At 36.2% G+C, this 144179-nt stretch overlaps 7 protein-coding genes and 5 pseudogenes across 7 annotated transcripts; 11 read left to right on the top strand and 1 right to left on the bottom strand.

The window, feature by feature from the left end:
• Positions 1-10491: 10491 nt before the first annotated feature.
• LOC140689250 (olfactory receptor 2W3) lies at positions 10492-11442 on the top strand. The gene has a single exon (XM_072949543.1). The coding sequence runs from the start codon at positions 10492-10494 to the stop codon at positions 11440-11442; it is 951 nt and encodes a 316-aa protein (XP_072805644.1).
• A 5590-nt stretch (positions 11443-17032) lies between these two features.
• Positions 17033-18162, top strand: LOC140689249 (olfactory receptor 2AK2-like). The gene has a single exon (XM_072949528.1). It carries the CDS (start codon positions 17127-17129, stop codon positions 18054-18056), a length of 930 nt encoding a protein of 309 aa, XP_072805629.1. The 5' UTR covers positions 17033-17126; the 3' UTR covers positions 18057-18162.
• Positions 18163-18950: 788 nt separating this feature from the next.
• LOC102533910 (galectin-1 pseudogene) lies at positions 18951-19744 on the top strand (annotated as a pseudogene).
• A 7207-nt stretch (positions 19745-26951) lies between these two features.
• LOC140690306 (olfactory receptor 2AK2-like) lies at positions 26952-27896 on the top strand. The gene has a single exon (XM_072952007.1). The coding sequence runs from the start codon at positions 26952-26954 to the stop codon at positions 27894-27896; it is 945 nt and encodes a 314-aa protein (XP_072808108.1).
• Positions 27897-33481: 5585 nt separating this feature from the next.
• LOC140690299 (ATM interactor pseudogene) lies at positions 33482-35756 on the top strand (annotated as a pseudogene).
• Positions 35757-40393: 4637 nt separating this feature from the next.
• LOC107032894 (olfactory receptor 2L5-like) lies at positions 40394-58585 on the top strand (annotated as a pseudogene).
• Positions 58586-69579: 10994 nt separating this feature from the next.
• LOC102527998 (olfactory receptor 2T8-like) lies at positions 69580-70518 on the top strand. Its single transcript, XM_072949510.1, has one exon. It carries the CDS (start codon positions 69580-69582, stop codon positions 70516-70518), a length of 939 nt encoding a protein of 312 aa, XP_072805611.1.
• An 8701-nt stretch (positions 70519-79219) lies between these two features.
• LOC102527734 (olfactory receptor 2AJ1-like) lies at positions 79220-80164 on the top strand (annotated as a pseudogene).
• Positions 80165-93670: 13506 nt separating this feature from the next.
• LOC140689240 (olfactory receptor 2L3-like) lies at positions 93671-94609 on the top strand. Its single transcript, XM_072949493.1, has one exon. It carries the CDS (start codon positions 93671-93673, stop codon positions 94607-94609), a length of 939 nt encoding a protein of 312 aa, XP_072805594.1.
• Positions 94610-112467: 17858 nt separating this feature from the next.
• On the top strand, positions 112468-113406 carry LOC140689239 (olfactory receptor 2L3-like). The gene has a single exon (XM_072949492.1). It carries the CDS (start codon positions 112468-112470, stop codon positions 113404-113406), a length of 939 nt encoding a protein of 312 aa, XP_072805593.1.
• A 6372-nt stretch (positions 113407-119778) lies between these two features.
• LOC140690291 (olfactory receptor 2L5-like) lies at positions 119779-131732 on the top strand (annotated as a pseudogene).
• A 7799-nt stretch (positions 131733-139531) lies between these two features.
• On the bottom strand, positions 139532-140470 carry LOC140689238 (olfactory receptor 2L13-like). The gene has a single exon (XM_072949487.1). The coding sequence runs from the start codon at positions 140468-140470 to the stop codon at positions 139532-139534; it is 939 nt and encodes a 312-aa protein (XP_072805588.1).
• Positions 140471-144179: the final 3709 nt, after the last annotated feature.

Below are 144179 nucleotides of genomic sequence, written 5' to 3'. Positions count from 1 at the left end.
CTCGGAGGGTGAGAAGGCAGTCCCGTGAATGCCCCCTCCCTACTGAGAAAGCCAACATCTTAGTCTCCACTTCCCTTTAACCCTGTTACCTCATTGTGATAAGAATCATGACTTATGTTAGTTACCAAACCAACTTAAATCTTGCTTCAGCCCTTGCATTCCAAACTTCACAAAGCTTTGTGCATTTCTGTTAAGACCCCTTCCCAATTCCTAAAAGGGTTTCCACTGTTCTTTTTGAAATTCTGGTTCATTAACAGCAAAATTCTTCAAATGCATATCTATTCCTTTGCTTTCCCTTTACCTTCTTCTCCATCCTTTCTACACACACACGTGCAGACACACACAATCACACAGTACACAGAGGCTTCTCCAGTGGATGGTAACTCTTGTTTTTTTTTTTTTAATTATTCAGGCCAAAAATCTGGTTAACTCTTTTCTTGACTTCACTTTCCCATATCTAGTCCATCAGTAAACCTTGTTGGCTCTACCTTCAGACTCTATCTAGAATTCAATCAGCTCTGACCGGTCTGCTGCGATAACCCTGGTCTGAACATCCATTCTCTCCCTGTGGGCTATAACATTAGTTTCCTAGCAGTAATCCTCACCGTACCTCAGCCCCTCCCACATCCCTTCTTAATGCAGCAGCTGGGCTGATCCTTTTAGTACCTGAGAGATGGTAGTATGATTGTAACGACTTCCCATTCAACCTAGCGTTAAAGCCAAGACCCTTACAAGAAGCCCCCAGACCCTGGAAGATCTGAGCATCAATTCCTCCTCTGATTCTGACTCCCTTCCTTTAATTACCTTTTGATTCTTCCTCCCATCTACTCCAGACCAGGCACTTCCCACCATCAGCCCTTTCTCGACCTGCAACTCCCTTTTCCAAGATGTCTCTTTAATTCATTCCCTTCCTTCCTTTAAGCCTGCTCAAATCCAGCTTCTCGGTGAGAACCATACCACCTGATCCACCCCAGAGCCCACCCAGGCTCACCACCCAACCTCTTCACTGGGCCCAACAGAGGAGCTGTTCTTTATAGAACTTGTCACCATCTAATGTATTATTGTTATACTATTTATTACGTTTGTTTGTTTATTTATTTATTTATTTATTTATTTATTTATTTATTTATTTATTTATTTATTTAGCTTTTGCCTTTTCTGGATGGAGTGTAAGCACCCTGAGTGGAGGGATCTTTGTCTGTTGATAATGATACATGCCTGACATATCTCAAACAGCTCGAATACTGGTTTGCATGTGGTTATCACTCAGTGCACATTTGCCGAATAAATAAAGGATTGACTTTTTGTAGGGGGCACAAGTAAGGGATGATCTGAAAATGTTTTGTGAAATGTAATACATGCCAGTGGCATTATCATTATAATTACTAATATATAACTAGGCAACCAGTGACCAATAAAGTTCAATGTCAAGTGCTAAACGAGTGAAATCAATATTTTAAGTAGACAGAAAATTTGAATGGAAGGCTGAAGCAGCAGAGGCCATGATTCTAGGGGAGCGATGACTCACTCTGCCCAGGCATGGTCCCACTGAGCCTCCTGTAGCTTTGACTCCCTGTGACAATACGATGACACCGTTGACTCATACGCTGCTATGTGTGTACTCCATCTGCCAGTTCTCATACTCTCTAGGAATATGGGGAACATTATATAAAATGATCTGGGCTAAAACTTTTTGTGAAAATTGACTCTTTCATGCTTTTTGAGCCCCTCTTCATCTTAACTGCACAGTAGAGTCATTTCCTCTCCCTACAGGATGTCTTGGGTTTGTTCTCCCAAGAGGGACAGTGTGTCCCACGAGAGACCCATCACTTCCCTGCTACCACGCACCCCTCTGTGATTATCTGTTGGAATTTTTTCTAGCCCCAATTCTTATAGAGAATGAATAAAATAATAAAAGAATGATTAAAAAGTCAACTTCAAACATTAGACTGTAGTTTTTCTGACCTTTAACTTTCTGGAGCTATGTTTACAGTTTATCAGAAGGCTGGATGATTTATTCAGATAATTCATTTGGTCTTGTTCCCTACCACCCAATCATGTGACTGATTTGGCAAGTGAATGAACTAGTTAAGCTAATAATTCTAGCATGTTGAGAAGGCCCCAAATGAAGGCAGCTAGGAAGAGGGGGCATCTGTGGGGCTGGTTGAGAATGGGAAGTAAACTTAGCTTCATCCACAGGCAGAAGGGGTGATTTTGACGCATCTTGTCCCAAAGGGCAGCGAAATTGAGGACACTGGGATTTATTAAATCCGTTTGCTCACCAAGAACCAATCACTCCCCGTGTGTTTTCTGTGTACTTCTGGGGCCCTCTGTGGATTTACTCTTCCATCATAAGATGGAAGGATGGAGGTGGTCTGCATCTGTATAAAATACATATTCTACAAATCTGCAAGTTCTATACCTTCACCTGTATGGAATATTCTCTTTATTCCCTGATCTGTAACTTTGTCTACTCAAAAGCACCTGAATAATTATTTTGATTAACTCTCTAGCCAGTTCACTCAAGCTGCACTGTTTTTCTCTGACATTGCATGGCTGATTGCAGGCATTCAACTTCTTTTCATTTATTTACTTTATTATTATTACTATTATTCTTTTAATTTCAGCCTTGGGATGTCATATTTGCCTCTACAAAGGCATTAAAAACACAATCATAACATATATACACAACCTAATAAATCAGGGGCTCATGATACTTGCTCATTTACCCCTCCTAGTTCGTGAAACTAAAGTATAAATTGATATATACTGACATATTCCTTTCAAATCCTAAATAAATTAATAAATCAAAATTGTCCCCCTATCAGTTCCTTTAATTAATAATAAACTTTCTATTAACTGGTGTACCTATAAAAATTTTCAACGATCTAAGATAATGGGTTCTATCTTTTTCATACATAAAATTCTTAGTAAAAAAATATGTCAAAATACTTTTGCCTATTTTTGGTACATCTAAGGTAAAAAAAAAAGATTCTTTCCAGGCAAGATGGGACTGATTATACCTCAATTGTTTTTTAGATACATAATAATTCTTAGGAAGAGAGGAAGGAAGCAAATAATCCATCAGTATTTATGTTTATAGAACAAAAATGAATTGAGTCCCCAGTTTTATTTACAAGAAGAAATATATCCTTTTCCTATCAAGGGACAAATTCTCATGGTCCTCATTTCCTGTCTGGACCTTATGGGAGACTATAGAGTTGAATGTGATGCTTACCTACATCACAGCTCAGTGTATGTGCTAACGGCCCCTGTGGGTTCAGAAGTTTCCCCAGAGCTTGGGCCTGTTGAGTCTTCCCTCAGGAGAATTGTGTCTTATCGTCATTGTCATAATCTCCTCTGCACACATATCCTGGTCCATCTCATTTACAGAGGAATGGACCAAGCCCAGGAGAAGCGCCTTCATTTCCTCCTGCATCTGGAATTGCCCATGGTTGGAGGGTCTGTATGCATCCAGGATGGGAGGAGACATTGCACAATCTCATGAAGATCCTTCCATTAGATCTGCACCTTCTGACTTCTGATTTTTTTTTTTATTTGGACCCACTTTATTATTTTTATTTTTGAAGTTTGACTTTCTCACTCTGTGTGTCTGTGAGTTTTAAGCCTGTGATGTGTTGAAGCCCAGGACACAGCACAAGTTAGTCTGTTCCTTGTTGCTTTCTGCCTAAAGCTAATCTTATTTATCTTTTCTTTTGGCCGGAGATCACCTATTACTTAATTCCTTGGTCCCCTCAATTAGAGTTTATCTTTTGGGCAGACAGGATTCAGTGCTTTAGTATCTTTCCCAGTCCTATGTATTTGATGAGTTCTCCATAAATACTTGTGGATATGACAGCCGAGGGAAGAGAGGCAGGCCTCACAGTGTGGTGTGGTGGGTAAGAACAGGCCTGGTGAGTTACACTGCCTGGAAGAAGCCCACTTGATAGTCAGCTGTTGCCTGGGACTGCAGGCACCCACCTTACTTTCTTTTTCTGAAATTCAGTTGCTTTCATTTGTAAATGAAGATAATAACAGCTCCAAGGCCTAGCCTAGTGCCTGGCACATAGTATGGACACAATAGATATTTGTGGAAATAATACCTATCTGATTGGGTTATTGTGAGGATTAAAGGAGACAATGAATGTCACATATTTCTCACAGAACCTAGCATATAGTTAGTAGTTACTTAATGAAAGTAGCTACTCTGCACTATTTGATCATTAATATTTAGAACACATGTATATAGAATGCTTAATGGGGCAAGAATTAAAAAAAAAAAACTGAATTCAAATCCCCATTCTATCATTTCCAGTAGGATAAGCTACTGGATTTAGGATCAGGAGATTCAGGTGTGACAGCTGACTCTACCATGGACTAGCTATGTAACCTTGGTTAAGTAACTCTTTGGGGTGGGGGAGTAATAGCTCAGTGGCAGAGTGCATGCCTTACGTGCATGAGGTTCTGGGTTGAATCCCCAGTACCTCCAATTAAAATCGTTAAAAAACCCCCACCTGATTAGCTCCTCCCCAAACAAATAAAAACAATAAGTAAGTAACTTCTCTGAACTTCAGTCTCCTGAAAAGCAAGGGGATTGAGTAATCATTAAGATTCCTTTTTCCAGCTCTAACAGCCTCAGTCTAAGATGTAGTCTCATGCCGGCCTCTTACCTTCTCTGGCCCCAGTTTGCCCATCTGTAAAACGGCACATGAATGTTCAGGAGCCCCTCTCTGGGGCATTGCACTGGTATGCAGATCACAGTGCCCTTCCAATCTCCATACAGGGCCTGGTGATACTTGTTCAGCTTGGACTGAGTGCTAGGTGGCATGAACTAGTTACTTGTCCATACAGAGCCCTGGTTCCCTCATAAAGTTGTACGAGATCACCTCTCCCCTCCGCCTCCAATTATAGGAATATACAAAAGAATGACCAACAGTGACCATTGTGTCCTGTCTTAAAAAGTTCAGAGAGGGTCTAATGTGAATCCTCTTCAGGAAATACTTATCAATAAATAAAAAACAGTGCATTCTAGTTGCAGTGCACAATAATTTGCCTTTGATTAAGGTTACACATAATTATGAAGAATCCTGCTTAAATTCATTGAGATCCATTTAATCATTTAATCATTACTTCCCTTGGTACCTCTTTTGAAGCCTCAGTCTCTAATTTACACAGCACTTTGACTCACATATCACTTGACTCCTCACAAGAGCTGAGAAGGTAGGAGCAAGTCAAGCATAATTTATCCCATTTTTCAACTAGGAAAGGGGGCCCAGGCGAAGTGCTGAGAGCTGGCCAGGGTGTGGAGGCCACATTACAAATTATGGAAGGGTTGGGACTAGACATCAGATTGCCTGGCTGTTGCCACCAGCACCTCTCTTCAGTAGTCCTGGTTACAACAACCCTGCAACTGGCCTTTTCCCTTGGGGCAGTTCCAAGAGGCTTTTCAATCAGCCTTCTCCTCTGTCCAGTTGGTTATGTGCCAGAGGCCAGGACTTTGCCAAGTGAAGTGTGGGGCCACAAGCACCCAAAGGGTCTTGTTAGACATGCAGATTTCTGGATCCAGTCCAAGACATGCCTGATTCCAAATGCGTCAGAATGTGCATTCAGGGTTTCCCCTCATCGTACAAACTAAAATAGCGGATCTAGTGTAACCTATTACTGTAGTAATTATTGTCTTCAGATACAAAACGAGCACTTGCTTATCAGTTAATTTGCTTTTTTCTCCACCTTAGAATGTAAATTCCATGAGGACAGGGACCTTGTTAGCCTGGTTTTATTTCCAAACCCTGCTTCCTAGAATCCGCATAGTACGAGGTCGGTAAATATTTAATTGCACTAAAATTTGAAACCGCTGCCGTATACCACTTACACATTTTACAGTCGGGAAACTGAGGCCCAACTGCTGCAGAGTTGGTAAGGGGCAGGGTCCGGATAAAATCTCAGATCTCCAGAGTGCCAATCAGGCTTGGTTTATCTACCCTCCCCCACCCCCGCCGCAAGCAATCTTTATAAAAAATGAAATCCACTTGACAAAAAAGACATTTCCTGTCCATAAATTCTCGGTGTCGGGGCTTGGCCGGGTTGGGGTCTGCTAGTAATTCCTTGGTCATTTCCTAGGTGCCCGATGGCCCCAAGGGTTAAAGGCCTGCCTTCCGGGCCGGGCGTCAACTCCAACTCGGGACACTGTCCCGGCCGGGCGGGCTGGGAGGAGCCGAGCACAGTCCGCGGAGGTGAGGGCGGCTCGCCCAAGGTCACCCAGGCGGGGCCTGGAGGGGCCAGGCCCACGGGGCACCCGACAGCCGGCAGCACCCCTCTCCACCATCCTGTAAATCGAGGGTGACATTAATGGCTCCTTCCCAGCGTAATCTGGCACACCCAAACTAAAGAGCGCGAGCAGGCCCGGCCGGCTGCGTGGCCCGTTCCCATGTGCTCCACCTGCGTCGGCTTTCACGCGCTGGCCCTTTAAGGCACTTCCCCCTCTTTACCACCCTACCTCTCCGGCCCCGCTCACCGCCCCCCCTCCCGAATTGCATCAGGCACGTGCTCACCCCCGTCGGGTCTGAGTACCCCTCCCCCCCAGGCTCCGAGGTGCGTCGGGGAATCGGCGGCGAGGGGCGGGCTGACTTCTGATTTTTAATGATACCTGGTACCATACAAGTAAAAATGGTAAGCAGATTTCTGGATTTCAGAACTATGACATTATGATCCATAAGACATATATGTTTGGTCACCCAGATGACCAAAATGTATTTCTCACATATGTTGGTCTTTGTCCACAGTTCCTGACTCACAACTCCCCAGACCTTTGGAATTTCCTAAGTGTTGAGAATGACAAAGGTGTCTTTTGTTATATTAATGAGGTGACTTTGGAAAGCACCTGAGGATGGGGACTGTTGCCAGTGGACAACCATGTGATTCAAGGGTTGGTACTTTTCAGTCCCACCCTCTGATCTCTTGGGAAGAGAGAGAGGCTAGAGGTTGAATCAACTGCTAATGACTGATTATTTAATCAATCACACCTATGAATGGGGCATAAAAATCCAAAAGGATGGGGCTGGGAGAGCCTTGAGGTTGGTGAACACATGGCGATACGGGGAGAATGCATCACTTTGAGAGAGTGTGGTGCCTCCATGCCCTTCCAGCTTTGCCCTATGCATCTTTTCATCTAGATGTTCCTTTTATAATATACTGGTCGCCTAGTAAGTAAAATGTTCCTCGGAGTTCTGTGAGCTGCTCTAAAAAATTAATCTAGCCTGAGGAGAGGGGTCATGAGAATATCTGATTTGCAGCCAATTGGCCAGAAGCACAGGTAACAACTTGGGCTTTTTTGCAGCTGACTTCTAAATTGGTTAGGGTTTGGGGAAGTCTTGTAGGACTGAGCGCTGACCTTGTGGAATCTCTGGGTAGAGAGGGTCAGAATTGAGCTGAGTTCTTGGATACCCTGCTGATGTCCAAGAATTCTTTGCTGGTGGTGGGACTCCCCAACTCTGTTGGAAATTGTGCTAGCAGCAGGAATTGGGGATGCTCAGTCTCAGATCCAGTTTTGTTACAAGAGGAGGAAAGGAGCAGCATCTTGATTAAAGCTAGCAAGATGTGAGGTATTAGCGAGAACATTCTCTTTCAATCGTCCTGACCCTTCTTGTGAAGAGGCCGTTCTTACCTGCACATCAAAGTTGTAAAAAGAATTCAGGAGATTGGAACTCAAGCTCTCTTGAAAACCAAATTCACATCCCTCCCTGCGTGAGACCCATGTTTCAGTCCTCAATCTCAATTTTCTCTTATGTCACAGGATTTACAATTTTAAGACTACGAGATCATACAGCAGTTTGTTTTAAAACACAGGCATTAATCTGGAGATTGAAAGTTTCATCTTTTTTCTTTCCTAACTTCCTGTCTTTCTACTTTTTTTCCTTTTTCAGTTTGCCAATTACAAGAACAACAAAGAAAGATTTAGTAAAGGGGATGGGACAATTATTTCTTTAAAGAAGAAATAGCAGGGGGGAGGGTATAACTCAGTAGTAGAGTGCATACTTAACATACACGAGGTCCTGGGTTCAATCCCCAGCACCTCCATTTAAAAAGTAAACAAATGAGATAAATAAACCTAATTACTTCCCCTCTTAAAAGAAGGAAAAACAAAGTTAAAAGGATGGATTAACAGACTTTAAAAGAAGAAAATCATTCATAGAGACGTTTCCTAAATATTATACTACCTGCAGGTGTATATGTGTCAATTTTCAGTTTCATAATAAGTCATAATCACTGATTACTGCTTTATAAATAAAAGACATGTAAACATTAAAATCTCCTTTAAACGCCATCTCTTGCTCTACAAGTGAATCTTTTTGACAGTTCACTGTATATCTTGAGATATCGTTTCTATTTTAATCGAAATATGCGTATATTTTGTGACCAAAAGCATGGGGTCACACTACATAAACTCTCACTATGGGTTATCATCTGCTTTCCTCTTGTTTGAAACTAATAAGATTAAAAAGAAAATTCCAAGTGAAGCCACATACAAAATCTATTTTCATTTAGTAGTTATTTTTTTTTCAGCTGATAGTTGCTATTTATCAAACCATTTCAATAACTTTAAAACATACATTGTTTCTGAGTATTACCCTTTTCAATCAATACAGAAAATTATTGAGGGTTTATATTACATGCTGTGGGTTAATAAATGTAGGACGTATTCCAACATGCAGAATTGACGTGTCAAAAAATAGAATTTAAAATTTTATGGAAGATGGATGTTTCTTTTATTAAAATAACAAGTTGGTCTTTCAATTTTCATGTTGAATTTCTCTAGTATTGTCATTATTCTTTAAACTATGTTAGTAGTTTTTTGTGGTATTTTTTAAAAATACGGACTCAAATTTATTCATATTTTGCATCATAGCTTTCAAAAATTGCAATTTGCCTAGTGGGATCTTCCTAAAACCAAGATGATCAGGAAAGAGAGAGGTTGAAGAGTGACCATTCTTTTTTATACTGGTTGTATTTTTTAATGTTTTTAAATATTTGATTTGTAATTCGTTTTGGTGCAAGGAGTAATTTAAGGATTCCCTACTCCCCAACCCCAAGTGTCTTATCAATAATTATGTTTTAATTATTATACTTTAAAAGTATGTTTGGATATATGTTAAGGATAGTTTCTCCTCATTAGAATTTTTTTGTTTTCTTTTGAATTTCCCTGCCGAGTCCCATGGACTTATTTTCCAATTCTGTTTGTATGCCATGTGTTTTATATGTAAGTCATATGTTTACAGTTATACAATAAATATAAATACTTACCAACTTTCTTTCATATTAATACAAATATAAGAACATATCTGGAAGTAAATAAGGTAGTTTGATTATTACCATTTTAGATGAGAAAACTATGTGAAGGTAAATGAGCCTTCTAAGATCTCATAATTCTATCTTGTTGGCTGAGGGACTGTAACCAGGGAGATTGGGAGAGCAGTTCAAGATGCTTTCAATTCATTCCTCTGTATTTGTCTGTAAGACTTATGGTCTGTGTCCTCAAATGTACTTTGTTTTGCATGTGATGGGTTCTTGGAATTGCAATTTGATGGGCGTTTCTGCACGTATATGTGAATCATTGCATTAAAGTTATATTACCCAGTGGTAGAGTGCATGCCTAGCATACACAAGGTCCTGGGTTCAATCCCCAGTGCCTCCTCTAAAAATAAATAAGTACACTTAATTACCTCCCCCACCCCACAAAAAAAGAAAGTAAGTTGTATTATCCATTACAAAATTTCATGATTTTTTTTTACTCAAGCAGTATATAGTATTTTGGAAGGAAAAAAAATTTCTTCCATACCAGACCTATTTGAGAGAGAGAGAGAGAGAGAGAGATGAAGGGCTGGGGACGGGGGGGGGGGGGGGAGGGAGATTAATTTTATGTGCATACTGCTTTAGTAATAATTTCTTGTCTCATACGTTATTTATCTACTCTGGTATTTAAATTAGCTCAAGAATCATGATCAAATGAATAAAGTGTGTCTTTGGGATAAAGAGTAGATGGGTATTTTGCATATAATTGATACATCCTAAATACTATTAAATGGCTCTTCATGGACTTCATTTGAGGCCTTTGAGATTTTTGCAGGCACTTAGGAACTTGTGTCTCAAGAAGAATCAATAGTTGGGCCAGGGCAGGATGTATCTTTGTTGTCACTGGAATTAAAGGCAGTACCAACAGTGAAGGGTAAAGACTCCAAGCCCCATTTCCTGGGTTCAGAATCAGCTCTGCCTCTTTCTAGAATATGGTAAGTTACCTAGCACACATCTGCCTCAATTTCCTTTTCTCTGTAAGTCAGGGATAATAGGAGCGCCAACTTGGTATCATTCTTGTTGGGGTTAATGGAGTAAGTAAATGTAAAAAGCGTGGAAGAAGGCTTGGCTCATAGTTAAGTGCTCCCTTGTATCGGCTGTAACCTTTATTCATATCAAAATTCCTTCTCAGGTATAGTACAGATGGATGGAACCAACGAGAGCACCCAGGGAAATTTCATCCTTTTGGGGTTTTCCAATCACCCCCACCTGGAGAGAATCCTCTTTGTGGTTATCTTGATTGCGTATCTCCTGACCCTCATGGGCAACACCACCATCATCCTGGTGTCTCGGCTGGACCCCCACCTCCATACCCCCATGTACTTCTTCGTCGCCCACCTCTCCTTCCTGGACCTTAGTTTCACCACAAGCTCCATCCCCCAGCTGCTCTATAACCTGAGTGGATGCGACAAGACCATCAGCTACACAGGCTGTGCCATCCAGCTCTTCCTGTTCCTGGGTCTGGGCGGTGTGGAATGCCTACTCCTGGCAGTCATGGCTTACGACCGTTTTGTTGCCATCTGCAAGCCCCTGCACTACATGGTGGTTATGAATCCACGGCTTTGCCTGGGCTTGGTGTTGGTGGCCTGGGGCTGTGGCGTGGCCAACTCGTTGGTCATGTCCCCAGTCACCCTGCGCTTACCCCGCTGTGGGCACCTCAGCGTGGACCACTTCCTGTGTGAGATGCCCACCCTCATCCGCATGGCCTGTGTGAACACAGCTGCCATAGAGGGCACCGTCTTTGTCCTGGCGGTGGGCATCGTGCTGTCACCCCTTGTGTGTATCCTGGTCTCCTATGGCTGCATCGTGAGGGCTGTGTTACAGATTCAGTCAGCATCAGGGCGGCACAAGGCCTTCAACACCTGTGGCTCCCATCTCACAGTGGTCTCGCTTTTCTATGGAAACATCATTTACATGTACATGCAACCCAGAAACAGCTCTTCCCAGGACCAAGGGAAGTTCCTCACCCTCTTCTACAACATTGTCACCCCGCTTCTGAACCCCCTGATCTACACCCTTAGAAACAAAGAGGTGAAGGGGGCCCTGAGGAGGCTGCTGCTGCATGACAGAGAGGGAGGCAAGGAGCAAAAGTGAACGGGCGGGTGATACAGGCGTCCCTAGCCTGGTCACGAACTCCACCAGGGGCCACGGATGGCGCTGGGGATCGTTGGCTCAGATCTGTGCTTCTTAACTTACATGCTTTTTTCCCCTGGACTTCTGTGTGACTGTTTTAATTCCAACATTATATATTTTCATAAGTGCACTGCAAAAAAAAAAAAAAAAAACCATCCCAAACCTCTCTGGATGATCTTATAAAGCTGGTCTGAAGAACACAGTGAGGTAAATAGTTATAAAGATGAGTTTCTGCAACTTATGCCAGAGTGCCAAGTAGGAAATTACTTTTCTTAAAGAGAATTTTGCTTTTGTTGTTTTTTTGTTTGTGATGCATTAATAAAATTATGGCTATTTTAGAATAATCACAAATTGGTTACTTCTCTTATTTAACAGCCATCAAACATAGGACATTGGGTGTTTTTATTCCCCCAATTCCCATACAGATCCTTTTATCATATCATATGGTTTTGTCTATTCTTTGTCCCCAGACTTTGCTTTGTCCCCAGACTTTGGCATTTTCCCCAAAGCCTGGTGTACGATTCTGGATAAACCAAGAAGTTAGCCTGTAACAATGATATATGAGTCATTTAAATCTTAAAGCATCATTATTTCTCAGGTATGTTTCTATTTTGTTAGTGAAAAGGACCTGATGCTTATTAATTCCCTAATGAGTCAGGCGCTCTGAATTCATTTAATCTTCCCTGCATCTGTGGAGGTCACATGATTTTTATTACCCATATTTTATGCATGTGACATTCGAGGCTTTGAAGTTAAATCATTTGCCCAAGAAGAACTGAGCCAAACATTTACTGCAAGTTCTAACTCTATTCCTGCTGTCTCTGTTGCTACATGAATTTGTAAAGAGCAAAAATCCATAAGCATTTAATGAGTACTGTCGAAAAGCATGATTTGTTTCCCTTCCTTCCATAATACAGTCTGGGATGGAGGGGAGGAAAAAAGTTTTGCTAGACCCTTGTTGGGTCCTTGGCTGGGTCTGAAAATTAAACTGACTTGGATAATTTAATGGAATAAAAGTATACAAATGTACTTAATATAAATTTTACACTACACAGGACCCTTTGTGAGGAAATGAAGACCCTCCAAAAATTGTTTTTATGCTGGATTTGATGAAGAGTGGATGGTGGTGAAGGAATTTGATAGGCAAAGTGGGTATAATTTATTGGTAATAAACCGAGGGAAACTTAGCAAAGCCTGTGTGTTCAGATTCATCTCAATGTCCTCCTTCAAAATAAGGATGTTTCTTTTCTCCAGGAAAAGGGAATAGAAAGGGTTCCCTTCTATGAGGGGCTTATGACCTGCTTCAGAGGAAGGTCAGAAAGTCCGTCTTGCACCTGCCTTTTCACAAATTTCTTCAGCTCAGAATATACAATATGCCAAAATGTGAAATTTGAAGTAATATATCCTGCGCATCATTAAAGCTTTCTTCCACTTAATGTGCAATGAATTACTCCTCGAAGGAGGGCCGCGAGGGTCTGGACTCCTGCAGATCTCACAAGGCTTGCCCTCGCTCGCTGGCTGCAGGCCCTCAGACCACACTTGAAGGGCAGAGGAAATGAATTACCCACCGCCCTCTTTGCAGGCATTTGCAGGGCAGACACATTCTGGGGGGAAAAAATGTTGAGACAGAATTCCTAGACCAAGGGGAAATAAAATGAGGAGGGGATAAAGAGAAGAGGCTGGATGAAGGATGCCAGCACATTTATCCTCAGGCCCCTCAGCGTCGCAGCCTCTCCTCCTCCACAAAAAGCCTGTGTTCTCACCCTCTCTTTCTACCCTCCCCACTCTCTCACCTCAAAGGGCACCAGCCTCCGTGGGGTCACTTAAGCACAGACAAACCAGGGGCCACTGGAAGGGAGATTCTTGTGCTTTAAGAGGACCCTGGTGTGACTATTCCAAACTGCTTTTTAAAAGAAAAGCAGAATGGGGAGAGGTTATAGCTCAAGTGATAGAGTGCGTGCTTAGCATGCATGAGGTCCTGGGTTCAAGTCCCAGGACTTTCCTCAAAGAATAAATAAATAAACCTAACCACCTCCCCCCACCAAAAAAAAATAAATAAAAATAAAAATAAAATAAATAAAGGAAATCGTGATACGAATGGGCTGATGGTGAATAAGAGAATAGCTACCCGTGAGGCAGTAAGAGTTTCTCCCCAGAGTTATAAAACTCCACGATGCTGCCTTGGGACACAGCTGACTAAGGTGAGAAGTTTAATCGATAACCAGGACTATGTTCAGGGCTTCTCCAAACGTATTCTCTTCTTGGAAAGAACTTGCTGGACATCCTGAGTGGACTTGAGAAGCAGTCTCTTGGGAAAAATAAACTTGAGGAACAGCAACTGGACAGTGGCCAGTGTTTCTTCCTCTGGGAAAAAAAAATGCCCCAAAGATAACAAAGAGTGTCTGCGTAACTCTAAGGAACGAGAATTGCCCTTGTGTACTGTGGTGAGTGATTCTGACTGTGCTTCCTCAGTGAAGGAACAGAATTCAACTGAGTAGATTTTAAAGGTCTCACTGGCTTTCTTCGGTGATTCATAAGTTGAGCCGCATGCCTCTGCAGGAAAGAAAGTAACTAAAGAGCTGTAGAAAATGAAACACTTGTATAGACAGAAGGGAGAGGACACAGGAAAGTCATGCTAGGCAAAAACAGATTTGTTTTTGCAAGGTTACTTTCCTCGTAGGGGACTTCTAAGGCAGGTTACCTAAATAAAGCTGATCTGACAATCCTAACGGGCTGGCTTAAGGTTCCATCCCCGGGAGAGCTGCAACTGTAATGAGGTCTAAGTTTGAGGATGTAGGGCTTACAATGAGCAAGTCCATCTGGACCTGTGGTCTTTAACACCTCCGATTACCTTATGACATGGGGTTAGTAATAACGATTGTTGCTGTGGAATTGTGTCAAGATGCTCAACTCACCGGGTCTAAGCCAGAGGAAAGCTGATTTTACCTGCACCCTGTGCTTCCAGAAAACAGCTACTGGTAAGAAACCCCACTACCCTATTTTTTTTTTTTTTGTCCCAGTAAAGGACTAACTGTGAAGAATGACTCATTCTCGCATGATTCAGATGAACCCCCCTCCCTTCTTCCTAAGGCTCATGACTGCTTTGTTTAGCTACTAAGTAAATCTCCCCTTTCTCTGCAGGGAGATGTTCCCCATGTTAAAATAAATGTCTAGGCTCAAAGTGGAGTTGCTTCTTCCCAGGGCATCACATCAGCAAACTGAACTTTTGTGTTCTGTAAATGTTCTGCTTGACCAGAAATGCAATATCTCCCATCAGCCAATCCGCAAACACCAAGGTAACTCTGGGCTCTGTACTTAATTTCTTGTTCCTTGATCTTTCTAAATAAGGTCAGATATGTGTTAAAAAAAAAAAAAAAAAGAAATGGCAGGCCCAAAATGCAGTCACTTGTGCTAAGCCTCTGATCGGCAAAGCAAGACTTAATGCTAAAGCTAATTGCAGTCACACTGTTCTCCAGGGATGTAGTTTTAATCAATCAGTCTGGAATATTCTGATCAGCACCAGGAAGTAATCTGCCATGTGACCTCTTCCATCCCCCACGGGTTGTTTACCGAAGCCTGGAATCATCTACTTGTTTCCTCCTGCCTATATAAGCCTTCCATTTTGCACAGCATCTCATAGCTCTTCTCTGCTTGCTAGATGAGGTGCTGCCTGACTCATGAATTATTTTATAAAGCCGATTATATCTTTAACATTTATTTGCTGAATTTTTGTTATTTAACATGGGCAGCCTCAAACGATCACGCACTGTTTCGACACTGCCACTTTTAATGTTCTGTAAAACTCACTCGTGCCTAAACAACCGCCGGACAGATGCTCCACTGCTTGGGAGACCCTGTGCCCTTCCAACCCATTGAATTGTCTTCCCTGGAATAGAAGACATCACACTCATTACTAATCTGTTTTACTGATGTCATTTGATGCTCATTAAGGGATATTCTCTCTATTGTAATAGACTGGAAAAAAATCTGTTTCTTAATTGTCCAGTGTATTTTATTTCAGAGTCATTCTTTCTAAACCAGACTGAAATATTAATATTAATATTGTGTCAAAATGTGAAGAGGGACAGAATAGGATAGGACTGTCTTCTACTTTGTGTAAATGATTTTCTGTTCCAACCATCGCTTGTTGACTAATACTCTTTTTCTTTTTAAATTTTTTTTAATTGAGTCATACTCAGTTTACAATGTTGTGTCAATTTCTGGTGTGCAGCATAATATTTCAGTCATACATGTACATACGTATATTCCTTTTCATATTCTTTTTCATTATAGGTACTTTAAATTTAATCTTTAATCTTTTTCTTTTCCTTTTTTAAATCTCTATTATGACTCCTGTCTAATCAGCTTTTTTTTTTACATTTTTTATTGATTCATAATCATTTTACAGTGTTGTGTCAAATTCCAGTGTTCAGCACAATTTTTCAGTCATTCATGGACATATACACACTCATTGTCACATTTTTTTTCTCTGTGATTTATCATAACATTTTGTGTATATTTCCCTGTGCTATACAGTGTAATCTTGTTTATCTATTCTACAATTTTGAAATCCCAGTCTATCCCTTCCCACCCTCTACCCCCCCCCCCGGTAACCAGAAGTCTGTATTCTCTCTCCATGAGTCTATTTCTGTCCTGTATTTATGCTTTGTTTTTGTTTTTTAGATTCCACATATGAGCGATCTCATATGGTATTTTTCTTTCTCTTTCTGGCTTACTTCACTTAGAATGACATTCTCTAGGATCATCCATGTTGCTGCAAATGGCATTATGTTGTCGGTTTTTATGGCTGAGTAGTATTCCATTGTATAAATATACCACATCTTCTTTATCCAGTCACCTGTTGATGGACATTTAGGTTGTTTCCATGTTTTGGCAGGAGTGTCTAGTTAGACATTATTTGCTCTGGAAATAAACAAGCGACAGGTTTGTGTCAGAAACTAAAAGGAGAAAAATTAAATTTGCTTCGATTCAACCATTTTTAAATGCTACCTGAGTCAATGTTAAATTAGTAAGTTTTAAGTTTATATTTTATTAATTCATACTCAAGATTTTCCTCATGTCTGTTGTATTTCTTCCCTTAATTGATTAAATCTCTTGTATATTCACAGGAAGAAATAAATGCTAATTAATTAATTAAGGCTAAATGTGTTATTATACTTTATACAAATTATTAACCAATATAAAGTCAAAATGGAGAAATGCAGTAAATACTTAAAAATTATATATGACAGTCTGTCACAACAATTTCATTACTTATATGATTGAATTCAGTAGAAGACTATGCTCACAGCTAGAGAATACAGCTCAGTCTATCACCCTGAAGATATTTACAAAGGCAGAAAAATAATTTATGTGAGCAAGTAGCTCAATGTGCATCTTACTTTAATTTTCAAAATATAATTAATTATACATTCAGTAATTTTTTACTTTAGAATTTGTTAAATGGCTATTGTTTAATAGACAAAGATTTCAAGTGTATTCAGTAGAGGAAGATATATTCACCTACGTGATTCAAGAAAACTTTCTTACATTTAATAAACTTCATTTTTTTTCTCTTAAAGGGAAGTCAGTATTGCTACATGGAATTCTTAAATATTGTCAGCTTTGGTAGTTTTATTTAAGACATGAAAACAGGAAATCAAACGGTTGAAACAGATTTTACACTTCTCGCTCTTTTCCAATATGGTCCAATGGACTCTTTCCTCTTCATTGCCATCGCCATCCTGTTTTCAGTGGCTCTGATGGGGAACATCACACTGATTCTTCTCATTCGAATGGACCCCAGACTCCACACTCCAATGTACTTTCTCCTCAGTCAGCTCTCTTTCATCGACATGATGTACATCTCCACCACTGTGCCCAAGATGGCAGTTAACTTTCTGTCCAATAGTAAGACCATCACTTTTCTAGGCTGTGAGATTCAGACATTTGTGTTCACAGTCCTTGGCGGAACTGAAGCCCTTCTTCTTGGGTTCATGTCTTATGATCGCTACGTGGCCATCTGTCATCCTTTACGTTACCCTGTGCTCATGAGCAAGAGGATCTGTTGGTTCACGGTCATGTGTGTGTGGGCCAGTTGTTCTGTCAACTCTTTAATACATACAGTGTATGTATTTCAACTTCCCTTCTGTCCATCTCGACTCATCAACCACTTCTTCTGTGAAGTCCCATCCCTGTTGCCATTGGTGTGTCAGCACACTTCTCAGTATGAACATACGATCCTCCTGAGCAGCCTTATTATTCTGTTGTTACCATTCACGGCCATTGTGGCTTCCTATGCCTGTGTGCTCTCTGTGGTTTTCCAGATGAGTTCAGGAAAAGGACAGACAAAAGCGATCTCCACTTGTTCCTCTCACCTGCTTGTGGCAAGTCTGTTCTACATGACCACTCTCTCCACCTATACCAGGCCTCACTCCCTGCATTCACCTGAAGAGGATAAGACAGTAGCTGTGTTTTATACCATGATCACACCTCTTCTGAACCCATTTATCTACAGCCTGAGGAATAAAGAAGTTATGGGGGCCTTGAGGAGACTATTTGTACAGAAAATGTGACTCTAGGAACTACTTACTGACTGAGACTGAACAACATAACGTGTTGTGCCTACAATACAGTTTGGGAATATGTAAACTATAAAAAAAAATGGTAGAAAGACATGAATTTTAACAAATGTTTATGAAATAAATAAAGTGGTAAAAGTCTTAATTACTCCTGATTTGGGATTACCTCAAGCACTGTTATTGGAACTAGATCAATTTTCAATATAGAAGCTAGATAAACAGTTCTTTATCCAATTTATTTAACTTTTAATGAAATAGAATTCAACCCTGTTAACCTAGTGTTTCCATATTATAAATATTTTAAATTGGACATTTAGCACCTGAGGCGCAATGCATAGGAAATATGATTTATCCTAACACACACCATTAAGAGAATCTCTAAGTGACTAAACTTTAATAGAGAGCAACGTACATAATCCACTCATTCAGCATATGTTTAATACTTTAACAGTATGTGTGGAACTGGTGATAATGAAGTAATTAAAGATGAAAAAGTGACAGATATTTCTGATATCATAAAGCTCAAATTTCAGCATGGGTAGACATTCAATAAATAAAGTTTTATGCTATATCAAAAAGGAATTACCTGTCATAACAATTAAGTAGGACATTTTGATATAGAACTCGCAGTCTTGCATAAAACTGTCTGGAAAATGGAAACTAAGAAGGTGGTATTTGGTCAGACTGAAAAGAGATGAGAAAGTGAGTTAAATGGATATTTGGGAATGTGTTTTCTAAATAGGGGAAGAAGCAAATGAGAGTGTCCTGAGTAGAGAAGATGGTTGGCGAAAGTCAAAGAAGATCAAGATGTAAAGTACTGGGCAGTAGGAAATGAGTAGATCTAATGGAGCCAGAATTTGTAATGTAAGGTAGAGCAGGATAACATTTTGGCATTTAATCTAAGAAAATGAGACATGATTATTGGGTCTTGCAGAGAAGACTGAAATGGGCTCTTCAGCCATTGCAGTAGCCTCATTGTGATAAAATAATATCTTGGACCCAAGTGATCATCTTGGAGGAGCAAGAAATAACCAGACTCCACAGTTGAATTTCAGGCAGACGTTTGAAGTTTGAGGCGTCTCAGACGTGAGACGTGAGGAAATTCAAAGAGCTCGCGATTAGGCTAAGATGGTGGACTGCACAGCTGGAAGAAATGGAATTAGCAAAACACAGCTGGAGGAAACCACAGCAAGAACATTCCCAGATCTCTCCGGAGGTGTCTTCCGACAGCTGCTGCCACAGTCCCGGGAACGTCCCCTTCTCCTCAGTCATGGCTTGTGGTCTGGTCGCCAGCACCCTGAATCTCAAACCTGGGGAGTGCCCCACGGTGTGGGGCGAGGTGGCCCCAGATGCCAAGAGCTTCGTGCTGAACGTGGGCAAAGACGGCAGCAAGCTGTGCCTGCCCTTCAACCCACGCTTCCACACACATGGGGACACCCAAGCCATCGTGTGTAACAGCAAGGCCAGTGGGGCCTGGGGGGGCCGAGCAGCGGGGAGTCTGTTTTCTCCTTCCAGCCTGCAAGTGTCGTGGAGTGTGCATCTCCTTCCACCAGGCAGATCTAACCATCAAGCTGCCCGATGGGTACGAATTAGAGTTCCCCAATGGCCAGAGGCCACCAACTGCCTGGCTGCCGATGGCAACTTCAAGATCAAGTGCCTGGCCTTTGAGTGAAGCCAGCAGGTCCATGGCCCCCAAGAAAGGCAGCTGCCTCTGCTCTCCCTGAAAACAAACAAAATAAAACAAACAAAAATTTCCATCATTGGATTCCCTATTCTCCTCTGGTGTTACCTTCTTTGTCCCAGCAATGGTAATCTTTTTTTTTTTTTTTTGACTTCCCCCTTTTTGAGTGAAATTTTATTAACTGAATCAAAGAGTAACTTCTCTTTTGTGTGTCTGGCTGCATTTGCTCAACAACTTTATAAGATCCAAACATACTTTCTATGCCTCAAAAATGTAACTGTTTTATAGCTGAGTAGCATCCCCACTGTGTGATTATATCATGGTTGTTTTATCTGATGTTAGATGTTTGCTATTATGAATAAAACCGCCAAAAAACTTTCTGTACAAGTCACTTAATTGTGTGTACAATTACCACCACATCATTAGCACCTTCATAACACCTCCATCATGTCACATAGTTATTTTGTTTTTGAGGTGAGAAAATTTAAGATCTACTCTCTTAGCAACTTTCCATTACATAATACAGTATTATTAACTATAATCAACATTATGCACGTTAGATCCCAGAACTTCATCTTCTAACTGGAGGTTTGTGCTCTCTGAACAGTATCTCCCCAGTTCACCCAGCCTCCAATCCATGAAACCCACCATCCTAACCTCTGTTTCTACAGTTACGGCTTTTTCACATAAGTAATGTCAAAAACAGTATTTGTCTTTCCCTGTCTGGCTTTTCTCACTTTGCAAAATGCCCTCAAGTTCCATCCATATGGTCCTAACTGGCAGGATTTCCTTTTTATTCATGGCTGAAAATATTTCATTGCTTTCATATTTGCCACAAATTCCTTGTCCATTCAGCCATCGACCAACACATAGATTATTTCCACATCTTAGCTGTTGTGAATAATGATGCAGTAAGCACTGACGTACAGATATCTCTTCAGTAGCCTTTTTGTTTTTCATTTCTTTTGGATTATTCCAAGAAGTGAGATTGTCACATCATATATGAATTCTATTTTTAATTTTTTGAAAAACTTCTATGCTTTTTTTTGTAGTACTTTACCAATTTATAGTCCCAATGACAATGCACAATGGTTCCTTTTCATCCACATCCTCAACACTTGTTGTATCTTGTCTTCTTGATAATTGCCATTCTAACAGGAATAAGATGCTGTGGCATTTTGGTTTTGATTTATATTACCCTGATAATGAGTGATGCTGAGCATCTTGGTATGAATTTGTTGGTTTTTCACATTTATTCTCTGGATAAATTATTTTCCAGTCTTTTGACGGAATTTAATTGAAGTTTTTTGTTTCCTTTTAAAATTAGATTGCATATGTTCTTCATATATTGTAACTCCTTATCAGATACATGGTTTGCACACATTTTTTCCCCACTCTGTAGATTCTCTTTCACTTTGTTGTTCCTTTACTCTGCTGTGCACAAGCTTTTCAGTTTGAGCATTTTTTGCAAAGCAACTCTAGTGATTATGAACTAATTCTAGTAGCTTTTCTTACCCTGGGAAAGCTTTTATTTTTCCTTTATGTCTGAAAGTTAATTTTGTCGGACTAAGTATTCTTGGCTAGAAGTTTTAATCATTCAACACCTTGTCCATGAAAGGGCAAATATGAGAGTAATATTTGGTCAAAGACTGAAATAAGACCAGTAAATAAATGGAGTTCTGGTGAAGAATATTCTGGGCACAGAAAGAAGCAAGTGAAAATGCCCTGAGGAGGGAACATGTGTGGCAGGTCAAAGAAAATCAAGAGTTAAACTGGTGGATAGAGGAAATGGAGCCAGAATTTGATATATGAAGTTGACCATTGTGAGAGTTCAGGCTTTTAATACAGTAATTGGCAAACATTGCTGTGTTTGCAGAGAGAATTGAAATGGGAAAATTAGGAAGCCACTGCATTAGTACATTGTGATAAGATACTTAGATAAAATTTTAATGATTACAATATTTTTATTGGACCTGTGGAAAGGATTCAGATTATTGGACGCATAGAAGTGCGTCTCACATTACCATGACTATGGCAATCTTCTCAAGATATTTTAGGTAGAAAATTTATTGTAATTTTTAACATAGAACATCCCGTGAGTCATGTAATTCCTTGAAGTATTATACTGTTTTGTTCAAAATATATCAAATTATATATCACTTGGTTATAATTATATAGATTCTAATGTCTGTATGTATATAGTGAAATAGAGTTAAGTAATACATTTTAAAACCTAACAGTTAAAAATTTTTGTATGGTTGTTTTCATTTGAAAAAAAATCAATTTTTTATATTCACACTTAAATTTTTTTGAGTGCAGGAAGTAGCTCTAATAAAGCATCATTTCAATGTAGCCAATGTGTTTAATTGAGGATTGGAGACTGAGTTTTCCCTAAAGGTCTTTTGCAAACAAGACGTAAGATTCTATCATGATTAGGCAGTGAGCCCATTTAATTTGACGCCTTTAAAGTCTTGCATAAGGTTGAAAAAAATGACCATTTTGTTTAAATTCTATTCTCCGTGAGTTTTTCATTGTAAATGATTGAAGTTTAATGGTCTGAGGCAAAACTAACAAAAATCTTGCAAATTTATTGTGTGCTTCATAGTTATTACTAAAATGTGTTTGAAATTATAGATTTTGAAATATCTATTTTATGCCTCTTTGCAGCAGTGCCACGGATAAATTAGATTAATTATTAAGACTATATGTGATCTTTCTGTGATCCTCAAGCAATACAATTGTATTTAAAAAGATTAGCAGAAAATTAATTGCTGTGACTCTCTAATTACTACCTCTAAGTGAGGTAGGAGGGAGTCAATTTTTATATCTAATTTTGCACCTCCATCTCTCATTCCTCTGTTAATATTTTATTTCAAGTAAAGTATCTTAGAAGAACGAGCTTTATCTCAGTACAAGACGCAATGTACTTCAGTGGATAGGAGCTTTCCCTTTTAATTTAAATGTGTTATCAGATGAAAGATGACTGATATATCTGTTTATCTAGTGGATAATCTATGTTTTCAAGGTGAGCATCATGGGCATGAATTGATGAAGGTGAAGAAATCTCATTCACGGTAAAATCGCTCAGTATCAAGACTGTTCAGACTGCTGATTCCTGTAAAGTGAGCCAGAAGAAACTGTAATTCTTTGTTGAGTTGACCACAACCCATGTTTAAAAGAAAAACGTGTCTACTCTCAGACATATTTAAAATGTTGTATTTTACTTCGATGTTTATGTATAGTTAAATTTTATTGTTTTTCTTACATGCACTTTTTTTGGGCTATTTCTAAGCTGGCTAGGTTATACAGATATTATGTGATTTCTGCAAAAATAATATAAAGATGTTATTGAGATTTATCTGGTCCTATATTGAATTTGAATCAACTCAAGGTTACGCGGGCAAAGGGGTTGAGGAGTACCTTGGTGCAGTGAGCTAGGGCCGGGTTTCAATAGTCTTGCATATCCTGTACCTGAGAGAGTATGACCTTTGAGCATCCTTGTATTCCTGATTGGAATGGAGAATACATCTTTTTCTTCCTTATTTTATCTTCAAGTTTTCGTGTTAAATTTAGGGCATAATGCTATGCAACAATACTTGGGGAATGATGAAATATATAAAATAGGTAAACTATTTAAAAAATACAAATGCATGGTGAGAATGGCAGTTCTAGTAAATAAAACGTTTCATAAGTTGCATGGCTCCATAGCAATTTGGCTGTTACTAACACTTCTGTTTGTTGAGACGTTATTTTATTGCTGCCTGTGAATACTGAGAATGTAACATATTTTCTATATCCATGGCTTTCAGTTCTGCACTTGTCCCTTGTTCTACCTCCTGGAGTCAGCTATTGATACCTTTAAATCAACTTTACAATAAAGATTTTTAATAAGAACAGGAGTTAAAACTCAAGGGTAAGTTGGAGGGCGACAATTCAAAAATATACGTGGGGGAAGCTAAGAATTTGAAGAGCTTGTGTAATGCAGAAATAAGTGAAAAATTTAATTGCTTCTTTCATAAACTTGTTTAGGTGGAAATTTGTGATTTTCTGTTTATGTAGCTAATAATAGGAAATTAGTTCTCAAATCCACCATAGTGAATAGAAAGGTTAACATTTCTTCCTCTCTCCCTAACAAAGGTTCTGATTTTGTTTTAAAACCATATTTTAACTGGATTTACATATTGTCTTTGGCATCTGAGGTGAGTGAAACCTGGTTGGTAACTTTCTACATGCTTAGCAAAAGGTCTAAGAATTCTGTCCTTCTTGGAAAGCAATTAAGAGAATAAAAAATACATGTTTTAAACAGGACAGAAATTTAGAGTATATTCAATATGAATGAAATCATGGGGAATCAAGTGTGATTAGGATGTCAGTTACTCAAAAACAAGTCAGAGCTGAAGGGAGGTAGCCTGGTAATGACACTTTCTAAAAGTTGTCTTAGCTCACAGAGAAAAAAAATGGGACAATGAATATATGTATGTTCATGTATAACTGAAAAATTGTGCTCTACACTGGAATTTGACACAACATTGTAAAATGATTATAAATTAATAAAAAATGTTTAAAATATTAAAAAAAAAGTTGTCTAATGTGTAAAGGTTCTGATTAAGCCCTGAACATCTGTAACCTACTCTTTGAAGTAGTAATACACCTGTATCAGGCCCAATTTTCCACAATTTTAATAATCTATCTCCTTGAAAATTTCATCTTAGGGTAGATTTCCATGAATTGGTTTACTAAGAAATGTTATTCGATAATATGTATTTTATTCCTTAAATCAAAAGCAACATTTACTATTGTCTCTATTAAAAAAGAGTCAGTTTTATTATAAACATTTGCATTATTATATTTAATTCTCATTATTTGTTATTAGTAATCTGAAAATATTTTAGACTACTAGGAAGAGAATGATAGTATACAGGAATATTACGAGTTTTAGTAATTTTCACAAAACAAATATTAGCTTTGTCTTTCTCTGGGATTACCATTTTGTTTCATCTTATTTCCTGGCCTAGGATATTAAAAGCGATATTATATTGATGATATAATGCTCCCTTGATTTTTTTTTCTGAATTAAACAAGTAATCATCTTTACTTTGCATCACTGTGTTTACTGTTTCAGATACAAATGCTGTTCTTTATCATTATATATAATGATAAGCCTGTTTAATTTATTAAGAGTTGGTTTGAATTAGATCAAATTATTTTGGAGTACATTAAAGCGTGTAATATCTTATTTAACATATTGTTGTGCAATTTTCAGTAGGGCTTGTCTTTGTTTTATATCAACCTGGATGATTTTATATATGTAACTTTATGCTAGATCACGGAGCTCTGCTTGGCATAATTGTATTTGGATGTGCGTATTCAGCAGTAATTTCAACAGTTCTTGCCTTTGTCATATTTTGGTATCAATGTTGGTTAGTGTTGTTGAAAATATTTTGAATTTTTTCTCTTTGTTTGGCAATAGTTTTATAAGGAGGCTTATTTAACCCTCTCAAATTTGAACTAACCTCTCAGTAATTTTCTCATTCCCTGTCTTGATTGAGAACTAAGTGGTAACCTTTTACTAAGTATCGTTTCCTTCACGCATAGCTCAACTTAAAATTCTTCAATCAATATTAAACAACACAGCTAGGTTCAAACCAGAAGAGTTTGGATTCTGAAGGAGAGAGAGAGAAGGCTATAAAGCAGTGACTGTGATCCAGTAATTTTTAGGCTCTCTGACATTTCTGGCTTAGGAGGTCTCCCATGGGAATTTTCTGTCCTTCTGCCCCATTTACCACCTTCAGTGTGTGCTCTCAAATTTACAAGGTGGGTAAAGGTACCTCCTTAACATACACTTCCGTCTTCTTATACATTTTGCAATTGCCCATGGGAGGTATTTTATTTTATGCGTAAATGCAGTTTTATATAGGCAGCTAATTTTAGATAAATCTGAATTCTCCTTTTAGGTTAATATCATCCTTATATATGAGTTTCTTTTTCTGATCTGGCATATTTCATGATAATTTAAGAAACTGGAAAGAAGTTGTACATGAGTTCTTGTATTCATGATGACATATTTTTAAGACCTTCCAAGCTTTTCTCAAACTGTCCTATGGTTTCTCACTTTACTCACCGTTATTAAAACCTTTTTGTCCAAAGATCACTATTACCCTTATTATTTCTCACCATAACAGCCTGATACTGACACATCTGTCTGTGTTAGTCGGCTTGCTCACTTTGCCTCATCCCTCCCATTTCCTTATGTAGACAGCCTGGCAGTCATCCGTGGTCATGATTGAGAATAGCTGTAAATTTTTGATGGAGAAAGTCAGTTTGGTTCATATTGAGAGTTTCAGAAACTCTGAGTGTGTTGTGCCCATAATACGGATACACAATAAATGCTAAGAACATTTAATATTTTTGTGTAATTTTATTGAATTTTTTAAATCAAGGGGCTTCTAGTTAGTTAAGACATTATTTTTTTTTTTCTGGAAATACACAAAGGCCAGGTTGTGTCAGAAAAGAAAAGGTGAAAAAAAATTAAATTTGTTAGCTTTGAATCAATCATTCAATAATTTTTACTGTGCTACTTGAGGCAAAGTTAAATTAGTAAGTTTTAAGTTTATATTTTATTAAATCATTCTCAGGTTTTTCCTAATGTCTGGCATATTTTTTTCCTCAATGGATTAAATGTCTTCTACATTCACAGGGAGAAATAAATACTAATTAACTTATTACACTCTTTATTCCAATTCATAGCCAATATAAATTCAAAATGGAGAAATACAATAAATATTAAAAAATTATAATATATTTGACCAAATCTGTCATGAGAATTTTATTATTTTTATAGGTGAACTAAGTAGAAGAGTATGTTCATAACAAGATAACACAGTTCCAGTGTATGACCTTGAAGATATTTACAAAGGAGGAAAATCATTTATGTTGACAAATCATCTCAATGCTTATCTTACTTTTGTTTTCAATATGTTTAGTTTTACTTTCAGTAAATGTCTTTTCTTTTTATTTCATAATTTGTTAAGTGGCTATTATTTAATAAATACAGATTTGGTGTATTGAATAGAGGGTGATCTATTCACCTAAGGTGATTCGAGAAAGTTCTCTTGTAAGTGATCATCGTCACCTTTCTCTCTTTAAGAGAAGTCAGTATTGTTACATGGAGTTTTTAAATATCTGCTTTTATAGTTTTTATTTAAGACATGAAAACAGGAAATCAAACGGTTGAAACAGATTTTACACTTCTCGGTCTTTTCCAATATGGTCCAACGGACTCTTTCCTCTTCGTTGCCATCGCCATCCTGTTTTCAGTGGCTCTGATGGGGAACATCACACTGATTCTTCTCATTCAACTGGACCCCAGACTCCACACTCCAATGTACTTTCTCCTCAGTCAGGTCTCTTTCATCGACATGATGTACATCTCCACCACTGTGCCCAAGATGGCAGTTAACTTTCTGTCCAATAGTAAGACCATCACTTTTCTAGGCTGTGGGATTCAGACATTTGTGTTCTTGGTCCTTGGTGGAACTGAAGCCCTTCTTCTTGGGTTCATGTCTTATGATCACTACGTGGCCATCTGTCGTCCTTTATGTTACCCTGTGCTCATGAGCAAGAGGATCTGTTGGTTCACGGTCATGTGTGTGTGGGCCAGTTGTTCTGTCAACTCTTTAATACATACAGTGTATGTATTTCAACTTCCCTTCTGTCCATCTCGACTCATCAACCACTTCTTCTGTGAAGTCCCATCCCTGTTGCCATTGGTGTGTCAGCACACTTCTCAGTATGAACATACGATCCTCCTGAGCAGCCTTATTATTCTGTTGTTACCATTCACGGCCATTGTGGCTTCCTATGCCTGTGTGCTCTCTGTGGTTTTCCAGATGAGTTCAGGAAAAGGACAGACAAAAGCGATCTCCACTTGTTCCTCTCACCTGCTTGTGGCAAGTCTGTTCTACATGACCACTCTCTCCACCTATACCAGGCCTCACTCCCTGCATTCACCTGAAGAGGATAAGACAGTAGCTGTGTTTTATACCATGATCACACCTCTTCTGAACCCATTTATCTACAGCCTGAGGAATAAAGAAGTTATGGGGGCCTTGAGGAGACTGATAGGACTATGTATATTCGTACAGAAAATTTGACTGCAGGAACTCCTTACTGATTGAGATCAAACAACTTAAAAAGCTGTGCTTGTAATACTGTTTGGGAATATATCAACTCTAAAAATACTGTGTACGTGTATATTCCAAGAAGTGTTTATGAAATAAATGGAGTAATAATGGTCTTTTTGTTTTGGTTCTAATATTTTGATTAGGATACAATTGGTGCATAACGTTGTACAAGTTTGATGTGTAAATGTATTAAATGTATCAATTTAATACATTTAAATATTATAATTACCACCATAGCATTAGCTAATACTTCCATCACATCATATAATTATCATTTTATTTTATGGTGGAAAAACTTCAGATATTTTCCCTTAGGTATTTATAGTATATATCACAATGATGTGCATCAGAGCTCCAGAACTTATTCATCTTCTTGTTGCAAAAGTGTACCCTTTGACCAACAGTTCTCCAATGTCCCTAACTGCCCCACAGGCTCCTTATAACCACTGCTCTATTGTTTCTGTCAGTTCAGCTCTTTTAGATTTCACATATAAGTAATATTCTACAGCATTTTTCTTTCTTTCTCTGGCTTATCTTAGCATAAGGACCTCAAGGTCCATTGATGTTATTGCAAATGGCGGGACTTCCCTTTTTTTCTTATGACTGAATAATATTCCATTATATATATATATACACTTTCTCATTCATCCATTAACAAATTAACAGACACTTAGGCTAGTTCCATACCTCATTTGTAATTTGTAGACTTGTAGATGATAGCCATTCTGAGAAGTGTTAAGTGATATCTCACTGTTGTTTTGATCTGCATTGCTCTAATATTTAGTCATGTTGAACATGTTTTTCATGTACCCACTAGCCATCTGAATGTCTCTTGGGAAAAAATGTCTATTCATGTCTTCTACCCACTTTTTTTTGATATAGAGTTATATAAGCTTTTTATATATTTTGGATATTTACCACTTATCATTCATAGTACTTGCAAATATTTCTCCCATTTTGTATATTTTATTTTCATTTTGTCAATAAACTTACCATATGATTCAGCAATCCCACTCCTGGGTATATATCCAGAGGGAGCTGTAATTTGAAAAGACACAGGCACCTCAGTGTTCATAGCAACACTACTTACAATAGTGGAAACAAACTAAATGTCCATCAAAAGATGAAGATGACTGGATAAAGAAGTTGTGGTATATTTATACAATGGAATACTACTCAGCCATAAACAAGAATAAAATAATGCAATTTATAGCAACATGGATGGACCTAGAGATCATCATTCTAAGTGAAGTAAGCCAGAAATAGAAAGAAAAATACCATAAGATATCACTCAAATGCGGAATCTAAAAAAAAAAAAAAAAGGAAAATAAACACTATGAACGCCTCTACAAAACAGAAACAGACTCCCAGACATAGCAATCTTATGTTATCAGGGAAAGGGGGTGGTAAGGGACAAATTTGGGAATTTGAGTTTTGCAAATGTTAACCACTACATATAAAAATAGATTTAAAAAAATTTATTCTGTATAACACAGGGAACTATATTCAATATCTTGTAAAAGCCTTTAATGAAGAAGACTATGAAGATGAATATATGTATGTATATGCATGACATGGACATTGTGTTGCACATCAGATATTGGCACATTGTAACTGACTGTGCTTCAATTTTTAAAAAGTTAGTAGAAGAAAATAAACCATAAAGATCAGAGCAGAAATAAATGAAATAGAGATTAAAAAAATAGAAAAGATCAATGAAACTAAAAGCTGGTTCTCCGAAAAGATAAACAAAATTGATAAAGCTTTAGTCAGACTCATCAGGAAAAAAAGGGAGAGGGCCCAATTTAATAAAATCAGAAATGAAAAAGGAAACGACACAACTGACACCACAGAAATACAAGGGATCACAACTAGACGCCAACAAAAAGGAAATCCTAGAAGAAATGGCCAATTTCTTAGAAAGTACACTTTGCCAAGACTAAGTCAGGAAGAAACAGAAAATATTAGTAGACCAATCACCAGCACTGAAATTGAATCAGTAATTTAAAAACTCCCCATAAACAGAAATCCAGGACCAGGTGGTTTCACAGGTGAATTGTACCAAACATTAAGAGAAGAATTAGTACCTATCCTTCTCAAACTATTCCAAAAAATTTGCAGAGAAAGGAACACTTCCAAGCTCATTCTATGTGGCCACCATTATGCTGATAACAAAACCAGACAAATATATCACAAAAAAGAAAATTATAGGCCAATATCACCTATGACTATAGGTGCAAAAATCGTCAACAAAATACTAGCAAATTAAGTGCAACAATACATTAAAAGGATCATATACCATGATCAAGTGGGATTTATCCCATGGATGCAAGAATTTTTCAATATCTTCAAATTAATCAGTATGATACACCACATTAACAAACTGAAGAATAAGAACCATATGATCATCTCAATAGCCGCAGAAAAAGCTTTTGATAGAACTCAGCATCTATTTATGAAAAAATTATCTAAAAAGTGACATAGACCGAACATACCTCAATATAATAAGGACCATATATGACAAACCCACAATTCACTTTATACTTAATGGTGAAAAGCTGAAAGCATTTCCTCTATGATCAGGTACAAGACAAGGATGACCACTCTTGCCACTCTTATTCAATATACTTTTGGAAGTCCTAGCCTTAGCAATCAGAGAAGAAAAAGATATAAAGGGAATCCAAATCAGAAAACAAGAAGTAAAACTGTCACTTTTCACAGATGATATGATATTATACATAGAAAACCTTAAAGAAGTGACCAGAAATCTGCTAGAGCTCATCAATGAATCTGGTAAAGTTGCAGGAATCACAGTTAATACACAGAAATCAGTTGCATTTCTATACTCTAACATCAAAGTAGCAGAAAAAGAAATTAAGGAAATGATTCCATTTACCATCACACAAAAAAGAATAAAACACTTAGGAATAAACATACTCAAGGAGGCAAAGGATCTGTACTCCAAAAACTATAAGACACTGATGAAAGAAATTGAAGATGACATAAACAGATGGAAAGATATATGTGTTCTTGGATTGGAAGAATCAATATTGTTAAAATGGTCATACTGTCTAAGGCAATATACAGATTCAATGCAATCTCTATCAAATTACCAATGACATTTTTCACAGAGCTGGAAAAAAATGTTCAAATTTGTCTGGAAACACAAAAGACCCCAAATAGCTAAGTCAGTCTTGAAAAAGGAGAATAGAACTGATAAAATTATGCTCCCTGACTTCAGACTATACTACAAAGCTACAGTAATCAAAACAATATGGTACTGGCACAAAAATAGAAATGAAAATCAGCGGAACAGGAAAATCCAGAAATAAGCCCACATATTTATGGTCAATTAATCTACAACAAGGTGGACAAGAATATACAATGGAGAAAAGGCAGTCTCCTCAAGTGGTGCTGGGCAAACCAGACAGCTACCTGTAACAGACTGGAATTAGAACGTTCTCTACCACCACATGCAAAAATACACTCAACATGGAATAAAGACCTAAATGTAAGACCAATACTGTACAACTCCCAGAGGAAAACATAGGCTGAACATTATTTGACACAAATCACAGAAACACATTTTTAACCAGTTCCTAGATTAATGGAAATAAAAGCAAAAATAAACAAATGGAATCTAATTAAACTTAAAAGCTTTTACACAGCGAAGGATACCATCAACAAAACAAAAAGGCAACCTACAGAATGGGAAAAAATATTTGCAAATGATGTGACCAATGAAGGACTAATATCAAAAGTATACAAACTACTCATACACCTTAATATCAAAAACAAGCAACTCAATTGAAAAATTGGCAGAAGATCTAAAGAGACATCTCTCCAAAGAAGACATCCAGATGACCAACAGCCACATGAAAAGATGCTCAACATCACTCATTATTCGAGAAATGCAAATCAAAACCACAGTGAGATCTATATGAAACCTAAAAGACACAGGATTGCGAAAGCAATACTGGAGAGAAAAAAATGAAGCTGGAGGAATAAACTTTCTAGACTTCAGACAATACTACAGAGCTACAATAAACAAAACTACTTGGTATTGGTACAAAACAGACATATGGATCAATGGAACAGAATAGAGAGCTCAGAAATAAACCCACAGGCTTTTGGTCAATTATTCTTTGACAAAGGAGGCAAGAATATACAATGGAGTAAACACAGTTTCTTCAGCAAATAGTGTTGGGAAAATTGGACAGTTGCGTGTAAATCAATGACATTAGAATACCCCCACACACCATACATGAAAATAAACTCAGTACGGCTTAAAGACTTAAACATGACAAGGTACTATAAACCTCCTAGAAGAAAACATAGGCAAAACATTCTCTGACATAAATCTTGGCAATGTTCTCCTAGGGCAGGCTACCCAGGAAGTAGAATTAAAAGGAAGAATAAACAAATAGGACCTAATTAAAATTTATAAGCTTTTGCACAGAAAACAAAACTATGAGCAAAACAAAACAACAGTCTATGGAATGAGAGAAAATATTTGCAAAAGAAGAGATTGACAAGGTCTTCATTTTCAGAATATATAAACAGCTCACACAGCTTAAGAAAAAAGCAAATAACCTAATTCAAAAATGGGCAGAAGACCTAAACAAGCAATTCTCCAATGAAAACATACAAATGGTCAATAGGCACATGAAAAAATGTTCAATGGCAGTAATTCAGAGAAATACAAATCAAAACTACAGTGAGGTATCCCCTCACACCAGTCGGGATGGCCATCATTCAAAAGCCCACAATACCCACCTCTTTTTGGTGCACTTTTTCAGCTTATAGGGGCATTTCAGAATCAAATTTTCATCTGCATTTGCTGGCGTTTGGTGGTCTATGAGGGACTTGCTCAGTGCTTCTTTGACTGAATACGGGGCTGTCTTGACCTGTTCACACATGGTATGGTGTCAGTAAGATGGTGGAATAGAAGATTCCAGCCTGAATCCCTTCAAAGAAACATGAATATAAATAATCATTCATTCAAAAACACGCTTTTACAAAGGAGAGTTTATAGACTCAAGTGGAGCACCGAAATTGGAAAATTTGCATTGAAGAAGGTAGGAAGAGCTTTATACTCTACCTGAGTCACTCTTTACCTAGTACCATGACTCACGGGACAGGTTTTTCCTCTTCTTCTTCTTCTTTTTTTTTTTTTTTTAACTTATTATATTTTTTGTTGGGAGGGTAAGTTGATTGATTGATTGACTTTAGAGGCGATACTTGAGATTGAACTCAGGACCTCATGCATGCTAAATATGCACTCTACCACTTGAGGTGTATCCATCCCCCATTTCCTCTTCTTCTGAGCTCTCCCCTGGAGAAAAGAAAGTCAAGTGAGCATACAATTTTAATGTAGACCCAAACATCAAACCCACATACCCGCAGACCCTGTGAGCAAGCCTGCCCACGCTGCTGCCTGCCCCAGCCCCGAATCCCTGCTGGACTTAAACGGTGAAAGGACTTCTCTGTTTGGGACACTGAGGTCCCCGGTAGAGCTACTTATGTGCCCCCAGTTCTGATATTGTTAAAATGCAATGCTGGTTACCCATGGAAAAACAGTCCCTCTTGAGACCCGAGGCCCAGCGAGGCATCCAAATTGTAGTAACCAAGTTATTAAAATACGGGCTCTTCTGACCTCGGCCGACTGCCGTGCGGGAGCCTTGGCGGCCTCCGAGGCGGCGGCGGCGGCGGTGCCCGCGGCTCTGGCCTCGGGCCCCCCGGCCGTCTCGGCGGCCGCCGGGGGAGCCGCCGCCGCCTCGGGCCCGCGCGGGTCCCCTGGGCGGTTGAGGGGCTGCCGGCCGCGACTCGCAGCTGCGAGGCAGCAGCCGGCGGGTCCGGCGCCGCCGGCCCGGGAGCTCCTCCAGCCGTCGGTGAGCGAGCGGCCCCGGGCGGTGCGAACCAACACCCTGTGCACGGTGCGCGGCTGCGGCAAGATCCTGCCCACCAGCCCCGCGCTCAACATGCACCTGGTCAAGAGCCACCGCCTGCAGGATGGCAGAGTGAATCCAACAATAAGAAGAGATTTGAAAACTGTACCGAAATGCTACTGTTGTCCAATTGAAGGATGCCCTCGAGGCCCTGACAGACCATTTTCTCAATTTTCTCTCGTAAAACAGCACTTTATGAAAATGCATGCTGAAAAGAAACATACATGCAGCAAGTGCAGCAACTCCGACGGCACTGAATGGGACTTAACGAAGACATGCGGAAGACTGTGGCAAGACCTTCCAGGGTACGTGCGGCTGTCCCTATGCCAGCAGAACTGCACTGCAGTCCCACGTCTACCGAACTGGCCATGAGATCCCTGCAGAATACAGGGATCCACCTAGTAAGAAAAGGAAAATGGAAAACTGCCTGCACAACCAGAAGTTGTCCAGTAAGACCGTCGAATCACTGAGCAGCCAACAAACCCCAAGACCAGATACTCAAGAACTGGAAACTTCAGAAATAAAGCTGGTGGCTTCTTTTGAAGACTCTTGCAACTCTACTGCCAGAAAGCAGACTCTGACAACACCTCCAAGTTCTAAGGTAACCTCATCTATTGCTGCTCAGACTGATGCGTTTATAGATGCCTGTTTCCAGTCAGGTGGGATCTCTAGAGAAACTCAAACCAGTGGGATGCAAAGTCCAACAGATGATCGAGTTCAGATGGACCAAGCTGTAATGTGTGGAGATATTTTTGAGAGTGTCCATTCATCATACGGCGTTTCTGCAGACAGTATTATAAGCAGCAGCTTGGTAACAGAGACCGTGACTCATGGTTTGTTACCTCAGAACCACCCTAAGACTTTACATCAAGATATTGAGAAATCCGCACCAGTTAGAAACTTCAGTGCACACAATAGTCTGCTTCCTTCACAGAACATGACAGATAATCAGACCCAAACCATAGATTTATTAAGTGATCTAGAAAATATCTTGTCGAGTAATCTGCCTGGTCAGACACTGGACAATCGTAGTCTTTTGTCTGACACAAATTCTGGACCTGACAGCCAGCTCCCATCTGGCCCAACCCAGAATCCCGCAATTGATTTTTATATTGAAGAGTTCTTTTCAGCCTCAAATATCCAGACTCAAACTGAAGAGAGTGAGCTTAGCACCATGACCACTGAGCCAGTCCTGGAATCACTGGACATAGAGACCCAAACTGACTTCTTACTTGCAGACACCTCTGCCCAGTCCTATGGTTATAGGGGAAATTCTAACTTCTTAGGCCTTGAAATGTTTGACACACAGACACAGATGGACTTAAACTTCTTTCTAGACAGTAGCCCTCATCTGCCTCTGGGAAGTATTCTGAAACACTCCAGCTTTTCCATGAGTACTGATTCCTCTGACACAGAGACCCAAACCAAAGGAATCTCCACTGCTAAAAACATACCTGCTTTAGAAAGCAAAGTTCAGTTGAACAGCACAGAAACACAGACCATGAATTCTGGCTTTGAAACTTTGGGGAGCTTGTTCTTCACCAGCAATGAAACTCAAACAGCAATGGACGACTTTCTTCTAGCTGACTTGGCCTGGAACACAATGGAATCTCAGTTCAGCTCTGTTGAAACCCAGACGTGTGCAGAACTACACACAGTGTCCAACTTCTAAAAGTGGAGTCCACATTGTGGGGTGGCATTTACAGTTCCCTTCTGGATTTAGAAAGTGGAGAGTGGGGACAACAGTATTAACTCTATTGAATGTAGTTGATGATACAGTTACTTCGATTCTTTGAGGTTCTTTGCCTTTTGTACTTGTAAACATGAAATTTGTGTAAAAATTTGTGAGTGTATCATAAAGTGTAAGATGTTGATCTAAAAATGATTGTTTTTGTGTTGCCTACATTTGCCCTTTCAGTGTAGTCTTCCCTTCTTTAAAAAAAATGTATTTCACACCTTTAAAACCCATCTAGCCATTTAGCTGAAGCCAAGCTCATCAGGACTAGGGTACAAACTTTTCAAATCTTCAAAACATTTTAGTCAAAGTATGACTTAAATTGCACCTAAAATATTTTTGACAGTGCTTGTTAGAAATTCCTGTTTCCTGATAATATCTAAAGAGATCTGATACTGCGCCATCAGATTGAAACACCAACGCTTCGATGGTTTGACTCATGTTGCCTGCAGCTTCATCTGCTTTGTCATCTTATTCTTCCCTGATTTGAAGACACAAAGGAACACTACAGTTGTCTTTAGCTTTTGAGACAGTTTTCATATAGTCAATGCCATCCTTTCTGTACATGAACTATTATTGATACCAACGTAACTGCAGTACTTCCTCACAAGCCATGTTGCTGTAAAATTATTGCTTCAAGAAGTAGCGGCCAGCACTTAGTGTAAATAGTGATCCTTCTCGTCTAAATGACAGTAAGTCCCCCCAGCTATGGAAATGCTGGGCTGTGGAATCACTCCTGTTGGCTCACACTGGAGTGTGTCCTACGAGCATCCCGCCGCCTCCTCCCTACAGTCAGGGTGGTGCTCCAGAGCCTCTCCCCAGAGTACGCCCACTAGCTGAATTTTGTCACTCTAAGTGTTAAATAAGTGAGTAAATAAATAACATTAAGGGAAAAGGACATCCCTTCCTAAACATCAAGACTTTGCATAAGCTGAATAGGGCAAGAGTGCAATCAACAGTTATCTTAAAAGTGAATCTTCTTTTCATCCACCTCTCATTTTTCCCTTAAATGAGGAAACACATTGGCCTAGCAAGGATCGTATTTGTGCCTTGAGGATAGCAGTGATAGAATAGATCCATCTAAGATACGGTATTCTGCATTTTGTTGCTTTATTTATTTTTTTAGAGCGGGTAATACCAGTCTTCAAAGAAAATGAGGTGAAGACGATTGCTTCAGTAATAACATCTATGTTTTGAGATGGGTGTGTGGTCAAGTGTGCTTTTAGGGTTTTCTGTATTTAGGAGATCCAGAATTCTTGATTTTTGGCCAACTTTCAGGCAAGTAAAAATCTGGGAAGCCTGTAAATTTTTCTAAGTTTACCCAAAAAAATGCTCTGTTCCTTCTTTGGCACATGCTTATGCTGCTGGAGGCTAAATCCTCAAAATAAAACCTAAGGAGGAGACTAATAATTCATTAAAATAAATCAGTGGTGTTGCTACTAATTCTGATCCTGTAGAAGAAGAATTGTTGATATGGAGAAATAGCATACCCTGGGCAGATGAACTCAACCTGAGATTAAAGTATGCTTTGGTCACAGTTGCCTACGAATATGGGTTTCAAAGCAAACATAAAGCCTTAACTTAGAATTTCATTATGTTTTAGAATCATCACTGCCTTAATGTTCAAACATTTAATTTAAGTTCTCCTAGCAAAGGAGAAATGCATGTTTGTTTATGGCTTTTTGTAAATATATATGCAGTGATCTATGGCTTTACAAATTGTGTGTGTGTGTGTGTGGTGTGTGTTTCTGTGACGTTTGTTAACCCAGCCAGTAGAGCTATTTACAGAAAAATGGAGCATGTAATAGTTCTTCATGTGTAAGTAAGAACTGTTTCCCCTCAAAACCTGAGTTACCTGAATTGTTCTATTATTTGTAAAAGCTTAAACTCAGTGATTAAAGAGAAGTGAGAATTCTAAAAAAAAACCAAAAAAAAAACCAAAACAAACAAACAAACAAACAAAAAAATATGGGCTGTTCTGACCCTGCAAAACTCCATATATTATCCCCATTCTGCCATAAAAAAAAAAAAAAGGAAAAGTCAGTTCTTTGTCCAAGACCTGAAGGCAGTTAATGAGGCAGTGGTCCCAGTTTACCTAATTCTCCCGGGTCCATACCCTATATTGACCCAAATCCCAGAGAACGCAAACTAGTTCACAGTGCTTGACCTAAAGGATGCTTTCTTTTGAATTTGCCTGCAACCAGACTCCCAGTATCTCTTCGCCTTGGAGTGGACAGGCCCAGAGACTCGTAACACCACAAGTGCCTCCACTCTGTGTACCTAGGATGAAATTCAAGTCAAAAGTGTCTACGGGGTAGGAATAAGATTGACTAAAACACGGGCTGAAAATCATCAGGCTGCTGTTAGAAATGGGGTCACATGAGGCTGTAAGCAAGAACTTCAGATCAAAGGCTAAACTGAGGGCCATAATTAGAGATTCTCTGAAACTCAGGGGGGATTGTCACAAGTATGTGTAAATAGATTACCAAAACGGGAGGCCACGGGTCTGCCTAAACTGACTGTAGCTGGTATTGGGTCTGATAGAAGTTTTGAGAGGAGGCCCCCCTCTGCTAAGTTAAATGAGAGAAAATAAAACATTCAAATATACATGACTGTGTGTGTCAGTCCTTTGATATCATTGAGGTGGTCACTCAGTTGTTTGAGGAAAAACAACTATCCTTGTTTTACAAATCTAGTCTTTGCAGTGCCAGAGGTGTGAGTCCAGAAATTATCCGAAGCCCATCAATCTTTTTACCATCCCGAGAACCTTCCCTACTTAGCTTAGACGCTTGTGAGCATTTTGGATTTTTTTTCCTGGCCTTCAGGGAACAACGTCATCCTAGAAGGAATGTGCCTTTCTCCTCCTATACCTTTGAGATGCAAATGTTCTACGTGGTTTTCTCCTGGAACCCTTATTTCTCCCATCTTTTTAAAATAAAAATTTCACCAAAGAGGGTAGGGAATTTGGAATTTGACTTGTCAAGGACCAATAGAAATCTTAAGTGTCTTCTCCACAAATGTTAGTGAAAAGTCTAGACAGGTGACCTTTATTTGTTCAATCTGTCAGAATCCAATTTGAATCCAACCTCTCTTGTTAACTGATTCATTTTACATTGTTATACCTGGTTCGTGGCTGAAATTTTGGAATGGGATCCATGAAGTCTCTGTTTCTTTGTGTTAGTGTATATCTGTATGTGTGTTGTAAATATATGGCATTGCCAAAATTAATTTGAAAAAAAAGCTTAATTTAATTGGCTTAAAGGAAATTAAGTACTTTTATAAATACTCAGAAATCTAAAAGAAACTGGCCAGAATAAATTTTAGGTTTATGTGATCTGGGAACTATTCAGTACTGAACAGATATCTGATGTTGAAGCTAACTTAAGCTTTTTGATTTGATTAATATAGACATGACTTTGGAGTCCTCAATCTTAAGATTTAGGTCAACTCACACTATACATTTTATTTGTGATTAAAATTTGGAGGCAGAAAAAGACAGTTGCTTCTTGGAACAAATGACTTATCGGTCATTAAATGTTTACTGAGTACTTAACTACTTTGCAGAGGAAACCAATGCGTATGTGTCATACACTGGGACCAATGAGACCTCTGAGCTTAATCTCAACTCTTTTCTCATTTCCACAAAGCCAAACTATCATGAAATCATTTTAATTGCATCTCTTAAATATCATTTTTTCTCATTAATTCCTGTAGTTAGTGTCCTAACTTTCCATCGCTTTCTAGCTAATTTTTGTTATTTAAAAAAAAAAAAAGATAAAAGGCCCAAAATGGAGTTACTTGTGGTAAACCCATGTCATCAAACTAAGACTTAATACCTAACCTAATTACAGTTTCAGCCTCTCAAAGAAATGTAATCTTAATGAATCAGTCTGGAATTACCTGGCAGCACTAATGCGAGAATCTGCCTGGTAGATCTGCACCTTCTTCCAAAGGGTAACTTTGCCTGAAACAATGCACTCTTTGCTGGGATAACATTTTTACCCTTTCTATGCCTACAAAAGTGTGCCACTTTGTACAACGTCTCAGACTCCCTTCTAATTGTTAGATAGGATGTTGCCAGATTCATGAAACATTGAATAAAGCCAATTAGAATTTCAAATATCCTCAGTAGAGTTTTGTGTATTAACTGACTTGGTGGCGGTGATGTGATCTGAAGGACAGTGGTGATGGCCTCAGGACCAATGAGACGCACAGGTGTGGTGCCCACAAACCCTTTTGAGCTTTCTGTCTTTCTCACTGTTTCCCTGGGAGACAGCTAAGTTACCCTTGGTTCTGAGCTCCACTTTGTTTTTTTTTTTTTTTTTTTTGCATTGAGCTTCCAATCTAATTGGATTTCTAGTCAGTTCCATAATTAGAAACAATTGATAGTTTAGTCTGCAATTCCTCATTTTATTGGAAACTCCATTTCTTGCCCCTATATTCCATGTTGGGGATTGCTGGCAGCAGTTATAGTCCAGCTTTTGTTCAGAATCCATCTGCAGTCAGCTTTATTTGGAGTCTGCTGATTTTATCCTTTCCCTAATCCTCAGTTCCATGGAAACTGCTTGCGTGCCCACAAGGCCTTCTCTTCACCAGTCTGCAGAAACCTCTCTTTGGTTACTAATGGTATGTTAAGGCGTACTTGAGGTGAAGGCTACTGCTAATGGGAATACGAGAAGCCAAAAGGCACAAAAATTGATGCACATGAATTAAGCACTTAAAACATGTTAGTTTAACCACTTACTAAGTTTAAGATTCCCGTGTTAGAATAAATTGGTCACAGAATGGGTTATAGACACAGAAGAGACACTAGGTTATCAACGAACAGGCCAGGCCTCTGGATGCCAACCTGTGAATGCAGATGTGGGCCTGGGATCTGGGCTTACACTGTGGCTCATGGCGGATCCAGGTGCGTGACTGCACGTGCACTACAATGGGTCCTAGAAGCTGGTGTCAGCAGATCTGCATGGGTGGCTGTGTGGGCACAGAACCTGAGAAACAATGAGGCGGGTTGCTGACATCCCCACGGCTGAGACAAGGACAAGGGCAGAAACATCAGATTGTACCATGTAAGCCTGCCAGACAAGTGACATGTGACACTGCAGAAGATGCTCTCTGGTGGACGTCTGCAGAGGAATACTAAGTGGATCCTTTTCCCGTAGAAGTGCTCCATTCCTGCCCCCCAATTACTGTAGCCCAGAAACAGGTCTGGAAGCCTTTATGCCAACAACAGAGGGGCAGACCTGGGCCTTGTGAGGGCTGTAACACCCACAGAGCAAAGAGGAGGTTCCACTGAACATCCAGGGCAGACTCTGGTCACACAACCCCAACCACACACCCAATCAAGAGATAACAGCCAGCACACATGGAGGAAAGATGTGGCAAACATCCATACTAAATCAGCACTTGCAACAAAAAGTATTAGACATGCAGAGTCTACACAGGGATGCTCCTATATTAAAACAAACAAACAAATAAAACAAAACAAAACAAAACTCTAATATAAACCTCCTAGAAGAAAACAATGGCAAAACATTTTCTGACATACATCTTAGCAATGATCTCCTAGGGCAGTCTAACCAGGCAATCGAAATAAAAGCAAAAATAAACAAATGGAACCTAATTAAACTTACTAGCTTTTGCACAGCAAAGGAAACCATAAGCAAAACAAAAAGCCAACCTTTGACACAGGAGAGAATATTTACAAATGATGCTACTGACAAGAGCTTAATTTCCAGAATATAAAAACAGCTCATACAACTCAACAGGAAATAAACAAAAAACCCAATCAAAAATAGGCAGAAGACTTAAAAAAAAGTTTCTCCAATGAAGACATTCAAATGGCCAACAGGTACGTGAAAGAATGTTCAATATTACTAATTATCAGGGAAATACAAATAAAAAACAATGAGGTATTATCTCACACCAGTCAGAATGGTCATTAAAAAATACATACATGATAAATGCTGCAGAGGGTGTGCAGAAAAGGGAACACTCCTACACTGTTGGTGGGAATGTAGTTTGGTGTAGCTGTTATGGAGAACAATATGGACATTCCCTAAAAAATGAAAAATAAACTTACCATATGATCCAGCAATCCCACTCTTGGGAATATACCTGGAGGGAACTCTAATTTGAAAAGATATATGCACCCCAATGCACAATTTACAATAGCCAAAACAAGAAAATAATCTAGCCGTCCATTGACAGATGACTGAATAAAGAAGCTGTGGTATACATATACAATGGAATACTACTCAGCCATAAAAAAGAATAAAATAATGCCATTTGCAGCAACATGGATGCACCTGGAGATTGTCATTCTAAATGAAGTAACCCAGAAAAAGAAAGAAAAATGCCATGATGTCACTTATATGTGGACCCCCCCCAAAAAAAAGACACAAATGAACTTATTTATAAACCAGAAACAGACTCATAGACATAGAAAACAAATTTAGGGTTACCCGGTGGTGGAGGGGGGTGGGAAGGGATAAATTAGGAGTTCAAGATTTGCAGATACTATTATATATTATATAGATAAAAACAAGTTTATACTGTACTCATAGGGAACTATATTCCCTTGGTTCAACCCCTCACTGGGGACTGCAAAGCCTTTTTTACAAGATAAGTAAAATGGTTGGGGGATAAAAGAAAGAAAAGCTTTTAAAATTCTTTGTAAGACCAAGACTTGTTGGTTGGGTCTTAATGGAAACTAAGTTCAAATATATTAAAGTTGAGAGAACTGGTATACGAGCTTATAAAAATTGGTACATTTAAATGGACTTATATAAATGTTTACATCTCTTTCCTAAATTATATTGTGAGATAGACATGTTTCACAGGGAAATGCTCCCCCTGTTCGGTATTAGACGACAGGGCATATGACTCTATCTTTCAGGAAAATGCTAATTAAACATATCAAAGGAAACTAACAGGGTTACCTGAGCCCATACAATTGGAAAAAAAACTTGGAACCAATATTCAGGGGCTGATAAAAATAATAGTAAACATTTTGCTCTGGGTTCAACTTGATTATTTGGTCTTTTTTCCCAAGTAATTGTTGCTTAGGTGGCTCATTGTGATTTTTTTCCAACCCTTATATACATATATATATACATATACATATATGTGTGTGTGTATATATATATATACACCTCATAGTGTTTTCCAAATAACTGTGCCCACTTATGTTCCTTTAATAGTGGGAGAAACTTGAAGGGTGATATATATTCAGATATTTTTATATGCATAACAATTAAGCCTTTAGTGTTTACTAGATTGCCAATTGATTAAAAGCTTGTCTTATAGAATGACAGTTGGTTATAACTTACTTCTCTCCAAACTGAAATTGAGTGAAATATTTTCATTACAAGTAACCAATAACAATGTCATAATAATGTGGAAAAATGTAAGAACTGCTTGCTGTTGAAGATTGACCTCATCTCACATAACTACATTACTCTCAAATTTGGAGACTTCTGAACAATATTATTGACAACAAAAATATTAGAAGGATGAAAAAGACAATTGCTGCTTCAAACCAATGACCAAATGTTTACTAAGTACTTTATACTTTGGAGGGGGACACAAAGACACATTTCACACAAAATGGAGAGTGAATATGACAACTTCAAATTAACATAAAACTTTTGTTCTTTTATTGCAATAAACAAATCAATCACAAAATCAAAAAAAAATTTTTCAAAGTTTTTCTTTGAATTCTTTTAATATTGCTCTTCCTCAATCCATGTAATCACCGCCTCACTCCAGGTTTTCACCCTCTTTACTAGAGTAATTTTTAGCAAAATTTTCCAATTAAATCAAAATGAGACTTTAAATCTAATACAATCAGTAGACCTTTTATCTAAAAAAAGAGAAAAAAAATCAGTCCAATTAAAAATGACAATATAAGACTAAAAATGATTGAAAGATGTGTAAAATCTCCTGAAAAAGAAATGAATTGTGTCTGAAGGCTGCAGTCATGAGAAATGTCCAATATAAGCTTGAGAATGAGTCTTGTGAAGATACCACACTTGCCCCTTCCGGGTGACATTTGTAGACTCAGAGCCATATTAGGGGCTCCTTCAGAAATGCCATGAATTTATTTATGTTGTATCTGTGTTTCCTTAGAGGTTGTATACTTACCCCAGTTCTCTGAGGGACCCATTCCCAAGTTCAAGACTGCAAAAAACAGATTTTAATGCATAATATACACACGTATCTCGGCCATAGCTGTAAGTCAGGCTGTAAGTCAGAAATGAACAATTGCGTTTTATCACACACACTGAAATGGTTGATCTCCAAGACACGGCAAAAGAGAGTTCAGTTAAACAAATAATGATAAATGTGCTCTAGACTTTCTGCTTAACCAGGTGTTCTGTGTCCCCTCATTTATCTGTATACATGGACCATTACAGGTGAGATATAGGGATATGTGAAAAGATTGTTTTAGGTACAGTGTTTGAGGACATAGCCATGAGAGGTAGAAAAAGTAGAAATGATTTGGTCTTTCTGTCTTGATTAGTTCACGAAGACTTTCTCTAATCCTATTTTGAAAAACACAGTGAAAGGAAGTAGATAGATAGATAGATAGATAGATAGATAGATAGATAGATAGATAGATATTTAGAAAGAAAGGAAAAGAGAGAGAGAGAGCCTGTCACAAAGTTAATGAAATTAGTGGATATGCATTATGTCTCCAGGGCCTAGGCATCTAATGTGACCCAGAGCTGTGTAGAAAGTAATGTACATACTCTGGTGGCAAAAATACAGGAAAATATTTCACTCTCTTTGACATCTCAAAAGTCCTGCTGTTGCAGAAAAGTGTATTACAGCTCAGCGTTACAACTCAATGTTACAGCTCGGTGTTACAGCTCAGTTGTGACAGCAACCTGGATCTGGGCAAGAGACCAAGCAGCACTCGGAGGATTGGAGAACTCAGGTTTATTATGCCAGCGGGCCCAGAGGAGTTAACACTTCAAGCTCTGGACCCTGTCTGTAGGTTTACATGGCCTTTCATAGGCTACCAGTCTAGACTTTGCAACATTTTGCAACATCATATGTAAATAAGGTATAACAATGGTGACTAATTAGGAACAAGCTTTGTAAAAATGGACCAATCAGGAGTGAGCTCCATGCAAATGAAGCACTACAAATGGACCAATCAAAAGTTAGCTCAGGGAACCAATATAATTTTAGGGGTAAGTTCCTCTTTCATAGAAGTAAGCCATTTCAGAGTTTAAAAAGTTAAATAATGCCACAGGGCCAGGGAAACCAATGGTGCTGGCAGGAGAGTAGTGACCCTGCCTGGGGGTTCTGCCGTCTTTTTCATGGGGCTTCCCACCTCACTGCATCATTCAAAGTTTCTAAATAGTGGGGTTTTTGGAGGAAGATCTCAACTGTAATTCCCATTTATTCTCACAATCTAGGAAAATCTGGAGATGACTGTGTTACTATGACTATCGTCTCCCCAAACAAGCCTCTGTTTCTCTTGTCTATTTCTTTAAATCTAGACTAGCTTGGAATTACCTAACTAAAATACACATTGATGGTGTTACTTTCATTAACATGGCATATAGTCATCTTTTAGCTGCTGCATGCCTATGCCTGCAAGATTATACAACAAACTTCCTACCTAAAACTTTATGTTCTCATCATGCTGAGTTGAAGGCAGCTGTCTAAACAAATTGTGGTAATTCACAGTTGTGTCAGGTATACAGTTTCCTGTTTCTTCAATATATGACCCACTATCCTCACAAAAGTTTCTTAGATGGGTTAATTCACATTTCTCCCTGTTCTCAAGTCCGAATCAGGTGTCTTTAACATAAAGAAACTATATTCTTCCTCTCTGTTGCCATACATACCAATATTTCTACTAATAAAACATGACTATATTGTAGAAACCTTTATTACTATCACTCCACAAATCATTAACATTTTTTCCCTAGAAAATTATTGAAATATGATATAGCAACATGATAGATTCTTACAAATTGAAATGATTGCAACTGACAGTTTAATTGTGGAGTGGGTATGATGAATAATACTTTCAAGTCACAACTGTCATTCTCTAAAACCCCTTTCATTCTCTATAACCTTGAAAGTAGTCTGTTTTACGACTTCTGATAGCACAGATTTGTTTGGTCTTTTAGGTTTTTTTACATATAGATCATGTGAATTTTTGTGTCTGGCTTCTTTTCCTTCACATTCTGTCTGTTAATATTTATTTGTGCATTTGTAGATTAGTAATTTACATTGCTACTGAATACTCCGCTTGGTAGTTACCCGCAACATACTTATTTTTGTTAATGGGCTCATGTGAATATCGTAGGGTTTAACTATTACAAATGGTGTTGCTACAAATGTTTTTAAACATGTTTTTGGAGACTATCTGGAAGAATTTCTGATGGAAGTGGCACAGAAGCAAATATTCTAAATTGTTAAACATGCTTATGTAAGTCTCTTCCCTCCAGCTTTATTGAGGTATATTTGACAAATAAAATGTGTATATATTTAATAGCTACACCATGATAATTTGATATACATATAGACCATTAACTATTTTCCATCAGGGGCTTCTTCATTATATGGCCAGATATTCTTTATTTAGTATTTGTGCCACCTTCAAAATATTTACATCTCAAAGAGTGTCTTGGTTATTATTTGACTATATTGCATTTCCACTTAAATATTAAAATTCGCTTGCAAAGTTTCCCACCAAAAATGTGAGATTTTGAGTGGGACTACATATAGTTTAGATAATAATTCGTGGAGGAAGACAATATTTTTCATGTTGATTTTGATTTATTAACAAAACATATCTCACCACATCCATATCAATTTATAAAGGCTAGAAACACATCCATCATTTATTAACTTAGTATGGGAATGTTTTCTTTTATGATTTCATGGATATTTCCCAAAAAATTTTAAGAAAATATTTATTACCTATATTTTGCATTTTTTGCATGCTGAATGGGGCTTTTTTTTCAAAATAAATAAATGCAATTCTTAATAAGAGCTACATGATTTTATGAATAATTCAACTAGTTGAACACATAAATTTAAAAAATTTTAAAAATAACAAACAGTTCAGGATACTCACCCTTCTTTTCTTAGGCAAGCCTGATGAGGAAAAATGATGAATTTTTCTATGGCCGAACAATCAAACTAAGACAGAAAGAAAAAATAATAATAATGTGCCCCCTTTTGTAGTAAGCATTTCCCAAAAAGCAATGTGCAGGCATCTGCAGCTTACATTAACCAGACCGCCCCAAAGCAGGAGGATATAATCAACCTTTGAGAAAAATGGTGCTTTTCTTTGGATACCAGGCTTATAATGTTAGGATTAATATTTATTTTTTATTCCATACACAGGATCGCATTGACAAAAGATTCACTCTGTACAAGCATAACTGACCAACGTCTGATAAAATTTATGTACAGTACTAACTTGTCAATATGATACCTAATTTTTTTGTCTCAAAACATTTTTAACTTTTGATCAGAGCTTCTAAGTATCTGTTTCAGGTTATAATCCTCAATTTGGCTTGAATAAAATGCTCTTTTCTTTCTCCTTACCTTGACTATTATTTTGAGTTTCCCTCAACATTTTCTTAGTGAAGTCAGCAATGCATCAGAGACACCCACCAGAAGATACATCGAATGAGTGCATGGAATCAGCATGGACCCTTTGAGCTCCACTGGCTTCTCTGTTCTCCTCAGGTGCTTTAGCAAGTTCTCCTGAATATCTGGACATCATTACTTTAAATGATGTCTTTAATTTTATTCCAGCTGTTTTTGTTTAGGACTCAGAGTCTTGAGGGGCACTGGTGCATTTTCTTATGCGGAGACCTAGAGGGATCTAGCCAGGAATCCTAGGGAAACACAGGTGGCTAATGGCTGATAAATTTTGCTCAAATTGAAAAACAAGTTGATATATGGTCTGAGCAAACTACTTCTTAATTAAATGAGATACTGATATTGCTCAGCTCTGAAGAAAGAGGACTTCTGCTCCTTCCAGCCACAAGGAGTTCCCAGGTGACTGTGAACCTAGCAAAGTGTCTGAGGATCAAGTCTCATGATGTGCGGGGATTCCACAGAGGGTCCCACCACAACCATTAAGTAATAGCTGCTCACTTTACAATAAAGCTGATCCCCTAATGACCTGAGCACTCAAAGGCAGTTTTAGACTGTTAAAGGGAGAAACTGAGACACATAAGAGAGTTGAACTGACCTACGGGTAACTTCTTGGGGAGCTGACTCAGAGGCAGCACACACCCAGTCCATCACATTGTCTTTAGAAAGTTGTTCAGATCTTATCTGAATTAAGCTACCAAATTAATAAAGGGAAACGATGCCTCAAAGGACAAAGAGACAGCCACCTGTGAGAACACCAGCTGGGTTTATGTATAACACGTACAGACAAACACTTGCAAGTATTTAAGTAAATGGGAAAAACTGACCAAAGATAATTTACCCCCAAGATGCTCAAAATGGGAGACTTTTGACTTACTTAAATTGATCTATTTGTGCACCCCATTAGAAAAAGTCAGCTATAAAATCGAACAACCAGCATGGGAAGGCATATTTTAATTGATACCCAAAAGGTTCAAAACAGGATGATAATAAAATGGCTTCATTACACGAAACAAACTGAAAATTATTGGAAATGCTAACTAAATTAGGAAACCTTCAGAAGCCATTTTTTTCTCTTTCCCCGCTCTTCCTCCTTCACCTCTTTTTCTGGCTGCTTTATATCCTCTCCTTTCTGAGCCTGCCCTGACCTTTCTACTTCCCCTGCACCGATACCAGGGGGGAAAAACTATCAAGTCCAAGGTAGAATATAAAAACAACTCCAAGTTAAGAGCAGCCCCGGGAACCCATTCTTACCTACACCCCTGGTACGAGGACAAAACTTAGAAATGTAACTAAGGATTTTACAAATCCCTTACAAGTTCCTATGAGTTTTACTTAAGAATTTGATCTTACAGTAAGAACTTAAAAGCCTGGGTATTCAGACTTATACCACACCATACATTTAATAGTCTCTGAAATCAAGCAAAAGAACGCCTCCAAGAGATACATTGGAAGACACCTACAGAGGATTTTTATAAACATGAGGCTACAGATTGCCAGAAATGTAGAGAAGTTGCCCACAACTTAATTAGTCTATTCCAAAAATCTTCCCACAAAAGAAGATTGGGCCATCAATGCAAACAGAGGCTAGGAGAGAATATTTTCTATTATTTTGAAAGATTTGAAAAGACATTCAAACAACACTCTGGCAGGGATCTAGAGAGTTTTTTGAACCACCAGAAAGATCCAGTATAAGTTCCTTTTTTTTTCCAAAAAGGATTAGACGAAGAATTGGCATGGCTATTTGAAAGACATGAACTTGACTGGGCTACTATGCATACTAATGCCCTTGTCACTGTTGCTGACAAACTTCCTAAAACTTTACAGAAATGAGAGAAAGAAAGAATCACCAAGCTAATGCATGCGCAGCAGTTTAGCGACCCTTCAAAACTAACCTGCTCGAATTCCAGTTAGACTTAAAATGACTGCGCCGGATTTTATTGCAAGGGATCCGGACATTTTAAAAGAGATTGTCACAAATTCAAGCAAGATTTAAAACCAGGCAAAATTCAAAAGGAATAGGGCTGTCCTGAGGACTAGGAGGGTATTTCCCCTCCTCTCACAAATACCTTAAGGGAAATTGAAAGAACAATTGGAGGAGAAACTTCTCAAGCCCTTGTAGACGAGGCATTTCAAATCTGATTCAACAGAACCCGAAGGAGATTAACTGTCCGAGGCTGCACTGCCACAAACTCCCTTAAGCCATGCCCCTGCCCAACTTCCAGAATGTCCTCAGTTCAAACATACCTCTGACAAAGCTGTTATGAAATTTCTTTTGCAGGCTCAAGAACTGGCTTCAAAAAATAAAAAAGCAAGCCTGCAGGAAAAAAGCGGGATTTTTAAAATCCTATGCCACAAGACAGTTCAGACCTATAGTAAGAGGCCTATAGTAATTGTACATGCCCACTTACCTTTATTCCATCGTGTACATTCCCTGACCCATTGGACACCTGAAAAGATGACATTATAGGGGAAACAGTGTATGTGGAAACCTCCCATATAGCTCACAGGGTTTATGACCAATGTTCTACATGCCCTAAATGTAATTCCCATTCATGGCTCTTAAATTAAAGATAACTCCCATATGTGTGATATTTTAAGAATTTCTCTTTATATGTCTTTATTAAATTAAGCACATCCCATTTGATTTGTTTAATTTTTGGCCAATATAATCAAAACTGGATAATAAATTAATAAGTGCAGACATATCATTACTTTGCACTTACTGAGCAACAATATCTGAAATACATGATTTAAAAAGTTTAGGGACATAATAATATTGAAGAATCTGAGTATGTAATTTGTTTCTTTCCCCCACTAAATTGACCCTTAACATACCTGTGAAAAAGTCTCTAGATGTTATCACAGCTCCTTCCCCAAACTTGGCTGATAGCCATTCTTGACCTATGTTGTCCAAGTCTCAGAGGACATTCTTAAGTGAATGAAAATACTTTAAAAAATGGAATCTTCATGTAACAAAGGCCGAGAATCAAACCACTGTTGGATTCTGCATTTTCAAGAATGTGTTTAGCAGGTTGACTGTAGAGATAAAGGATTAATGTGTATATTTGTGTAGAAGTTTTTCAAAGAAGTTTATTCAGAAAAAACTCTGTTTATGCAGTGAAGGTTGGATTGCTGTCAGTGAGTTTGTGAAAGTACGGATATAATACAAGGTACTAATCCTAATGGTATTTTTATTTTTATTTATCACAGAAGAGTAGAAACTTCAGCAACTGCTTAAAAGACCTTAATTCAGAATTAAGTACTTCAGTTCATAATAAGCAAGGAATATAGCCAGACAACTCATTACCCAGGAAACTCCAAAAAGAAATTATTTGATTGAAATTGGTTTAACCAGATATATTAATAATTTATATTAAAATACATAGCCTTAAAAATAAAAAGTAGAGGGGCTAATCAAACATTAATGTATTTTTTTGACAGAAAACTCTCTTTAAACTTAAAACTTGTCATTTTACAATTCTGACGATTGAACTGATGGTGAATGACTGTGAAATAATAATACAATATCGTAAAACTAATAAAGGCATCTGCTGATATTGTCTGTGAACTGCTGTTCTGGATTTATGGGGAATAGTTCACGGGCCTATATGCTGAAATATAATTCAAAATAATTGTGATATTCTATGACAAATCATAGAATAAACATTTCTGTGTTTTCTATGAGCTCAAATTGTACTTCAAATATGAGAATAATTTATTTGGCCATAATTGAAACAAGATATGTATTTAGAAAAAGAAAGAAATTGAAAGGGAAACAATATTCATTAAATAAAGGAGGATTCATTGTATCCACATGTGTATTTTATATATAGAGAGCTCAACTATATGTGTGTGTGTGTATATATATATATACACATATATATATATAAAACTATATATATATATAGTCTGAAGGATAATTTTTAGAAGTATTCCAAGAAACTAACCAACCATGCATTTTGTTATAGTGATCCATTTTTTTTTTGCTGTTAAGCACGAACTATGTCATATTGAAAGATCTCATGCCTTTAACTTTTCATTTTATTTATTTCCTTTTTACTTCTTATACACATCAATAAATCTCCAGTGAAAGAATAAAAATATTTCAATAAACAACCTTGCAGAAGTTTTCTGAGAATTAAATGGGTGTAACAAACAGGAGCAGTTGAAAACTATGTAATCATGCTATTGCAGCTGATGACGAATGAGGTGAATTGATGGTTATGACAATGATATTGATAAAGATGCTAAACTTTGCAGCTACTCCTCAAGGATATTTTACACCCAGGCTTTGTACTGCTTTTACGTTTTATCTTGCAGATTGCTTGTAATAGCCCATGTTTATTTGTACGTGTTCTGCATAACAAACACAGGTTCAGATAGTTGCCTTCATTAGTCTAAGCTTACATTTCTTGTAAGTAGTTAAGGTAGAATCGTATCTAGTTTTAAACCTAAAATCTCTCTAGTGTAATTGTGAAATGAAGCAGAATAAACACAATGCCATCACAAAACAAAATTTCAAGGACATACTCTTATAACCACTTCCTGTCTTGGGAAATATGTCTAGCTATTTATACCTGTTCACTTAATAATGCTGATACACCACTGTAGAACTTTACTGAATAATATGAATTAGAAAGAAACAAACATACACACAGATGAATATCCTCTGTGTATTGTAGAACTTTTATACTGTTCAAAGTATAAAAAGTGTAAAAAAGTATAAAAGAATGATTGTTCTCAGACTATATATCTTCAAAACTTGAAAATACACATTACTTGAGTAATAAATACTATTATTCAAATTCTTAAGTCAGTAAAATAAAATAAGCCATTATGTATCCTTTGTCTCTTCTTGAGTAGAAACTAACGTGGAAAAACGTGAAGGGTTGTAGAATTTCATGTAGGTTTCCTTGTAAGGGTACCGTGGAGAACCACGGCTGTCTAGACGTCAGAGGACACTTTTCTGGCTATTTGATTCTGATTCTATGAAAGCCATTTTACCATGCTTTAAGTTCTGGATACTTGATGGCAATGGAATATAAATCTTATTATAAACATTTAGATTGATGTCAATTTTTTAAAACTACAATTAACTTCTTGTAGCTAATTCATTCAAAAACCTCTTGGTAAAATTGACCTGATAACCTGGTTTACTGGTTTCCCAGTGCTACGTGTGATGAGTAAGGAAAGTCAATTTGGGGAAGGTCCAGCATTTTAGTTTACTTCAGAAATCTTGAGAAGAGAGGAAGAGATCCAAATTTCTGTGAAACTTAGTAGAGCGTGTCTTTGTGTTTTAGAGGCTTTTAAAAGTCTAATCTGAGATTTCTTTTTTTTTTAATTTTTAAAATTTATTTTATTTTTTTATTGAGGTATAGTCAGTTTACAATGTCATGTCAATTTCTGGTGTACAGCACAATGTCATACATGGATATATATATATATGTATATATATATTCATTTTCATATTCTTTTTCACTGTAAGCAACTACAGGATATTGAATATATTTCCCTGTGCTATTAATCTGAAATTTCTTATAACACATCCAGCAAATCTAATTTATGAAGGCTTGTTCGATAAATTCACACTAAACACACCTGCCTTATTCTGTAATCAACATTTGTTTTACAGAATCTGACTACTATATATAAAATAGCTAAACAACAAGTTTCTTCTGTACAGCATGGGGAACTAAATTCAGTATCTTGTAGTAACCTATAATGAAAAAGAATATGAAAACAAATATTTGTATGTGTATGTATGACTTAAATATTATGCTGTATACCAGAAACTGACACATTCTCAACATCATAAACTGACTATACTTCAATAAAAAATAAATTAAATTTAAAAAGAACATTTCTTTGAGAATAGTTTGATCAAAACTAAGGAGAGTTTAGGATATAAAAATGTGCACTTCAGTGGAAAATTCTGTATTGTCTAGTTTCTAAAGGACATTCTTCCATGTTTTCCAGCTAGGTCACTATGAAGACTTGAATAAGTCATTCATATATTTGTGGTATAGCTTTTTAAAAAATATTTTTCATAATAAAGCTATAGTTTTAAAAACTGTGTTTTATGAAACATGAATCACTAAAATAAGGTTTGTTTTTTTTTAATTTCAAGTCTAAATATGAGCATAAGAAAAAAAGGTCTTCGATGAAATTGATTCATACTGACTTTAAAAGATGGTCATATGCAATTCATTTTGAAACCCGGGCAGCAGTTGGATGATTTTACTGGTACAGAATATGTCTATCATCTGAATTACAGAGCAGATAATTGTCCCTTTGCAAATGACATCTAAGTAGAGAGAATTTGGTATTGGGAGCAATACATGAATTGGATTTCATTTAGAAGCTTTGAGAGACCAGTTTTAAAGATAATGTGTGTGTGGCTCTTGTGGGATCAAGTGAAAATTCCATAAAGCTAATATATCTGAGAAAATAGAAGAATATGTCAAAATGTGTAAATTATAAACAGTGAAGTAACTTTTGTGTTTTAAGATACTTTTCATGTACATTCTTGACCTTCTACTACTGGCATAGAATTTCAGTTTTAATGACTTCAATTTCTTTCTTCCTTTCTTTCTTTTCAGTGTTTTGTTATATTGTTCAATAAAAAGTGACTCACCCTTGGTTCAGATTTATTACATCAAAGTATTTACTATTTGAGGGATAAGATAGGGCCAACAGGGAATGCATTTAGATAGTCAGATAGACAGATAGGAAGGTAGCTGAGTCTGGGAATCCAACTCGAAAAAAATATATCTTAAGGTAAATTCACTTCAAATCTCTGAATCTCATTTTTGTAATCTATAAAATGTCAGTGGTGGTATCAATGTTAAGAGGTAGTGGTCAGAATTATATACAATTTCATTTTGGAATAGATCCTGACATGTGCTATGTGGCAATCTGTAAAGAAGGTCAATAAAAGTTGAAATCTTTATCTTCTCTTCCTAGTAGGACATAGCCCAGATCCAAGGTCTGATTTTCCTCCTTATGGCATAACCGTCATCAGATTTTTTTTTTTCCCAGCTAGGTCTTTCCTTCTCTGCATAATGTCTTTAATGTTGATGCCTATATTGCAATTTTTTTAAGGGAAATTTTGAAAATCAAAGAGATTGAAAAACAAAAGAAAACAAAAGTCTGGCTATGTTTTGTAAAGAGAGACAGGTTATTTATTGTTCTTCCATTGGATTAAAACAAAATGGAGATACTTGTCAAAAATCATTTGACCATAAAGGTGAAGGTTTTGTTTTTTTCTGGTATCACTACTTAGTTTTGTTCCTGTATGTTTGTCTTCATGCCAATGCTACACAGTTTTTGGTACTGTAGCTTTGTAGTGAGCCTTGAATCAGGAAGAGGAAGTTTTCCTTTTACAAGACTGTTTGGGCAGCTATTCTGTGTATCTTAAGATCTCATATGAATTTTAGGATGTACTGTTCTGTGTTTTCAATGTCCTCTTGGGATTATGATAGTCATTTGATTGTATGTGTGATTTGTTTATGGTAGTATTGATGTCTTAACAATATTCAGTTTTCCAACCCACGAACAGAGACTGCTTTTCCATGCACGCCTCTCCTTCAATTCCTTTCAGTGATGTTTTGTGATTTTCAATGCACAAATTTTGTTCCTTTTTGGTTAAATGTATTCCTAGGGATTTTATTCTTTTCCATGATATTGTAAATGTAATTGTTTTCTTAAATTCTGCTTGAGTTCTATACATTATTAGTGTATAAAAATACAGCTGATTTTGCATCCCACAACATTGCTGAATTTATTTTAGTCCTAACAGGTTTTTGCAGTCTAGATATAAAATAATGTCACTTCTGAAAGAAGGTAATTTTACTACAATCTTTACAGTTTGGATGTCTTTAATTTGATTTACTGCCTAGTTGCTCTTTTTAGTACTTTCAGTATTATGTTAATTAGAGGTGACAAAAGTGGACATTCTTGCCTTGTTCTTGATCTTAACGGAAACCCTTTCAGTCTTTCACCATTGAATAAAATGTTAGTTGTGAGTTAAATTTTTAACTGTGACATCAGTTTTACATCACTTTCATATGTTATCCAAGTAAAGCAAGAACATGATCTCAACAATCCATAAGAAAAAATAATTATTTTATAACCCACACTTCCTGATACCCATGGCAAATATTTTATATTATTTTAACCCATTTCCTTCTATGTACCAATATATTTTTCACCAATATGCTAATAAATAACAAATACCATCTGTTGACTGTTTACTCTGGCCACTGTGGATGAAGAACTTCCATTATTATCACCACCACCTCCAACTCTTTTTCTCTTTTCTCCATCCTTTCAACATAGGTACATAGCTCTTTGTGTCCAAGGTGGCTATGTCGACAGCATTTTTCCATTTTCTAGCATATATTGCTGAAATAATAAAATACACATTATTATAAAAACATGGTGATATTTTAGTTCGTATTTTGATATAAACAATTCTTCCCAGTATTGGTATTTTACCATATAAGTCACATTGAGAAACATACATTTATGGGCAACACTAATAATTTTCAGAAAATATTGTCAAAAAGACATCTAGAATTTTCAAGAAAATGTCTTTCAATAATATGTTTTTCAGTTATTTGCCTGTGTTCTGTTCATTTCATTTGAATATGGTGGTTAATTTATATAAATTCTGAAAAATGTGTTTCTTTGATATTATTAAATCCATTGTTGTTTTACTGTATGGATTTCTAGGAGTGACAACAAGTATGTATTTGTTCCTTTATATTAATTCTCTAATTCTGATACCCTTTTTAAATGGCCAATTTTCTGTCATGTTTTTGTTGTTGTTTTTCTAAATTCTGGTAGATTTTTTTCATTTTGTCTTCAAAAGTTTCACTTATAGTTTTTATTGTTTTTTTAATTTGCAAGAGACTGTTACCTGACATGTTCTTTTTTATATCTAAGGATATAGAGGAGATTTTATATATATATTTATATATATATGTATATGAATGATAATGTCTCATACTTTATGAAGATATAAATCCTATCTTTTAAAAACACAATTTTCTCACTTTTCCAGTCATTTTACATCACTATATACTTTCTTGTGAGTGTGTTTGTATGTATTTATATTTGTATCTTGTATCTCTGTATACACTATGTACATGTATCCAATTCCTCTTTCATGTCGCAGACTTTCTTAAATTTCTAACAATATTGTCTCTGGAATAGTTATTACCACTAAAATACCATTTGGTATTTTACTTAGTGTAGCTTGTTTACTTAGAATGTCTCTGAAGAATTCCTTCTTCCACCATGAAGAAGAATGCTCCTCCTCCAGGAAGACTCCTAGGTTGTCATCATCTCTTGTCCATTTAAGTGACTGACTATTTCTATTTACAAATTCCTTCTTTTAAAGTATCCTAAACTATTCCGTCTCGTATTATGTCTTATGCTCAACCACTTTCTTTTAATTTATAACACATATATATATATAATCATCATGACAGTTGGGTTTTAATAGATAGAGTCTATAAATACAAGTCCTTAAGCTTTCTTGTCTAGATTTGGAAATGGCTTTAAATTAAAATAAGATATAAAAGTTAAAAATAAAAGAGTAGGACCAAGTGCCATAAAGCAATGTTTATCATGTAAGTGTTACAGAAGCAGAGAAACATAAAACGTATGCTTATATGTGAGTGCTTGCACAGATTCATCAAAGCTCCAAGGAGCCTGGCATATAAATATTCAGGCAAAGGCTTTACTTAAACTACAAATTTTAGAATCCCACTAAAGAGTCAAAAGAAAATAACTTGGTATAAATGGTACTTAACAATATGGATTCGTTTTGATTTCACAACAGATGAGCTAAATAATGTTGCTTGATCTTGATTTGACATTTGTGTGCAAAGAAGACTCAAGAGGAGTCATTTCTCAACATGAGCTGATAGGATGCTGCAGGTTTAGAGGTAAGCCTTAGGGCTTGAAGATGAAAAAAGAAATCATTCCTTAATGTTAATAAACTCTTATTCATAATAGAATCCTATAATGTATGCATTTACATTGGTTTCCTATGAATATATTTTGAATATGGTATCTGATTTTGATGTTACTTGAGTTTGTGTAAGGTAATAAAACATACTTAACCTAATGATATAAATTTTTTTTTATAACTTTAAAGGTTTTCTAGAAAACTCTTTGGCCAAAAGTGTTTACTGTTCTAAATATTAATCTCTGGATCAAAAGATAAGTTTTCTTTTTCCAAAATTAATAAATGTAGTTCTTCATTTTAGAGCTATAAAATTTTAAGTGACACACAGTCTGACTAAAATAATAGCTTAAACACAGTTAATTGTTTTAAACATGACTTCCTTACTCTTGTGTCTGCTTTAGGAAAAATCATGTGAATGACACAGGGAAAATTATAATCAGACATCAACTGATTTCATCTTAATGGGATTGTTCCCCACTTCAAGAATTGGCCTGTTTCTTTTTATCCTCATTGTTCTCATTTTCCTAGTGGCTCTGTTTGGCAACCTCACCATGATCCTTCTCATCTGTCTGGACACCCATCTCCACACACCCATGTATTTCCTACTTAGTCAGCTCTCCCTCATGGACCTGACCTACATCTCCACCATTGTCCCCAGAATGGCCTCCAACTTCCTGTTTGGAAACAAGTCTATCTCCTTCATTGGGTGTGGGATTCGAGCTTCTTCTTCTTGACTTTAGCGGGTGCAGAAGGATTGCTCTTGGTCTCTATGGCTTATGATCATTATGTGGCCATTTGCTTCCCTCTGCGCTATCCCATCAGGATCAGCAGAAGAGTGTGTGTGTTGATGATGACAGGATCTTGGATAATGGGCTCTATCAACTCCTGTGCCCACACCACGTATGCCCTCCACATCCCTTACTGCAGGTCCAGGGCCATCAATCACTTCTTCTGTGATGTCCCAGCCATGCTGACTCTGGCCTGCATGGACACGTGGGTCTATGAGTACACCGTGTTTGTGAGCACCAGCCTCTTTCTTTTGCTGCCTTTCACTGGGATTGCATGTTCCTACGGCTGCGTTCTCCTTGCTGTCTACTGCATGCGCTCAGCAGAAGGGAGGAAGAAGGCCTATTCAACCTGCAGCGCCCACCTCACTGTGGTGACTCTCTACTCTGCACCTTTTGCTTATACTTATCTGCGTCCAAAATTTCTGCATACTCCAACAGAGGACAAGGCTCTGGCTGTCTTCTACACTATCCTGACCCCAATGCTCAATCCTCTTATCTATAGCCTGAGAAACAAGGAGGTGATGGGGGCCTTGAGAAGAGTAATTCAGAGAATCTGCTCTGTGAAAATGTAAACAAAGTTTTTAATGGGTACCAGGAGATGGATATAAATCCATTAATCAACAGACAATGATTAAAATGTTATTTTATTATTAAATGCAAGGACTAAGAGTAATTCAAGGGAGAAGACAATCACTCATGTCTGGACAAAATTATCTTGCAAATATATGTATATATTCTACCCTCATTCTGTTTTCTTCATGGTATTTTTTCCTTATTAATTTTACTAACTTGTAATATTTGCTGATATGTGTTCAATGAAAATTGTTCTTTGTCATGTAATGAAAAGTGGACACTCTCTAACTGAAGTTGTCTTTCAGCATCACTGTTCTACAATTTTCCATTTATTTTGCAATATGTCTAAATTTTCTGAATGTCTAGATCAAATTAAATGTCAGAAGACTTCTTTTTCTTCTCATAGTAGCCCTAAACACCCAAAACAGTTATCCTTTCCTTCAATGTAGGGAGACTACATTTAAGAGATTTAGCGAAGACTTCATCAGGGTTTCTGAAGTCCTGACACCATGCTGAATGGAAATAACAAGTTTATGTTCCCTTTAGAGTGGTGCATCCCAGGGAAGGGATTTAATAGCAGGAATACCTGGGGATCAGCAGTAAGGACCTAGAGAGACCAACAGAGATGAAAGAAATTCTAAAGTTAATTATATCCCGAGTGGGTCAAAGTTTCGTCTAATTACTAGTTGTTGGAAATATCAAGGACTTTCTTGCAACCATTCCCCACACCCCACACGTACTTAGTTTACATTCAAAGTAGTCACTGCAATTCTTGCATTGGATTGTATTCGATAACATCTCTCAGATGAGATTTTAATTCTCCACTCACTATGTCCCGTAATTCTACTGAAACAGATTGGAGGCAGTTAACATTCATGAACCAGTTTTAGACATTCATTTTATGGCTTAGTTACTTTCCTTAGCAGATCCCAACACTGTATCCAATAAAAATCTATTAGCTCAAGTGAACTTCCTGGTTGAAATATTATCACTGTCCATCAGTGATTAGCGCAGAAATGTTTTTTCCCTCTTAGGTATGGCAGGGAATGCAAGGGTCATATCCTAAATAATTTGTAGGGCACAGCACAAAATAAAAATATGGGATCTCTTGTTAGAAAGCAGTACAGGGTGCCATTATTGGTACTCAAATATAGTTTTTTTCCCCAAAATTAATTCATTAGTTATGAAATGCTATACAAACAACTAATAATATTTTGTATCAGAATTTTATCTGTAATATAAAGTAATACTTTATAATGTGATGTCTTTATTTGCTGTAATATTTTGAGGGCTTACTTTTCTCCAAATTTATTTTCATCTGAATTTGTTGCCTTAGAAACTTTGCTGACTATAAATGTAACTGAATGTGTTTTCAGTCACTGGTGATAAATGCTAGGTTGCAGTTAACTTTTGATGTCTGTTAATTTTGAAAAGAATCTTTCTGCTTATGTTACTGGAACTATTATGAATCTTTATAGATTGTGAATACAATGTTGGGCTCAATTTCTAATAAATCATATCAAAATATGAATTTTAGTAAACATAGAACTTGTGATTCTCAAGGAGTTTTTTAAATGATTTATCTTTTAAACAATTTGAACCCATTGATTCGTTCAACTCTATTTCATGTAAATCTGAATTTAAATTTAAAAATAAATTTAATGAATGTCATTTTAATGATTTCTCTCTCTCTCTTTTTTTTAAACTTTGTATAAGAAACTGGAAATGGCTTTGTTGTCAAATTCAGGTTTGTATGCCCTACACACAGTGAGGCCAAACAAACCAAACCTCAGAGTTTGGAGCAGAGAAAGGTTTATCGAAGGGTCAAGCAGGGAGAACTGGTGGTTTGTGCTCAAAACCCGCAAAGTTCCCAGGGAGAAGTTTTCATAGGCAATATTTGGGGTCAGAGGTGCAGGGTGTGTGCCTTTCCTCTGATTGGTTGGTGTTGAGGTAACAGGGAAGTGTTTCAAGAATCTTATGCTCAGCCTGAAGTTACCATCATCCATCCGCCTGGCCGGGAGCCTTGGTTCCTGCAGAGGAACCCAAAGATATTGTTACTTATATTCCTTCAGGAGGAGCTGAGACCTTTCCCCACCCTGCACTATCATTTCTTGATCACTCCTCTTTTGTTTCCCCATTCCCTTACATCCCTGATTAGCAAGTTTGCATCTGCCCTTGAATATTCAGGGAAGTCCAGGAAGTTGATTTTTTTTTCCTGCAAATAAGAAACTGGGACACAGAAAGGCTTTTGTGCCCAGGAGGGCCCCCACAGGGTCCTGCAAGTTTTGAGTTTTATGATGCAAATGCCTCTTTATTTATTTTATCACTGTGTCTTCAGTTACAAGGTAAGTTGATGTTAAAATTAGTTAATACTTGTTTTCTGAAATTTTACATGAAAAGAGTATTTACATGAAAAGATATTTGCTTTATAATGTTGTAACATTTTTTTTTAAAGGCTATATGCATACCAAAACTGTGTGCTAAAAACGAACACTCCATGGTAAGGATGCTACCCAGCAGGACTTCTCTGCTCACATGCACTGTCATGTTGCTGAGTCCAAACTTGTTCTGCTCGCCACACGACAGGCCAGTAAATCGGTAGACGAGGTGCTGGGGCAAGGAATAGCGGCTTTATTTGGAAAGCCGGCAGAGCAAGAGGATGGTAGACTCATGTCTCGGACAGCCATCCTGCTCTAGTCAGAATACAGGTTCCTTTTATAAAAAAAAAAAAACAAGGCGTGGGGTGTGTGGTTGATTGTTGCAAACTTCTTGCCGCAGGCATTCTGTGTCCTTGCAGCCGTCCACGTGGGCCAGCTCATGGTGTCCCTGTAAACCTCCAACAAAACAAAGATTATTAAAAAGTAGAATGAGTGAGTAGAAAGAGAATAGCCTCATATAAATCTGGAAAACAATGGTAATATAGGCTGTTTTTTGAAATAATCTTTGGAATGTAGAATTAAACAGGGGTTAGCAGATAGAGACCCCGAAATTAGGAGGCCAAACAAAGGGTAGGTCCTGGCTGCCGGCTGTGAAAGAATTCACAGCAGAGGCAGAGAGGCAAAGTGAACGCCTGCTTTATTGCTCAGAAGAGGAAAAGGGAGGAACGAAAGGCACTCAAGTCGGGGAGCTATCAGCCAAGTTGACTCACTGAGGCAGCTCCAGGTTTGCGTGCCCTCCACACAGTAAGGACAGCTTGGACTCTGTGGACTTTCAAGGGAGGCTTCTGCCATTATGACTTCCTTCTGGGTGTGATGAAGCCAATTGCTTTGACTTCGGCCCTTGCACGGGCTTCTCCAGCTGTTGTCATGGCAACCGCCAACTGTCTTGGTGCTGGCGGGGTCGTCATTAACATGCTAATGTGAAGGAAAAGCCGGGCTGGGCTAACAAGCTAACTCACAAATCTAAGTGAAACAAGTGTCGGATAACTGATCTGAGCTCTGCTGGGCTAACTCGTAAATCTAAGTTAATTAGTATCGGTTTGCTGATTCCCTGTCCATGTTTTTTTTTTTTTTTTTTTTTGCTAGCCAGCTGGATTTTCAAAGAGACATATCTGGCCTTGGAATGTCGGTTTGCTGCCTCCCTGCCTCTACTTTTGTGACAATGATGCTGCTAAAGCTGTTCCATGCCTATTGACCGAATACCCCAAGCTTGTAATTAACCCTATAAAACCTCATGCACACGTCTTGGAGGGGCTCAGAGCCTCGGAGCAGAAACCCCTCTGAGCCCGCCAGCATAATAAATCTGAGTACTCCAACCCTCCGAGTGGTGCTTCTTCCTTGGCTGGCCTGTCATTTCCATAACACTAATACATTACAATGAGCATATAATGAGGGTCAAGGTCCACTGGGAGTCTAATTCTTTGCAATCATGGGCTGAGTTCATTCTAACCAGTTCTAGTTTCTTCTCTTTGCAGCTGCCGCCTGAGACTTAGAAAAAAAAAATTGGTTTCTATTTGAGGGAGGGGCAGGGGTATGATGCTGGGGGCAAGAGCCTTAGTAACAAAAAAGAAAATTGCTTTTAATCAGAATGCCAGCAACCAAATCCAGTGTCTTCCCCTCCACCAAAAATAATCTCTGAAGATTCTGTGCCGTCATGAACAAGAGACAGAGATTGGGGAGAGCCTTATTTCCGGCAGAACTGAAAGATATTGTTGTGTATATTCTTTGAGAAGGCATCAGGACCTTGCCTCAGGGCTGCTCTATTGTTTCTTGATTATTCCTCCCTTGTTTCTGCATTCCTTCCATTCCCAGATTAGCAAATGTTTGAATCTGCCCTGTGGAACTCAGGGAACGTCTCGGAGGTTGAATGAAGCCTTTTTCCTACCAAGAAGAAATGAGGGACACAGAAAGATTCACACCATAATTGTTGAACCTGACACTCCATGGCTTAGGGGAACCACACCGTATCTCTGGACTTGGTTTGTTGAAAAGCAAGATGGAAACATTGTACCCGAAATTACAGGAAAATATTGTAGGAAAGAAACAAAACATTGTTTTCTCTGCCCGTCTAGGTAATATTTTGGTTGAGATGCCCCGTGAATAAAATTCAGATTAATAGAGAAAAAAAGAAACACATTTATTAACGTATATAGCTCCTGTATACATGGGGGAGACCCAGGAAAAGTCAGTCCTTCCTAAAATGGCCCAGGACATCCCCTTAAAGCTAAAGAAGACAAAAAAAAAAAAAGTGGTGAAAGGTAAAAGCCAGCTATGGGAGGTATCAACTGAAATAAAATACATGCCTTAAAGCTGAGAATTACATTTTATTCACTCGACACTTCTGAGGACTCTGTCTAGGATGACAGCCTCTCAGATCGCTCTGAGGGACCTGCCCCAAATAGATGGTGGAAGAGCCGGGATACACAGGGCTTTTAAACAAAGACCAAGTAGTGGAATATTAAAAGACTACCGCTAATTAAAGAAAGTCAGACATCTGCAAGAATTTAGCATTTTTCTATGTTATGATAAGGAGCAAATGTCTGGGCTCATTGAAATTGCTCCCTAGACAAGCACCTAGCCATCTAGGGCCAGTGCCCTGCCCTTTCTTATTCTGAGTCCCCTCAGGGTGCACCACTGTGAGTGGCTGCAGGGGCCGGGCTGCAGGCCTGTCCTCACTGTGGGGTGGCGGCAGCTGCTGATGACTTGATGGTTTCAGCACTCTTTGTTTACACATGATATGGTTTGTAGTATTTTTTGTTCACACACCATTGAGTATGATGTGAGCTCTAGGTTTGCCGTAAGCAGTTTTTATGATGTTCAGATATGTTCCCTCTATAAAACTTTGAGAGAGTGTTTTTATCATGAAAGAATGTTGAAAATTTTAACTGCTTTGTCTGCTTCTATTTGATGATGTAATTTTTATCCTCCCCCTTTTTAATGTGGTGTGTCACGTTGATTTTCAAATATTGAACTATCCTTGCATCTTTGGAGTACACCATATTTCATCATGGTGTATGATCCTTTTTTTAAAAAAAAAAAATATTATTGTATTTGGTTTGCTAATATTTTTGAGGACTTCTGCACCTATATTCATCAAAGATATTGGCCTGTAATATTTTTATAGTATCTTTGTCTGGTCTCGGTGTTAGGAAAATGGTGGCTTTGGAGAATAAATTTGGGAGTGTTCCATCCTCCGTCCTCTACAATTTTTTTTTTTTTTTGGGTGGGGAATACTGTGAGAAGGATAGATATTACTTCTTCTTTATATGTTTGATGGGATTCCTCTGTGAGCTGTCCAGTTTGGGGCCACTGTATATTTGATTTTTTAAAAATTTTGCTACTAGTCATTCTTCTGTTCAAATTGTATGTTTCCTCTTGACTCATCTTAGCAAGTTGTAAGTTCTAGGCGTTTGTCCATTTCTTCTACGTTGTCAAGCTTGTTGACATATTTATAGTATTCTCTGGTAAGTTTTTGTATCTGTGATATTGCTATTTTTCCTCTTCCATTTCTTAACTTTGTTTATTGTTGTGTTTACCTGGGTTCTCTCTCTTTGTTTCTTGATGAGCCTTGCTAGAGTTTTATCAGTTTTGTATTTCCTTCCAAAAAATCAGCTCTTGGTTTCGCTAATATTCTCACTGCTTTTGTTTGTCTCTCTATTTCATTTACTCCTTTCTCATCTTTATTATTGCCACACTTCTGCTGACTTTGATCTTTGTTCTTTTCCTAATTTCTTTAAGCAGTAGGTTAAATGGTTTGATATTTTCCTTTTTTCTGGAGGGAGGCCTATATCATTATCGATTTGCCTGTTAGAACTACTTTTGCTGCATCCCATAGATATTGGAGAGCTGTGTTTTCATTTTCACTGGTCTTGAGGTATTTTCTGACTTTCTCTTTGATTTCTTCATTGACCCTTTGGTTTTTCATAACATGTTGTTTAGTCTCCATGTGTTTTTTACTGGAAGAGGCAAATTTTAAATCAAATGGTATCTATTTGGATGCTTCTATAATGCACACTGTGTGCTTTTAGATTTTTCGTATAGATGCAATTAACAAAGTTTGATTTATGGAAAGGGGAAAGAGTATGTCTCCCTCTCTTCCTATTTTGATGAATGAGTAGTGTCTTCATACAACAAAGTGTAGGTCAATTATGTGAAAAAAAAATTGTCTTCTTATTGCAAGATTTAGTTAACCTCTGCTACACATTTTACTCACTTTTAAAATAGGGAGGAGAAAAAAAGTTGCTTCTTGGAAAAAATGACTCTCAGTCATTAAATACTTTTGGATTATTTATTATATATGATTATATATTATTTGTTATACATTATAAGGAGCAAACACATACGTGTCATATAAATTAGAGCCAATGAGATATTTGGGCCCCAACCTGACCTCTTGTCTCATTTCCATAGATAAGTAATCACAAAATCATCATAATTTTACCTCCTAAATATTTCTAAATATCCTTTTTACTTTTCAGTTCCTGTAATTAGTGTCCTAAATTTCCATAATTTCATAGTTAAGTCTTGTTAAAAAAGGAGCAAAGAAGAAAAAGAAGAAAAAAAAGACAAGAGACAAAAAAAAATTGGGGTATTTGTGCTAAACACATGTCACCAAACTGAGACTTAGTATCTAACCTAATTGCAATTTCAGCCTGTCCAAGAAATATAATCTTAACCAGTCAGTCTGAAATTACCTGGTCAGCACTAATGAGAATATCTGAGTAACAGGCATGTACTTCCTTCCAGCATTTCCCATCAACTATTCCATGAGAGAGAGATATTGAAAAAAATTTTTATAGTTATGTTATATGATGCTTATAGTTACTCTTAGAAAAGACAAGGTCACAAGAGTGGTAAAAATGGAGCCAAGAACCACGCTTTCCCTGGGAACTGAAAATATTAAGTTATATAATAATAAAATCATAAAACTTAGACCAGATAGAATCAAACTGCATGACTCTTGGCATCAAAGATGCAATCTGCTGTAACTGTCTTTGCAATTATCAAGCATTTTATTACTCAGACACAAATAAACATGTAAAATATAAAATTATGTTACAAAGAAACAAATTAATAGAAACATAACTCATAGCAATTGTATCAAACAAAATTCAAAAATAAAAAATTGATAAATCCTACCATAGGCGTTATTAATTTAATTAGTACTTTTGACCAAAGGTTGTCTCTCAGTGACACACTCATTAATCTTCCCTGTGTATCAAAGTTTTAACAAGTATTGGCAGAAACAGATTAATCCACTGCTTAATGTATTTTTAAATCATCATCCTTTTCCAAAGACATCTACTTACATTTCACATTTTCTTATAAGTGTTTTTTTTTCTTATTTTTAATGAATTATAACCTTCTAAATGTATATAGGGAAAGTATATTGAAGTTCTGGAAATCTATAAAATCCTTGAAAATTAAGTATCTTTGGTATCCAAAGAGTCATGGTTTTGCAGCTCTGACATAGTAATAAGACAGTAATTTTAACATAAGATGGGAATAGGCCCCACCCCTTAATAGGTGACTCCCAACACTAATATGAGCAGGTTTGAAGCTGCAAGATTAAAAGAAGCTTTCTCCACTCCAAGAGGGACATTAGGAGGATGCTGCTCAGAGGGGATGCAGACCCAGGCTATTGGAGTTCATTATTTTTATCTTATGTGAGTATGTCATTAAAAAATATTAGTTTTGTTTATGAAATTTGAACTCCAGAAAAATCCAGTTTTACCACCTTCTCTGTATAGTCTTACAAATAAAATCCATTCTATTATCAATCTTACAAGCTGCAGAACTAAAACGAATGTTAGCTGACACACACATCAGGTCAAAACACTTGTAAGACTCTGTCAATTCTGTCACATAAATGATTTGACTGCTACTATTTTATTCTTTAAAGAATAGTTTGAGTAATCATCCAAGTATCCTGGGGAGAAATGATAGTTTTAATGTTAAGTGAGGGCAACAAGGATCAGAAAAATATAGAAAGAAAAATTATAGGCAGTTTTCTTAATAGTCTATGGTTACTCCATGGAAAAATAAACAGAAAGGATATTTTGTGCCTATGGTAGCATTGCAAAAGAGATGAGTTTATAATTTAAAGATATAACAATTTTAGCACCATTCTAAGAAGAAAAGACAAAAAATGTCTAGTGTTCTGAAGCCATGATCAAGAAAAAGAAGGAAATATTTATCTTTACAGTCTTAAATATTCCTATTCCTGTAGTAAGAGGTGAGCTTTTATGATTCCACTTAGTGTCATTGTAAATATTTTATTTGCAAGAAGACTTAATTCCTCATTTAGAATTTTTACCACATTTTGTATCCGTAGTCAATTTTGTTAGAAATTATTCCTTAGAATCCACTTTGCATAGGTTTACAAACATTCTAATTAGTAGCAGCTAGTCTCACTTGCGTAATATGAAAAGGTAGATAAGAATTTTAATTAAACAATCGATCAAACACTGTCACATCTTAGGAAAGCATAATTATGTACCACTTATTGACACATTTAGTTGACCTTTCCATTAAATAATCTAAACACTATTAGTATGCTGACTAGTCAGTTACATTTGTGCTGACTGATTATTTTATACATTTATTTCACCGGAAAAGAAAATGTGTAGATATATTACTCATGTCTGCTGAAAAGTTGACCTAATTATTTCATATTTGATAAAATATTAAACACAAGTAGAAACTTCATTAGAAAATGTATTTTCTGTTTATGGCTGAAAAATTGTGCTCTACACTGGAAATTGACACAACATTGTAAACTGACTTTAACTCAATAAAATTTAAAAAAAAAGTAAATGCGTTTTCTAAATTGAAAATTCACATAAGTTGTAATTATTACCTAAAATATCTGAAATTCTCTTGCATGACATAAGCAGAAAGTTATCTCAGATTGCTGTACTTTTAGGCTATATACGTTTACCATATCAAAATGAAAAATAATGAATATATGTTATCAAATATCCCACTAAATGAATGTTAAATATGAAACCAGATTGGAAGCAACACATGTATCCATAGATGGAAGGAATTAATAAGTGAAATACAGTATATGCATGCAAAGGAATATTACTCAGCCTTAAAATGAAAGAGATTCTGATTCATGTTACAGCATGGATGAATGTTGAGGACATAATGACAAGTGAAAAAAAAAACAATCATAAAACAAAAGCAAAAGCAAATACTGTATGATTTCACTTATCTGATGTTCCTAGAATAGTCACATTTATAGAGACAGAAAGTGGGACAGTGGTTGCCATGGCCTGGGGAGAAGGGAATGGAGAGTTCTTGTTCAGTGGATTTCAGTCTGAGTAGATGAAAAAAGTCCTGAGCATTCATATTGGTGATGGGTTCACAAATATATGAAAATATTTAATGCCACAGTATTGATAATAAACTTAAAAATGGGTAAGATGGCATCAAAAAATTAATTTAACACACTTGCCCAACACCCTCCAGTTATACTTAGTTACCTGTTAATTTTTAAATAGATTTAAAATTCTGTCAATCTTCAACAATAAAAAGAGATGGAAATAATGGAATATAAGGTCTTGCGTCAAAAAAAAAAGGTAGAAGGGTTTGAAGTCCTTCAGAAGAGCAATACCGATATCTATAATTAAGAATTGCATATAGTTACTAGTGGTTCAAACTGCATGTTAGATATATGAGATTGTGCAGATTACAAAATTTTGGCAAATGTGAAATACATTTGACAAGGAAGAAGTGTATTTCCATGACATCTAACTTTAAAACAATCAACTAAAACCCTCAGGTAGAATGCTGTCAGTACAGAGGTGGTGTTGACGCAATGGAGTTCGGGACTGAGTGACCCTTTTTGCACTTCCTTTCTCCATCGTGATTGGCAGTCAAGTATGGGATGAATGTAAAAAGTGGGGGTAAAGGGAGGTGGAAGAGATGGACTCCCTCTGCCCTGTAACATCGCTGAATCACACCGTATCTTTGATACTGAATTAGCATCCTCCTCATCTCTGCAGGTATGATTGTATTTATTCAACAAGCTAGGGCAGTTTCAGCTCCAGGAGATCAGAGACAAAAATACCTTTAAGGACTTAGGTCCTCTTAGAACTGAAGAAGAACCACTTATTTCTGTGGTTGGGTGAAGAAGTAAGGAGTTTTATTTTCTCTTCTTCACCCAGTAAAGATTATGTTTCTATGACTTTGACCAGGACAGATCTCGTTACACAAAACGTCATTTTACAGTTACAGTTTCCCTTCAGTATTAGAGGGTTATATTGGGAGAACATATTCTAAGAAGATCATTACTGTTTTCAATGCACAGCTTGGCAAAGTTAAACTAAATGAACTAACAATTCTAAATAAACTTATGTTTCTACCTGCAGCCTCGATACTCACAGTTCCTAGGACTAAGGATGTAAGTTTTCTTGTTTGCAAAGTGAAAATGCCTCCCTAGACGAATGGATGTCAACAAGAATTAACTGATTTTAATAGAGTTAAATTTTTTTTGCTATGTTATATGTACATGTAACCTCATCTATTTCTCCATCTTGCTGGAAATCATGGGAAACTGGAATACGACGTCAGAGTTCATTCTCCTAGGTCTCTTTAACCACACAGGAGCCCATTTATTTCTCTTTGTGATGGTTCTGATGATGGCCTTCACCTCCCTCGTGGGCAACGCCCTCATGCTTCTCCTGATTCTCCTGGACCCCTGGCTCCACAGGCCCATGTACTTCCTCCTGAGCCAACTCTCCCTCATGGACCTGATGCTGGTGTGCACCATCGTGCCCAAAATGGCTGCTGACTACCTGACTGACAGGAAGCCCATCTCCCCAGCTGGCTGTGGGCTGCAGATCTTTTTCTTCCTCACTCTGGGAGGGGGTGAGTGCTTCCTCTTAGCAGCCATGTCCTACGACCGCTACGTTGCTGTTTGCCACCCACTGAGATACTCAGTCCTTATGAGTAGGCAGTCATGCCTGAGGATGATTTTGGGGTCTTGGTTCCTGGGGGCAGCTGATGGGCTCATGCAGGCTGCTGCCGTCCTGAGCTTCCCATTTTGCAGTGTTTGTGAGATCGACCATTTCTTCTGCGAGGCCCCCATGCTGGTGCGTTTGGCTTGTGCTGACACGTCTGTCTTCGAGGACGTCATGTACATGTGCTGTGTGCTGATGCTCCTGGTCCCCCTTTCCCTCATCCTGACTTCCTATGGCCTCATCCTCACTGCCGTTCTCCTGATGCGTTCTAACGAAGCCCACAAGAAGGCTTGTGTCACCTGCTCCTCACATCTGTCCGTTGTGGGACCCTTTTTTGGAGCTGCCATTTTTACCTACATGAGACCCAAATCCTACAGGTCAGCAAACCACGATAAGGTGGTGTCAGTTTACTATACGGTCTTCACCCCTGTGCTGAACCCCCTCATCTACAGTTTGAGGAATAGCGAGGTCAAGGGAGCCCTGAGCAAGTGTATGGATCAGTGTGCTGCCTTAAGTCATGATTAAGATGACACTGATTTGCCCCAAAGTTCGAAGTTGTAAGAAGTGAATGTAGCGGATTTTCCTGACTGAGGTTATATATACATCATTTCTCTGCCTGTTATTTCTGCTTTGCTTCAAGATGCAGGTGGACCTTCCGCTTTGGGATGATTTACTCTTCCATCATCAACAAATCAAACTGTGGATTGTTAAAAATCTGCTCATTGCAAATCACTATTAAAATATGTCTACACCACACCTCAGCATAAATATCTGTTCAAAGAATAAATAGAGTGGTCAAACGATGTTAAAGTTTGTTGAGTTTTAAAATTGAGGTATAATTTACAGACGCCAGAACACTCACATCTGAAGGGTGCATTTCAATCAGTTTCAACTGTCCATGCTCTTGTAACTAATCCCTTTGCAAACCACACCCAAATGCCCTTTTCCGGTAAAACCCCTCAACCGAGAGGCAAACGTTGATGCCATTTGTATCTCTCCATTGGCTTAACCTCTCCTAGAATTTCCTATCAGTGAAAACATACAGTAGGCATTTTTCTTGTATCTTGTGCCTTTCTCTCAGCTTAATATGTTTTTGAAGATTTCTCCACAGTTTTACTTCTACCAGCAGTTTGCTTTTGTTTATTTAATTGTTGAATCACGCTTCTTTGTTGGCAAGTGTCCCCGTTGCTTTAGGCGCTGTTTGGTTGATAGACATCTGGGCTCTTTTCCATCTGGAACAGTTATGACTAAAACTGCTATTAACCATTTTTTGGTGTGTGTGGGAACCTATGTGTTTACTTTTTTGGTTAATGCATGGTTAACTTTTTAGTAATCAGTTTTTCAGAGTAGGTGTCAGATTTTAAAGTCCCATCAGCAAAGCACTAGAGTAGCAGTTGCTTCAAATTGGCAGAAACTGTGGGTATTACCAAGCTTTTGCATTTTGTTGCATTTTGCCTCATGTGGTGAGTCATTTGGTCTTAATTTGTGTTTCCCTGATGTGTAATGACGCTGCAGACTTTTGCATTAATTTATTGCCTGTTTGTGTATCTTTCTTGTGAATTATTCATTATGACTTGGAAAAAAAATATAGATACACTTTAAGGCACAGACAATTTGGTTGTTTATTGATAATATATGATGTTCATAGCAATATTTGGCATTTTTAAATAAAATTATATTGGGTTATTTTTATTATTATTTATTTTCTTACATTTCTGTGATTATTTAACTCTTCAATATTAATTCTCTTTGAACTGGGTATATATATAATAAATCTCTTCCACCACCTCCATTGGGCTTGAAACTGTAAGTATATTTGTTTGTTTATTTTAATTTTTCATTATAACAGAAGATTCCAGTTCCATGGGTGGAATCAGGCCATTGAAATCTGAAGGAATTTTTTTCTTATAGGTACACTTTGCCCAAAGTTGAAGGAAAAAATAGGTTACCAAATTTAAGGTTTGGATGTTCATGGCATATTTCTTATCTTCCACTGGTAAATGAAGATATACTTACAATAATTTTCAGCCAAGTTCTTTGGTACATTTAAAGATGCCATTGGTTTTGCAAAGAAAATAGTTCTGTATGTATTTGTTTAGTACATCTATATATTTACAAATGTGTATGCATGTGCTCTCCAAAAATATAGCATTTGAATATAAAGTCAAGTATAAGACAGTGGTTTAAAATTTTTGAATTTTTGAATAGCAGTTTAGTCAAAATAGTTTTCTCCATCTCACATGAATTAAAAGGGAGAATGATCGACAGGAGATGATATCAGGGATCATGGGACAGAACCAGTTTTGCAGGTTCCTGGGATATTTTGCAAGTGGCACTTAGAGATTTAGGAGAAAGGCTAGTTGCTGTATTTGTCCATACCTGAATGCTGTGTTTCAGAGTCTGTAATGGAATTTAGCCATTAAATTCCATTTTGCTGTATTTTAAGCCTTGTTTGTTCCTCTAAACATAGTCATACGTTGATCAACAGATAATTTCAGTAAATATTGTAATAGTCCCTTTAAGGTACTATTAACTAATCCACTAAAGTAATATCCACTAAGGTGGAGTGACAGTATATGTGATTTTTTTTTTTTTTGGTTGGGAAATGTAGTAAAGCATTAAAAGATGCCAGTTAATTACAAATAACAGGTATCTCAGGTTACTGATTTGAGTGTTTTTCTATTGTGAGTACAAAATATTGCCCGCATATCAGTAAACAAAGGATGTTGCAGCCATCACGCTGCAGTAGACCCCTGATGGTGAGCCCTGAGGGAACTCAGAATGGAAACAGGATGCCCGCCATCAAGCAGTCAGCCACTCAGCCACCCCCAACCATGTGCCCTGAGGGACTCAGGATGGGCGAGAACAGGATGCTGGCCCTAGCTAGCTAGGTGCGCATCAAAGGAGTGATTTCAGTGAGCCCAGACTCTGGCATTTTCCCATACATAAAAAAGTGCTAAATTCCTTATCTTGAGATATCTGGTTTTCTTTAATAGTAATCTTTGGATGTTCCAGCTACCTGATCTTTGTTGTAAAAACTGCCATATATCCTGGCTCCTCCCTTACCTCTTTGGAGCAGTCCCTTAGAGCTATTGGAAGGGCTATCTCCTCGGCTTGAAATCCTCAGGAAGTCTGCCAAATGAAATATGATTCTCAACTTTAAGGCTGTGCATTGTTTTTCCTTCATTTGACACAATGTATAGGAAGATGCAAGAATCTAGGGTCATCTGAAATTCATTTTCTTGAATACATATCTTAAGTATGTAGAGGCCAGTATAGCCAAAGCACGGAAAGCTTCCTGTTTTTTCCATCCTGAATTGGCCTCTGGAAACACTGTTGGCAGGCAACTGATTAATGCCTGGATCCTTGTAGAATTGGTGTGGCAAGCAACATTGTTTGTTTTACATCCTGATTTTTGAAACATGGAAGCATTTATGAGGCAAAATCCATGGCCCACCTTCATGCAGATCTCAATTCAGTTGTTTGATTTTTAAAAGCTTATGTATATGAAAGGGCCAGTCTTAAAAGTGGGACTGGGGCATTCCCTTGCCCCTGCAATTCACACACCTAAGTGAACTAGCTGTTTTTTGTCTTTCCTAAAGAAAGAACAAGATATCGGCAAATTGAGACCCTTTGTTGGGTGAAATAGAAGTTTTCAGGAAACAGTACTTTACAATGTGAAATGGGAGACCAGAACTTTAGGACTTGAATTCTTGATGAACCTGAACAGCCTTGGAAATGCTGCTTGATGCCTGTGGGTCCCATGCAGTTCTTGATGATTAAGTAATAATTGTAACATGCTAATGAATGGAAGATACTTGAAATCTTGTGTGACATTTAAAACTGCCCAATGAGTTTTAGCTGCCAAAATAATTATGTGTTAAGGAAGTGCACTGACTGAATGTTTTACACTCCGTTCACTTACAGACTCAATTTATTGGCTGATCCTTTGATCGACTCATGAATCTACTCAAAATGAAAACAAACAGAATCACTTAGGTACACCAAGTCCATGTTTTCAGTTTGCCTCCATGTAATAGGCAGTCTGGGGAATAATTGGGTTTCTCTATCGATGCCCAAACACCCAGGAGACTCTCAACTTTGCAGCAAGTGAAACCCCTCCAAGTGGCCTGTCCTGGAGCATCTACCTAGCGTAAGGGACAGGCCATGCACAGATCCTCTAACAGACAGTGTTCTCTCAGGCCCTGAAGAGTGGAAATAAAATATGCTAAGAAAAGGAGGAATTACAGGAAAGCGGTCAGAGAAGGCAGTTTTTGGTTTTCCCTGCATCAACTGTTCAATCTCACTTTGTATAGGCAATGCTGGTATAGATCCCTTATCCCTGTGACAAGAGGATTCTTCTGCTGTACCCAGAAGAAATCCTGGTCTGTCTCAGTGAACACACCTTTCTCCACACAAACTATTTCATCATGTTTCCTTTGCTTCCTTCTTTGGCTGCCCCACGGAGACACGGTTTCCCATGTTGCCCTATCAAGGGGCAGCTCTCTTGTCTCCCAGAAGCCACATATGTCCTTCCTCCTCCCAAAACATTCATCCCGCACCTCCCTGCAAACCCTTAGCTATAATGAAGCAAATGCATGGAGTTTGGCATCACCCCACGTCTCTCAATCACTCTGGAGGAAGTGATACCGTGGCAGACTCCTGAATGGTGTGAGCAAAAGCCAGTCACCATAGTGGAGGGTGTTGCTTGTATCCTTGAGGTGCTGGTGAGGCTAGTGTGTTAGACGTGAAAAGATTCAGCAAGAATGTTCTGTCTTGGGGACGGGGATACTGATAAAGTGGAATGGTTTGAGACATGTGGGGTTTGGGAGACTTCGGGTACCAAGGGAAGAAGAGATGCTGAGGTCATGTTCAGTGTGCAGAGTCCAACTAAACATTGACAATGCAGCTACTGATCACATACAATATCCTGACAGAGCTGTCTAGTTCCAAGCAGGAAAGAAAAGCAAGTAAGAAAGATCTAAAGAGAACAAGGGAATCACAGAAGAAGGATTTAACATAAAATATTAGAGGGTGGAAGTCCACAAAGCCCTAAGAAATGGTAGGGAAGACATGGGAGAAAGGATGTGGGTGTGGGCAAAAATGCAAGAAAGACAATGCTGTATATAAAATGAGTATTTCAGATTTATTAGAAATGAAAACTAAAGATGGGAGTTTTTTTTCTGTTCTTTCTTTTCCTTTTTTTCTCTCTTTTGGGGAATGTACTTGGAATGTAAATCAGTGAATTATTTGGATTCTTAAAACTGCTCTAAAAAGAATAACCTGATATAGGGCAAATTATATTTATGTGGGGGCTAGTTGGAGGCAGAAAATTACTTTAATTATCGTTATAATATTATAATACTTCCAGTTTCTATCTCATGAAACACATGTTAAACATTTTGAATAAAACATACCAAAATTATGCTAAATTCATGATCTTCAAAAATTTATGATCTAATAGGAATGTTAAAGATGGCAAAGAATTATCACAAATATTATTCTTCTGATTTTTCCCTTCTAAAATCAATTTTTGGGAGCATTTGATGATGAGTTATTTCATACAAATACCCCCACATTGTCATGATCAATAGTAAACTCTATGGTGACTCCCAGCTTTCTGTTCCTGAATCCCAGGGCTTTGTTCCTTGTACAGCTCTTCCAGGAGGAACGCAGAACCCCGCATCATCACATGCAAATTCCAACTAGTAAGATGAAGGTACAAGAAAGGCGTGTGCCTCCAGGCCCAGGACTCTTCAATTGTTCAAATTTACTACATTGGCTACACTCTGCTGGCTTCAAGGAGAGTTGAAAAGCACGCGAAATTATGCAGGTGTTGCTACATCCATACTGGTCTATTTAATTAGAAGAGAAGAGTAGAATGAATGCCTCGGAGCCACCACGGCCACTCGTGGTATGCAACCCATGAGAAGGGAGAACCCAGGAGAGGCATTTACGTGGGTTAAATAGGTAGGAGATGGTGATTTGCACGTGGAAAAGGCAGACACAAAGAGAATTCAGGATGATTTTCTGATTGCTGGCTGGGACCATTACACATAGTGATGCAATTTATTACTACAGGGGACTTGGGAGTTTCAGTGTTGCACATGATGAATTTCATGTCACCGTGAGACACTGGTCACAAATGGAGAGGCAGCAAAGAGACGCAGAATTATGGTCACCCTGCAGTGATTCCTTGAGGCATGATACAGTGCCTTGAAAAGTCTAAGGGCAAGATACGTGTAATGAAAACATCACTGACTGTTATAAAATGAAGTTGTGAGCAGCTCAGCTGATTGATTTCAGAACAAGAAGCATTGCTTCACTTTCTCATATACACCTCTTAGTGTGTAAACAGGTGAGAAAGCCAACCCACACATTTTCATTGAACATGTTGAGTTGAATTCTCCCCCAGAGAACCTCTGGGATCACTTTTCACAGATAGTGAGTAAACTTGAACTTCTGATTCACCTTATTGAAATTTACTTCTATTAACATGGTAATATTCTCTCATAACCAGGATCTTTCCCTCTCTCTCTCTCTTTACTTTGAATATAATTGCTTAAGTGCATATTGAAATTATAAGGAAATAATACAGTAATGATAAGAATAGAGTAATATAGAAATAGATTAATTATAGATATAATATAATATAAGAATAGACTAATTATAGAAACAATAATAATCATTGTTTTTGGGTATTTACTATGTACCAGGCTTTGTTCTGTGTGTGTGTGTGTGTGTGTGTGTGTATGTGCACGTATATATGTGAGTGTGTTATTTAACACATTGTTTAATGTGACTTATTTAATCTTCAAAACAACCCTATGAGAAGGGTAACACCATCATCCTGATTTAATAGACATTCATTTCAGGTATGATGTCATTTCTGATTAGTGTTCTGTATTACGATGAGACATAAAATTAAATATTCTAAAGATATGTAGTTGAATTGTATTTTCTTGCTTATCTCTTCAAAGCATTGGGGAAATTTTAGCTTATATTTCTACTTTGGTAATATAATTATTTGAGTCAATAGCACACTGACCACCAGGCTAGCTAATATTTATCATACATTTATTGAACCCATATTCCACGTCAACTTCTTAAACATGAGTAATGATTTTATTCCCTTCGTGTTTAAGGCAATTCAATGTCTGACAATTGCATCTTTCATGAAACTCCATTGTAGTTAATTGAATTATTAGTAACAACCTGTTATTTTGAGTCAGTTGTACACCAAGCAAGTCTGATATTTGAAGCTTCATAACAGAGCTTATAATTATTATGTCAAGTGGGTCCCTGATATTATAAGTTTACAGAAAAGCTCAAAAAATAAAAATGGTAGTGTCATAAGGTATCAAATACAAAACATTGCCAAGGATTTCCATGTCAAACACCTTTCAAAATAAATTTATTTTCAGAAAGAAAGGATTTCATGTTTTCTCTTTTGTTTGCCTTTACAGTCAAAACTTTAATGCAAAGGCAAAACATAGAAGCATAGAAACAATTGTTTAACTTATAAACGTGTAGCCTTAACAAAATCAGTGAATAACTGGCCTCTAGTTAAATCTAAATTGTAACAAGATTTGTGAATAATTGACCTCTAGACAAATTCTATGTGCTTGATTTATATTACAGAGAAATGTGGTCAAAAAATGAAAAAAGTAGTTTGATTCTAGTGAAGCCAAACTTAATGGATACATATATTTTGAGAATCTTGATAAATGCAAAGTGATAAGAATATTATAAGTATTATAATAGTGTATAAATAAATAAATAAATAAATAAATAAAGTATTCACTGAGTAAAGAATACAAAAGTATCTATCCTGTGAGGAAGAATTGAAATATGACTGTGTTTATATCTAAAATAATATCTAAAAATTACAGCATTTTCTATGATTAGCTTCCAAGCTTCTAGAAGATATAGCAATGCAAAGTACATGCTGCATCTCTTTTCTGAAATTTAGCTTTATTAAACAAGGAATATTTGGTGCTAGATGAAGAGAGAAGTATCTTACCTTGGGTAAGAGTTGTACGTATGTGGAAGAGGCTATGTGAAATGTGACATGAGTTTTCTCAACTGTTTAACTTAGAAGAAGGAAGCTGGCAACTGGATTGTTGCGCTTAGGCTTCTAGAACAACTTTCATTCAAGATCTTAGATGTCATAATAAAATTTTGTCTATCTTTCCAGTACCATGGGAGGATTTTCCAGATGCCTGATTGACTGGTTAAGCTAAGAGTTATAATAGGTGGTTGTAAAAATTGTAGATGCCTCACGGGTGTTGGGGCAGGGTGTGGGAAATGTGACAAAAGTAAGATGATCAATGAGTTAGGGGATATATTATGGAGTGCATCCACTATCTGAAGACAAAGGAATAGATACACATTCTTGTGGAGACAACACAAACTCTCTAAAAAGGTAAATATAATTGAGGCCTCATTGAAAAATCATTAATATCAGAAGCCACAGAAGCATAAGTCAGTAATTTCTTTAATAAGCATTTGAGAACATACAGTGGGCCAGGGGCTCTGTGTAGCAATGGGGATTCAATGTGAATAGACACTGTCCACTCTTCTTAGCACTAAAGTGACATATTAAGCTTTGAATTAAGATGATTCTATCAAAGCAAATCATTAGTGGAAAAAAAAAAACCTGAAGGACAAAATGATTCTAGACAGTGGGAAAAAGTAAACAATTTTAGATACAGGTATATTAAATTAGAGTTGTCAGTAATATTCATTGATTTTAGAGGGTAATTTATAATCAACCAGTTCATGGGAGACACCACAATCTTAAATTCTACTGAGCTGTAGGTCAAAGCATTCAAAAGAGCCAGAACTATTTATACATGCAAACATCTTCAAAACTCATTCCTATGCTGATCTTTTAAAATCCTTATAATTATGGCAAAACACTGTTAACATTCCAAGGCATTAAACATAGAATTAAGGGGTTTGTTTATTTCATAACAAAGAAAAGTATTAGTTGATTCAACAAGTAAATGTCCATCTTGTAAAACATGCCCACTTCAAAAGCTGGCTGAGAGTCTTGGTTTTATTTGCAAAAGATTGCAAAATAGAAATATGGTGGTTTAATTGCAATGAAATGTAAAGGAGTTTGAGATTTATGCTAATTTTTCTCCCTTTTCAATTTACCTCTTGTTCATTTGTTGATTCATTTACTCATTTATTTATTTTTAGGTCAGAGGAAGAACTCATTATGGAACATGAGAATCAGACTTTCAGCAGTGACTTTATTCTTTTGGGACTCTTCTCTTCTTCCCAAACAAGTCTGATCTTCTTCTCCTTGATTTTCATCATTTTTATTATGACTGTAACAGAAAATGCAGTCATGATTCTCCTTATCTGCAGGGAATCTCAGCTTCACACTCCGATGTATTTCCTGCTCGGCCATCTCTCTTTTATGGATATCCTGCATACCAGCAACATTGTTCCCAAAATGATCATCAACTTTCTGGCAGGAAGCAGAATTATTTCATTTGCAGGTTGTGGCTTCTAAATATTCCTATCCCTCACCCTCTTGGGTGGTGAGTGCCTCCTCCTGGCGGCGATGTCCTATGACCGCTACGTAGCCATCTGTCACCCGCTGCGCTATCCCATTCTTATGAACGACAACGTCAGCGTCCTCATGGCTGGAGGGTCCTGGCTTGTTGGGGCAGTCAACTCCACAGTCCACACGGCTTTCACACTCCACTTTCCCTTCTGTTCCTCAAGAACCATCGATCACTTTTTCTGCGAAGTCCCTGCCATGTTGGTTTTGTCCTGTGTGGACACGACACGCTATGAACGAGGAGTTTATGTGAGTGGCATCATCTTCCTTCTTGTTCCGTTCTCTCTTATCTCTGCCTCTTATGTCCAAATCTTCCTTACTGTCTTCCAAATGCAATCATTGGAGGCACGGAAAAAGTCATTTCCTACCTGTTTCTTCCATATGATCGTGGTCATAATGTACTACGGGCCATTTATTTTCACGTATATGAGACCTAAAAAGTACCACAGTCCAGGCCAGGATAAGTTCCTAGCAATATTCTATACCATCCTCACACCCTCTTTCAACCCAATTATCTACAGCATCAGAAATAGAGATGTTTTAGAGGCAATGAAAAATATACTCAAAAGTAAAATTTTCCATAAGAAATTATAGGGAAAATGCTTGAAGTATGTGTTTTTATATTAAATATTTGGAGGTATCTGTTATTCATATATTTGGGGAAAAAAATTAAAATTTTTTTAATCTCATCAAGTGTGGAAAGAAATGGATGTTTCCAAAACCCTGAAAATAGTAAAGTTGTCCCAGATTTTTGTTTTATAATTACATATATCTAAAATTGTATCTATCCCTCTATGTTGTTAATTATAATCACTAGAGCCACTTAAAGAAAGTAAAAGGTGACACATGCTTCCATTATTCTCCTGCTAAATTTGTATGAATTTGTAAAAATTATCTTTTACAAATCACATTATATATATATATATATATATATATATTATATATATACGGAGAGAGAGGGAAATCTATATACTTTCTGTATTTGTATGAAACTGTTAAATGATATTTTAAAGCTTACAATAACTTATCAAAATTTTATAAAAATTCATAGGCGCAAAGGATGAAGGTGAGCAAAAGGCACAAACTTGAAGTTATGAGATAAATAAGTCCTGGGTATAGAGTGAACGGCATGGTGACTATAGTTAACAAGGTTATATTGTATATTGGAAAGTTGTTAACAGAGCAGATTTTAAAAGGTCTCATCAGAAGAAAGAAAATTGTACCTATGTGTGGTGGTGGGTACTATCTAACCTTATTGTGGACATCTTTTTGCAATATATATATATATATCAAAATGTTATGTTTTACACCTAAAATTAATACAATGTTATGTCAGTTATATCTCAATGTAATAGGAAAAAATTAAATGTACGATTACTATTATTAAATAAATAATATTTACTCAGTGCATATTATTTATAACTATTAATATATTATATTCATTAAATAGTATTTAATTAAATATTAATGTCATAAGGATAACATTTATTAAAAGATATTTAATAAGTACCATTTAATTTTTATTAACATGGGTTCTAAATATAGAAATGACTTAATTTTGAAATGCTCAAATCCATGTTTTCTTGCACAACAAAATAAGCAACTACTGTGTGTAAGAATGTCCATACCTTAATTCCATCCTTGTCACAGCCAGCATCCCTGTATCTTTCTTTATTGTGATGTCCAAAGCAAAGAGTGGCACCTCTGCATGGAAGAAATGATGTAGAGAGGTTCCAGCAACAGTTTGCTAAGTACAAGCAATTTCTGTCCCTGCCCCCACCTCAGGTTAATTGGAGAAGAATTTAGGGCAACAAAATGCTTAATTACATAACATTACAAACCATCAATACCACATCTATCATTCTGTCCTCTCCTGGAAGTTTCCAAATCAAGAAAAATTTACAACCTTTGCTTAAAATATCCATTATGTATTGAGTGCTTTGTTTTGAAATCTTTGTTAGTCAAGTGATAAATATATATATACATATATGTGCATATATACACTAGTTGTGGTAAAATCAAGGGAGAGTAGCCCCCCCTTGTCCACAGGGACTATGTTCCCAGACCCCCACTGGATGCCTGACGCCACAGATAGTACTAAATCCTACATGTAATGTTTTTTTCCTACTTATCTTATCTATGATGAAATATAATTTATAAATTAGGCACAGTAAGACATCAACAATAATTAACAAAGAAATAGAACAATTATCACACTATACTGTAGAAACGCTATGTGAATGTGGTCTCACAATGTAAAACTTCTTATGAAGTGTTTACTTTCAGAACTTTCCATTGAATATTTTCAGACCATGGTTGATCTTTGGTAACTAAAACCTTAGGAAGTGAAACCTCAGATGAGGGTGGACTTCAGTGTACATCCTTAGCTAAAAGGGTGAATACAGTATTTGATAAGAATATCCTGAACAATTCCAGCATTATGAGAATCAGCTGCTTGACAAGACTTTCTTGGACTCAGGCGGCTGTGCCTGTCTCAGGTAGCCCCCTCAGGGGTCTTACCTGTCACTGGCTAACCAGCCTTCTCACCTCTGAGTCTGCAGCTTTCTATGAGTTGTTTACCATTCCAGCCCAAGGCTCTGTTGGGGATAGAAGACTAACACCAGGCATGCCCAGCATTTATAGCCAGGGTCCTAGGTCATTGCTAAAACCTCAAGGCAGTTACTAAGCACATCTTCTTTAAGGAGATAAGCAGCTGGGATCTGTTACAATTTGTTAACCCAATCATGGGCTCCCACAATCATCACCATAATCAGAACAATTAACATTTCCTTTACCTTACATTGTTCCTTTTTTTGATGGGAATAGTTAAAACCTACTGTCTTGGCAAATTTCAAGTATATAATAGAGTGATATTAGCTATACTCACTCTATTCCACATTAAAGTTTAAAACTTTTTCATCCTGCATATCTGAAAGTTTGTACATTTCCCCTCATTCCCCAGCCTCTGGTAAACACCGTTCTACTTTCTAGGAGTTTGACATTTTTACATTCCACATGTAAGTGACATCATGCAATATGTGTCTTTGTGTGTCCGGTGTATATACCTAAGCCTTACGTCCTCCAGGTTCATGCATGTTGTCAGAGTGACACAATTTCCTTCTTTTCTGAGGCTGAATGGTACCCCCATTGTGTGTGTATTTACCACATTCTCTCTATCCATTCATCCACTGATAGACATTTAGGCTCTTTTCGTGTTTTGGCTATTGTGAATAATGTGGAATTAACAGGAGAGTGTATATATCTCTTTGTCATAGTGATTTCATTTTATTTAGATATATACCCAGAAGTGAGATAATTTGATCATATGGTAGTTCAATTTTTTTTGTTTTGAGGAAACGTTATGTTGTTTTCCATAATAACTGTACAGATTTGCAGTCCAGTGACAGTGAGAGACTTCTGAAGTGGTGATATGAATTTGGATATTTTTCTACTCATGTCAATGAAGCATTTAGTGTTTACCAGGGCACTAAGTGATTAAAAGCTTAGCTCATAGAACGCCAATTGTTTATAACTTGCTTCTCGCCAAATTTAATGTGGAATTTTTTTTTTCATCACAAGGAACCGATGAAAATATCATAGCAATCTGGAAAAATGTAACAGTTGTTTGCTGTTCAACAATTTCCCTCGTCTCACTTAATTATATTACTTTAAAATTTGGAGAAATCTAAAAAGATATTTCTTAAAACAAAAATATTTAAAGGGCAAAAAAGACAGTTGCTGCTTAACACCAATGACCAAATAATTACTAAGCACTTCAAATGTTGTGGGGGACATGTAGATTCAGCTCACAAAAATGATGAGTCAGTATGACAATTTCAAGCTAATATAAACTTTTTGTTCTTTCATTGCAACAAACCAATGTATCATAAAAAGTCTGATGTTTTCTAAGTGAACATTTTCAAGATCCCTCTCAATGGCTGTAATGACTGACTCACTCCAGGTTCTCACCTTCTCTTTACTAGAGTATTTTGTAGCAAGATTTTCCTACTGACTCAAAATGGGATTTGGAACCTAATATGATCAGCTAGGGTTCTTAACTAGGAAGAGACAAAGTCAATCCATTTTAAACTGATCATACTAAAAATAATTGAAAGACCTATAAAATCTTGAGAAATTAGGTGAATTATGTCTGAAGACTCTTCCGTCATGAGGACTGGCCAATATGATCCTGAAACGAGTCTTGTGAAGGTACCACTGTTCCCTTCAGGGTGCTATTTATAGCATCAGAATCAAATTATAGGCTCCTATAATATGATATAATAGAATATAAGAGAAAGAGGACAGAAAGCATATTTAAAGTAATAATGATAAAAAGATCCTTCCCAAATCTGGGGAGAGAAATAGACATCTAACTCCATGAAGCCCGGAGAACTCTAAATTAAAGACGTTTTCACTGAGACACACTGTAATTCAGAAATCAAACATGTTTAAAATCATTTTTTAAACATATTTTAAAATTTAATTGGCTCAGTATTTCCCTTTTCCAAATGAAAGGTGTAGTTAATTCACTTATAAAACTATGAGAAATATAAGAATATTTAAGGTATGATCTGCAATAAAAGTACATTGTTGAATATTTTCTACACTTGATCTTAGCCAATAGGCTGAGAAGTGATGTTGAATATTTTCTAAACATCATTCCACCAAAGTATGATGATCATTTTTACAAGCTTAACAAGTGAAAGTTGTTTTGTAGTTTAGTGAATATTTCCAACAGAATGGAAATATAACTGAAAATATATAATACCTAAAATCAATGAAAGAAAACTTCCATAAGTGTGACATGTTAAGAATTTCTGCTTTTATGTTTTTATTAAACTAACCACATTCCATTTAATGTATTAAATGTTTGGTTAATGCATTCAAAACTGGGAGCCAAATTCATGCATATATCATTACTGTACAGACATATTACTGTACAATTACTGAACTATGATATTGAAAATTTGTGTTTAAATAAAGTTCAGGGACATAATAATACTGGAAAAGTCTGTATAAAGATGTTTGTTTTCTTCACTACTGTATTGACCCTAAATGCACTTGTGAAAACACCTAAAGAAGTTCTCAGAGACCTTCCCCAACTTGGCACACGGCCATCACAGCCTAGTAGTGACTTTACCTACATTCCAAGTCTCAGTGGAAATTTCTATGTGAATCCAAAAAAAAAAGCATTAGGCTAAATCTCCCAGTAAAGAAGGTCTAGAATCCTAGAATCATGATTGCTCTTGAGTTTCCATGGAGATGTTTAAAATGTCAATTGCAGAAATGAAAGATTAATCTATGTACATTTGCTTGGATAACTTTCAAAGACGTTTACTCAGAAAACAACTTCATTTATATGATGATGGTTGGACTGCTGTCAGCTAATCAAGCCAGAGAGTTTGTGAAAGTACAGAAATAATAAAAGGTGCTAATACTAATTGTATTATTTTTATTCACCACAAAAGAGGAGGGACTCTTGAGCAAGTAGGTAAGAGAAGTTTATGTAGAATTAACTACATTTTTATATAATAAGCAATAAATACATCTAGGCATCTCATTAGCCAGAGAACTCCAAAGAGAAAATTTTAATTGGCTGAGCTTGGCATAAACAAAAGATACAAATACTTTATACTAAATTATGTGTCCTTAAAAATAGATGGGCTGCTCACTTAGTCACACTTTTTTTAAAAGATATGAAGCTCTTTTTAAACTTAAAATGTGTTATCATACAATTCTGAGAATTGATCTGATTTTAAATGATTGATTGAAAAATCACAGGAAAACACTAACATTGATAATAAAGGCAACTCTTGATTCTGTCTTTGAATTACTGTTCTGGACGTACAATGAGTAATACATGGGCTTACCCTAAAGTATACCGTATTCTGAAATATAATTGAGACTAATCATGGTATTCTATGGAAAGTATATAATAAAAGTTTACATGAATTTTAAGAGAATGTCAAGTATAAGAATTTACTTGGCCAAAATTGAACTAAGATATTTATAGGGAAAAAAAAAAACAAAAAGGAAGTTGAAGGAAGAGTAATAGTCATTAATGAACTGTGGATGCATTGTATCCACAGCTCGTGATGTATTCTCTGGAGATGGGATTAATTGCAGCCAAGTGGAGAATGCTTTAAAACAGGACCAATAACACAATTTATATTCCTTAGGAGTTGAGATGTTTTCATGCAAGCATGCTGTGTAATCACATAGGTGCTAATTCTGTGGTATTAACCTTTGGGCAGTGTGGGTTACTGTTTGTATGGAAATCATTCAAGACTGAAGGTAACCAGTTTGGGAAATGAGTGACGCATTGTATGTAAGAGTTGGTTAGGTTAAGGAAAAAGCTTTCAAATGACGTTTGATGTTGAGTGAGTGGCTGAACTTTTTACAATGTTGTTCAGGAAAAATTAAAGAATATGAAATGGACAACAGATGGCGGTTTTGGAGCTGATTCGTAACTGTGCTTTCTGAATGCAAGGTGAGATGCGGGTCTTGGAAGATGCTTTGGATGTGCTCAAGTGATACTTAAATAACTTAACACTTAAGAATCACAATCCTCAATAAAGATTGTGAAGGACAATCTACTTTATTTTCTACTTATTATAATAGCTTTTATAAAATGAAGAGTGATTACTTGGCACCCATTGCAATCTGAATACTGATTCTTACTTGTTCTTTTACCTCACATGAGTTCAGAGTTTCTAATCAAAACCTAGAAATTGCTTCTCTGGATTTTATATGAAAATATAAAATGGTTAAAGTAATGTAATATATATTAATGGCTAATATTACTATCTATGGATAATTATACATAATATATATAATTTAAAGGATAACTTCTAAAAATAATCCAGGTAACAAATAATATGTTTTGTTCTAGTTATTCATTTTTTGGTTATTAAACACAAACTGCGTGACATTGAAGTGGCTTATGCTTTTAACTTTTGCATTTTATTTATGTGTTTTTTAAAATTTCCTGTACACATCAATAATTTTCTAGTGAAAGAGTAACAATTCCTGAATAAACAAACTTGTAGAGATTTTGTGCGTATCACATATACGAAAACAATTTGAAATTGTATCATCAAGCAGTTGTAGTGACAAGTGAGATAAATGTAAACGATGGTGATGGCAAGTTTTATCTAATGGACAGTTAAAATATTCCAGTATTTCTTTGTGCCTATTCCACATAAAAGATATAGATTAAGATAGTTAAATGCTCTAAACTTAAATTCTTTATACGTAGGTGAGCTAGAATTATATCTAGTTTGCAACTTCAACGCTCTCTGACGTGGTTGCGTAATAAAGCAGACTGAAAGCATTCTCATTGCAAAGCAAAATTTGAAGGACGCAAACTTACAATCAGTTTCTGTCTTTAAAAATACCTGTCTACCTAATTGCCTGCTTATTAATGCTGATTCATCATTGGACAATTTCATGGAATGATATGAATTATAACACACAAAACATACATACACAAATACTCACTGTGTATTCTAGATCTCTTTATATTGTAAACAATATGGATCTCAAACTTTATGGGTTCAAAAATTAACAATACCCATCACTTGATTATTAAATACTATGAATAAACGATTACAAATTATTCTGTACTCTTTGCCCCTTCTTTAGTTGATCCTGCTGTGGAAACGCTTGAAGGAATAGCCGTGGGTAGGTCTCCAGGTAAGGGTACCATGGAGAACAAGGCTTTTCTAGACTCCAGAGGACACCGTCCTGGGTAACGTGATTCTGATTCTATAAAAGCCATGTTGCAGTGCTGTCAATTCTAGATAAATGATGGCAATGAAAAGTAACTCAATACAGACGTTGAGACTGATGTATGATCAGTCCATTTTGCAGAACCACAATAGACTTTGTATAACTAATGCATTTAAAATTGACCTGGTAACCAGGTTTACTGATTTCCCAGCCCTACATGTGAATGAGGCAAGTCAGGCTGGGGAAGGTCAAGAACATTAGGGTATTTTAAGGATCTTAAGAATGGAGGAGGTGATCCTCTGGTGGAGAGGGTTTTGTGCTTTAGACACTTTCCAGATTTCTTATAACATTCTCAGCAAAGCCAATTTACAGACGCTTCTTATGTGAATCTACACCTTGCTGCATCTCTGTATATAATCACACCAGCTTTCTTTTGTAATCAAGAATGATCCTTGAGATGAGTTTTGATGAAAAGTGAGGAGAGAGTAAGGTATAAAAATATACTTCAGTGGAAAAGTCTGCATTATCTAGTCTCTAGAGGACACTCTTCTGTGTTTTCCAACAGCCCTTGAATAATTCACTGCATATATCTGTGATTCAGTTTTTTATCTTTATAAGAATTAAACCCTAGTTTTAAAACCTTTATGCTCTATAAAACACATGAATCACTAAAATGAGGCTTTTTCCAGTATTTTATTTTCAACTCTAAATATAACATAGGAAGAAAAAATCTGCAATGAAATTGATGCATATTGATTTCAAGAAATGGTCATATGTAATTCATTTTGAAATTTGGGCAGCATTTGGATGGTTTTGTTTATCATATAGAATACATATACCTATAATCTGAATTGGACGGTGGATAATGGTTGTTTCTTTGCAAGTGAATTCTCCTAGGTAGGGACAATTTTGTACTGGGAGTAAAACATGAATTGGATTTCATGCAGCGGCTTTGAGAGACCATTTTTGTAATTTAATGTGTGTGTGTATATATTAGTAAATAGAATATGTCAAAATGAGTTAACTATAAACACTGAAATAACTTTGTATGTGTTTTAAGAAACTTTTCACATATACTCTTGACCTTCTGCCACATTCATATAATTTCTATTTTGTAACTTCCATTTCTTTTTTTCTTTCTTCCTTTTCAGTTCTTTTTTGTTTGTTTGTGAATAAAAAGCAGCCCACTCTTATTTCAGATTCATTATCTCAAAATATTTAATATTTGAGGTATAAGGGAGGGCAGATAGGAGATACATTTAGGCAAATGGATAGATAAATAGACAGATAGACAGACTAGACAGAGAGGTACATAAATCTGGGAATCCACCTCCCCAATATATATTTTAAGGTAAAATCACTTTAAGTCTCTGAATCTCAGTTTTCATGATCTATAAAATGTCAGCAGTGTCAAGGTCAAGAGATAGTGGTCAAGATTAAATTCAATTTAATCCTGGAGCATATCCTGAGATATTCCAGGTGCCAAGATGGCAATAAAAGTTTTCACCTTTTACTTTCTCTTTTATTTAGGACATTGTCCAGAGTCAAGTTTTGTTTATTCTTGTAAAAAAAAAAATCAATTATTTTCTGCTTGCTCGTCCCTCTATTTTACAGTGTAATTAATGCTGATGCCTGTGTTGCAATATTTTAAAATAAATTTTAAAAATCAAAGAGATTCAAAATGTTTTGAAATTAAAATGGATTTTATATTGTTCTTCCAGTGGATAAAAACAAAATAAAATGGGAAAATAAGCTATTTGAATTTTATTTTAACCTAAGAAAAAAAATTCCCTCTTCACATTAGACCTTGAAGAATTCAAGGGTGATATTTAATAGTCAAGGTTGCTTCCCTGTCAATGCAGGGGGTCTGTTAAGTAATATATTACAGAATACTAGAAACAATACAACATAAAAACCCGAAAAATTTCCATTGGTGGTAATGATACATGGAATCAAATATGAGATATAATGTACCATTCATTTTTTTTTTTTACATTTGGCATTTTTTTTTCACCATTAGAGTGTGATATTCACTACCTCATGGAAACATTTTTATAGACAGACATATAAAATATATGTGATAGGAACAATTATAATTTCATTGGCAATTTCAAATATTACATTATTAACTTGTTAATAATTAAATTACTAATATAAATTGTATACTATTGGAAAGTCTCACATGCTAATCATGTTGAATCCAAAGGTATTTATAAAAAAAATTGCTCTTCCTTTTTTTTTTCCTTTTGCAAGTTTTCAGAGGCCACATTTTATTGGAAGATCAATTTCTCTACGTAAGTTGAGGACCCTGCTGTGTTTTGTACAACATATTTGGAGTTCCAAATATAAAATAACTTCAGTTATATTCAAATTACATTTTTGACTTATTCATTGTAGTAAATATACGTATTATAAGATTTACCATTTTATCCATTGTTAAGTGTACAGGTCAATGATATTGAGTACATTAACAATATTGTGTAGCCATTGCCCACATCAAACCAGGATACGTTATTTTCTTACTCAGCTGAAACTCTTTACCCATTAAACACTAACTCTTCGCTCCTGTAATCTCCCAGGCCCTAGCAACCACCATTTCAATTTTCATCTCTATAAATTTTATCACCCTGAGTAAGCCATGTATGTGGAATTAGGTGTATGGCTTATCATGACTGGCTTACTTTACTTAGTATAATCTGTGCACGCTTCATCTATTTTTGTAGCATGTAACAGAATCTCCTTTCTTTTGAAGACTGAATGATATTCATATGTATTTATGTATAAATATACGTATATAATATTAATGTGTGTGTGTGTTTACATTTTTGTTGGTGGACTTTTGTGTTGTGTCCACCTTTTAGCTATTGAGAATAAATCTTCTAGGAACATGGGTATAAAAATACCTGTTGGTAGATAGACTCTGCCTTCAGTCATCTTGGACATATACTCAGAAAGGCAATTGTTGGATCACATGATGGTTCTATGCTTATTGTTTTAAAAAATTGCAGTAGCATTATTCACAATGGTTACACCATTTTGCATTCCAACTGGTATTGCACACATTCTAATTTCTTCATATCCTTATCAACACTTTTTTTTCCTGTACTGTTTTTAATAATAGCCATCACCTAAGAGTGAGATGTGGTATCTTACTGTAGTTGTGATTTGAATTTTCCTACTAATTAGTGATATGGAGGAACCTTTCCTGTGTTTATTGGCAATTTGTATAACTTCTTTGGAGAAATGTTTGTTTAAGAGCTTCCCCTATTTTTAAATTAGTTTTTCTTGTTGTTGACTTATGTATTTCTTCATATATTTTTATATCAATCCATTATCTGATACATATTTTGCAAATATTTTCCATTCTGTGAGTTGGTTATTCATTCTACGGATAAAGTTCTTCAATTCACAGTTTGTTAAAAATTTTGATAATGACCAATTTATCTATATTTTTACTCTTGTTGCACACATTTTTGGTGTTACATCCAAGAAAGAACAACCTAAATGCAATGTCATGAAACCCTTTCCTTATGGTTTCATCTAAAAGTTTATACTTTTAGCTCTATATTTAGCTCTTTGATCCATTTAAGTGAATTCTTGTACACAGTGTAAGGCAATGGGCCCCGTTTTGTTAATTGCATGTGGATATCCAGTTTTCCCAGCAGCATTTGGTGGAACGAGGTCCCCTGGGAATGGCTTTTGAGACTTTTGTCAAAAATCCTCTGACCACATACGTGAAATGTTTTTATTTATTTTTTTGTATCTCTATTTTACTTGGTTGGTTTATGTCTGTCTTTATGCCAATACTCCTCTGTTTTTATTATTGTAGCTTTGTAAAAAGTTTTTACTCAGGATAGTGAGCTCTTCAATTCTTTTGTAAGATTCTTTCCACTATTCTAAGTACCTTCAGATTTCATGGAATTTTAGGATGTACTTTTTTATATTACTATCAAAAATGTAGTTGGAATTGTAACAGACATTTCATTGCATCTGTAGTTTTCTTGCAGTAGTAATTTCATCTTAATATTCAGTTTTCCAACATTTTTTGCCTTCTTTGTTAAATTTATTCCTTGGGATGTTATTCTTTTTCATGATATTGTAAATGTAATCATTTAAAAATATTTCTTAGTATTATATATTATTAGTGTATAGAAATAAAACTTACTTTATGTCCTACGACTGCGCTGTATTTGTTAATTAGCTCTCACAGATTTTTGGTGGACTCTTAACAATTTTATGTTAACTAAGATAATTAACTAAGATAATTCTACTTCCAGTAGTATGTATATTAGAATTGTCAAAGTGGGCATCCTTGTTTTTTCTCTTCTTAAAGGAAAAGTTTTTCAGTCTTTCACCATTGAGTATAATGTTATTTGTGAGTTTGATTTTTAACTGTACCATCAGTTTGACATCACTTAAATATCATTTTCAAGTGAAGCAAGCGTATGATCTCAATAGCTTACGGGACGAAAGAATGGTTTCATAACCCAGTCCTCCTGATCCGCAGGGCAAATATTTTATATTAACACTTTGTACCCTCTATTTATCCATTTTTTTTAGCAGTATTCTTATTTTCTAATGCTTAAATTACTAAATTTCAAACATCTCTTGACTCTACTGCAGCCACTGTGTGTGAAGACTTTCTTCATCCGCATCCTGCCACCTCCATCTTTCTCCCTCTCCATCCTTTCACAACATGGATACGTCCCACTTTGTGTCTGGAGTGGCAAGGTTGGCAGTATTGTTCCAGGATGTATTTGTAAAATACAAAAATATAGATTATGGTAAAACATGATGATATTTTAGTATTTCTACCCAAATAGTCCTTCTCATTATTAGTATTTTCTCTGTCAGGACACTTTTAGGACAATATATTTATTTATATTTATTGAGAATTGTCTGAAAATATTTTCAAAAGGCATTTGGAATTTTCAAGGAACTATTGTCAATAAAGGTTTTCACTTAGTTTTCAGTATTCTGTTCATACTGTTTGCATATGGTGGCTCATAAACACAAGTTCTGAAAAAAAAGTTTTTTGGATGCTATTAATTCCATTACTATTTTGCTACATGCATTTCTAGGAATGAAAATAAGCATGCATTTGTTCCCTTACATCAATTATCTAACTCTCCTATCCTTTCAAATTGACAATCTTTTTTCATGTTTTTGTTGATGTTCTTTTATTTTAATTTGGGTGTATATATGTATATTTTTTCATTTTGTCTATGAAACTTTCACTTATTATTATTTTTTTTTAATTTGCAAGCAACTTTGTTACCTGACACTTTCTCTTACATATATAATGATATTTACATTGTGAAATAATACTGTCTCACACATATTTGAAGATTCAAGTCTTTTTTAAAAAATGTATTCTTTTCTACATTTTCCCAATCATTTTACCTCATTGTACATTCATTTATGAATGTGTACTTGTGTTTGTGTGTATGTGTACATGTATGCATCTTCCTCTTCCATGTTACAGATTTGCTTAAAAGTATGGTAACATTGGGGTCTAAAAGAATATTTGCAACTAAAATACGGTATAATCTGTAGAGTTTGTCTGTTTACAATGTCTCTGGAGAATTTCTCCTCCCATCTCCACAAAAAAGACTCTGAGGAGGCCATTTTGTTTTTTCCATTTAAGTGACTGCTCATTCCTCTAACCAGATTCCTTCCTCAAAGAGTCCTGAAATATTTCATCTCTTCTTGTGCTTTATGCTCTCCTGTTCTCTTTTAATTTATGATATATCTATTTTTTTATCATCAAGATAATTGGGATTTAACAGGGAGATATTTTATGTATGTGCTTAAATTTACACACTAACCTAAAATTGGAAAGAGTTTAAATACAAGAAAATAAAAGGTAAAAATGAAATGAGTAAGACAAAGAAAATAAAACATAAAAATTAAATGAGTAAGATGAAGAAAATAAAAGGTAAAAATGAAATGAGTAAGACAAAGAAAATAAAACATAAAAATTAAATGAGTAAGACAAAGTGCCTTGAAGCAATGCTTAACACTTAAGTGTTACGGAGAGACATGAAACACATGCTATCCAGGAGAGCTTCAGTCGATTTATGAAATCCACAAGGAATGTGATGCATAGATATGCAGGCACAGATTCTACACTAACTACAGCTTTCAGAAACTCCTCTCTTCTGAGGATGCAGAAGACACTGACTTTGTTTAATGGCTACATGACAATAAAGATTCACTCCAGATTTCACAACAGATAAACTAAATAAGAGCTGTAGCATTTTAAATAATACACAGTCTGACTAAAATAATAACTTGAAATAGTTTGTTGTTTTATATCTAACTCACTTTTGTGTCTACCTTTAGGAAAAATAATAATATCAGTGCTCTATGGAAAGTTATAATCAAACATCAACTGATTTCATCTTGCTGGGGTTATTCCCTCCTTCAGGAATTGGCCTGTTTCTTTTTATTCTCATTGCTCTCATTTTCCTAGTGGCATTATTTGGCAACCTCTCCATGATCCTTCTCATCTGTCTGGACACCCATCTCCACACCCCCATGTATTTCCTACTTAGTCAGCTCTCCTTCATTGACCTGAACTACATCTCCACCATTGTTCCCAAAATGGTCTCCAATTATCTGTTTGGAAATAAGTCTATCTCCTTCATTGGGTGTGGGGTTCAGAGCTTCTTCTTCTTGACTCTAGGAGGTGCAGAAACACTGCTTTTGACATTTATGGCTTATGATCGTTATGTGGCCATTTGCTTCCCTCTTCACTATCCCATCAGGATCAGCAGAAGAGTGTGTGTGTTGATGATAACAGGATCTTGGATAATGGGCTCTGTCAACTCCTGTGCCCACACCACGTATGCCCTCCACATCCCTTACTGCAGGTCCAGGACCATCAATCACTTCTTCTGTGATGTCCCAGCCACGCTGACTCTGGCCTGCATGGACACGTGGGTCTATGAGTACACCATGTTTGTGAGTACCACCCTATTCCTTGTGCTGCCTTTTGTCATTATTGCATGTTCCTACGGCTGCGTTCTCCTTGCTGTCCACCGCATGCGCTCAGCAGAAGGGAGGAAGAAGGCCTTTTCAACCTGCAGCACCCACCTCACTGTGGTGACTTTCTATTATGTGCCCTTTGCTTACACTTACCTGCGCCCAAGATCCCTTCGATCTCCAGCAGAGGACAAAGCTCTGGCTGTCTTCTACACCGTCCTGACCCCAATGCTCAATCCTGTTATCTATAGCCTGAGAAACAAGGAGGTGATGGGGGCCTTGAGAAGAGTAATTCAGAGAATCTGCTCTGTGAATATGTAGACAAAATTTTTGGCACAAGTACCTAGGTCTTGGGTATAAATCCATTTGTCAGTGTACAGCAATTTTAAAATATTTTATCATTAAATTCAAGGACTAAAATTAATCTAGAACAGAAGACAATCACACATGTCTGGAGGAAATTATCTTGTAAGTATATATGTATATTTTTTCAAGCCTTCTTCTTTTTTCTTCATGGTGTATTTCTCCTCATCAATTTCAAAAGCATTAATTTTTTCCTGATATTTTGTCAGTGGAATGGTTTTGTCATATTGAAATGAAAATGGAAACTAACTGAAGTTGTCATTTATTATAAAAGTGCCACAATTTTCAGTTGATTCTCCAATATGTCTGAAACATAAAAGTAAAAGTTTTCTGAAAGTCTAGATCAAACTAAGAGTCAAAAGACTTCTCATTCTTCTCACAGTAGTCATATAATTTACTAGTAACAGTTATATTTTCTTTCAATTTAGGGGAACTTTAGAGAGTTAGCTGACACTTCATCAGGGACTCTGAAGTCCTTACACCACTCTGAATGGAAAAAGACAAGTTTCTGTTTCTTTCAGTGTAGTACATCCCAAGGAAGTGATTTAATGCTGGTATATCTGCAGATCCACAGCAAGGACTTGAAGATACCAACAGAGGTCCAGTAAATTGTGAGGTTATGAGTGGGTCAAGATTTAGTACAATTAGTGGGAATTTGAAAAATCAAAAACATTCTTGCAACCATCCCCCTCACTCAGGACATACTCGGTTTACATCCTAAGTAGCCACTACAGATCTTGCATTAGATAACGTCTCTCAGATGAGATTTTGTTCACCACCCACTACATCCCATAGTTCTACTGAAATGTATTCAGGAAGGTCAACTTTTATGAACCAACTTTAGCAGTCCATCCATTTTATGGCTTAGTCACTTTCCTAAACCAATCCCACCACTGCATTCAGTAAAAATCCATCAGCTCTGGTGCACTTCCTGGGTGAAGTGTTAGCACTGTTCATCAGTAATCAGCAGAAAAATATGCTTTACCTCTCTGGTGCAGCAGGGAAGAGAAAGGTCACATCCTACTTAACTTGCAAGACACAGCACACAATGAAAATATAAGTCTTCTTATTCAGAAATCAGAAAAAAGTACAAGTATTGGTGCTCAAATATAGTTATTTTTCTTCAAAATTAATTCATTAGTTATGAAATGCATTACAAGTTACAAAGAATATGCTGTGGCAAAATTTTATACATAATAAAAGTTATGTTTTATTATACAGTGTTTTTATTGATTATAAGATGGGGGGGCTCATTTTTCTCCAAAATTATTTTCATCAAAATTTATACTTTTCAAAATTTTAGCAATGTAATTCAAAGTGTTTTCAGTCACTGGTGACAAATGCTAGGTTGCAATTAATTTTTGATTGTTTTGAATTTTGAAAAGAATCTTTCTGTATATGTTACTGGAATTATCTGAATTTTTTATAGGTTTTGAAAGCATGGGGATGAATACTTGTTAAACTGTATCAAAATATAAATTTTAGTATAGGTAGAGCTGATTATTTTCAAGATGTTTTTCTAAAAACATTTCCCTTATAAGTCAATATCATCTCATTGATTTCTACAAATCCATTCCATGTAAATCTGTATTTAATTTTAAATACAAATTTAATTAATGGCATTTTAATAACCACCCTCAAATTTCTGGTAATTTGTGGACTTTGTATAAAAAACAAGAAATGTCTTTTTGTTTCAAATATCTATTTACTCATTTGATTACTGTATCTTCAATTGCAAGGTAAATTGTTAGTTTTTTGTTAATAATTGTTTTCTGAAACATTGCATGAAAAAAGTATTCTTTTCCATTTGTGACCATTCATTTAATTTTAAACTTTTATATAATCTTTAAATATTATTTCAAGTTAGACAACACCTACCAGGGAATATTCAGGATTCAGGATTCGCTTCATTTGGCAAGTCCCTAGCTGCCTGGTTAGGGAGTAAATATAAATGAAACTGTAATTTACAATCTCTCCTTAATTCTTAAAGGTATTGAAGAATCTGTTGCTAAAACAGTAGCTGCCCAAGACAAGACCTTAGATCTTCTTGCCTAAGTTATTCTTGATAGATTACCCCTTGATTATCTTTTAACTGAACAAGGAGATGTCTGTGCTTTGGCCAACATCATTTGCTGCACCGGGACTGACACTTCTGGGGACATTAACACTCAACTATATAAGATTACTGAGCGAGCCACTTGGCTTAAGAAAGTGACTCCAAAGATGCATTCTTTCTTATTTGATTTTGAATTAAGTCTTGGGAACCATGACTCCAAGCTGCAATTCAGACAGTGGAAATTGTCCTGCTTTTAGTAAAAATAGAAGTTCTTATGGTGTTCTGCATTCTCTCTGAGCTTTAACTGTATTTTCACAGCTGCTTACCCTCAAGCAAATGAATTTGCTAAGAATGGAACGACACACACAGAAACCATCCTGACCAGAGAATATCAAAGAATCAATTGAAGCTGTGAGAACTACAGAGCAACAGCTGGAGATGGCACTACTGTGCTAAGCCCATGTCATCAAACTGAGACTTATTACTTATATAATTGCAGTGTAAGCCTCTCCAAGAAATGCAATATTAACCAGTCAGTCTGAAATTATCTGGTTAGCACTAATCAGATTGTCTGCCTGATAGACCTTACCTACCCCAGAGGAAAGTCACCTTGCTTGAAACAATCCGTGTTCTGCTGAAATAATTTTCTTGCCAGCCTTCTTCTGCCTATAAGAGTCTTGCATTTTGTATAACTTTTCAGAGCCCCTTTCTACTTTATGAATGGGATTCTGCCCATATCATGAAATGCTGAATGAAATCATAAAATCATACTTCAAATTTACTCAGTTGAATTTTGGTTTTTCAGTCTGAATTGGCATTTGCAATCTGATTCTTTCAACCAGAATTCTAAATTGAAAGCAACAGACAAAAATGTAACCCCACTGGAATTAAAAATAAGTATTTTTAAAGAGATTAAGTGGTTCACAAAATGTTTAAAAGCACAGAAGAATCATGTGTAATGTATGCATACCATGAGCAATACCCAATATGACCCTAAACATAAATTCTGTGACATCAACACCAGGACAAAAAGAAGATAAATGATATTATTTGCCAACTCAGTACTATCAGATCAAGTGACTTCAAGCCAGTATGCATGGCCTTGAGGAAGTATTGGAGAAAGACAGACTTGAGAATTAGGTCCAGAAAGAAACTGAGCATGTAGATGTTGGCTCAAAACTCCCCAGAGGCAAACACATTAGAAAAGATGAGAGTGTAATAATAAGGAAATCACTATTTTGTATGTAGGCCTTGTGATGGTAAATCCATGTGCTATTTGAGAAGCAAGATACATAAACTGCCAAGAGCCAATGAGACAGAGACTTCAGTGTACAGCTTATGGGGGAGATGGTAGCCAAGATGGTAAAAGGTTTGGAAGGTACAGTATGGCATGAACGATATTGGATTAGGAGTTTTGTCCCAAAGATCAGGATCCACAGCCTGAGCAAGAAACTATATCTGGACCTGAAGGAGAGGATGGCAAATTACCCAGAGACTGTGTATTTTTGTCAGGAGGCAATGACTGACAACTTGGTGAAACTCCACATACTATGAAATATATGATGACACCAATTATCTGTACAGAAAATTCTCCTTGCTCATGAAATTATATTTACTTACTTGCAAGGAAAGACATCCCGTACCATTTTGATTCCCCAACAATTCAGAATCCTATTTACAGAAATGAGAACTGTTGATAGAAGAGAGTTGATTGGTCAAGAGACTTATTTCAACCCTTGCTCCCTGAGTGGACATATGGCCCCTTTCTTTCCTCACCAGAGATTTCCAGGACTCTAGAATAACATCCAATTTCTATGCTTTGGCTCCCAGGAAAAAAGCCTAAGCAACATATAACTCTGTTAAGAAACTTAAAATTCCACAGAAATTTTGTCTTCACACCAAGTGGTTGCTGATACAGTTTTAACACATATTATGCATGTCACAATTGTCAGCTGTCTGGTGAAGTTAAAAGTGTTAATTAGAATGCTGCAAAGATACTTCCCAGTTGCTAAACCTTAATTGATGAAGATAGCAACCAGAGTTTAGATGTTAAATATCGATCAAATCATCTTTCATAAAAGTAAGTTAATGCAAAGACCTATAATTTTCAGGAAAAAGCGTTAAGCTCTGGAGAAGAGGAGGTGCTTAATGTCACACAGGAAACTGACTATGTATTGCTCATTGTGAACACAAATATTGATTTAACTCTGTCAATATTTCATAAATGTATGGAGTTTATCCTCTGATCTCTTAAGTTTAAAATGATCTATCACTATTTTCCCTAGATATTCTTTTAATTCTTGACATGTTGTTTTATCATAACAAAGTTTTTATAAATATATTATCATCGTGTTATAGCAGGTCTGTTTATTATTATGTATTATAACATTTACATCTTCACATCTTATCAGCCTCCTAATGAACACTTTTGTAAGAAATATCATTGCACTACACTTTCATACCTAGTTATTTGGCTGCCCCTGAGTTACTGAGTTTAAGTATTTCCAGAGAGGTAGTTGCGTATTTTTAATTTCAGAAAAAAACTTACAAATATAATAAAAATGTAGGGAAATCTCTTATTTATATTACCCTTTGTATACATTTTAAAAATTTCCAAGTTATATATTCATTTTATTCATTTTTTTTTGTGGGGGTGGAGAGGTAATTGGGTTTATCTACTTATTTATTTTTAGAAGTAGTACTGGGGACTGACCCCAGGACCTTGTGTGTGCTAAGTATGCACTCTAACACTTGAGCTATACCTTCTTCCTAACGTCATTTTATTTTTCAAATAATGTTGAAGGATTAAAAGATAATTAAAAGGTAAATAAATAATTCTGAATTTACAAAAGTTCATAATTTAAAATTCTAGAGTCTTTTGAAAATATAATCAGTTGGGACATGACTCAAGATTTTCTTAGTTTGAGTTATACCTTTTCCTTATGTCTTTTTTTAAATTAATTACCTGTGTAGTTATAAATAATGTATGACAATAATATAAGCAAAATCTTATAAAAATATTTAAAATTTGAACTAATTATCTCTCCAACATAAAAATAATTTTTCCTCTACCATCCTAAGTTCTCTGCTGGGAACATTGTAATAAAAGGAACTGGCCATGGGTCTGATGATTTGGAACTGATGAAACTGCTGGAGCAGGTAAGAGAGAGTATATGACAACTGGTTGAACTTCCAGCTGGATTTGAGCAATCAGAAGCTCCACATTCTCTCCTTTGTCATTGGGCAGTACATTCTGCCTACCCCCCACAGTGGGAACTACTCCAAGGACACGGCCTTGAGGGTGCAAAGTATTGTTGAGATTATCTGGGTTGTTGTGTATGTGACTGAACCCATTTAAGTCTTCTATATAAGTTTTTGAGATCGTGCTGGGAAGTTGTAGTGATCTATTTGTCTTGTGGCTGCCTAAAACAAGCCTCATATAAAAGTTCCCTTGTTTATTAAACTCTAACATATAGATCCAGAATATACTGCTTCTTTGTTTGGTCTCTACTTTCCCTGCATTTTCAGGGGCCAGTTTCTGAACCAGAAATTGGTGATCCAGCCAGTAGACTAAAAAAAGGAACATTGGGCGAAAAAGCATCCATGAGGAAAATTCCAAATTGGCCATCAACTTCTATGTGATGGAGGATGGCTCATATGTCAGACGCTTGTGGAAGCCTTATGAGTATGAGGATGCCCCAAACCTCATTTTTTTTTTCAATGTGAGTGAGTAACTACACATAGTCTACTGTAGCACAGAACAGAAACCAACGGGTGTCATAGTGTGTTAGCCTCTAGCATGGGCAATTTGAGTTGAGTTAGAATGTTGAAGGAAGGAATGAGGTTAGAGAAAGAGGTGAAGTTGTCCACTACTCTTCTAGCTTTGGGGCTGATAGACAGGTTAGCAGAGTGGGAGGAAAATTTGGAGAACTTAGCATGCCATTTTACAAAACTAGAAAGGCTCAAACTGCCACAGATTGAAATCCAACACTTATCACAGTGCCTGATTAGGAATCAAAGAGATAAAATCCCTTGGAAAGTGAGGACGGTATAGTGTAGTAAGTAAAAGTAAATGAACAGATGGAATGCCCTTTGCAATTTGATCCCTAATAGAAACAACATTTTTAATAGTAATTACACTAGATTTCTGATAATAAAGGTATATCCCAAAACTGCTAGGATAAAACTTGTGTTATTTTCTATCCCTTAAAGTGGTAAATATTTTCATGACTATACAATAGAAACATTGCCCACAATTTCTTGAGACTGAGAAAAAAATGGTGAGTATAAGGCTTTTAAAATACAAACTGCTATAGAGAATTCCTTTCCCATCATCTAATTCACAGTTTCAACAAAATTTCTTGTCAAGGGCTTAAGTTTTGGAATGAAATCTATGGAATCACTGTTTCAATGTTTATGTATGTTTATGGATATATGCATGTATATATGATTTTTCTTTTACCTTTGGAGGGTATTGCCAAAATTAAATTATGAAAGGGCTCAATTTAAATGGATTTAAGAAAAATTAGTTTTTATATCAATAGTGTATTTATGTAAAATTAAAACTTAATTTTCTTTCATCGGGTAAAAATGACAAAGTTTTCTTGGACTAAAGGTCTGTTTATTGACAAGATTAGGAAAGAATTTTCTTTTCCTTTTAAGTGACTGTTTTCTTTCCTATCCAATATTCCATTTATAATTTCAAAAAATAAAAATGAAAGTGTGTATTCTTATGGTAATGGTTGCTATCACTTCCTGGGCCTACAATTGTTAAGTCCTTCATTACTCCTATTGACAGTCCAGGGTCATTAACCATTTCTTCTGTGATGTCCCAGCCATGTTGATGCTGGCCTGAAGAGACACCTGGATCAATGAGTACATAGTGTTTCTGAGCACCACCCCTTCCTTGTGTTGCCTTTTTTTGGTATTGCATATTCCGATGGCTGTATTCTCCTTGTAATCTATCATGTGCACTCAGTAAAAGGGAGGAAGAAGGCTTGTTCAAACTGCAGCACCCACCTCACTGTGGGGACTGTCTACTCTAGGCCCACTGATTACATTATCCACCCTGAGCTCAGTGCTGGACCCTATCATCTATACCCTGAGAAAAAAGGACGTGATCTGGGTCCTGAGAAAAGAGGTTAATAAAATCTGTTCTATAAAAATGTAGGCATACTATCTGCCTTAGTCCCCAGGCCTCAATTACAAGTAAATTCAGCTTTGTGTAATCATGAATAAAAATAATATTTCATAACTACAGTGAAGGAACTGAAATTAACCCAGAAAATTACAAAGTTAAATTTTATATAATAAATTTATATTCTAAAACATTATTTTTATTTTTATTTGTAATCTTTTTTTTTTTTTTGGCCTTAAGTATGAAATAAATATATTTGCAATTAATTCCAGGGCAAAATGTTTTACTATTATGTGTAAATAAAAATAAGAATTTCTAAACTATTGATATCTTTCAGCATACCAATTCTATAATAACTTTCTATCTCACAATATTAGGATCAAAACACAATAAATAATTTAGGATGGACATGATCTAATTGGAAACAGAATAATATTTTATTTGTATATTAATGTACACTTTTTCAGTTTTATTGAGGTATAACAAATAAAATTGTATATATAAAGTGTACAGTGTGATGATTTGCTATACCTATATATTGTGAAATCTTCACACTCAAACTAGTTAACATGTCTATTACCTTACATAGTTATGTATTTTTTTCCTGATGAGAACAGTTAAGATCTACTTTCTCAGCAATTTTCAAATACGTGATAGAGAAAGTCACCTGCTTCTACATTAGAGCTCCAGGAAATTTACATCCTGTGTATCTAAAACTTTGTATCCTTTGACTAAAATTTTCTCAGATTCCTCAGCCCCCAGCCCCTGGTAAACAGCATCCTACATTCTGTTTCTAAGAGTTTAACTTTTTTGCTTTCCATATATAAGTTATATCAAGCTGTGTTGGTCTTTCTGTTACTGCTTTATACAGAACTTATCCTAATGCCCTCTAGGTTCATCCATGTGGTCGCAGTGACAAGATTTCCTTCTTTTATAAGGCTGAGTAATATTCCTATATATATATATATATATATATTTAGCACATTTTCTTTATCCACTATCCGCAGATAGATCAGTGATTTCCAGGTTTTGGCTATTACAAATAGTGTGGCATTGAACATGGGAGATAAGATACTTTTTGCTAGTGATTTCACTTCTTTTGGATTTATAATAGGAAAGGAGATTTCTAGATCACATCGTCTGCTTTTAAGTCTTTGTGGAACTGTCATACTGGTTTTCAAAATGAATGTGTCAATTACACTGTTGGAATGTTACATTCCAACAACAGTGAGAGAAATTTGAAAGAAATGATATAAATTTTGATATTTTTAGGCTCATGTTGATTAAATATTTATTGTTTACTCGAGTGCTAACTGATTAATCTCTTGGATTATAGGATGGCAATTGGTTATAACTTTTTTCCTTTCAAATTTATATTACATAGAGTTTTTCTTTTTAAAAAATTTTTTAAAGGTTTTTAAATTTCTTGGAGGGGGAGGTAATTAGATTTACTTCTTTATTTTTAGAGGTGGTACTGGGGATTGATCCCAGGACCTCCTGCATGCTAAACATGTATTTTACCACTTGAGCTATACCCTCCCCCTATATTATGTAGAATTTTACATTCCAAGGAACCAATGATAATGTTATAATAATCTGGAAAAACATAATAGTTGCTTGCTGTCAAAAGATTTACCTCACCTCACAACTGCATCACTAAAACTTGGAAAAATTGTAACACAATATTATTAAGAATAAAAATGTTAAAAAAGAACAAAGATAATTGCTGCTTAAAACCAATGGCTAAATTCATGCTAAGCACATCATACATTGTGGGGAAATATTTCACAAATATTTTGATCTTCCCTTGGAGAGATCAATCAATCATAAATAATTTCAATGCTTTCTACTTGAAACTTTTTAAGATCTGTCCTCCTAAATCCTTATAATTACTGCCTTAATCCATGTCCTCACTCTTTCTTACTAGAGTGTTTTCTAGCAAGATTTTCCAACTGAATCAAAATGGGATTTGGAATCTAATATAATCTGCTAGGTTTCTTAACAGGAAAAAGAAATTAATCCTACCCAAATTAAATTGATAATATAATTATAAAAATAGTGAAAGACTTATAAAATCTCCAGAAATGGAGGTGAAGTATGTCTGAAGACTCTGCAATCCTGAGGAATGTCCAATATCAGCCTGTGAATGGATCTTGTGAAGAAGCCACTATTGCCCATTGGAGATACCATTTATAAAATCAGAATAATACTATGAGCTCCTCCCAAAGCTTCATAAATGTATTTGTGTTGTACCCATATTCTTAGAAATAAAGAATTTAATGCATAGTGTAGGCATATATTTTCGCTATAGCTTAAGTCAAGCAAGGAAGTGAGAACTTGGGTTCTTTCATAGATACTGAAGTGTTTGCTCTCCAAGAAATGTCAAAAGAGAACTCATAAAAAAATGATATGTTTGTTCTAGACTTTCTAATTAACTAAGAGTCCAGTGACCTCTCATTCAGTTATGAACTTGCTTATTATCACTAAGCTAAAAGGATATGTCAGAAGATGGTTTTAGGTACAGTGTCTGGGGAAAAGGACATAAGAAGTGGAAAAAGTAAAAATGGTTTGGTTGGTCTTTATTCTTTGGTTAGTCCAGAAAGAACTTGTATGACTCTGTTTCTATAGATACACTGAATTACCAGAGAGAGACATTAAAGAAAGAGATAGAGATGGGCATATATATACATATATATATAGAGAGAGTGAGAGCCAGAGACAGATACAGACAGAGGGAGAGTGCCTATCATGAATTTGTGAAGGAGTGGACAAGCATTGGTATCTCAAGGACCTGGTGATCTAATGTGGCCCAGTGCTTGTAGAAAAGCCATCTCTACAATTCAGTAATGAACATAATGTGGCACACAGGAAAATCTCCCACCTCCTTGGACATCTCAAAGTTCCTAACACTTCTAAAGTTTCTGGAATGGTGGTCTTTCTATGGGGGGATCTCAACTGCCATTGTCATTTAGTGTCACAGTCTAGGAGAAAATGGGGATGACTTGTTTCTATGACTGCAGTCTCCCAGTATAAGACTCTGTTATTCTAATATTTCCTTTTAACTCCAGACTGTCTTGAAATTTCTCTTGGAGTTACCTAGCCAACATACATATTAATGATGTTACTTTCCCTTTTATGGCAAGTTATCTCCTCCTTTCAGTTGTTGCATTCCTGTGTCTGCAGTATCATGCAGCCCATGCTCCTACCTAAACATTTATGTCCTCTTCATGCTAAACTGAAGGCAGTTGTCTGAACAAATGGTGATAACTCATAACTGCATCAGGTAGATACTTGCACACATCTTCAAAATAAGATCCACTTTCCTCACATAAATTTCTTTGACTGCATTATTCACATTCCTCACTGTTCTCAAATTTGGAATCAGATGCCATTTACATAAGGACACTGTATCCTTCCTCTCCGTTTCCATAGATCCCAATAGTCCTTCTAATAAAACATGTTCTCTACATATTGTAGCCAACGTTTTTTACTATCACTCCATCAAGCTTCCCCCCCTTTTAAAAAAATAAAAAATTATCATTGTAATGGTCAGAAAATAGTTACTTTAGAATCAAATTATCCCATAGGTTTGCTGGGGCAGGGAATGGGCTGTGTGGGACTGGCTTAGTACTCCTCATTTTGTTCATTCATGGCTATTGTGTCAGAAAGATGTTGGAATAAAAGATTACAGCCTGCATCCCTTCACAGAAACACGGATATAAAGACTTAATCATGCAAAAACATACATTCAGGAGAGCTCTGGATTCCAGATGAGAGGTTACAGCCCTCAGGTGGAGCACAGAATTGAGATAAGACACACTGAAGTGGGTAGAAAGGACAGTTTACTCTACCTGAGTCACTCCTTCCCCAGTGCCATGAAGCACAGGACACAGAGAGATTTATTTCTCTTTAGTGCTCTCTCGTGAGGAAAAGAAGGGCAAGTGAGCATCCAATTTTAATATAGACACAAACATCAAGCCCACTGACCCATGGACCCTCTGAGCAAACCTGAGCATGTTACTTGCTTACTAGTCTGCGCAAATTTTCTAACTGGGCTTATTAATTCAAGGCTGTTCCTATCAAATCTAACATATAAAGACTAGAAATTGTGACTTCCTCTTCAAATATGAAAACACCAATTCAAGAATCAAAGTTTCACAAGGGACAGAAGAATATGACATGACCAAATGACAAAATAATGCACAAGCAATTGATCTTAAGGAAATGGAGATCTAAAAACTGCCTGACACAGTTCAGAATATTTATCTTAAAGAAATTTATGAAGCTATAAGAAAACACAGAAAACTAAATAATATCAGAGAATCAATGTTTGAACAAAATGAGACATTCAAGAACAAACTTGATATCTTTAAAAAAAGCAAATAAAAATTCTAGGACTGAAGGACACAGTGACTGAACTGAAAAATTGATAAACAATAGACATGATCAAGTCAAAGAAACAGCGAGTGAGCTCAAGAATATTTGAACTTATCCAGACAGAGGATCAAAAAATCCAGAGCACCAAAGAGTGGAAAATTGTCATAGAATTTGTGGGATATTGTAAACAAACAACATATGCTTTATGGGAATTGCAGAAGAAGCGGACAAAGAGAAAGGGGACAGAAAGCTTATTTCAAATAATAATGACACCAACTTCCCAAATCTGAGGCGGGAAATGAACGTCGAGACCCATGAAGACCAAAGAACTCAAAATAAATTGAAGAAAAAAAATCTTCCTTGAAACATATTATAACAAATGATTCAAGTAATTTTAATTCAGTTTTTAAAAATTTAAAAGGCACCTGTATTACTCTCACAAGTAAATGGCACAATTAATTCACTTACTGGAAACTATGAGGAATATAAGAACATTTAAAGTATTTTCTCAGTAAGTTTGCTTTGTTGGATATGTTCTAAATCTTTCATCAAAGTTAGTAATATTTTCTTTGTTTAGTGTAATAAGTGAAAATTGTTTTATAAAGAAATATGTATTTTCAACTGAATGGAAAATATGGAACACCTAAAATAAATTAAAGATCACTCCCATATATTTGACACTTGAAGAATTTTTGCTTGTATGTTTTTTATTAAACTAATTATATTATATTTATCTTATTAAACTTTGACCAGTATAATCAAAACTGAGATATACATTAATACTTGCAAACGTATCATGAATATATATTAATTGAACAACATATAAAATATATGATCCAAAAAGTTTAGAGACATAGTATGGGAAAAAGCTGATTAAACAATTTGCTTCTTTCCCCACTGAACTGACCCTTAACACACCTGAGAAAATGCCTCTAGAAGTTGTCAAAACTCCACCCTCAACTTTGGCTTCTGGCCATCGTGAGCCATTAATGACTTCACTTACATTGGCTAAATCTCAGTGGACATTCCTAAGTGAATACAAAACAAAACAAAACAAAACAAAAGCATTAGAATAAATCTGCAGGCAAAGAAGTCCTATAATCATTTTGCTCCTGAGTTTCCATGGAGGTATTTAAAAATGTCAACTCTAGAGGTAAAATATTAACATGTACATTCATTTAGAAAATTTTCAAAGACGTTTACTCAGAAAATGACTTTGATTACATGATGTCCATTGGACTTCTGTCAGCTAATCAAACCAGTGAGTGTGTGAAAGTGCGGATATAATAAAAGGTAGTAATCCTAATAGTATTTTTATTTTTATTCACCACAGAAGAGGAGCAATTCCACTGCAACGGCTTAAGGGAAATTTATTCAGAATGAAGTACTTCTGTTTGTAATAAGAACGAATACATCCAGGAATCTCTATTAGCCAGGAAACTCCAAAAAAAAAAAAAAAAGACTTTATTTGACTGAAGTTGTTTTAAACTAGATATAGAAATAATTTATACTAAAATATGTATCCTTAAAAGTAAAAAAGATGGATTTCTCAAACACATATTCATGTATCTTAAGACTTGAAGTTCTTTTATACCCAAGACATGTTATTATTGAATTAAGATTTGATCTAATTGTGAATGATTGATTATAAACTTAGAATAAAACAGCAACCTGATAACATAGGCAACTGCTTATATTGTCCATGTACTAATGTCCTGGACTTATAGTGAATGGGCCTGCCTTCAACTATACCACATTCTGAAATATAGCTGAATACAATTATGATATTCCATGATAAAGCATATAATAAATATTTATATGAGTTAAAATGGTACTTCAATTAGGAGAAGAATTTATTCGCCCTTAATTGAACCAAGACATTTATAGAAAAAAAAGGAAGTTGAAGGATAAACATTTTTTTGAAAAAAAAGAAGAGATGATTCATTGCTCCCTCAGCCTGTGATCTATCCTCTGGAAATGGGAAAGATGCAACACATAGAGGATGCTTTAAAACTGTGTATGTAATGCCATCATATTCCCTAGGAGTAGAGATGCTTTCATACAACCACACTGTGCAATTACATACGGACTGACTCTCTTATAGTTTTCATTATGGTTTGTATTGAAGCCATTCTTGAGTTAAAGTAATCAGTTCAGGAAGTGTGTGTTGTTCTATATGTAAGAGTTGGTTAAGGGACAGAAGACTGTCAATGAAGTTTGAGGTACAGCCAGTGGCTGCATTTTTTTTTACTATACTGTTCAGCAAAAATGGTAAAGTATGAAATAGATAAATTATTTTTGGAGCTAATTCTGAATGCAAAGGTCTTGAAAGATGCTTTGGATGTGCTCAAGTGAAACTGGAATAAAGCTAACGCTTAATGATACAAATTCTGAATAAGGATTGTGAAAGACCTTTTTTATATTTGTATTTTAAGAAACTTTATTTGTGTTTCAAGAAATGTTTCACATACATTCTTGGCTTTCTACACCTATGTAGCGTTTCTATTTTAATAACTTCTATTTCTTTTTTCTTTCATTTCTTACTTTTCATTACCTTCTTTTTGTGTTGGTGAATAAAAAGTGACCCACCCTTATTTCAGATTCATTACTTTAAAATATTTACTATTTTAGAGATAATTATTTTAAAGTATAATAGATAAAGAATGCATTTACATACATAGATCCATCATTTGACAGGTAGATAGTGCAAGCTGGGAATCCAACACTCTATAATTTTAAGTCAAAGTCACTTTAAATATCTGAATCTCAATTGTGTTATTTATAAAGTGTCAGTTGTGATTTCAAGCTCAAGAGATAGTGATCAAGAACAAATACAATTTAATCTTGGAACATATCCTGACACATTCTACGTGCCAACCTATAGAGATGGTCAACAGAAGTTTACACCTTCAGTTCATCTTCCATGTAGGATAAGGTCCAGATTCAAGGCTTGCATTTTTTTCCCTCATCAAAAACCCATCATCAGAATTTTTTTCTGCTACCTCTTTTCCTCTTATAGATAATGTCATTAATTCTGATACATGGGCTACAATCTTTTAAAATAATTTAAAAATATCAATGAGATTGAAAATGTTGTATAAATTGAAATAGGTTATTTATTGTTGTTCCAGTGGGTAAAACCACAATAAAAGAGAACATTAAACAATTTGGATTTATTTTTTAACTCAGAAAAAAAAGGCTTCTTCAATTTAGACCTTGAAATATTCAAGACTGTTATCCAACAGTTAAGATTGCTTCCCTGGCAGATGTAAGTCTTTTAAGTAATATCAAATGACAGAATCCTAGAACAGGGCAACATGATAAACAAAAACAAAAACAAAAACAAAACAAAGTTCCACTGGCTCTCATTACCACGAGACTTCATAAGAATTTTAGGATGTATTTTTGTATTTATGCCAAAAAAACCCTCACTGGCATTATGATAATCATTTCATTGCACCTGTTGTTTGCTTATGGCAATATTGAAATCTTCACAAAACAGTTTTCCAACCCAGGAGCTCAGAATACTTTTCCATTTATTTGCCTTTTTGATTTACTGCAGCAATATTTTATAATTTTTAGTGAAGAAGTTATTTGTCTTCCTTGTTAAGTTTATTCCCAGGGATTTTAGTTTTTTCACGATATTGTAAATCTAATTGCTTTATTAAATACTTCTCAGTATTGTATATGATTATCTTATAGAAATACAAGTGATTTTGTATCCTGTAACTTTGCTAAATTTGTTTACTAGTGCTAACTCATTTTTGGTGAACTCTACATTTTTCTACATGTAAGATCATGTCACTTGTAAATGAAGATAATTTACTTCCAGTACTGTGTAAATTAGAAATGACAAAAGTGGACATCCTTGTCTTTTTTTCTTCCTCTTAAAAGAAAAGCTTTCAGTCTTCACAAATGAGTATAATGTTAGTCATGACTTCAGTTTTTAACTGTGACATCAGTTTTACATCACTTTAATAATTTATTCCAGTGGAATATGAACATAATCTCACAGCCCAGAAGGCAAGCAATGGTTTCATAACTCACTCCTCCTGATCCACAAGGCAGACGTTTTGTATTAACATTTTCCCCTTGTATTTAATTGTGTATTTTCACCAATATGCTTATCTTCTCAAGCTTAATTATTAAATATCATCTTTTGATTCTTACTCTCACCCTGGTGAATGCAGACCTTCCCCCTCCACATACAACCACCTCCACTTCTTTTTCTCTGTCCTCCTCTTTGTGTCTGTGGTAGCTAAGTTGACGGCATTTATCCATCTGCTAGTACACATTTCTAAAATACAAAAATATAAATTACTGTAAAATCTGATGGTCTTTTACTTGGTATTTCTGTATAAATAATTCTTCTCATTTTTGATATTTTCTTCATAAAGACAGTTATAGGAGCATGTATTTACAGGTAATATTGACACTTTTCAAAAAATGTTCTCAGGAAGACACGTAGAAATTTCAAGATAACCTCTTTCAAGGAAATATTTCTTGTTTAATTTTCTGTGTTCTGTTCATGCTGTTTGAATATGGTATTTCATACATATCAATACTTAAATTTTTAAATTTGATATTATTAACTCTATCATTTTGCTAAATGTATTTCTAGGAGTAAAAATAAGTGTATATTGTTTCTCATATTAACTCTCTAATTCTCCTACCGTTTGAAAATGACAAAACTTTTATTTTGTTGCTGTCCATTTTCTAAAAATTCTGGTAGATACCTTTCATGTTGCCTTTAAAAGTTTCATTTAATCTTTTAAAATTATTATTATTATTTTTTAATTTGCTAGAACCTTTGTTACTTGACACACTCTTTAATAGCTCTGGTGATACTTATCTTATAGAATGGTAATGTCTCAAACCTCTCAAACAAATCTTATTTTTAAATAATGCATCCTTTTATACAGTTTCCAATCATTTTACCTCGCTGTATGTCTGTAAGTGTGTGTGAATGTGTATTTGTGTTTTTGTGTGAGTGTGTGTGGGTATGTGCACACATCCTCTTTCATGTTGCACACTTCTTTAAAGCCTGTTAATATTTGTTTAATAAAAATATTTACAACTGAAACACTATATACTTTGAAGACCTTGTTCAGTTACAGTGTCTCTGGAGAATTCCTTTTCCCATCTCCATGAAAAAGATTCCTTGGGTGACATCTTTTTTCCCTCTTTAAGTGACTGACCTTTCCTTTGTCTAAATTTATTCCTTCAAATGTTTCTGAGCTATTTTATTTCTTATTGTGCCTTACGCTTATCTGCTCTCTCTTAATTTATAGCTGGTATATATATTTTATCATCATGATAGGTTTTAACAGGGAGAGATTATAAGTATATGTGCTTAAATTTACACTAATCAAGAATTGGAAAAAAAAAACCTTCAAGAATCTAAAAGGTAAAAAAGTTAAATGAGTAAGACAAAGTGCCATAAAGCAATGTGCATCCTATTGTGTTAGCAAAGCAGAGAGACATGAAACGTCTATTTGGAAGAAATTGCACAGATTTATCAAATCTACAATAAGTGTGGTGTTTAATACACACGCACACACACACACACACACACTCAGGGAGAGGTTCGAACTACATACTCAGAAACTCACTGAAGAGGCAGAAGAGAGTGAATATTTATAAATGATACTTGACAATAAGGATTCACTTTAGATTTCACGGCAGACAAAATTAATAACTGACTTCAAAGAAGCTTGCTTCAACACCTTTGAACAAAGAAGGCTAAGAAGGAAAAATAGATTCTCAACATGAGCTGACAGGGTGCAATCGTTTTAGAGGTAAACCTGAGGGCTGAAATATGAAAGATAAGTCATTCCTTAATGGTAATAGACACTTAGTCATAATAGAATTCTATAATGTATGCATTATATTCATTTCTCATGAATATATTTTGCATATGACACCTGATTTGATGTTACTGGGGTTTCTGTAGGACACTAAAACATATTTATCCTAATGCTGTCATAATTCTTTTTTTAATAACTGTAAGATTTCTTGGCAAACACTTGGTCCAAAAATGTTTGCATTTACAATTTTTAAACCCTGGCCTCAAAAACTAATGTTGAGTTTTTTCCAAATATGGTAAGTCCAGTTTTCATTTCAGAGCTGAAACTTATTAAATAATACACAATCTGACTAAAATACTAACTTAAATATAGTTTCTTGCTTTAAACTTGACTGACTTACTCTTGTGTTTGCCTTTAGGAAAAATTACATGAATGCCCAATGGAAAATTATAATAAAACATCAACTGATTTCATCTTATTGGGGTTATTCCCACCATCAGGAATTGGCCTGTTTCTTTATATCCTCATTGTTCTCATTTTCCTAGTGGCTCTGTTTAGCAACCTCACCGTGTTCCTTCTCATCTGTCTGGACACCCATCTCCACACACCCATGTATTTCCTACTTAGTCAGCTCTCCTTCATGGACCTGACCTACATCTCCACCATTGTCCCCAAAATGGCCTCCAACTTCCTGTTTGGAAACAAGTCTATCTCCTTCATTGGGTGTGGGATTCAGAGCTTCTTCTTTTTGACTATAGCAGGTACAGAAGGATTGCTCTTGGTCTCTATGGCTTACGATCGTTATGTGGCCATTTGCTTCCCTTTTCACTATCCCATCAGGATCAGCAGAAGAGTGTGTGTGTTGATGATGACAGGATCTTGGATAATGGGCTCTATCAACTCCTGTGCCCACACCACGTATGCCCTCCACATCCCTTACTGCAGGTCCAGGGCCATCAATCACTTCTTCTGTGATGTCCCAGCCATGCTGACTCTGGCCTGCATGGACACGTGGGTCTATGAGTACACCGTGTTTGTGAGCACCAGCCTCTTTCTTTTGTTGCCTTTCTTTGGGATTGCATGTTCCTACGGCCGCGTTCTCCTTGCTGTCTACCACATGCACTCAGCAGAAGGGAGGAAGAAGGCCTATTCAACCTGCAGCGCCCACCTCACTGTGGTGACTTTCTACTATGCACCCTTTGTTTACACCTATCTGCGCCCAAGATCCCTTCGATCTCCAGCAGAGGACAAAGCTCTGGCTGTCTTCTACACCATCCTGACACTGACACTTAACCCTATTATTTATAGCTTGAGAAACAAAGAGGTAACGGGGGCCTTGAGAAGAGTAACTCAGATAATCTGCTCTAAGAAAATTTAGACAAAGTTTTTACATGAGTACCAAGAGTTGGATATAAATCCATTCATCAGTGTACAGTAATTAAAATATTATTTTATCATTAAATGCAAGGACTACAATTAACCTAGAGAAGAAAATCACTCATTTGCCTGGATGAAATTGTATATATATGTGTTATATGTGTATATATAATTTATATATAATATTATATGTATATATAATGTTTATATAACATATATATACACACACACGTACATATAATGAGCTTTATTTTAATTCGTGGTGTTTTTTTCCCCATCAGTTTCAAATGCTTATATTTCTTGCTGAAATGTTGTCAAAGGGAAAGTTCCTTCCTCACGTAGTGATAGAAATGGAAACTGTCTAACTGAAATTGTCATTCTACGCAACAGTTCTACTATTTTCCATTTATTTTGCAATATATCTAAAGCATGATTTCTGAACGTCTAGATCAAATTAAAAGTCAGAACACTTCGTTTTCTTCTCATAGTATGCCTATAATTCCCAGTAGCAGTTATTCTTTCTTTTTACAAAGAGAAACTATTTCAGAGATTTAGCTGGGCTTTATCAAGGATTCCAAAGTTCTTATCCCACTCTGAAAGGAAAATGACAAGTTTATGTTTCTTTCCAGGTGGTGCATCTCAGGAAGTGGTTTAGTATCAGGGGATCAACACTAAGGACCTGGAGATGCCCACAGAGATCAAGGTGATTAAGAAGTTGATTATAGGACTATTTTGTCAGTGTTTAGTAGTTAGAAATATCAAGGACATTCTTGCAAGCATTGCCCACCCTTAGAACATACTTAGTTAGCTTCCTAAATAGCCACAACAACTCTTATATTAGATAATGTCTCTCAAATGCGATTTTATTTGTCACTTACTAGATCCCATATTTCTACTGAATCAGGTTGGGGAAAGTTAATTTTTATGAATCAGTTATAACCATTCATATTATGGCTTAATCACTTTTCTAAACAAGTCTCTCTACTATGTTCAATATCAACCCATCAGCTCAGGTGAACTTCCTGGGTAAATCGTTATCATTATCCATGATCAGTGTGGAGATGTTCTTCACTCCTCAAACGTGGCAGGGAAGAGAAGGTTCATGCCCTACATTATTTGCAGGGCATAGCACAAAATCAAAACATGAGGCCTCCTGTTCAAAAAGAGGATAAAGTCACCTGTATTGGTGCTTCAATGTAGTTTATTCTCAACATTAATTCATTAGATATTAAATGCAATAAAAATTACAAATAATATTTTGTCTCAGAATTTTGTACATAATAAAAAGTACTTCATTATGTGATACCTTCACTGATGATAAGATTTCTAGGACTCATTTTTCTCCAAATTTATTTTTATCAAAATTTATAACTTGGAAACTTTATTCTATATTAATGTAGTATAAAGTGTTTTCAGTCACTGGTGATAAATATTAGGGTGGGATTAATTTTTGATTATTTTGAATTTTTTAATATTTAAAATAATCTTTCTGCTTATGTTACTGGAGCTCTTAGGAATGTGTATAGGTTGTGAAAATGTTGAGCTGAATTTTTGATAAATTATATCAAAATACATATTTTAGTACACATAGACCTGATAATTCTCAAAGAGAATTTTTCTAAAAAGATTTGTTTTTTTAATACATTTCAAACCATCAATTAATACAAATCTATTTCATGTAAGTTTGAATTTAATTTTAAATATAAATTTAATCACTAATATTTTAATGATTCCTCAAATTTATGGTAATTTGTGGACTTTGTGTAAGAAACCCAGGAGTATCTTTGTTTCAAATGAATACTCCTTCAGTTTATCACCATACTTTTAATTAAAAAATACATTGTTATTAAAATTTTTTGTTAATAATTATTTTGTGAAACAGCATGAAAAGAATGTCTTTTCCACCAATAAATTTCAAGTTAATTTTAAATCTTTAAATATTATTTCCATTTCTAAGCCTTTATGTAATTTGCTTTGCAATGTTGAAACAGTTTTTAAAACCACATATTCTGTACTCTTTAATAAGTGTTAATAATTCCCTGATGTACTATATTGCCATGGTCATTTGTGCTTTCTTATTTTGTAATAATTTACTGAAAAACCTCATTGCCTAAGCTTTCTAATATTTCCTCATCTGACACTCAGGTGATACATTTAATTGTTTTGCAGATGACACAGGGATGGGCTCTGGATGGAAAGGTAAATCAGCCCCCACCTTCAGCATGGGTCATTCCTCCTGCCTGACAAAGTTCCTTCTCTCTCCCAGTCACCATTCTTCTTGCATCTGCAGTCGTTGTCATCCCCAGCACCAGTTTGGGCCAGTGACTCAACCCAATCACTCCATCATGGTCCTACCTTACCCTGAACATTAATGAATGAGTGCACATGGGGAGGCCAGGCCAGCTGATCCCTTTGCAAATGACCTAGATGATGTGTACAGTCCCCATAGCTGGAGTACAACTGCACTGAATGCTGCTGCTGGCACCGAGTATAGTTCCTCTGCTCACATGCACACTCAGATAAAATTATTAAGAATTCTAGGTGGCAAAACACAGCATTTACCAAACAAGGGTGCTAACTGTATGTGAGAGCCTATGTAAGCACATACACATACTCTGAGAAAGATAAAATGAATTAATACAAAGGAATGGCATCAGGCAAAATGAAGAAAATAATGGGAAAGTCTGGGGTTTTTTGGTCAGTTTTTATTCTTGGAAATAATCTAAGGAAGTGTGGAATTGAGCAGGGATCCCTTCTCGAGATTCCTTATCCATTTCAGATAGTGAAAAATAGAATTAAGAGACATGGCACTATTCTGGGCCCCAATACACCATGCTTTATTAGATTAATAATCTTCTTTTAACAAGAAATTGCAAACAAAGTTTTTTCTTTACTTTTTATAGTAACCCATCCAACAAACAAAGATTTGAAGTTATATGATATTAATTTCTTGTGTTGTCTTCATCAGGCCTTTGATTACTTCAGAAAACTGAGTCTTCTGTATAAAAGGGCAAAGTTTTTTTAAAAAACAAGTATCTAACATTCTGTATTTGTCTAAAAAATCTTTCATTGTTCTTCTGATTAAATGGACAGCTAAGTATTTTTTTCACAGTGATCTATAATTTTATTTGACCAAGTGCTTTAAAACTTCTTAATGTTTTTCCAAAATTACCAACATCATATACTAAGCAAATACGTTTTCACCTCAAATTAACTTTGGGATTTTCCATAAGACCCCTGGAAAATCTCAGAAGAAATTTTCTTTCATCTTAGAAAACTAGAGATGTTAAAATAATTGGGCTTATTTGATATGTCAAATTATATGGGAATAGTTGTCAAATAAAAAGTAATACTAAACCTTCTTTATCTTGTATTTGTACAGATGGATGTTATGTGTTCCAGGAATTATATGAAATATTCAGAAATCTGATATGTCCTGGTATAATGATCACTTATAATTCCAAATATCATCTCAAAAGATTGCATATCACAGAAATAACTACACTTTCTTATCAAATGAACACTCATCAGATCTTTAACAATGGATATTTTAAGTGTTTGTCATTTGCAGAGAGCTGTTGTTTTAATCAGATGCTTTTGAAAAGTGTTCCTGCAAAACTGCTGTTTCTCTTCAAGGCAATCTATAAAAAAAAACTAACGGTAAAACTGGATTCAAGCAAGAAAGTTTTCATGACATGGGGCTTAATGAATCAGGGGGATGATTGTAACTTTTGATAATGTTTAGTTTGAAACATCGCTGGTTCCTTAAAATTTTGGTTTTGAAATCTAAGAAAACCTTTTCTAAGCTATCTGTGACTTATGACAAACTGTAAAGTATACCTTCTACCATCATAAACAAAGGTGCTTTTTCTCCTTTACTTGATCCCTGAGGAATCTGGAAGTTCTTGATGTTTCTTTCCATGAAAATATAATTACTTATTTGCCTCATTTCAATGTGAATCTGTTCTCTAACAGGACATAGTTGGAACTACTGGCTATGTTATCAAGGCTTTCAGTGGAATGTCATATACATAGACTCAGATATGATCAGACAGCTTTGAGAAACTAAGAGTGACTTTATGGAGCCAACAAAGGTCTTTGGAATATCAGGCTAGTACTTTGATTACAGGCTTCCAGCAAATCAATTTTAAAAAGAACTTATATGGATAATTACTATTCTTGATGCACTTATATCAATGGCAAGGCCAAGGTTAATGCAAACAAATTAGCTTTACTGTGATTATCTTTGTAAAAGTAATGGGGAATGAAGTAGACAGAAAAGTGATCTCTGCTCATTTGCAGACATTAGAGTCTAGTCCTGGTAATTGTCTTTATGTTTTGTTATTTAACTGTAACCAGCCTGGATCCTGAGTTCTTCTAGTTTCCCCCCAAATCTGTCTACAACCCTCCAAACTAATAATTCCAACTTTCTTCTACCCTTCTGATTTGGAATCACACTAAGGAAAAAGACTGCCCTTGAATCTCCTTGGTTGAGACTATACCAGATTCTTATCATTACCCAGATGACAGAGCACTTCAGGAACTAAACCTTGAGTCTACATCTCCCACTTAAAAGGTTTTCTTCTGACTTGAGAAACTGCACACCAGCTGGAGACCTCCAAATCAAACCGGCAAGGGAGAGTAGTAGCTGATGTCACTGTAGACTGCCTGTGCCAACGTTGCCCGATCAAGATTTCCTACTTAAACTAAAAATAAAACTTTTCCTTCTCTCTTTCATTTTTTAAAATTGAGAATTGGCCTAGAACTACAACTTCATTACTCCAACCTCCCAGGCCGTTGCCAGTGGGGTAAATTTTCAAACTACTGGATTTTTTTTATTAAAAACCCTAATATGCCCATTAGTGGTGCAATCTTACCAAAAGTGGCATTAGTCCCAACAGGATTAACATATATGTCAATTTATAAAAGTTATAAACACATCCATTTTGCAATTCATTTTATGAGGATATTTTTCTCATCTGAGTTCTTGGTATTTTCAAGATTTTTTGTGAAAATATTTACCACATGTATTTTGGTATTTGGGACACAGAATGGTGTCTCTTTTTCAAAATAAGTAAATGTGATCTTTCATTAAAACTGTGTGGAATATATCTCCATTTCTCCTACAGTGTTGGTGGGAATGTAGTTTGGTAAAACTGTTACAGAAAACAGTATGGAGATTCCTCAGAAAACTAAAAATTGACTTACCATATGGTCCAATATTCACACTCTGGGGCGTATATCCAGAGGGAACTTTAATTCATAAAGATACATGCACCCCAACGTTCACAGAAGCACTCTTTACAAAAGCCAAAACATGGAAACAACCTAAATGTTCATTGACAGATGACTGGATAAAGAAGCTGTGGTATATTTATACAATGGAATACTATTCAGTCTTAAAAAATAATAAAATAATGCCATTTACAGCAACATGGATGGACCTGGAGATTATCATTCTACATGAAGTAAGCCAGAAAGAGAAAGAAAAATATGATACGATATCACTTATATGTGGAATCTAAATAAAGAAAAAGGAAGACACTAATGAACTTATCTGCAAAACAGAAATAGACTCACAGACACAGAAAACGCATTTATGGTTACTGGTTGGGAAAGGGAGTGGGGTGGGATAAATTGGGAGTTCAAGATTTGCAAGTATTAACTACTATATATAAAATAGATAAATGACCAGTTTCTTCTGTATAGCACAGGGAACTCTACTCAATATCTTGTAATAACCTATAATGAAAAGGACATGAAAACTAATACATACTAAATGTATGTATACGTATGACTTAACTATTATGCTGTACACCAGAAACTGACACAACATTGTAAATTGACTATGTTTCAATTAAAAAAAACCTGCATGATATTATGAATAATTCAACTGGACTGAACAGAGAAAAAATTTTAAAGTTATAGAAATACACAATTCAGGATATGACTTAAATTCCATATTCGTCATTCTAAGTGAAGTAAGCCAGAAAGAGAAAGAAAAAATACAATAGGTATATATATGACTAAAACATGCTGTACACCAGAAACTGACACATTGTAAACTGGCTATACTTCAATAATTAAAAAAAAATCCATATTCTTCTTTCTTCTCTTAGGATAAAGGAAATGCACTGCTCCATGCTGTGCTTGGCTTTGTGATGTCTTCATGGGAGGTATGTGGCACTCAGTACTCACCACTTTACGCCATACTCGTGGGAGAAAATGGTTATTTTAGAATCAAATTATTCCATAGGTTTGCTGGGGCAGGGAATGGGCTGTGTGGGATTCGCTTAGTACTCTGACTAAGCACATCGCATTTTGTTCATTCATGGTTATTAGATCAGACAGATGGTGGAATAAAGGATTACACATGCATCCCTGCACAGAAACACGGATACAAATAACTATCCACGCAAAAACACACCTTCAGGAGAGCTCTGGATTCCAGGTGAGAGGTTACAGCCCTCAGGTGGAGCACAGAAATGAGTAAAGACACATTGAAGTGGGTAGGAAGGACAGTTTAACTCTACTCGAGTCACTCCTTCCCCAGTGCCATGAAGCACAGGACACAGAGAGATTTGCTCCTCCTGAGTGCTCTCCCGTGGGGAAAAGAAAGGCAAGTGAGCATCCGATTTTAATATAAACCCAAACATCAAGCCCACTTGCCCACGGACCCTGTAAGTGCACCTGCTCATGTTACCTCCCTGCTGGGCTTCCCCAAATTTCTGGCTGGGCTGATTAGTTCAAGGCTGTCCCTATCCAATCTAATCTATAAGAACAGAAATTGTGACTTCTTCTTTTATTTTTTTAAACTTTTTTTTATTGAGTTATAATTATTTTACAATGTGGTGTCAAATTCCAGTTTAGAGCACAATTTTTCAGTTATACATGAACATACATACATTCATTGTCATATTTTATTTTCGCTGTGACTTCTTCTTGAAATACAAAAGCATCAACTCAGGAATAAAAGTTTCTCAAGTTTGGAACGTGACACTGACAAATGACAAAATAATGCACAGGCAACTGGCCCCAAGAAATGGAGATCTAAAAACTTCCTGACAAAGAATTCAGAATATTTATCTTAAAGAAACTTAGCTATAAGAAAACACAGAAAACTAAGCAATATCAGATAATCAATATTTTAACAAAATGAGAAGTTCAAGAAAAAAATCTGATATCTTAAAAAGAACCAAATCAAAATTCTAAAATTGAAGGACACAGTGACTGAACTGGAAAAAAAAAATCAAGAAAGGCTGAACAGCAAACACGATCAAGCCAAAGAAAGAATGAGTGAGCTCCAAAACAGATCCTTTGAATTTTTCCAGATTGAGAATTAAAAAAAAAAGGATACAAAAGTGTGAAAAGATCTCACAGAATTTATGGGATTTCCTAAACAAACAATATATGCATTATGAAAATTCCCGAAAGAGAAGATAAAGGAGAAAATATCTTATTTAAAATAATAATGACACCAACATCCCAAATCTGAGGAGGGAAATAAACAACCAGATCCTTGAAGACCAAAGAACTCAAAATAAATTAAATTAACATAAAATAGTCTTTACTGAGATGATTGTAATAAAAATTCAAATATTTAAAAAATTTAAACAGCTCCAATATTTTACTTCACAAGTAAAAGTGGAATTAATTAGAAGCATGAAAAATATAAGAATATTTAATGTATTATCTACAATAAAATTATTTTGTTGTATATTTACTAAGATTGCAATAAAGTTAGTAATATAATTTCCTTTAGTTTAATAAGTGAAAATTGTCTCACACTTTAATATGTGTTTCCATCTGAGCTGAAACCATTGAAAATACATAATACCTAAAATGAAGGTAACTCTCATATATTTGATATTTTAAGAATCTGGCTTACATGTTTTTATTAAACTAACCATATTCCATTTAGTGTATTCAATTTTGGGCTGATATAACCAAAACTAGGAAATTAATTAATATATGCAGACATATTAGTGTGTACTTATTGAGCAACAATATCTAAAATACATGATTCAAAATGTTTAATAACAGTGGAAGAATCTGAATAATTTGTTTCTTTCCCTACTGAATTGACCCTTAACACACCTTCACCAGCTTTGGCATCTGGCCACTCTGGGCTGTTAGTGACTTAACCTACATTCGCAAAATCTCAGTGGGCATTCCTAAGTGAATACAAAAGAAGAAAGAAAGAAAGAAAGAAAGGAAGGAAGGAAGGAAGGAAGGAAGGAAGGAAGGAAGGAAGGAAGGAAGGAAGGAAGGAAGGAAGGAAGGAAGAAAGATAGAAAGGAAGAAAGAAAAATAGAAAGGAAGAAAGAAAGAAAGAAAAGGCAGTAGCGTAAGCCTCGAGGTAAATAATTCTTAGAATCATTTTGCTCCCGAGTTTCCATGGAGGTGTTGAAAATGTCAGCTCTAGAGATAAGATGTTAACATGTACATTCATTTGGAAAATTTTCAAAGACGTTTACTCGGAAGGTGACTTTGTTTATATGATGTCCATTGCTCCTCCGTCAGCTAATCAACCCAGTGAGTATGTGAACGTGCAGATATAAAAAAAGGTACTAATCTTAACTGTCTTTTAATTCTTAATTACCACAGAAGAGACCGAACTCTCCAGCAAGGGCTTAAGATAAATTTATTCGGAATTAAGTAGCTTTGTTTATATTAAACAAAGCATACATCCGGTCATCTCTATTAGACAAGGAACTCCAAAAAGAAAACTTTATTTGACTGAAGTTGGCTTAAACAAGATATATAAATAATTATACTAAAATACGTATCCTTAAAGATAAAAAAATTGATGAACTTCTCAAACACATATTTATGGGCTTTAAGACATGAAGGTCTTTTAAATTTAAAACATGTTGTACAATTCTGAGAACTGACATGATTGTAAATGATTGATTATGAAATGATAGTTAAACATAGAAATATTGGTAATGAAAACAACAGCTTAAATGGCCTACGAGCTACTGTTCTGGGCTTGTGTTCAGTGGGTCTACCCTCAACGATACCATATTCTGAAGTATCATTGAATATAATTATGATATTCTTTGATAAAGTACATAATAAAAGTTTATATTCATTAGAAAAGGTACTTCGATTATAAGAAGAAATTTATTTGCCCCAATTTAACCAAGAAATTTATAGAAAAAAAGGAAGTTGAAGGATAAACAGTGTTTTTTTAAAGAAGAGGATGATTCATTCTATCTACAAACTACAAAGTATCCTCCAGAAATGGGAAAGATTGCAGCAAAGTAGAAAATATTTTGAAACAGCATAGTTACCTGTTCGTTAGGAATAGAGATCCTTGTACGCAAGTAACACTGTGTAATCCCGTACATACTGATTCTATTGCAGTCACATTTTTGGCAGGTTGGTTACTACTGTGTGAAATCATGAATAATTTAAGGTAATCAGTTTAGGAAACATGATCTATGCTACATAAGACTTGGTTAAGAAAAAGAAGACTTGAAATAAAATTTGAGGTCCAGGAGTGGCTGTGCTTTTCACTATACTGTTCAGGAGAAATTGAGGAGGGTGAATGGGACAAAAGAAGGTGGTTTTGGAGCTGATTCAAAAATGTGTTTTCTGAACGGGAACGGAGATGAGGGTCTTGGAAGATGCTCTGCATGTGCTCAAGTGACATTTGAAGAGCAAACCTCACACATAAGGGTACCAGTCCTAAACAAGGACTGTGGAAAACCTCATGTCTTACGTCATGTTTATTATAATGTTTCTAATGAAGGAAGAATGGCTACACAGTGCTCCTGGTAATCTCAATGCTGCCTTCTACTTGTTCTTTTGCCCTCCATGAATCCACTCTGTCTAATAAAAACCTAGAAATTGCTTGTTTGAATTTTATATAAAAATGCTAAATAAAATGTATCTCAAAAATGGCTACTATTAACTTTCTATGGATGTGTGTGTGTCTCTATATACACATGTAATTTGAAGGGTAACTTCTAGAAATATTTGAGGTAACAAACCATATGCTTAGTTATATTTAACCATTTAAAAAATTTTTAATCACAAACCTTGTGAAATTGAAGTGTGTTATGCTACTAATACTTGCATTTTATTTAGTTTTTTCTTCCTGTATACATCAATAAATTTCCAGTGAAGGAACATAATACTTGAATAAGCAACCCTGCAGAGGTTTTTGTGAGAATCAAATGGGCAAAGCACAAACAGATAATTGGAAACTATAAAATCATGCAATTATAGTGGATGACAAGGGAGGTGAATGTAAAATATGGTGATGAGAATGATACTGATAAAGATTAAAATTTACAGCTACTTTTAAATGATACATTATATCCAGGCATGCACTTTTTTTTAATGTTTTGTCTAATTGATAGTTTTAATATCTCACATATCTTTAGGTTTGTTTTATAGAAAAGATATAGGTTTAGTTAGTTAAATTTCTTATTCCAAGCTTACATTACCTGTGAGTAAGTGAGTTAAAATTATAATTAGTTTCTAAACGTAAACACTCTCTGGTGTACTTCTGTAATGAGCAGGATAAATATGTTCTCATTGCAAAACAAAATTTGAAGGACATATGCTCATAATCAGTCTCTGTCTTTAAAAATATCTGTCTATCGAATTACCTATTTATTAGTGTTGATTCCTCATTGTAAAACCTCATGGAATTAAATTAATTAGAAGCATGCAAACACATAGACATAACAAATATTCACTGCGTATTCTAGATCTCTTTATGCTGCTAAAATGTGGTTCTCAAACAGCATATCTTCAGAAATTAAAAATACACATTACTTGATTATTACATACTATCAGTAAAATACCTAAGTCAGGAAACTAATATAAGCCATATGTAATCTTTTGTCTCTTCCTTAGAAGAAATTGTGGAAAGCAAGGAATGTGGAATGTCGTGTAGGCTTCTATGTAAGGATACTGTAGACAAATATGTTTGTCTAGACACAAGAGGACACACTTCTGGGTAATGTCATTCTGACTGTATGAAAGCTGTTTTACCATGCTGTCAATGCTAAGTAACTGATGGTACTGCAAAATAATCTTACTGTAGACTTATAGATGAATGTATGATCGGCCAATTTTTAGGAACTACAATTGACTTCACGTAGCTAACGTACTCAAAGATCTCCCAGTATAACTGACCAGGTAACCTGGTTTACTGTTTTCCCAGCCTTACACGTTGAGCGAGGAAAGTTCATTTGGGGAAGGTACAACATCTTAGGATATTTTAGGGACCTAAGATGGTAGGAAGTGATGTAATGTTCTGCAAACCTGTTGGTGAGTGTCTTGTGTTTTAGAGGATTCCACAAGTCCAATCTGAGATTTTTCTATAACACTTCCAGCAAGGCCAATTCAAGGACGCTTCTCTGGTGAAATCTGCAGCCTTACTGTACCTCTGTAAATTATCACATCAGCTTTGATTTATGATCAAGAATGATCTTTGAGAGTAATTTTGATGAAAACTGAGGAAGGTGTAGGATATAAAAATCTGTGCTTTAGTGGAAAGCATTATCTAGAATTTAGAGAATACGCTTTATGTCTTCAAGCTCCATCACTAGGTCACTACATGGTTTTGAATAACTTTACATCTCTGCAATTCAGTTTTTTTTATCTTTTCAATAATGAAACTATATATTTAAAAACTATATGTTCTATAATATAAATGGATCACTGATGCTTTTTCAGTATTTCATTTTCAACTATAAATATAAAAATAGGAGAAATATCTGCAATGAAACTGATGCATATTGACTTCAAGAGATGGTCATATGTAATTCATTTTGAAATCTGGGCCACATGTGAATGGTTTTATTCATCATATAGAATATATAGATATATCTACAGTCTGAATGGACAACAGATCATATGGACGATCCTTTGCAAGTGGATTCTCCAAGGTAGGGACCATTATGTAATGAGAGTCAGACATGTATTGGATTTCATTCAAAGGCTTTTAGAGACCATTTTTGGAACATAATGTCTGTGGTTGTTGTTGGGTAAAGTAAAAATACAATAAAGTCATTATATTTGAGAAAGCAGAAGAACATGTCAAAATGAGTAAATACTGAAATAACTCTTTGTGTTCTAAGAAACTTCTCACATGCATTCTTGACCTTCTACCAACTAGATAGGTTTTCTATTTTAATGACTTCAATTTATTTTTTTTTCTTTCTTACTTTTCATTTCTTTTTTGAGTTGGTGAATAAAAAGTGATCCACCCTTATTTCAGATTCATTACTTCGAAATATTTAATATTTGAGGGATAAGATAGGATAGGTGAAGAATGTATTTTGAGGGATGGATGGATGGATAGATAGATGACAGATAGATAGATAGATAGATATATAGACAGACAGACAGATGGATAGATGGGTAGATGGGTAGATGGGTGGGTAGGTAAGTAGATAGACAGACAGACTAGATAGATAGATAGATAGGTAGATACATAGAGCAATCTGGAATCCAGCTATTCAACTATATATTTTAAGGTAAAATCACTTCAAATCTCTGAATCTTAATTTTATCACCTAAGAAACGTCTCGTAGTAAAACAAGTTTACACCTTCACTTTCTCTTCCATGTAGGACATGGATCAGATTCAGGGATGTGTTTCCTCCCCCCAAAAAAATTGTTACTGGAATTTTTTTTTTCTGCTAGCTTTTTCCTCTTATGTATGTCATTAATGCTGATGCATAGATTGACATGTTTTTAAAGATATGTAAAATAGCAAAGCAACTGAAATGTTTTGTAAATGGAAAGAGGTGATTGTTCTTGCAGTGGATTAAAACAAAATTAAAGAGTAAAGGAAGCTCTTTGTTTTTATTTTTACCCAAGAAAAATATGTCCTCTTCACATTAGACGTTGAAGTATTCAAGGCTGTTATTTTCAACAATTAAGATTATTTCCCTGTCAGATGCAGGAGTCTTTTAGGTAACATCACAACCAAATACCAGAACAGCGTAACATGAATAACCCAAAAAATGCTCCGTTGGCAGTCATGATACAGAGAATCAAATATCAGATATAATGTGCCTTTCATTATTTCAGAGTGGGAAAATTAACTACCTGATGGAAACTTTTTCACAGCCTTATGTAATATACATGAGATGAGATGATGATAATTCCATTGGTAATTTCAAATATTATATTTTACCTATCAACAATTAAATTACCAACATAAATTGTATAATATGGGAAAGTCTGATATATGTCAGGTTGAATCCAAATGACATTTGTAACAAAAAATGGTCCCTGAATTTTTCATGGCAAGCTGGTTTATAGGCCACATATTATTACAAGATCATTTCTCCTGCACGTGTTCACAATGCTGTCATACGTTTTGTAGAATACATTTGGAGTTGAAAATACAGGATAATTTCAGTTACATTTAAATTATAGTTTTGACTTTATTGTGGTAAATATGCATGCTATAAAGGGTATCATGTTATCCATTTTTAAGTGTGCAGGTCAATGACATTAAGCACATGGGTAGCGTTGTGCGGTCATTACCAACATCACCCCAGAATACTTCTATGTTACCCAACGGAAACTGTGTACACAGTGAACAGTAACTCTCCATGCCTGCCGCCTCCCCGTCCTTAGCCACCGCCATTCCACTTGCATCTCTATTTCATCTCTGTGAATTTGCTAGGAACATAGATGTAAAAATACCTGGTCTATCCTCTGCCTTCAATTATTTGGACATATACGCAGAACTGTAATTGCTGGATCATATGGTGATTCCCTGTTTTTTGTTTCACTTTGTTCATTTTTTTTAGATATTGCCATAGCATTTTCCACAATGGTTTGATCATTTTGAATTCCCACCAGCATTCCATTTGCTCATTTCTATTTCTTCACATCCTTTTCAACACTTGTTCTTTTCTTTCTTCTGTTTTTTTTTTAAAGAAGCCATCACCAAAGGGTGAGATGTTCTGTCTCATTGTGGTTTTAATTTGAATTTTCCTAATAATCTGTGATGTGGCGCATCCTTTCCTATCTTTACTGGCCATTTGTATAACTGCTTTGGATAAATATGTATTCAAGTGCTCCCTCCATCTGTAAACTAGTTTTTTTGTTGCTGCTGAGCTGTGTAGTTCTTTGTATATCCCCTACCTCAGTCCATCATCTGATGCATATTTTACAAATATTTTTCCATTCTGTGGCTTGCTTATTCATTCTCCTGATAAAGTTCTTTGATGCACAGAAGTTTTTAATGTTTTAAAGGTCAAATTTATTTCTATGTTTGTTGTTGTTGCACATGCTTTTAGTGTTATATCCAAGAAAGCACAGCTAAATCCAATGTCATGGAAACATTTCCCCTATGGTTTTACCTCACAGTTTATACTTCCAGCTCTATATTTAGGTCTTGGATCCAGTTTAGTTAATTCTTGTGTATGGTGTAAGGAAATGGTCCAATTTCATTCAATGGACCAAGATATGCAGTTTTGCCAGCAACATTTGTTGAAGAGACATCCCCATTGAATGGCTTTGAGATGCTTATTAAAAATCATTTACCTAATATGTGCAGGTTTTGTTTTCTGGTTGTCAGTTTTATTTTGTTGGTTTATTTCTGTCTTTTGCAGGTGCTACACTATTTTTATTACCATAGCTTTGTAGTAGGTTTTGAATCAGAAACAGTAAGTTCTCCTATTCTTTTTTAAGATTCTTTTTGCTATCCTAAGTACCTTGAGATTTCATAAGAATTTTAGGATGTATTTTTGTATTTCTACCATAAAACCTTACTGGGATTATGATAGACATTTCATTGCATCTGTTGTTTACTTATGGCAGTACTGACTCTTAATAATATTTAGCCTTCTAACCCAAGAGCAAAGAATGTTTTCCTATTTATTTGTCTTTTCAGTTTCTTTCAGTCATGTTTGGCAATTTTCAGTGAACAAGTTTTTGCCTTCTTTGTTAAGTTTATTCCTAAAACTGTATTCTCTCTCATAATACTATAAATACAATTGTTTTCTCAAATTCTCTTAGTATTGCATATTATTAGTTTATAGAATTACAACTGATTTCATATCCTGCAACTTTGCCTTCTTTATTAGCTCTAACGGATTTTTGGTGGAGTCCACATTTTGCTACATATAAGATCATGTCATTTGTGAACTAAGGTATTTTTACTTCCAGGATTATATGTAAATTAGAAGTGACAAAAGTGGACATCTTTGTCTTTTCTTCCTTTTAAAAGAACAGTTTTCAGTCTCTCACCATAATGTTAATTGTTAGTTTGATTTTTAATTGTGACTTCAGCTTTATGTCACTTTAATAAAGTAAAGTAAGCAAGTAAAGCAAGAATTGATCTCAACAGCCCACAACACAAAACAATGGTGTCAGAACCCAATCCTCCTCATCCACAAGGCAAATATTTTGTATTATTTTAACACTTTTCTCCTCTATTTATCCTTGTATTTTTCTCCCATCTGTTTAACTTCTCATGTTTAATTACCAAGTATCAATACCATCTGTCGCCTCCTACTCTGGTCACTGTGAATGGAAACATTCCCTTTCCACATACCACCACCTCCATGTCTTTTTCTCTCTCTGTATCTTTTCAACATAGTTACATTCCACTTTGTGTCTTGGGGTAGCTAGGTTGAGCGCATTCTTCCACCTTCTAGCATACATTACGGAAACACAAAAATATAACTTATTGTGAAACCTGATGAATTTCAGTATTTATATAAATATTTATTTTCATTATTGGTATTTTCTTAGTTAAAACTATTTTAAGATGATATATTTATAGGCAACATTGAGAATTTTCAGAAAATGTTTTCAAGAAAATGTAGAATTTTCAACAAAATACTCTTCAATATTTCTCAATTATTTTTCTGCGTTCTGTTCATGTGGTTTGAATCTGATGGTTCATTATATCAATTCTGAAAAATATTTTTCTTTGATTTTACCAACTCTTTTCTTATTTGTAATATGCATTTCTAAGAATGACAACAAGCATTCATTGGTTGCATTGTATTAATTCTCTAATTATCTTTGAAAATAGCAAGCCTTTAACGTTATTTTTGCTGATTTTTCTTTTAATTCCTGTAGATTTTTTTTATTTGGTCTTTAAATTTACAATCTTTTACATCAATCGTTATTTTTTAATTTGCAAGAGACTTTGTTAACTTACACTTCCTTTTCTATATCCAATGATATTTATATTGCAAAATGATAGTGTCTCATACTTCCTTGAACATAGAAATCCTATTTTAAAAAAAATGCATCATTTTCTATATTTTTCCAGCCATTTACCTCATTGCATGTTTGTTTATGAATATATGCATGTGTGTGCACGTGTGCATTTTTCTTGTTCATGTTTCAGAGTCTGTTAATATTTGGTTCTAAAAAAGCATTCAAAATTAAAGCACTACATAATTTGTAGAGCTTGATCACTTTAAATGTCTCTAGGGAATTCTGTCTACCACCTGCTTGAAGAAGACTCCTAGGATGCCATTTTTTTTTCCATTTAAATGACCAACCATTCCTCTATCCAAATTATTTCTCTCAAAGAGTTCTAAACTATTTCTTCTCTTATTGTGCCTTAGGTTCATCTGAACTCTTTTAATTCATAACATATCTATTTTTGAAAAATCATGATAGTTGGGTTTGAACACGGAGATGTTATAAATACATGAGCTTAAATTTATATCTAATTGAGAACAGGAAAGAACTTCATACACACACAAAAAATAAATGGTAAAAATTAGACAAAGTTCCATGAAACAATGATTACCGTATAAGTATTGGAGAGACAGAGACATAAAACGGATGCTGTTTGGGAAAGCTTACACAGATTCATCAAATCTACAAGGGGGGAGGTGAATATATATTCAGGCAAAGGCTCTACTGTAACTACATCATTAAGATATTCATTGAAAAGTCTGAAGAGAGTGACTTTTATTAAATAATACTTGACAATAAGAATGCATTTTAGACTTCACAAAAGAAAAACCAAAGTAATGCCTGACTTAAAAGAAGCTTGGTTTAACACTTCTGAGTGAAGAAGACTACAAAGAAAGTAGCTTCTCAGCATAGCTGATAGGTTGCTACAGTTTTAGAGGTAAAATTGGGATGTGATATGGAAGAGAAATCATACATTGATGGCAGCAAACATTTATCGACAATAGAATTCTATACTATTTAATTTACACTGATTTCCATTGAATAAATTCTGAATATGACATCTGAGTTTGGTGTCACTTGAATTTGCACCAGGCAGTAAAACATACTTACCCCAACAATGCTATAATAAAATGGTTTTGTAATGTTAAATGTTTCTTGGAAAACATCTTGGTCAAAAAAATTTGCATCTTCATATTTTAATCTTCAGCTCAAAAATAAGGCTACGTTTTTCTAAAACTGATAAGTTCATAATTTAAGAGCTAAAAATTTGAATATTATACTGTCTGAGTAAATAATAAAAATAGCTTATTGTTTAAAACTTAACTTACTCTTTTATCTATCTTTAGGAAAATTTATATGAATGCCCCGTGGAAAATTATAATCAAACATCAACTGATTTCGTCTCATTGGGATTGCTCCCCTCTTCAAGAATTGGCCTGTTTCTTTTTATTCTCATTGTTCTCATTTTCCTAATGGCTCTATTTGGCAACCTCTCCATGATCCTTCTCATCTGTCTGGACACCCATCTTCATAAACCCATGTACTTTTTACTTAGTCAGTTATCTCTAATTGATCTGACCTACATCTCCACCATTATCCCCAGAATGGCCTCCAACTTCCTGTTTGGAAACAAGTGTATCTCCTTCATTGGGTGTGGGATTCGAGCTTCTTCTTCTTGACTTTAGCAGGAGCAGAAGGATTGCTTTTGACCTCCATGGCTTAGGATCGTTAGGTGGCCATTTGCTTCCCTCTGCGCTATCCCATCAGGATCAGCAGAAGAGTGTGTGTGTTGATGATGACAGGATCTTGGATAATGGGCTCTATCAACTCCTGTGCCCACACCACGTATGCCCTCCACATCCCTTACTGCAGGTCCAGGGCCATCAATCACTTCTTCTGTGATGTCCCAGCCACGCTGACTCTGGCCTGCATGGACACATGGGTCTATGAGTACACCATGTTTGTGAGTACCACCCTATTCCTTGTGCTGCCTTTTGTCATTATTGCATGTTCCTACGGCCGCGTTCTCCTTGCTGTCTACCGCATGCGCTCAGCAGAAGGGAGGAAGAAGGCCTATTCAACCTGCAGCACCCACCTCACTGTGGTGACTTTCTACTATGCGCCCTTTGTTTACACTTATCTGTGCCCTGATCTCTCTACTGTGTCTGTGTGCACATGAAAAGGCCAGGCTAATTGGTACCTTTGCCAATATCTACAATTCCTGCTGCTGGACCAAAACTGCACGCTAATGCTGCCACCAGTGCAGCTCTTCTGCTTACATGCAGACTCAGAAATAAAATTATTAAGAATTTCAAGTTGGCAAACACAGAGGATTAAAGCAAGCAAGGGGACTATCTGAGCATGAGACCCTCTGTAATCACACATGTTTCTCGCCCTGAAGAAGGGAGAATGAATAAATATAAAGGGAATGCCATCATGCAAAACCAGGAAAATGATGGGAGTGTCTGCTGCTTTTGTCAGTTGTTACCACTGGCAGGAATCTACGGAGGAGCAGGCATGCCCACCCCAGACGCCTCATCCATTCCAGAAAGTGAAAAATACAGGGAATCAGGAGACATGGTCCATCCTTGGCCTTGACGCTGTGTGTTTTATTCGATTATTAAACTGCTTTTAACAAGAAATTGCAAGCCAAGTTTTTAATTTAATTATAACCTCCTTAAAAAGCAAAGATTGTGGGTTTTATCAGATTAATTTCCTGTGTTTTATCAGGCCTTTAATTACTTAAGAAAATTGAGTCTTCTCTATGAAAAGGGCTAAGTTTTTTGTGTTTGTTTTTTTAGAAAATATTTAACATTCTGTGTTTGCCTACCAGACCTTTGTCATGATGATTGAATGGATAGCTAAGTATTTTTTCACAGTGACCTATGGTTCTATTTGACTAAGTGTATGAAACCCTTTTAATAATTCTTGATAAACTTTCCAAAATGGAATAGTAAATATTTTTGTCCTCAAATTCACTTTACGACTTTCCATAAGGCTCCTGTAAAATTTCAAAAGATATTTTCTTTCATCTTATTCAAATAAAGATGTTAAAATAATGGGGCATATTTGATATGTAAAATTACATGAGAATAACTGTCAAATAAGAAGTAATATTAAGCCTTCTTTATGCTGTATTTGTATAGATACATATGTGTTCCAGAAATTATATGAAATTTTTAGTAGTTTTATATATCCTGATATATTGTTATCAGTCATAATTCTGACTATCATCTTAAAATGTTGCATATCACAGTAACAACTACATTTTTTATCGAAGAACTTTCATCAGATCTCTAACAATGGGCATTTTAAGCCTTTGTCATTGACAGAGTTATTGTTTTTGTCACATTCTTTTGCAAAAGGGTTCCTGAAAAACTGTTCTATTTTCAAGGAAATTCATTGAAACGAATAATGGAGAAAGTGGAGTCAAGCAGAACAAGTATTCATTACATGTGACTAAATGGACCAAGGAGGATAATTACATTTTTACGTTGTTTTGTCTGAAACATTGCTGATTTCTTAAAGTCTCTCTTTCCAAATTGAAGAAAAACTTTCTCTTAAGCTGTCTGTGACTTTTGACAATTTGGGAAAAGTATACTTTCATGAACAAAGATGCGCCATCTACTCTTGTTCCAAACTGATCCTTCTGGAATCTGGAAACTCTTGAGTATTGTGTTCATGCAAATACAATTAATTATTTGCAAAAGTTTAATCTGAATCTGTTCCCCTTGTAAGAGGACACAACTGGAAACACTGGATATATTATCAAGGCTTTGACTGGAATGCCATATTTGAGAGCGGTATGTATAAACTCAGATATGACCAAACAGCTTTGAGAAACTACGATTGACTTTATGTTGCCAATAAAGCCACTTGGAAAAGTCAGACTTGTAGCTTGGCTGCAGGGTTCCAGCAAAGCTATCTTATATGTTTAATCACAATCTTGGTGCACTTAATATAAAAAATCAGGCCAACTTTAATGCAAACAAATTGGTTTTACCATGGCTGTTTTGGTAATAAATGGGAATAAATATAAAGTGAAAAACTGCATATTTTTAAACATTACATTCTAGTTCTGTTAGTTATCTTGAGGTTTTCTTATATTCCTGTATATAAAACTGGACTGGATTCTGAATTCTTCTTTTTTCCCCAAATATCTGGCTACAACTCTCCAAACCAATGTTTCCAATTTCCCCCAACCCCCACCATTCTGATTTGGAATCACTCGGAAAAAATGACTGCCCTTGAATCTCCTTGGTTGGGACTGTAGGCGATCTTCCTCATTACCCAGGTGACAGACATACTTACAAAACTGAAGATTGGATCTATATCTATCACATCAAAAGGGCTTCTTTAGACTCTAGGAACTGCGCACCAGCGGGAGACCTCAAACCAAATTGACATGGAAGAGAAGTAGTTGGCATCAATGTAGGTTTCTTCTACCCAGATGCTCGATCAAGACTTCCTACACTAACTAAACATAAAAACCTTTCTTCTTTTCTTTCTTCTCTTCACTTGGCATTGGCCTGGAATGATAACAGCATTACCCAAATCTCCCAGGCCATTGTTAAGCGTGGGGCTAACTTTTCAGACTGCTGGATTTTTTTTTTTTTATTGAAAGCTCTGATCTGTCTATTAGCAATGCCACCTTAGCAAAGGTGGAATGTGCCCCCAATGGAATTTACCTTTGTCTGTAGTGGTTATCATCCTCCTTGAGCCTATGAATGTCTAGATGGTTGGCTCATAACTAGGCAAGGCCTCTTAAATTATCTAACTGAACTTTTGACTATTCACAAACAGACACCTCATAGGTCAATTCCCTTGAATTTGTGTCATCACGTTAGAAAAGACCTCCAGGAGAAGTTCGTGACTGAGGATTTATTTTCTTTGGCAGATCCCTACTTTCCTGGTTTAGGCTGAATATGAATGTGGCTGTTCTGTGTAGTGCCTCCTTAACTCTTGAAAGCATTGCAGAATCTGCTTCTAAGAGAATAGCTTCTCTAGATAAAACCTAAGATGTTCTGGCTAATATTTCGAACAGAATAGCCCTTCATGATTTTTTAATTGAGTGAAGAAGTGTTCATTCGTTACCCAACTCCATTTGTTGCACCTGGATTACCACTTCTGGGGATGTTAAAACTCAGCTCTGTAAGATTACTGAGCAAGCCACTTGACTTAAGAAAGTGACTCCTTCAGTGTGTTCTTTCTTTGCTTATTTGATTTTGAATTGTTTGGGTCTTGAAGACCATGGGTCCAAAGTGCAGTCCAGACAATGGGAATTATTCTGTTTATAATAGTCAGACTAGTATCTTTGATATGCTGCATTCTCCCAAAACCATTAAATATATGTTCACAGCTGCTGACAACCAAGCAAATGTTCTCCCTAAGAGTGGAATATCTAAAAAGGAATGAAGTAAATAACTAACAAGTTGTGAGCCTGAAGATGTGGCCTGTGGATATGAAAGAGGTTTAGAAACAAAAACAACAAAAATCATACAGAGAATAAATAAAAGCTGTAAAAACTACATAGCATTAGATGGGACTGTCTTAATACCTTAAATTTTGATTACATCCTTCAGTCTAAGAGTCTGATCAAAATGGAGAAATTGTTAAAAAAAAAAAAAAAAGACAAGCCCAAAATGGAGTCACTTGTGCCAAGCCAACGCCACCAAACTGAGACAACATTTAACCTAATTACAGTTTAAGCCTCTACAAGGAATGTAATCTTAACGAGACAGCCTGGAATATATCTGGTCAATACTAGTGAAATCTGTCTGATAACCCTTCACCTTCCCCCAAAGGAAGGTCACCTAACCTGAAACAAACACTCTGCTGAGAGAACTTTCTGGCCCAGCCTTCTTTTGCCTCTAAAAGTCTTCCATTTTGTGCAGCTTCTCAGAGTGCCTTTCTGCTGTATAGATAGGATTCTGCCCAATACATGAAACTCTGAATAAAGCCAACTAGACTTTCAAATTTACTTGGCTGAAGTGTGGTTGTTAATGCTGTCTAAACTGGTATTTGCTACCTGAATCTATGAACAAGAATTCAAAACTGGTAACAACAGATAAAAATGTATCCTCGTTGGAAAAAAAAGAAAAACAACTAGATATATTTAAAGAGATTTAGTGGTCTCCATACAATCTTCAGAAATGCACAAGAATCAGGGGTAATGTCTGCATACCATGAGCAATATTCAATGTGAGCTTAAAAGTAAGTTTTGTGAGTATGTTAGAGCAGGCAGGTAGCTAGATATGAGCAAGAAAGGGGGACACAGACCAAATGGCAGGAATTGAGCAGAAAGGAGGGGCACAGGCCAAATGCAGGAAACCACACATCATATGAGCACCAGGGATCCCTCGGCAGAGAAAGAAAAGCAGGAATCTTTGGGCTGATAAGGGGTCACACTTTTTGGGGTGATGAGTAGCCTGGAGATGAATAAAGAAAGCTGAGAAAAGGCAGGAATTTCCAGTGTCCAAATGTAACCTTTTGCTCATCATGCCCTCACTTCAATAAAATTAGCCTTGCAGATCAGAAGTACCCATCATGCACTGATGCCAACACACTTCTCATCCAGACTAATTAAGGACAAAAATCCTTCCTCCTTCTGGGAAGGTGGAGTTGGGATGATAATCAGGGAATATGACCCTAAACCCTTCCCTCCCCAATAAATATTCCACCCATTCATTTTTACACTCTGTGTAACTAACTTGCCAAAGAAACTCAGGGCAGCCGCTCACCTGAGCCTGCCCGCTCTCCCCTTGAGAGTGTATTATCCATCCCTTAATAAATCCTCACTTTACTTTTCTAAACCACTGTGTCTTGTCTCTGAATTCTTTCTGGGATGGGACAAAAACCTGGAACACCAGTTGCATCTACCAGCAACAAGTACACCTACAGGAAAAATAGCAGGCTGTAAGGACGTATTGAAAGGACACAGGCTTGAGAATTTAGTCTGGAAAGAAACTGAGCAGGTGGCTGGTGGCTCAAAACTGATCAGAGGAAAACATATTGGAATGTAATCATAAGTAAAACAGTATCCTTTACCACCACTAAGGCTTATGTTGGTAAAGTCAAGCATTATTTGAGAAGAAGGACGCATCAACTGATGAAAATCATTGAGACAGAGACACTACCGTCCAGTTTAGATAGGCCATGGATTGTAACACATAAGGAAAAATTTCCCCGAGGGTATAGTAAGGTACCACGAACAATATTCAATTAGGAGATTTGCTCTAGAGACCAGGATCCACTGCCAGAGCAAGAAGTGACCTCTGCCCGTGAAGGAAAGGACTATAAATTAACCAGAGGTTGTGGGTTTTTGTCAGGAGGCAATGACTTACTACTTAGTGGAATTTTTGGGTGTCTTTCTTCATAAATGAATATAATTTCACGGGTAGAGAGAAGTTTACATATGTATAATTGGTAGCAAGCATGGCTCAGTATCAACTATTGTGGCAGATCACTATGATTCATCAAAAATTCAGAATCTTATTTAAAGAAATGAGAAGCCTTACTGGAAGACATTTAATTAGTCACCATGACAGAGTTCAACCCTTGCTTCCAGTATGGATATATAACACTTTCCCTCTTCACCAGAGATTTCCATGATGCTGTATTAAAATTCAGTTATTTGCTTTAACCCAGAGGAAAAAACCCAAGCAACATACGACTGTACTAAGTAACTTACAATTTCACAGAAGATTTGTCTTTATAATAAGTAGTGGCTGATTTACTTTTAAAATATATTATGCATTTCACAATTTTCAGCTGTCTGGTAAAGTCAGAAGTGCCACTCAGAATCCTGCAAAGATAATTCCCTGGTGTTAAAACTTAATTCATGAAGATTGCAACTGGAGATTAGATGTCAAATATTGGTTAAATAACTTTTTTGAAATTAAGTTGAAGAAAGAGCATGTCATTTTCAGGAGAAAGCATTAAACTCTAGAGAAGAGAAGGCACTTACTGTCACACTGAGGACATTGACTATGTGCTGCTCATTGAAAATGCAAGTTGTAATTTTAACTCTGCTAATGTTAGAGCAGGCTTATAATTAGATATGAGCAGAGAAAGGGGGACGTGGGCCAAATGACAGGAATTAGACAAAAAAAGATGGGCATGGGCCAAATGGCAGGATGTATGATTATACATCTTGTGAACAGCAGGGGTCCTTAGGGCAGAGAGAAGAGCAGGAACCCCTGGACTGATAAGAAATCACACACTTTGGGGTGACAAGTGGCCTGGAGGCAGGCAAAGAATGGCGAGGAAAGGCAGGGATCTTCAGCATCCGAATGAGCCACAAACTAATGCTTAATGTCGTAATCAGGGCAGCAAAACATATCTTTTATCCTTTGTTTTGTTTTGAGTTCAAGAAGAAAATCTGGCTCCAGCAGAGCACATGAATGAGATGTGTCACAGCTGAGGAATCTGGCTCACAGCCCATTGCTCAGTTGAAAGGTAAAGGAGACCCTAGGTCATGAACACTTAGCTTTGCGTAGAGAAATTACCTGGTTATATCCTCCCTCAGATGTGCCACGTAGCATGTTCACAATTTCCTGGAACATGTAACTGTGCCCAAAGACAACAGAGGGCCACGGACAAGTGGCTTCTGTGCTCCAAGAGTTAATATTTGCAGTCTTTTATAAGAGAGGGTGACCTTTTACTGCTTGTGCTGGTGTGACATTGGGCACAAGGGGGTTGCAGGGTGTGTGATCGAGTTGTGCACGTTTCTGATTGGTTGATGTTGAGGTGACAGGGAAGGGAGGGTGCTGTGATGGGGGAGGAGACATTCGACTCTGGCAGGGGGTGTCACCAGTCCAGATGGTCAGGCCTCCGGGCATCGTACAGCGTTCACTGTCCAGTGTAGTTAGTTCCGCTGAGGGAGGTGTGCGCTGGGAAAGGAATGTTCTGTATTATCTTTGAAGGGCAGCAGCTGGACACTTGCGGGGCCCCGGAGCAGGAATCTGCTGGATGTCTGTGGACCCCACTAACGACACATAGTCCAGTGTCTGTCACAGACGCGTGGGGCTCCTTGGCACGCAAATACCGGGGGCGCTTGTCAGCAGCGTGTTACTTGTGGACCAACTACCACAGTTACGTTTCACATGTTGTAGCTGAAACCTGAAGGCTCTGTTTCATTTTGTACGTTTTATACTCTAGCCACCCCAGTCGTTTTGTTTCCCTGCCTTTCAGTAAATAACTGTGTCAAGTACAAAAACCTTCTTTAAGGTCATTGAAATATGTGATTTTCCTAGTTTGAATACAGAATAATTTTTGATTATCCTCATCATCCTACACAGGTCACGTAATCTCTGTATCTTTGTTGAAATCAGACAAATTCTGAGTCAAGTAAGCCTGCTCAGAATATTTTTAGAAAAGGTAAACAAACAGGTAAACTCAGGAGCACGTCAGCCTGCTTGTTTTGCTGGCTTGTTACTTCTCAGCCCACTATCCATATTTCATACACCACAATATCTTTACATACCTCATTTAAAACATTTCAGAGCATTTCACTGAATGCTCTAAGGCTGTGTTGTCCAACAGAGTAATGGGCTAACGGACACTTAAAATGTGTAGAGTCAAAATTGCGGTGGGTTCTAAGTATAAACACACAGACTTACAGTGAAAACAAAACAAAACATTGCTTTAATGATCTCGCATCTATTACGTGGAGAAATGGTAATGTCAATATGAATGTATTATTACCTTAATAGTACCATATGCACAAACATATATGTAATATTATATGTTGCATAATATAATGTATCATTAATATCAGTGTTGTTAATAGCAATATTGTTTATAACATTGGGATTAAACAGATACATTATTCAGATTAATTTCATTTTTTAAATGTGGCTACTAGAAAATTTTAAATTACATTCGTGGCTCACATTATATTTCTACCAGGCAGTACTCCTCTAGGGTCTTCTAACCAACATGGAAAGAGGAAATGAAGCAGAGTGAGGGCCGCCATAATTACTGCTTCATGGACGAGAATATCCCAAACACTCTTGCCATGGCGCCCAGGACTTCCTTATTCCTCAGACTGCAGATAATGGTGTTGAGCATGGGCGTGAGGATGGTGTAGAACACTGCCAGAATTTTATCTTCTGCTGGTGAGCGGAAGTTCCTGGGCTGAAGATAGGTGTAGACAAAAGGTTCATAGTAGAAGGTCACTACGGTTAAATGTGTTGAACAGGTGGTGAAGGCCTTTTTTCTTCCATCTCTGGATCGCATATGGTAGACGGCAAAAAGAACGCGGCCGTAGGAAGCGGTGATGCCAAGGAAAGGGAAGAGGAGAAAGAGGCTGGTGCTCACAAAATCCATGTACTCATAGACCCAGGTGCCCATACATGCCAGAGGCAACATGGCTGGGACGTCACAGAAGAAGTGATTAATAGCCCTGGAGCTGCAGTAAGGGATATGGAGGGCATAGACTGTGTGTGCCAGGGAGTTGATGGACCCCAAGATCCAAGATCCCACGATCATCTTCACGCACATCCTTTTACTCATGCGGATGCAGTAGTGGAGGGGGTGGCAGATGGCCACGTAACGATCATAGGCCATGGAAGCCAGGAGCAAGCCTTCAGAACACGCCATGGTCAGAAAGGAGGAGGACTGCACCCCACATCCCAGGAAGGAGATTCCTTTCTGGCCGGAGAGGAAGTTGAACACCATCTTGGGGGCGGTAGTGGAGAGATACATCAGGTCCATGAGAGACAGCTGGCTGAGGAGGAAGCACATAGGTGTGTGGAGCCAGGCATCCAAGCGTATGAGGTAAATCATGGCCGAGTTACCCACCGAGGCGAGAAAGAATATGAGCACGATCAGAAACAAGAGAAGCAGGCCAGTTTGATTTGGCGGAAACAACCCCAACAAAATGAAATCATCTGAAGTTTGATTCCATTTCTCCATGGACACTTACGGCTTCAACTTCCTTGAAAGGCAAATGAAGACGAAAACAAAGCACAGAACGTGAAATGAAACAAAACGGGAGCATAAAAGGGAGCTTTGGCTTCATTCATGTTTGGTGAGAATGAATTCCTTCCTTCAGTACTACGGCTTTTGTTGACGCAGTTTCAATATCTGAATCGAATGCTCCACTTCCAGTTTTCTCTGATAAATAGCTGATCAAGTGATCTTTAAGTTTAAAGTCTAGTGTCATAGCCAGCAGAGGTAAACAAGATAACTAAAGCATTCATCTCGGTTTAACCCCTGGCCAGGCTCACTACTCAAAATTCACAAACAAGTCACAGGAATGTCTGCATTGCCCAGTGTCTGTCAATTGCACACAACATATTCACAGCAGTGATTGGCTCACGTGACTCACGTAAGACTTTCTATATGCTTAAATTCTAATTCTCCTGTTACTTCGCCCTGTTTTAGATATTTAATTTTTGAGCCTGTTCGGCTGCTTCAGATTTCTAGCTATTTAAATATTCCAAGTTTCCTATTTGGTAAATGCCTTGCTCACTGCACGCTGCCTTGTTCAACAGAAACTGTAATTCTTAGTCTTTTGCTTAATTCCACATTTTGTACTAGGTCAAAGCATACTGAGATCAGAAAGGGCATTTACTCTTTTTCTGTAGTTTCGTTTCTGCACAGTAGGTGGCAGCAGAGTCTCAGAAACTGAAAAACGATTCCCCTGGACAGAGGTATGAGTTTGATCTGTAGCTTACATATTGTAATTACTCTCTTCAGACTTCATTGTTTAAATAAAACAGTGACATTAATACCTTATATTAATTATTTACAATAAAAAATGAATAAAATTTAATTTTGGAGAATTTTTCTAGCTCTTCTGACCTATACTATCCCTGAGAATTTTTACTTGTGACTCAACATTTTGTAACTTCTCTTCTTCTCTCTGTGTCACATCGATTCTGGCAACTGGCTCTTTCCTTCACTCGGTCTCCCAAACATGTATAAATGGTGATTGTGGTATTTCTTATATTTTCTCGGTATATGTTCGATTTCTTCCTTAGGTCAGCTTTGATGTCAGATGGGGCCACCTGCTTTGTTTATGTTCTTCTGTCTGAGGGAGACTCTTAATTCCATGTTATGTCAAAGATTTAGGTAATGTTGATTGGGCCACTAATTTTTCAATAGTAAAGAACAAACATTTATGGTTTGTTGCAATGATTCCCATTTGCTAATTCAAAACCAATCGTTACTTTATGTAACTTTGGTAAGCATGAATGAAATTACAAAAAAAATACTTCCCATAGAGAAATGGGAATACTTTCTGACAGTTGTTTAGTTCACAGATGCTAAGAATAAGAAGTGCGTAGGCACATAAGAGGTGCACAAAGATGCTAAATGGGATCCTAGACATCTTCTGCTTTTTTTAACTTTCTAGAAATCAAAATTAATAACCTAACAGAAAAAGCATAGTCACCATCATTAAAGTACATTCATTCCTTCAAGCAAAATCCACTTAGTGTCTGTTTTATGACAGTTCTGCTAGGGACTGAGATGCTTTGGTAATTAAAGCAGACGAGATTCTATAATCATATAGGTAAAGTTTAGTAAGTGATACAGGCAATAAACCAACAAACTTAGAATCGCTACCTAATGTTTTATAATGGTGATATCCGTATATGCATATATATATACAATGATATATAGTGGTTATAATGTATGAAGACCAGTTATTTTGTAGAGAGACTCACGAGCATTTTGATTCTCTGCTGCATGAATTAGAGCTCAGAGTACCATAAAGATTTTTTTTTTGATGATAGTTACAACACCTATTTTGCTTTTTAAGTTGAAAACTGGTATCATGTGAGGCACTGGAAATCAATAGTTAGTTACATTCAGGATCCCATAAATCTGGGATTTGAAGCTTTTAGGACATGGAACATAGGAGCCAGAACTCAGGATCCATTTTTATTGATAACCAACAGATTTCTTTATGGGGTATGGGACCTTATTTATTGCACCAGAATTACATGAAACAACACCTTCTGGTTATATTATAAGTTGGAGAATATTGTTCTTGTGACTACAGTTGGGCGGGCGATGAATGCCTCTCTTGATCACCTTAAGAAGCATATGCTGACACTTACAGAGTTAAAAGGAAAAATAAAAGCTCAACTTAGAGGACCTATTATATGTAAATGTGTCAATCTCCCAGCCCTAAATTTATTTTGCAGAAGTTGACCATCAAGCACGCTTTAAAAAGGCTTATAGACAATCATTCCAAGATCGGTAAACAAAGTGTTTTGAGCCTCCGCTAACTCAATTCCAACAACTTTTAAGACAGCTCTGAAGATGGACTTAAACTAGCTCTGTGTGTTCAACACATAGTAGGTCCTCAGTAGGTGTCAGTCTTCTTTGTCCATTCAATTTCTTAACCACTGAGAGATCTCAGGTAGAGAGAGAGAAAGGGTCTTAATTAAAGTCACACACAGGCATACATCATTCTAGAGCCACACATCGTAGAATTCTACCAGATCCATATTACTTCTTTTTACATTTTATGTTCAATTTTCACTTTTCCAATTCTTTATAGAACTGCCTATTCTCTGTGTAGAAGGAAATATTTTCCTAAGGTAGGAAAACCCCATCTCCAAAATTACTCTTGGGGTAAAGGTAACCCAAATCAACTCAATTCAAATTATTATGACTCACCTTGTCTGAAGTTCTTGCGTATTTTGAGAGTGGAAGTAGCTTTATAATGGCATGATTTCCTGCTAACAATACATTGAATTATTTGAAATATTTAAGAACCAAACTTTGCTGACATTGTTTCTGAAGCTGTAGTATAAGATCGTGTCACTGAGCAACAGGCTCTGCATCAAATCAAAACTCGCTTTCCAACATGAGGATCTCTTCTTTAGCTGCTAAAGTTCATGAGAAGGAAATTCCTGAGGGCACATTTTAACATCTATTCCTCATTTTACGCAAAAGAAAATGGCAAACTCTTAACTGCTCATTGTTTTCTTTAGCATCAATCCTATGGCCACACATAGGGTCCTTTTGTCCAGAAGTTGCCAGAATTAGAACACAACTTAAACCTGTCAGTGAAGTATTTTTCCATTCGCATATACATTGATGAGTTGAAACATTTTCCTTTTCCTATTATCTCATCCCAGTGACTAAGACATTTCACACCTACTTCCCTCAGGTTCCACTGTTGGAAGACAGGATGGGTTTATATATTTTATGTGCAGATTATTACATCATCAAGCCTTACACATTGCTCTTTCTCCTGTAATTGATCCCCAACATCCAAGTCCGTGGTGGCCAAAACCTTGGCCAGTTTAGTTGACTTTGTGATGTGGAGATCCATGCAGTTCTGCACTTAGATAGAGCAAAGTCATCAGCATAGTCAATGATGTTGCATTATGCTGATGCCCAGAATTAGACCAAAGAGAGCCTGATTACTCCAAACCATGACTCAATGGCTATGAGATGTCACATCCTGCCTGCTGAAATGATGTAAGTCATTGACCTAAGGACTAAGAGATGCAGAAAGAACTTATTGGTGATTATGACTAAATTAAAGTTTGCAATGTCAAAATACTTTTTTCCAATTGTATATGGGTAAGGCAATTGATCCATAAAAATGTTAATTGAGTCAGCTCTTCTACTGAAGTGGCAAGGTGACCCTTAGCAGCAG

Source organism: Vicugna pacos, chromosome 3, assembly GCF_048564905.1.
Source record: "Vicugna pacos chromosome 3, VicPac4, whole genome shotgun sequence".
Classification (NCBI taxonomy): domain Eukaryota; kingdom Metazoa; phylum Chordata; class Mammalia; order Artiodactyla; family Camelidae; genus Vicugna; species Vicugna pacos.
This window is presented reverse-complemented; position numbering and strand designations above follow the sequence as displayed.

Excerpts from the sequence above, each read along its gene's own strand:
- LOC140689238 (XM_072949487.1), bottom strand. The coding sequence starts at position 140,470 with ATGGAGAAATGGAATCAAACTTCAGATGATTTCATTTTGTTGGGGTTG.
- LOC140689250 (XM_072949543.1), top strand. The coding sequence starts at position 10,492 with ATGGATGGAACCAACGAGAGCACCCAGGGAAATTTCATCCTTTTGGGG.
- LOC140689239 (XM_072949492.1), top strand. The coding sequence starts at position 112,468 with ATGGAAAATTATAATAAAACATCAACTGATTTCATCTTATTGGGGTTA.
- LOC140690306 (XM_072952007.1), top strand. The coding sequence starts at position 26,952 with ATGAAAACAGGAAATCAAACGGTTGAAACAGATTTTACACTTCTCGGT.
- LOC140689249 (XM_072949528.1), top strand. The coding sequence starts at position 17,127 with ATGAAAACAGGAAATCAAACGGTTGAAACAGATTTTACACTTCTCGCT.
- LOC140689240 (XM_072949493.1), top strand. The coding sequence starts at position 93,671 with ATGGAAAGTTATAATCAAACATCAACTGATTTCATCTTGCTGGGGTTA.
- LOC102527998 (XM_072949510.1), top strand. The coding sequence starts at position 69,580 with ATGGGAAACTGGAATACGACGTCAGAGTTCATTCTCCTAGGTCTCTTT.